The sequence below is a fragment of the Choristoneura fumiferana genome, chromosome 23 (assembly GCF_025370935.1).
Source record: "Choristoneura fumiferana chromosome 23, NRCan_CFum_1, whole genome shotgun sequence".
Classification (NCBI taxonomy): domain Eukaryota; kingdom Metazoa; phylum Arthropoda; class Insecta; order Lepidoptera; family Tortricidae; genus Choristoneura; species Choristoneura fumiferana.
The window spans coordinates 11,280,576-11,424,754 of record NC_133494.1 but is presented as its reverse complement, the minus strand read 5'-3'; the positions used below and the strand labels follow the sequence as shown (position 1 = coordinate 11,424,754).

The 144,179-nt window shown below is 38.4% G+C and overlaps 9 protein-coding genes across 17 annotated transcripts in view; 6 read left to right on the top strand and 3 right to left on the bottom strand.

The window, feature by feature from the left end:
• Positions 1–2,820, top strand: part of LOC141440752 (protein brunelleschi-like) — a 4,569-nt gene extending 1,749 nt beyond the window's left edge. Inside the window, exons 3-4 of the mRNA XM_074105299.1 lie at positions 979–1,186; positions 2,522–2,820. Of these exons, the coding sequence (XP_073961400.1) occupies positions 979–1,186; positions 2,522–2,753 (440 nt within the window). The 3' untranslated portion in view covers positions 2,754–2,820. The remainder of the gene's footprint in view (positions 1–978; positions 1,187–2,521) is intronic.
• A 4,070-nt stretch (positions 2,821–6,890) lies between these two features.
• Positions 6,891–8,144, top strand: LOC141440750 (uncharacterized). Its single transcript, XM_074105297.1, has 3 exons — positions 6,891–7,076; positions 7,405–7,609; positions 7,704–8,144. Exons 1-3 carry the CDS (start codon positions 7,000–7,002, stop codon positions 8,106–8,108), a joined length of 687 nt encoding a protein of 228 aa, XP_073961398.1. The 5' UTR covers positions 6,891–6,999; the 3' UTR covers positions 8,109–8,144.
• A 171-nt stretch (positions 8,145–8,315) lies between these two features.
• Positions 8,316–11,008, bottom strand: LOC141440696 (ATP-dependent DNA helicase PIF1-like). Its single transcript, XM_074105235.1, has 3 exons — positions 10,124–11,008; positions 9,889–10,052; positions 8,316–9,799 (listed from the first exon to the last, which is right to left on the bottom strand). Exons 1-3 carry the CDS (start codon positions 10,878–10,880, stop codon positions 8,804–8,806), a joined length of 1,917 nt encoding a protein of 638 aa, XP_073961336.1. The 5' UTR covers positions 10,881–11,008; the 3' UTR covers positions 8,316–8,803.
• A 17,586-nt stretch (positions 11,009–28,594) lies between these two features.
• On the top strand, positions 28,595–32,043 carry LOC141441388 (uncharacterized). Its single transcript, XM_074106116.1, has one exon. It carries the CDS (start codon positions 30,762–30,764, stop codon positions 31,605–31,607), a length of 846 nt encoding a protein of 281 aa, XP_073962217.1. The 5' UTR covers positions 28,595–30,761; the 3' UTR covers positions 31,608–32,043.
• Positions 32,044–32,441: 398 nt separating this feature from the next.
• LOC141441387 (uncharacterized) lies at positions 32,442–48,835 on the bottom strand. The gene is made up of 15 exons (XM_074106115.1): positions 48,327–48,835; positions 47,888–48,142; positions 46,791–46,939; positions 46,402–46,558; positions 45,303–45,422; positions 44,447–44,593; positions 44,257–44,343; positions 43,902–44,007; positions 43,426–43,645; positions 41,492–41,597; positions 39,923–40,043; positions 39,158–39,316; positions 37,657–37,825; positions 36,265–36,351; positions 32,442–34,559 (listed from the first exon to the last, which is right to left on the bottom strand). The coding sequence occupies exons 1-15, from the start codon at positions 48,592–48,594 to the stop codon at positions 34,503–34,505; spliced, it is 2,208 nt and encodes a 735-aa protein (XP_073962216.1). The 5' UTR covers positions 48,595–48,835; the 3' UTR covers positions 32,442–34,502.
• A 548-nt stretch (positions 48,836–49,383) lies between these two features.
• Ada3 (transcriptional adaptor 3) lies at positions 49,384–51,219 on the top strand. Its single transcript, XM_074105312.1, has one exon. The coding sequence runs from the start codon at positions 49,766–49,768 to the stop codon at positions 51,158–51,160; it is 1,395 nt and encodes a 464-aa protein (XP_073961413.1). The 5' UTR covers positions 49,384–49,765; the 3' UTR covers positions 51,161–51,219.
• Positions 51,220–52,107: 888 nt separating this feature from the next.
• spd-2 (centrosome assembly protein spindle defective 2) lies at positions 52,108–68,046 on the top strand. Its single transcript, XM_074105917.1, has 18 exons — positions 52,108–52,416; positions 53,626–53,714; positions 53,807–53,844; positions 54,569–54,748; positions 55,075–55,163; positions 55,265–55,386; positions 55,457–55,876; positions 56,195–56,584; positions 56,722–56,841; positions 57,385–57,429; positions 57,525–58,157; positions 58,235–58,381; positions 59,311–59,491; positions 60,566–60,932; positions 62,436–62,601; positions 64,625–64,820; positions 66,035–66,167; positions 66,795–68,046. The coding sequence occupies exons 1-18, from the start codon at positions 52,304–52,306 to the stop codon at positions 66,924–66,926; spliced, it is 3,561 nt and encodes a 1,186-aa protein (XP_073962018.1). The 5' UTR covers positions 52,108–52,303; the 3' UTR covers positions 66,927–68,046.
• On the bottom strand, positions 67,710–126,879 carry gus (splA/ryanodine receptor domain and SOCS box containing gustavus). Of its 7 annotated transcripts, none has more exons than XM_074105920.1 (6): positions 116,659–116,815; positions 116,001–116,282; positions 75,905–76,207; positions 74,399–74,660; positions 72,406–72,661; positions 67,710–70,442 (listed from the first exon to the last, which is right to left on the bottom strand). In XM_074105920.1, the coding sequence occupies exons 2-6, from the start codon at positions 116,066–116,068 to the stop codon at positions 70,306–70,308; spliced, it is 1,026 nt and encodes a 341-aa protein (XP_073962021.1). In that variant the 5' UTR covers positions 116,069–116,282; positions 116,659–116,815; the 3' UTR covers positions 67,710–70,305. The 7 variants fall into 7 exon arrangements, with proteins under 7 accessions (XP_073962021.1, XP_073962022.1, XP_073962023.1 ...); XM_074105921.1 differs by having other exon boundaries at positions 116,001–116,231; XM_074105922.1 differs by having other exon boundaries at positions 116,001–116,231; positions 116,709–116,793.
• Positions 126,880–139,682: 12,803 nt separating this feature from the next.
• LOC141441291 (transcription factor hamlet-like) overlaps positions 139,683–144,179 on the top strand; it is a 165,330-nt gene continuing 160,833 nt past the window's right edge. For all 3 annotated transcript variants that reach the window (XM_074105968.1, XM_074105969.1, XM_074105967.1), the window contains exon 1: positions 139,683–139,922. In XM_074105968.1, coding sequence (XP_073962069.1) covers positions 139,883–139,922 — 40 coding nt within the window. In that variant the 5' untranslated portion in view covers positions 139,683–139,882. The remainder of the gene's footprint in view (positions 139,923–144,179) is intronic.

Below are 144,179 nucleotides of genomic sequence, written 5' to 3'. Positions count from 1 at the left end.
TGAGATGTTGATAAGCTTGTATACCAAAATATAATTCGAATGACAATATCAGGGACAATCTGTTTGCTAAAAGTTTCTGAAACGGACTGACTTTTTCACGTCAAGCACGTAAGTTTTTGCTCGAATAGCACTTTGACGATCAACAGTCATAATGTAACCATCAAGCGAACATTGTTAATGGTTAAATGGCTATGGTTCAAGCAAAAATCAGGTATAATATAATCTCCGCAAAATATCGATAGTAAATTGTAAATAAGGCGAACTTTTTATTCAAACTCTTTATTACTCGTAGTCAAAATACCACAAACAAGACTTATGACGCTAAACGCACGAGTAATATTTACCTCGACGTTTCGACCATATTGCAGTGGCCGTGGTCACGAGTAGACTCCTCTTAAAACTCTAGAGGTGAGACGTATTTACTGGAATAGGTTTTGGCTTGGACGCGTGAGTACGCGTTCCCGCCCGCGATTCTTTTAGCGTACGAGTATTTAGGAGTACGGCGGCTGACAACGTTCCGCCAACTTGAAAACAAGCATTTAAGTACACTTTTTAACTGAAAATTTTATAAAACTTGCTGACAGTCCTAAGCCTGTACAAAGTATGAAGGAAAGTTTTTAGTCGGTATTTAATATAAGTTAAATTTAAAAAATATGAATTGTGAAAACTGAACTGTGACGTGGAATTCAGTAGTTCGACATTCGTTAAACTACTAAAACTAGTATGGTGTATATGCAATCACGGGAGCGCATTTACGGGAATCATTTTGTTTACGCAATGAGTCAATTGAGTTAAGTACTCGTAGATACTCGTGGACCTAGTCTTTGGATCTAGTCTTTTTGTGGACGCGTACTCGCAAGACTCAGTCCGCGTTTTGCCTAGTACGTCTCACCTCTATCAAACTCAAACTGCTTGACCACCTCAGGACCTCTTTATACCACGTGCCTATTGTATCTAAAACACTCTATACTTTTGCAGAGGTGAGCGTAAATTCACAATGCATCAAGCCACAAGAAGAGTACAGCTGCACGGCAGGCGAGTGCCTCTCGCTCGGCGTGGCGGTGTGGAACCATCTGAGCCGGCCGCTGCGCCGTCTCTGCCTTTCCGTACAGTTCTACCAAGACTATAACAACGGCGTACTTAGCTACAAGCTGGATAATCGTGTCGCCACTGCTGGCAATAACAAGTGAGTACAAAATAAACTTCGACATCATCATCCCAGCCTATATACGTCCCACTGATGGGCACAAGCCTCTCAGAATGAGAAGATTAATAAATAAAAAAAATAAAAGATTTACCCCCTGTTTCACCATACGGATAAATGTGATATCGTCTCTGTTTGTTTTGTTCGAATGGAGACGGAGACGGCATCACATTTATCCATCAAATAGTTGGTGAAACAGCCCCTTATTCAAGAGTTAGTTTACATGTCAATTTATAAGAGCGATATTATAATAAAACTATAGACCTTTGAAACAGTCAACGAATCAGCTTATGCTCGACTTAAGTATCTGGGCTAAGGGGCGCTGTTTTCACGTAGTGTATTTTTAATACAACGTTAAAATATGACCGTCTTCAAATTTAAAGGCTGAATGGGCATCTACGTAATAGCAAGCATGCTCCCTCTTGGACTATATCTTCGTCTTCCATAAGGCATGATTGTTGCAAATACCTCAAAGCGAGCCAAAAGACCTCGCGACTAACGCGAGCTTGGTGTTTACATTCGCGCTCTCGCTTCATTCGAGTTTGAACCTTGTGCTGCGCAGGTTTTAAGCTCAAAGACACCTGAACTGGCCACGAGAGTGTAAGCAGGAAGCATTTACCATCGATCACGCGCCGAGATACGAGACGAGGCACGAGGCGAGAGTGTAAATGCCGCATGACAGTGAAAATTAAGGTGCGGCCACATATTGCAGCGATAAATGTGGTCACGTGGCCCCATTTTGAAGGTGATTTTGAATTTCCTGCGACTCAAAAAAGTAGCGTCTTGTCATGGCTTCTTTGCAGGAATGATCTTGGCCTTGGAAGCTGATTTCTTAATCTCATTTAGTAGCAGTTGTGGCAGTGCTACAAATAAAATAAATTGGAGTGAGTGAATGAAAAACGTAAATAACAGTGTTTTTTGCCAAAATTGAAGAGGTTTTTTTTCCCAGCGATAATGCTCATCATTTTCAGCTCTATCGCTATATGTCACGTGACCAGATTTGACACTGCAAACGAGCGTCGAGCGGTTTCATGTGGCCGCGCCCTTTGACCTCATGGAAAATGCTAGTTACGCGGTATTGCACTATCACCGCTGATATATTTCCATAGAAAATCGTTGCCATATTCAGGCATTTTACGTCAAAAATGTTGCAGTTACGTAAAGATTGGTGCCCTCATTTCATTTTCATTGTTATATATCGGAATATAAATGAAAATCGTATTAGTGACAAGATCGTGGAACTCAATTATCACCACAATTTTGCATTATGTAAATAAAACTAAATAAACTTTCAATTTATACATTACCTACTTTCAGAGTTCTACTTACTACACTGCCGGAATCAGCCAAAGCTTACCACGAATGCACTGTCGTGTTTTTGACGCCCGGGGAATACAAGATTGACATCCAGTGCTCTACGACTGAGCCAGTGTTAGATGACCCCGCTCCGCTGAGGGACTCTGACCAGCAGTCACTGATTCAGGGTTGCGCGGAAGTCAGTCACACTTGGCGGTTCATACCACCCGTCGCTATCAGTGTAAGCGATTAGTTGTTAGGCGCAAATATCTATTGATCGTTATTTATTGTATATTGGATTGATGTTTATTATGTTTATCGGAGGCTCATTATTAAAATATATTTTTCATTATTTACAAAATTTGTTTAATTTAATTGACTACCATCTGTTTAGCTAAGTATTACTGGCTCTATTACTTCAATGCAAAAGAAACCTTCGTCCAATGAGGGCTATCGCGTATGAATTCGCCACTAGAGGCGCTAGTGTAGCGTGAGGTTTTCCGAAATGTCAAATCTCATAGTTTTTGGGTGAGCTACGCGGGTTTATTTATAATTTGAATAAATTTGTGAATATTTTGCAATATCTGAAATTAATTAAGTATAGCAAATATGCATTCTGGGGCAATGTATATCTGTGTTTTGTCTTTCGGAAACCTTTGTCCTCCCTTTTTTCCGAACAAAACGGGGACTATGCAACACTGTGGCATGCTCGATATTTTTATGGCACGGTTTTAAGGTGTATTAAATATGATTTTAATCTAAACTTTGTTTTCACGCCCGTAATAACAGACTTGAAAGCCATACCTGTGGCCATATTAAAAACCTCACGCTACAGTGCGCCTTCTAGTGAGACAAAAAACGATAGCCCTCATTGTGTTAAGGTTCAGTGAGGGTTTTCACAGAGAAGAAATATCGCTAGATGGCGTTAGTAACGTGAGGTCCGTTTGACGTTTGCTCGTGATTGGTTAAAAAACACTATGAGCCAATCGCAAGAAAAGGTCAAATAGACCTCACGGTACTAACGCCATCTAGCGATGTTTCGCCTCTGTGAAAACCCTCTTAGGCATTGCATTGAGGGTTTTCACAGAGGCGAAATATCGCTAGGTGGCGTTAGTATCGTAAGGTCCGTTTGGCGTTTGACGTTTGCTTGCGATTGGCTCATTTAGTTATTTAACCAATCACGGAGCAAACGAAACCCTTTATGCGCTCGCGATTTTTTGCCTCTGTGAAAACATGAAAAACCCTCATTTTTAGGGTTTCGTACCCAAAAGGTGCCAACGGAACCCTATTACTGAGATTATTGTCGTGTCCGTCCAGGCAATTCTTGAGCCGTAATAGCTAGAGTATTAAACGGATTATGCTTGCGAGTCCGTTTAAAGTTAAGGGCGAAGAAACGTGTTTCATGATTGCTAGACTGCCAGTGACCAATGTTGTTAATGTTTAACTAATATTAGAAAGTGCTATTTTTCTCATAATAATGGTAAATAATTGTGAGCATTAAGACTAAATAAAATTTATGATACACAAACCTCACACTTCACAAAAGCCAACTTCAATAAAGCACTCACAGCCGCTGTTTTTAATGTTTTTTACATAAAAAAATGGCCGTTATAATTCATACTATTATAAGTAACACTATTTATTTACAAGGTCAAAATTTAAAATCAGGTTAAGATTTATTCGCTAATTCATAATGAGTACCTACGCGCCGTCGGCCGAATTACCGCGTTCAGTCTTTTTTTTTTTTCTGCCGCGGCGCATGGCAAGAGTATAAAGCGCTATTCAGCCTCCGATAGGGCGACAGCGACAGTGATATGTTTTTATTAACTTGTAATGTAATGTAACTACTTTGTTTGTTCTGGTATTTTCTACTTAAATTTGAAGTGGATATCTTCAACCGATTGAGCTGAAATTTTGCATGCATGTTTTAACGATTAAAAATATTAATGACGTAGAGCTGATATGATGATGAAGTTAGATGTTGACTATAGGAACTCTGTAATAAAACGACACGACCGCATCGATTTTGGTGTCATTTAATTCGTCTTGACGACTACCTACTTTGGTAACCAGGGGCAAAAAGTACCGCCCAGCAAAAAAGCTTGTAAGTATTCGATTTTTCACAAATTATTACTGATATTTGTTTTAAAACATTTTACGGAGGTGCGAAACCCTTTATGCGCTCGCACTTTTTGAGAAAAAAATATTATCTGTCTACAGCCATAGACAAGCTAGCTAGATTTGCTTGCAATTCGAGAATGCAACCGACATCCCTTAGATATATGTTTGTTTGTAAGTGTAGTCTGTATGTGTATATGTAGATGTGCTTTTGTTGCATTTTAATTTTTCTGAGCCACCTGCTGTGAACTAGTCCTTCCTTCTTTCTGTAGAAAGGTTGCCTGGAAGAGATCGCTCTTAAGCGATAAGGCCGCCTATTGCTTACCTTGTAATTTTCTCTGTGTACCTGTTCTCTGTACCGCTTACTATTTCTGGTGTGCAATAAAGAGTAATTGTATTGTATTGTATTGTAGTCTATGACTCTATGACTGACTGTCATTAGTGTCATTTACCTAAATCAGGGGTGTCAACTTTGGGATATTACCCTTAAATTTAGGGGGGAACTAAGAAGCATGGGATTTTTTTAGGGGCATAGTTTAGTTTATTTATTCATTCAATACATCATTACATTCCATTATAATTTACATAAATGTCAGTTATAAGAATTTGTATTATTTATTTATTTGTATTATTTGTATATTTAGGAATTTTTCCATACCATGTTTGTGTGATATTGGAAACTAAATTATTACTAAAAATAGAACTTTCTCGATACCGCAGTGTATCCCACTCTCTATAGCTCACTCATAAGTGGGACTGAGAAAGAAATACTCGACCGAAAACGTTCCTATTTACGTTACTGTGATTTGTAAAGCGATTGAATAATCTTTTGCGGCTTTCACGACATATTTTGATTTTTGGGTCTGTGGCGTGGCTGTTGTGTGACTAAGTGTTGTGTTGGCAAAATCAAATTGATCCTAAATAATGTATCGCTGTAAACATTAAAGGAATTGGGACAATTTGTTTTATTTTATACATAGGTGTTTTTTCCAAAAAAAAAATAGTTTTAGGGGGTTTTAACTTAAGCTGTAGGGGTAAAAAAAAATTGGAGTTGGTAGCCCTGACCTAAATTACCAACAGGGCTACTACGAAACTCGAAGTTCGTATCGTACCATCCCTCTTGCTCTCGTATTAAACAGTATAAGTGTCAGAGGGACCGCACGACACGAACGTCGAGTTTCGTAGTATCCTAGTAGTAGCCCTGCCCTGCAGAATACCAATATATTGTATTCCGATCCAATGAGGGCTATCGCGAATGAATTCGCCGCTAGAGGCGCTAGTGTAGCGTGAGGTCTCCGAAATTTCAAATCTCATAGTTTTTGGGTGAGCTACGCGGGTTTATTTATAATTAGAATAATTTGGTGAATATTTTGCAATATCTGAAATTAATTATGGCAATTATGCGTTACGGGGCTATGAATGTCTGTGTTTTGAGACAGTTTTGTCTTTCGGAAACTTTTGTCCTCCTTTTTTTCCGAACAAAACGGGGACTATGCAACACTGTGGTTGCTCGATATTTTTATGGTACGGTTTTAAGGTGTATTAAATATGATTTTAATCTAAACTTTGTTTTCACGCCCGTAATAACAGACTTCGAAAGCCATACTTAAAAACCTCACGCAACAGTGCGCCATCTAGTGAGACAAAAAACGATAGCCCTCATTCATGACAAGCGTAAACAAAGACGCCATTAACCCGACTATAAACATTTAGTGATGTGAAAACTTAGAACATAATTAATCTGTTCAGTATATAGATTATTTATTAATTGAATAGATCAACGTATTTTTGTCTATTTTATTGTTTACAATACTTGATTTAATTCCAAAGACTGTTTATTCAATTATAAAAGCAGTAACTTTTTTAATTTTAAGGAAAGTAAATAAAAATCGCTTATTCATCCGCGCATTAATCGATTTTTAAAATGTCAAATTTTCCACCATCTCTACGCTAGTCTGTGCTACGACAGAAACTGTTTAGTTTCAATAAAGAACTACATAGGTACTTATACTCTTTGATCAAGAAATAACGTCAGATTTTGACCTCTATAGGTACTAATACTCTTTGATTTTGACGAAGATTTTTCAAATGAAAAATAAATATTGAAATAAAGTGAATTTTGGTGAAAAAAGTGATTAGACATCTAGTTAAAAAAGACTAATTATTGATAACTGTGTTATTGATTCGATCCAGTGGGTGTTATAAATAACGTATACATACCACTAACCACCTCACTGTCTGTCATGCTATGCTCATGTCAAACCAAATTAAGTTTTGAATTTGATTAACGACGTTGTTGATCTGCTATTTCGTCGAGAGGAAACGAATTTCAGTTTATACCTAGGGGCATCAGAAGTATTAATTTTGTAGATTTCCCAGTCATGGCTCCTGCTCACTGTGTTATAAAAGGCTGTAAAACATCCATCTTCAACAAAGCTCCTGGCGTTTCTTTTCATCCGTAAGTAAATAATAATTAATTATATTATTACTAGCTTTTGCGTGCGTGGAAATCGGTTATCTCGCAACCTCGGAAACTGTGCATTTTTCCGGGATAAAAAGTAACCTATGTCACTCAGACAAACTATCTCTATGCCAAAAATCACGTCGATCCGTCGCTCCGTTTCGACATTAAAGACGGACAAACATACACACTTTCGCATTTATAATATTAGTATGGATTAGTACGCTAATCAAATTGCAGCGTCGGTTTAATTTTTTTGAGTAGAATGTAGTTGGGTGCTTAAGACTTTTAATATTAAAAACATAACCTCTTGCTTTGTTTTTAGATGCCCCACTTCAATTGAGATGAGAAACCGATGGCTTCATGTTTTGAAGAATAGATGCGCTATTTTGGACTGGTCTAAAAGCAGAATTTGTTCAAAACATTTCGAGAACAAATACATGGACAGTCAGAGGAGGCTCAAGCCCAATGCTGTACCTACACTATTTCCTGCTTTAGTAACAGATTCTGCATCCAAAACTATTGTTAAAGTAAGTATGGTAACTTGAATTTGACTAATGAGGGTAAAGAAATAACTAAACTAATAAAAAAACATATAAAAACATGTGTATTATCCCTTTTCAGCCTTCTGATGCTGGGCGGACCAAGTTAGACAAGGCCTTTAGCAAACTGACACAAGCAGAACTGATGTCAGACATCAAGTTTACATTAGCAAGAATGAAGGAACCCATTAACTTAAATGAGTTTGTCAATGATGACTTAAAATGCAGATCTGATGCTCCAATTGAAGCCAAACTCTGGGTTCTGATCAAAAAACAAGAGTATTTGAATAATATGCTAACTGAATCTGTTCTTAAGAACAACAAACAGCTAGAAGTGATGCAGAAGAGTTTGGCTGAAACTAAATCTGGTAGGAAAGAAATGGAGCAGAACATTGAAAATTATAAATATGTTGTTAAGTGTCTCCAAGAGAAACAAGCTACTTTGGAAGAACAAATCGAGATTCTGACTGCTATTGAGTCACGGTAGTTGGTATAATAATAAAATTAAACAAATTATTTAAAATGATGTTTTTATTATGTGTCCAACCTGAATTTGTATTTAAGTTTGTGTTTCATTTGTTGCCAAAGCCAAACAAGGGCTTTACACTAGTGTACCTGAATTTGTATTTAAGTTTGTGTTTCATGGCCAAAGCCAAAACTTTACACAAGGGCTATGCTAGTAGGTAATATTTTATTCATTTTAGCTTTTGTAAATATGTATTTGTGTTCATAAAAGCAATTACTTTGATAGATTGATAGCTTGGTAGCTCTAAAAAAATGTGACTATTGATTTATTCTATTTGATGTGACTAACAACATAGCCCCAAAAATTTGCAGATGCATTGGTGGCGAGGGCATAATTCATTGCTAATTGCTTCCTAATAGATTTTTTGCCGAAACCAAAACTACAATTTAATGCTGAAACTTAACTAAATGTTTGGTCAAACACTAGTTTTTATTATATTTAAAAATGTTATTTTTCAATAAGTCTTGAATATGCATCTAAAAATCCATGATAAATATAGCATACAATTTCCTAACTATTTAAATAGATAGTATTCATCCTAGTAAATAAATAAAATTATTAGACTAATTCCGCACATTTGCTTTTCAATTATTTCTCACAAATAGCATACATATTGGTATCATTTAGTATTATCTAGTAAAAATAAAATTAAACAACTATTTCCGGCGCATTTGTTTCTCAAGAATTTCCCGCAGTTTTAATTTCTTATTTGTTTTGTCAGCTAGAGGTCTCCCTAGTGGTACAATTTCCATGTGCTGCAAGCGACGCCTGAATTTTTGATAGAATTCTAGAACACTAGAATCAGCCCACACATGCCTAGAATCAAAATCTAAAACTCTCAAAGTATCTAGACTTTGTGCTCTACTAAGCGCCACATAAGCTTGCCCAGCTTCAAAAATCTTTGATAGTGACATTTCTACACAATCTAATGTCAAGCCTTGTGATTTATGAATAGAGAAAGCCCACGCTAAGTTTAATGGAACCTGTTTCCTACACAACAATGACCCAGAAGAGTTTCTCACATACCAACGCTCAGCCCTAGCCATGTATTCTTTTTTATTCTTAAACCTTACAACAGGAAGTCCTTCCTCAAATCTGACTACCACTCCTCTTGCACCATTCACTAGACCAGAATTCACATTAATATTTTTAAGTAACATCACCTGAGCTCCCACTTTCAATATCAATTTTGCTGGAGCTATAGTTTGCATATCAAGTGTTTTACTAGCATTGTCACTATCCTGAGATGAGAAGACTTTTTCTTCTCCATCTAAATCCTGTAGCTTGGAATTGTTTATCATTTTAGAATCATTTGTGTGTGAGCATAGCCTTGTGGCTAAAATGCCATCACTTTCAATCTTTTGTCTGGCAGTGCCCAAAAGCCTATCACTTATTTCTTTTGTCACTCTACCTATTCTTATGCTATTGAGTATGGAAACAAATTCGTGATCCTTCTGTCTGTGAACTTCCTTCAACTCAAAGCATAGGTCAATGCATCTGTCCCAACATGGTGACTGGAAACAAAATCTTTTTTCTGTCTTTCCTTTGTCAACCACTGGTGGTAATTGTAAGAAGTCCCCACACAGTATGAGCTGTATTCCTCCAAATGGTTTGTCATTCCTTCGAACATGTCTGGCTACTGCTTCTAATTTCTGTAAATGAAGGACATTTAAAAAAAATCACAGCTAGTAATATACAAAATAGTATAGTATTTGCAACATAATATAACATTTTGATTTACCTCAAAGAAAGCACCATCTACCATTGAAATCTCATCAATAATCAGATGCTTACACTTTCTCCATTTTTGGGCTACCAGAGGCAGTTTTAATGCTTTATCACATAAGTGGTCTACTGTACCACTTCCATCACCTATGCCAGCAAATGCATGAAGGGTTGTTCCCCCTGAAATAATAATTAGTACAATCATCACAAATTTAAATACAGTAATCCTTTATGCTTTGTTTTTGACTTACCAACATGGCATGCTGCAACACCGGTAGAAGCAGTAGCTACTGTGACATCAGGTGGTAGAGCTGCCACAATTCTCTTAAGCAGGAAACTCTTGCCAGTTCCAGCAGATCCTGTAAAGAATATATTTTTCCCACCAAGGCAAGCTTCAAGCACTCTTTGTTGTTCTGGGTTCAATGCACTTGTTGTGGTAAGGGGTGATGGAGAATACAATTTCTTAGGGGCAGGACCTCTTGAAGCATCGTCGTGTTTCCGTTTTTTGGTCGGTGGAGAAGGCGTCGTCGTAGTTGACTTAGGAATAATTTTGCTCTTTGCGTTGTGTATGTCTGCTACTGTCACTGGACTTATTTCTTCAAAGGATTGAGCTTTTCCACTTAGCAATTTAGCTCTCATTGACTGCTTAGATGGAGTTGTGGCGGAAGATTGATCTTTTTCACCCGTCATTTTTACGAAGATAGTTCTTAGAAATGATACGAGATTCGTTGGTGGAGCGTTAGATATAAAAAGCGTGCATCCCGCATCTTGAAACTTTACGCTTGCTTTCCCTTCCGCCATAAACTTCTTGAACACGTTTATACCTTTAAGTGCCAACCTGATAGCGGCATGTTTATCACTAGAAATTTCCATAAACATTTCGCGAAATTCGTTGCGGATAAGTCGAAGCGACGCTGTTCTGTAGTTAACTTTTCTTACGATAGATCCTTGTGGAGTTGTCCATTCCACTGTTGTTGCACATGACAAAAACGATTCTCCGCCTTCCATTATAAAGAATTTAACAAAATTATAAGTTTTTAACACATGCTTTTTTTTTAAATATACAATGCAATATTGCAAGAATGCGCAAACGCAACGGAAGGCGCCATGTCAAAATCAAAATGTCAGCAGGGCTACTACGAAACTCGAAGTTCGTGTCGTGCCCGTCCCTGTGACACTTATACTATTTAACACGAGAGCGAGAGGCACGGTACGATACGAACTTCGAGTTTCGAGTTTCGTAGTAGCCCTGCAGTAAGTGTTCAGTTCTATCGTACTAGGGGCCGTAAAATTATCGTATATGGGTCAAAATTATAAAAAATTATCGTATCTATCAGGATAATGACTATAATATATTAAAAAAACATAGAAACGTAACAATAAAACCCAGACTTGAAATCAATAATTGCATTGGATTTTTTTATTTTATGTTGGAAACGCTTTATAGTTTTTTTTTGCTTGCGCGGTTTGCGTGTTTACCAGGTAAGAGCTTGCTGAAACTTGGCAAGCGTGTAAATGTAGCATAAGAATTCAGGTTCCAAGGCCAAGATCAACCCTGCAAGAAGCCATCTTGTCGCTGCTGAGGCGCTATATGAAACTCGCAAATCGAAGTTCGTATCGCACCGTTCCTTTCACTCGCGTATTAAATGACATAAGCGTCAGCGGGAATTTCGAGTTTTGCACTTCGTGGTATAGGCCCTATAGGGCTACTATAGGGCCTGCTCGACGCGGCACCTTGGCCTTGACGCTACTTTTTTGAGTCGCGGGAAATTCAAAATCATCTTCAAAACGAGGTCACGTGACCAGATTTATCGCTGCAATCAAGCGACGAGCGACTGCATGTGGCCGCACCTGGATGTCTTCTACACTACTATACTTCTATACTCCATTTATTTTAACATTTAAAACTTAACAGTACAATTTGGACAAGTTTTTAAATGAAACAAGGAAACTATTTAAAATTGTGTTAATTTCTTTGATAAAAATATAATAAATATAGTTCATAAATGTACATGTACGTATTTTTAGTCCGTTTGAGTTCGAAATACCGAGAAACGGAGTTATAGCGCGTACACACCGGCCCAACGAGCGCGAGCGCCAACGAATGGGTTTCGTTCGTTCGTTGGGCCGGTGTGTACGCGCCAATGTTACGGCCACGCTTCGGATCGCCCGTTCGCTAAGCCATCCCGCAGCGCAGGGCTACTACGAAACTCGAAACTCGAAGTTCGTGTCGTGCGATCCCAGCAGGGCTACTACGAAACTCGAAGTTCGTGTCGTGCGGTCCCTTTGACACTTATACCATTTAATACGAGAGCGAGAGGGACGGTACGACACGAACTTCGAGCTTCGAGTTTCGTAGTAGCATAATAATGTACTCTGTGGTAGTAGGCAGTAGCCCTACTGCTGTGTGTACGCGCTATTCGAATGAAGGCTACGTTTTTGTCCACCACTGTCCACTGTCGGGGCCATCAATGTCTCCACCCACATTGGAGGCTTCGGTAGATAGATCTCTCTCCAGGCAGGTGTTATATGTGCCTTGGGGCTGAAGTGCAAAGGAAGAGCGTCGGAAATTGTTTATAGCACATTATGTATTTGTGTCCGAGTTGAGAAACTAAAAACACTTGATAAAGGGGCTCCTAGACGGGCCATATTTTCACTGCAATATGTGGCCGGCAACTATTGGTGTCCCTGTCTAACATGTGAGTAAGAGATGGCCCGTCTAGGAGCCCCTTAACACCATGTCATGTAGGTAGGACTCTGTCAGAGTTTCTATATTTGCTCACTAGATGGCGCTAGGAGTAGTTACACTGGGAAGGACATGGGACATTTTTTATCCCGGAAAATTGCAGTTCCCGCGGGATAGCTATAAATAAATTCCTCGCAGACAGGGTCGCAGGGAAGGGAACAGCAAGTGATATTAGGTTGACATTTATAGAATAAAGAAAATTGCGTTTTTTTAGTATTATTAAAAGTAGCAAAAACAATCTGAACAGCCAAGCGTTCATGAATGTTTACAGAAGTTAAAAAATACACGATCTCAGAACAAATATTTTATAATACGAAATATCTGCCGGTATCTTAATATTTATTATTCATTACATTTTAAATAAAAAAAATATTATCATAAATATTTATGGGACACTACACCAATTGACCTAGTCCCAAGCTAAGCAAAGGTCACTATGGATACTAGGCACCGGATAAACATACTTATATACAGATAAATACATACTTACTTACATATTAAACATCCAAGACCCGAGAACAAACATTCGTATTATTCATACCACAGACTAATAACAGATACTACGTGATTCATACAAATATCTGCCCCGGCCGGGAATCGAACCCGGGACCTCAAGCTTCGTAATCAGGTTCTCTAACCACTTGGCCATCTGGTCGGTAAAATCAATTCCAAAAACGCAATTAAAAACTCTTATTGACTAATATTAGTACGGTTAAGGACTTTCATTCATGAGCCACCCCACCATGGAACCAATCCTAATGAAATGACTTTGCTTTGAAATGGTTCCATGATGACTCCTTGTCCTTGACCGCACAAAAAAACTGTTAAAAAATTCACAGGTACCTATCTGTGTAAAAATCTTAAAACTAACGCCATCTAACGAAATTTCATTTGCCTTGTACTGCGGAAACTGCGGATGCCATTTAGAGATAAATAGCGTAATAATTTTCCGATGGATGGGGCTAGTAGTATTACGTAACGTGTGCTATCGTTTCGCTACCTAAGATTGCATATATTATTATAGAGGTATAGTACAGTATTAAACAGTTTCACTACGTAAAATTTTTTATTAGCTATTCTCATGAATTCCAGTGGGACTGGCCAGATAAATAAATAGAAATCAGCGCTGCTGGTGTTTAACGCCTCAGCATAATGCTGAGTCGGCGACCGTTTCGTTTTGAGGGGGACACAAAATTGTGTATTAAGTGTTAGTGCTATTTTCATGTGTTTTCATGTAAGTATCTTTTTTTTAGTTTATTTGTGTAAATTTTATTGTATTTGTGTGTCTACCGTATTAGTGAATAAATGTCTTCTTTCTTTCTTTCTTTCTTTCTTTAATCCTACTAATATTATAAATATGAAAGTTTGTGAGTGAGTGAATATGTTTGTTACTTCTTCACGCTAAAACGGCTGGACGGGTTTAGATGAAATTAGGCAAAAAGATAGTTCATAACCTGGGTCCTGGATTAAAACATAGGATACATTTTATCCCGATATTCCCACGGGATAGGGATAAAATCTCTAAATAACAACCGGTGGGTTCAGAGTCATGAAATTTGGTAAGTATGTACGTAGCTGGACGTCTGGAATAACACATAGGCTAATTTTTATTCCGATGATCCCACGGGGATATAAAATCTCGGATAATAATCGCTCGCCTTAAGAGTCATGAAATTTGGTATGTAGATAGCTGGACATCTGGAATAAAACATAGCCTACTATTTAACCGACTTCAAAAAAGGAGGAGGTTCTATGTTCCAATGTTTGTATTTTCAGTTTCAATGTTAGGCACCGATTATTAGGACAAACGAATATTAGGACAAACGAAGTTAGGCGATACGACGGGCTCCCATGTTTTTCATTATTAACGGCATTTGATTGCGTGATGCGAAAACTTTATCTCCTCACGTGAATGGTAGCTCTCGTTAATGGTTCAATAAAACCGTACAAATTTCGTATTTATTTCCATTTTATTTCGTTCCCGGAGACAGGCTGTCAGTCCCGACGGCTAATAATTCATCGGCGGATCGTAAAGCGCGGCTAAAGATAAACACCCTGTCAGAACTAAACAGAAATAGCTCATTATGTGTTTCAAAACACTTTTTACCTACCTACCGATATGGGTGTAATTATAGTGCATTATTGTAGTGTGTTGAACGTTGTTGCATATTTTATTTGAAAATTACCTACTTACATACAATCGGCTGCACGCCGTACGTTTTTTGAACTTAATTGTAAGAAAGTCAACCATGATTATGGAGATAAAATTGAGGAAAATGTTCTCGTCTATTTTGTTTTCAGTTTTCATTGTTCCAGTTCCAAATAATCCGGCGGTAATTAAGATAGGTAAATACATACAAAGAAAGTGAACCGCAGACCGAACCTTTGTGCACCGATGTCATTTGACAATCCACACATCTGCCAAAGCAATCATAGCGAAATTGATTTTGAAAAGGTCTCACCCTAGTACGTTATTTAGTTTCCTCAACTGTACACTGTAGGTTAGGGACACGAGCTAGAGCTCTACTTAGCTATCTCTTACACCTTGGAATATTTGTTTGGCTTTCCCCATACTCTTCCTCAACTACCTAACCTAAAATGTTTTCGTATGTCTGTCTGTGTGGCTGTTCAGGAGACAGGTCGCATTTCTCAACATTGTCGTAAAATTTTGTGAGCGTAAGTACGGTCAAGTAAAGTTTTTGATATTTTTTGTCAATATATGTGGTGTTATTTTAACCTTTTATTTAAATGTTCTCGCTGTTCAGGTGAAAAGTTGTATGTGTCACACGAGACCAAAGTTTTTTTGCATCTCGTGTCAAAGTCAAAATATCTTTATTCAATTTAGGCTATAACAAGCACTTATAAATGTCAAAAAAAAACTACCACCGGTTCGGAAAAACCTCTGTTGAGAAGAATCCGGCAAGAAACTCAACGAGGTATATTTTTTTTAAACAGATTTACAATATAATTAAATGATATGTATACATCACAAGTATTTAACACAACTTTATTGCAGAATCCTTCGCTTACTCGGAATTCAAAATAAACACTCGCACCAAAAAACGACTTTGCTCTCTTGTTGCACAAATAAGTATTGTCATTTACCTACCGATTGTTTTACTTTTGTTAAAAAAAAAAAAATTGTTTTATATGTCTGTGTATAAGAAAGAAAATAATTTAATAATGTTTGACTAGTATTATAAAATTTGTAAGTATTATGACTAATTAAGAGAACAACTAAATTATACCGATTATACCATGTCATATGCCGTATAGGCTGAACGCGTACGTATAAGTTCCATTGAAATCCAATGCCTTTTTATTTTTTAATTTATATACTGAGCGGAAAAAAATCTGGCCCGCAAATGTATGCAGAATCGGTAATTTTGTATGGAGGGTGGGACAAATTTTGTGCCGCTGAGTATATCTACCCTTGGGAAGAAAGTATAGTTCCGTCCGAGTATGAGAAATGAAAAAGTATGTAACCAAATGTTGTTATGCTTCACTAAGAAGATTGACCGATACAGATCCCTTACAGGGATAAATACAAATACTTATATACATAGGCAACAAAACGGGATCCTTGCCATGATTTTTTCCGAAAATATTTTCCCCTGATTCATTTCCCGACTGCTTGATATCAACGAATGTTTCTTTTCTGAAACTATAAACTATTCAGGATAGGTATTTCAAAACTATTCTGTAGAACCCTATATGTTATCTAAGATTTTCCGATTGGGTAGCATACCTAACCATCTAATTTAGATCTAAACCATTTACATCTCTAGCTATAATAACATTGTAAATAAATTAATCATTTGCATTTAGCGCTAAAGTAATGTGATACGTAGACAGTCGGACAAGACAGTATTATTATCAGCTCAGAGCCCCACTGTGCGGAATCGTGGCGTAATACGGAACACCAGACTGTAGACGAATTTCATTACACATGTGATATTTCAAAAGCATGCTGTGACAGAAACCATTCCTCGATGCCAGGCGATATATGAGATCATCAGTCAATCTCGATACTTCATCTTCATTTTTCATATGTGTACCTACCTACCTAGGTATCGATTCGTATAGCCCTGTACAATGACAAACATTTTGACGAAACATAATAAGTAGGTATAAGATTTTTATAATTCGTTATTATTTAGATACACTAGATACATATATTTGGTAGGTACGGGTGCGGGACCGTTAGGTCCCTTTGTACTCTCGATATTTCGACACAGTTGCATACATCATGCACATGATCACAGGTGGACCTGTACAGGTCTACATCCCGCAACAAATTTTCCTAGAAACACCTATTAGTACCTACATTCGAAGAAACCGAATCACGTACCAGAGTGGAACCTTTGTGCTACTAATATTATGTTGACATCCAATACATTTGCCAATCAATTGATTAAGAAAAGGTTCAATCAAACCTTGGCACATGATTCAGTTTCTTGACTGTACCTACATATGAAGTTTTTTTTAATTAAATTTATCCCGAAAAACCAGAATAGAACCAGAATAGACTTGATTTTAGTAGCTTTCAAATAACAATTATCTCGGGACAATTGACACCAATTAACCTAGCCTCCAAGAAAGCAAAGCTTGTGTTATGGGTATAAAAATTCATAGTTGTCGAGCCCGGGACCTCAAGCTTCGTAGTCAGGTTCTATAACCACTGGGCTATCTGGTCGTCAAAATTGATACACATAATGGTCCCCACTGCCGTGATTTATAAAAAGTACCGGGCGACCGAGCTTTGCTCGGGCTAAAACTCGTTGATAAGCGTTTTCACAGAGATAAAACCAAGCTAGATCGATTTGTCATCCCCGAAAACCCGTAGGTACATACCCAATTTCATGGAAATCGCTGGAGCCGTTTCCGAGATTCCCGAAATATATATATGTATGTATATAAAAGAATTGCTCGTTTAAGGTATTACAAGAATTGCTCGTTAACGGTATTAGATATAGATACTAGCTGTTGCGCCTGCGACTATCAATAAAAAATGCGCGTTCTCGCGGAAATTAATTAGCTACCTTATGCAATTTTCCGGAATATTTGTGCTCCGTGTACGACAATTCCCTATTGCGACAGTGTAGTTAATACCCATATCGCATCCAGGTAGTGTTAATCTTGTAAATCAATGAAAATTAATACCCATATCCATCTAAGTAGATTTAATTTTGTAAATCAATGAAAATGTGATAAGAAAATGTACGTATACCTAACTAATAAATAATTTTCAGAAACGTGAATGATACCGTTGTCGCAATCGAAACATTAAGATGAAATAATAGACGTTTCGGCCCCAAGTTATTGAGTTAAATAACGTTTTATTTGAACCGAGGACTTTAATTCGAACGGAAGCTGCTACTAAACGTATCAACACGTTGCTTTCAAAGTAAATACGATCTTATTTTCATCATTTCGAATAACGGTGGGGAATTAAAGTCATTTCGATACAAATTCATACTTGCTTACTCATTGGCTCATTCGCTCCGCTTGGCCACAGTAAAGCAGTAAATGGCAGTGAGATCAGAATCATCTAATAATTGTATGTCAAAAATTGTATGGCAAGGCAAAAAGCATTTCGTTTCCCTTTAATGATTTGGTATTTGTATATTTACTCTTACTTTGCGCTCATCAAATGAAATCAGCAGTAGTATTTGCATTGCATATCTATTATTTTTACCGAAAAAAACCAAATTAAAATTTCAATAATTTATCTGTCTGAACCAAGTTTCTTATTACTGTATAATTATGTCATTGTATAGACATGTTTAAGAAGCCGTGGTGGCCTAGTGGTTTGACCTATCGCCTCTCAAGCAGAGGGTCGTGGGTTCAGACCCCGGCTTGCACCTCTGAGTTTTTCGAAATTCATGTGCGGAATTACATTTGAAATTTACCACGAGCTTTGCGGTGAAGGAAAACATCGTGAGGAAACCTGCACAAACCTGCGAAGCAATTCAATGGTGCGTGTGAAGCTCCCAATCCGCACTGGGCCCGCGTGGGAACTATGGCCCAAGCCCTCTTATTCTGAAAGGAGGCCTGTGCCCAGCAGTGGGACGTATATAGGCTGGGATGATGATGATGATAGACATGTTTAAACAAATCATACGCAAATGAAATTACCATGTGGTGGATTTAGGGGAGAGCTTCCGGGGCTACAAACCTGATGCTTACATAAGAGAGGGACCCTATGCCTAGTGCCATCCACGAAGACGCGTGATTTTGTCAAAATTAGCCATTAATGGCATTGTAATAAGAACCACGGCACGCGTCGTCGTGAATGACTCTACCTATAGTGGCTTTACCATGGTGCAGGATGTGCGCTGCTCACGGGCACTTTCAATAGGGCATATAAGGCAAAGCTCTACGCAGGGGGCGACACTAGCGCAAACCCATGACAACGTCAGTTCTCTTTATATTTTGTCGCCATGCAGATCATGATCAAAGAGTATTAGTACCTATAGAAATCATGATATAAACATAAACTGAGCGGCAAAAAATCTGGCCCTCAAATGTATGCAGTTATAGGTAATTTTGTATTAACAAAATATCATGATATCTTACATCGATAGTAGCGATAGAGCTAAATTTCTCAAAAAATAATTGAAATAATACTATTTTATAGCATTTTAAAATACTCCAAAAATTGTTTACGGTTTTGTGCTAGTGCTGCACTCTGACTCAGGTAGGCCTATGTAGGGCGGCTACTAGGCTGATATATGGCTCGTAAGCAATGTCGTTGCAGGCTAGGACCTAATGTGCTTGTCATATCGTCATACATGTCATGGCCTGAGTACTGAGGCTGACATGGCATGACGCAATGCCTCTCTAAGGTATCGGAAGAACTTACGGAGGGACACGTACAATGTACTAAAAACTATCCACTACGGGGTTTGCCTTTTTTTATCAAACAGTCTACTTTCGCCTTAGAGGACCTCCACTGCACCGTTGTCCATTGCCTCAAAACTTCTAGATCCGGGCAATTCTTACCAGCTTACTTAATGATCTCAAACTAGACTAAAACGAGCGACATTTGAGTTGCAATAGGTTGCAAATGTATTTGTGAATTCGCGACAACACGCGGATTCGATCGGTGCAGGCGGAAGCGGCGCGGGCGCAGAATTAGCGAGCGTCGCCTGTCATCTGCCGACAGGACAGTCGTAAAACGAGGGTTAGTGCGAGATTTTGGTCGCTAGCCAGTTAACAGTAGGTAACCTTTAGAATTCGTTTTAGAGGGTTACTTGGAAAATATTGACCTGTTATTTATAGGTACTTATGTACACATACATATTAAGGTATAGGTACTTACTTATTTAGGTAGGTGTGACGTGAGTGAACAATTTCGTCAGGAAACCGGAAAGTGATGATGAAGATAACGGTAAATATTTTCCAAACAATCCTCTAAAATGAATTCTAAAGGTTATGTCCATCTGTAAAACCAACGGAAAAAGCTATAGGGTGTTTCCGGCTGCCCTAGAAACTTGAAATTTAGTCCGACAATAGCTCGTTACTTATAGCACAACCAATAAAAAACGAGTAGGAGAGGTAAATACCCTACAAAAATTTCATTTTGAAATTTTATTTTATCAACACATTGTTATGTGGTTACACAAAATCACTCACGCAAAATTACAGTGTTCTGGCACTAACAGTCTCTATGCTAAGACAGATGGATGGACAGACGGATGGACGTGGCGAAACTATAAGGGTTGCCTTGTGACTACTGAACCCTAAAAAGAAATACGCGGAACCCTAAAAATGTTTGATTTTCTTCTAAAAACGTCGAAGTGCAACTGACGCAAAATAAATTATTTGTGTAGAGTTAGAAATCAAGTAGAACACTTAGCAAAACAAAACACTCGTATATGTTTGGAAATAATGAAGGAAGCTATTCGAAAATAAATGTAATCAACTAACATAAAACCTGTTTACTTGTTTGTGCCTGTTCTCTATACTGCTTACTAGTTATGTGTTGGTGTGCAATAAAGAGTTATTGTATTGTATAAAATGAAAAAATATTTTTGGGGTGTCTGACGTTTTTAGTTATCTACCCACCTTGTATTAAGTGCTTCAGTCATGTAATCAATGCCCTACACCAAAACATATCACGCTATCAATTAATTCGATCTGCGGTTAATTAAATAATTGAACATATCGAATATAAAGCCACGAAAATGAAGCACCACTTACAGCTCTGACATCACTAACATAGAGTTTATATTTCCTTTATTTGGAGATATAGTTTCGTGGTTGTTTGTCTTTCAGTTGGCAGAGCTCCGAGTAGGTAGAGTTGCGCGCGCGCAGATGCTGAAACAAAATGCTTCGTGTGAACGCTGGACAATGCAGGGTGACGTTGGAGGCACCATGATATCTGGTTTGTGTCGGACAGTAACAAGTTTTTTTTAAACTAAGAAGTTAATTTATTTTCATCAGGATACACATACACATAAATTTTTGTGTAAGTAAATATTATGTTACCCTGACTCCCTGAATCGTGTATACTTTCCCTTAGGATAAGGAAAATGTGTTTCTCTAGATTCGGAAATGTTTTATATAATCCGAATAGGGATAATAACTAATTCGGTATTTACCGGAACAAATGTAGAAATTAGCAACCTTTCTAGAAATTATTCATCATCACCATCATCATCAGCAGCCGGAAGACATCCACTACTGAACAAATGCCTCCCCCTTAGAACGAGACAATGAACGACAACTCGCCCCTTGCATCCATCGGAAATAACCTAGAAAATATTATTAGGGTTTTTCATTTAACTTCACATTTATTTATTTTCGGAGAGCCGAAACGTTTCGTTTCGTGTTATTAGTAACAATAAAGCCATCTATAGGATCTAAAAAGTAGAAACTAATTTTAAAGAAGCAAAATATACGCGCATGTCCACACATACATGTCCTGGAAATTAAGATTCAGCTGAAAATTGGTATACTTATGTAAATCCGGTGACAATACAATAATTTGGTAGTGAAATTCTGGTGGTCCAGCCAAGGTCGTATCCGGACGACGGAATTCCTGTACGGTTAATGCAAAGGGTTAATGTCGTCTACTTGAAATGTGATACAGAAATTTATTTTGAATGGCAAGCAAGTAGGTAGTCAACAAAAAGTTCAGTCCGCAAAAAAGCTTGAATTCAAAATGAAATTCTTGTAAAAAAACTTATTCTATGTATGTTTTTTTTTTATAAGCATCCCTTTCATATTGTGTGGGCACTGTCCGCAATATCTTAGCAATATGGTGGCCCCACACCGGCGTCGACGGCGCGTAAAGCCACACATGGGCCCCATCTGCGGAGGTACCCTCCCCGACCCATAGACACAACCAATCTTAAGAATACATTCCTAGAATAGCGCAAAAGCATTTGAATAAAACTTTATTGTTTTTAATATGAAATTATTCGATTTCTATCTCTATCACCAAACAAATATACCTACCTATTATCTATCATCATCATCATCATCATCCCAGCCTATATACGTCCCACTGCTGGGCACAGGCCTCCTCTCAGAACAAGAGGGCTACCTACCTATCTTTTTTCTTATTTCTATCTTGCTCTAGAACGGCTATTAGTGTTTTACAGGTGTACCTATTAAATAAGCAGCTTTTAAATTAGGTACCGACTCAGTTCAGAATTATAGTAAGAGAAGAAAAAAAAATCGACTCTACCGAGAAATGAATTTTGACTTTACCCTTTCCATTTTCTTCATTTTTTCTTTTTATTTTATGTTAGATCGGTATTCAAAAGTAATGCTTGAGTCACTATCTGTTTACCTACTCGACGCCTAAAAACCATATTGGTTAAATGTTAAAATAATGCAAATTACTTAATTGAAATCCGAGAAAACTGTCTCTAATGGTAGGTAATATTAGAGACGATTCACGAAAATTAGACGTCGATTTTTACACAATAGTTTAACATTTCCAATCGTACAAGGGCAAAAATAATAACATAAGCATTTCTTAATACGATTCACAGTTTAGTTGTGCTCTTTCACAGAAAATTCAGTAGAACAATGAATGTTATCGGCAGGTAGCTTCAGGCTTAGATTAGCACGTGTGACGTACCCGTGCAGCTGCAAGCGCAGATGTTTTATGGTCCAAACAATTCCAAGACGCTTTATTTATTACAATATTGCCGTTTAGAACCTAATCTCCGTTTTTACTATCGTGAAACAATGGGCCATCGCCGTATTTTCGGCATGCGGCGAGCAGATGTGGACGTGGGAAAGGCTGACCGTTTTTGGCCGTGTAACTCAATGTGATTGTTTCCTTTAATGATTTCCTTTTTAGTTCCGTTTGTGACAATGAGTCTCGTGAAACAAGAGTTTGGCTGGCAGAAAGCAAACACAGATGTTGGCTATTGCGATGAGGGAAGGTGACCGCACCGCAGACGAGGAGCAGTAAACGAGATTCAGTCTGTTTTGTACAAGATTTTTGGGACTTTTCGGCGACATAAACGCGCTTTTACGAAACGAGAATCGTCTGCGCCTAAGAAATACGCCATATGTACAGCCCTTAGGAGGCTTTAGTACACCTAATGTGACTATGTCAGCCTCATGAAATGAAACCTTTTTCAACGTTATTATTCCTACGTCTTTATAAGTTTATTTTATTTTAAGAAGGGAAGTCTCATTTCGGTTCAAAACATTGAATATCAATCGTCATAGGTAGATACTTACTTAGCATTTCTACACTGCGCTTTCATTATACGTAATTATGTAGGTAGACTTCAATGGAGTGGTGTAAAAATTTTCGTTACTTATGCAACGAAAGAGTGAGCCACTAGAAAGCGAGCGATTAGTAGTTGGGTAAGTACTTGTATGTCTTCGGATGCAATTATCTTAGTTCGCCAGACTTGTCATCGCTGACATCACGTAAACGTTATCGTAAAAGTACCATAGCTAGAGTTTATCGAACGCCAATGGTAGAGTAACAAGTAGAGTTCAAAGTTAATAAGTTTTTGTTAAAATTTTGATTTCATTTTTAATAGGTACGCTTTTTATTTGCTAACTGTACTTTTCGTGGGTGACATGTATTTGGCATACTTTTTAATGTCCGAAGCCATAACATGTTTCGCATAATTTATTTACGCCGAATCTTAAACTTGCCGAAATTTAGTTCGGCATAATTCTGTATACGCCGAAAAATGGTTTACCCGAATTTATTTTAGCATAATATTAACATGGCCGAATTTTATTATGCATAATCTTGTTTAGCATATATATGTAAATTAGCCGAATTTTGATAGGCCGAAATCCTGTCCAAATCTATGTCCGAAAATAAATGTCGGAGGCGAAGCCCACCGCATGTAAACAACAAACATTATCCTACTTGGATAGGCGAAACAGTAAAGGGGGGACGGGGGCGAAGCCCCCAGCAAGGAGGGCTCGGGGGGCTTTATCTTGGTTATGCGTAAGAGAATTCTGCGTACATTGTTATGCGAAAACAGTTTCGGCATAAATACTATTATGCGTAAACAGATTATGCAAAATAGAATTATGACATAAAAAAATATGCGTAAACAACGGGAACCACTTTTCGTTCATTGCAAGTACAATGAATGTAGTTTGTATAATAAAGCAAGTGCTTTATCATACGAGTACAAACTACATAATATTACCAAGTTTCAAATCGATACCATTAAATTAACCGTTGGAGAGTTCAAAAGTTCAGATTATTGTGGTTTGCAAATTTTTAAACGACTTACATACCTACTTACTAATTTACAAAGAAACATTCGAACATTTTAAGTAAAATATAAACGTGAAAACATTAATTCAAATGCCTTCTAGCATATCTATACGTTACACTGATATTACCATGGATCGATATCATCTAACTTATGCCTTAAAAAGAAAATTCGGAAAAATGTAATCTTAAAAGCCAAGCTTAATAAAACGAAGTATAGGTAATCGAAGCTAAAATATTAATTTATATTGCATTTGCACGAGGCGTCTAAGTCAAACACTTTTAAATATGCGTTCCGCCAAAACGTGAAGGGTAAGTGTAAAGTGTAATAGTCGTAAATGCGTTTATCTGAAGCAGGTGTCACTTTCAGCGAACAAAAACTTCAGTAAATAAACCACAATGCCGTAAAACTCTTAAGAAAATAAACTAGCGACGCGTTAACCTCGGTAACATCTGTGTACTTAACTAGGGGATGACAAGGACTCATCTCTACACATCTTAACGCGCTTTCTATAATCTTCAGAGATTAGTGTTAAAAAGCGTTACAATATGATATAAGTAGTTCTAATAATAGCTAAAAAAGCAGTGTTTCGTTCGGGCTATTCATAATTTAATGATGGCATACAAATCTAAGTAGTAAAGGACCTTTCTAAAAAGCATTTTCATCTGAGATACTTACCCTGAAATAGCAACTACGTACTTAAGTACTTAGTGGCGTGGCCTACCTAGACCTGTTTGTCTAACTGAAATGTGTAGATAGAGCTATTATATTTACTTTAAACCATCGTATTGATAATTTTGTAGTACAATTATTAGTAGAGTTCTAATAACGATAATAAAATGTCTACACAAGTCTTTTTTTTCACAAATACCTACCTGCTTATTTGTTATTTTCCTAGTGAGAGTATCACTTTTTCGAAATCTAGTAGTAGTAGCCTAGGCAGAAGTTATCAAAATCAAGTCGACGGAAAGATTTTTTTAAAGATTAGGTAATTAGAGCTACAGTACAGTACAGTAGGCGACAGGCTAGCAACCTGTCACCAATTGTCCCTTTTTAACCCCCGACGCAAAAAGAGGGGTGTTATAAGTTTGACCGCTATGTGTGTGTGTGTATGTCTGTCTGTGGCACCGTAGCTCTTAAACGGGTGGACCGATTTGAATGCGGTTTTTTTTTATTTGAAAGCTGGTTTTCTAGCGATGGAGCTTAGATATGTTTTATCAAAGTCGGTTCAGCCGTTTCAAGATCATCAGCTCTTTTGTTCGCTGCGGTAGGAATCTTAGACGCATAATGGGTATTTACTTTACTTTCAAACATATTTGGGACCTACAATTTGAAACACCCATGTATGCTATATAACTATGCAAGATTATGGAATTCTCGGCCTGATGCTGCAGCCAGGATATCCAACACACTAGTACACTTTTAAAAAAATAATAATACCAGTTTAAAAAACAAGAAATAAAAAACTTAAATAAAAAATTTTGAAAACCCCGACACCAAAAAACGCCAGCAAAAATAAAAAACGCCCGAAAAAAAACGACGACAAAAAAACGCCACCAAAAAAGACAACTAAAAAGTAAAAAATAATTGTGCACTACCTAGCTGTTGCCCGCGACTTCATCTGCGAAGAATTCGTTTATCCCTATCCCGCGGGGACTATGCTGATTCCCCTCCGATTCGTTGGTCGGAGTGATTCCCGCAAAATTAGCCTAAGTTAATTTAGTATAAGTACCTAGTAATATTTTTTTATCTAGGCGTCGTCGGTGTCGGGGGACCGCTAAGGTAAATACTTTAAAAAATAGAACATATGTACTTTAGTTTCCTGAAATTGTTAAAATTGGCTCGGAAGTGGTAACGTTTCGTGTGCTCTACCTACCCCATTTGGGAATACAGGCGTGGTGTGTGTGTGTGTGTGTGTGTAATTAGAGTTGGCATTTTCAACTAAGTACTCGTATTTCAAATTCAACACAATTTTTCACCATTTTTAAGTGGAATTTTCACAGATGTGATTTAAAAAAATCGACCCCTGTTTTAGACACAGATTCTGCTATTGTAGATCATAGGATTCATAGGCGATCCAGTCCAATTAACATTTTGGCAGCACACAGACAAGTCAAAACTTGTTTAAATTTAAAAACTGTTTCCGGTGGCGTGAATGCGTGGGAAAATTAAAATGTGAGATAACGGTAAGTGGTAGATAGGTAAGTTTTTTAGAAGTTAGCGGCTTTAGTGGTTTGTATCCTTTGGGAAATACCGGGTCAGCACATCTGGCGAATGAATCATGGCAATAGTTAGCTTGAAATATTGCAAGGCAGGCATTTCGCTCCTTAGTTAATACAAGGTTTAACTATATTAAATTACACATTGTTTGCCTAGACACATTTTGATTTTTAACCAGCATCATCAAAAAGTGGGGGGCCTATGCCCAAAGTGGACGTCATACGGCTGATATAATGATGATGATGATAAAAAATTAGGGAAAAAGTAAAAGGTACCGACACCTACTAGTTGCTAAGCTATACCGTTGGTATACATACTCCAATTTGAAAATAATAAAGTAAAAATCATACCTTAAAAGGTAAACCCTTAATTGATTTTACACATTGTTTGCCTATCTAGATTTCGGGGTGACACTTCGCGTCGTAATGATTTTAAAGATGTGTAGGTATGTCAGGTTCCAAGCCGTTTTATGTTAGAAGTAATTCTACTAAAAGTACCATGCATGACAACAAGTTTGCTTAAAGAAAGGGTCTTCTAATAATTAGTTCTGTTGTCATTTTTTTGTTACATCTAATTACAGCAGTTTTCGGAATTCCAAGCGATTAATAATTCAAGCATAGTGTACTTACTTTATTATGTTGTCATCAATGCCCAAACATTCAGGTAGGATCTGAAAACCAATTGGCTCGACTTATCACTATTGCGAGTCACTCCCTGCCGAACCGCGTTGCTATTGGACAAAACGGCACAATGGATTTTTACTCCAGCCAATAAAACAAGCATTCCGTCACTTCTAAGTTGAGTTTCCTGTATAGTAATTAATTAGAAGTCTTCGTGGAAACGACTTTAGGTAGCAATACGCAATATAGGACGAGCATTTTTTTATGCGAAGTTGGCGCCAAATAAGTTTGCAGCTGGCATCATTATGGTTATTTGGTAGCGCAGTCTTTGACCGTTTACAACAAGACTTATTATAACCTGTTTCACCATCCATTGATTAGTGTTAACTGACGGTTAAATGTGATGCCGTCTCTATTTGTTTTGTTCGAATAGACGGAGACGGCATCACATTTAACCGTCAGTTAACGGTTCAGTTAGTCAGTCCGTCAGTTAGTTTGCAGGTGGTAGGACTTGGTGCAAGGTCCGCCCGGATTGCTACCACCATCTTGCTCGCTAATCCTGCCGTGAAGCAAGTGCGCTTGCACTGTTGTGTTTCGGCGGGGAGAGTAGGTAAGACAGCTGGTGAAATTAGTGGCACGTGAGGTATCCCATATGAGGCCTCTAGGTTGGCAACGCGTCTGCAATACCCCTGGTGTTGCAGATGTTTATGGGCAGTGGTGATCTCTTACCATCAAGAGACCCACTTGCTCGTTTTCCATCCAGTCGAATAAAAAAAAAAGTTAACACTGAAACTTAACGGTGAAACAGCCCCTAAGGGTTCTATCTGTTTATTCAAATAAAATAAACCGAGACAAAGAGATCACATTAGATTAGGAAACTAGATGTAGTAATGCCAAATAAAAAAATCAAGAACCTTAAACTTGTCATTAATACTAGGTAGGTTCCTATATCTACTACTTATACTTATCCCCTTACCTTTTTACTTGTAACTTGTGGATCAATTTTACTTAGATCACTTTTGTCTAGTCCACAATAGAGAAATGTTTATTATGAATTTCCCTATTATTTTGTTTTATTTCTTATAAAAAATCTTATTTCGTACTCAAATTATCATAAGGTAGGTACATACATACGTTATTATAGGCCCTAACGACTATTCAGGATAACATTGGACTCTAGAAGATCACAGAAGAAGGGGTTCTAAACATTTTTTGTGAAGTCGTAATGATGATGGTGATGATGATGATGAATAAAAGAATAAGATGAAGTCATAATTTTAATTTATTTTAAGTCGTAACCTTTTGTAAGTAGATTAATACGTAATGTACTAACAAAATAACACTTTATTAATACGTAGATAATTCGCTACATAATATTAATTCAATTTATATTTATACAACTATTTAATAATTGTGTTTCGTGGACTCATCCGCTCTTATTCCCGGTTTAAAAATATTCTACTTGTAGCTCCTGCTATGAAGTTTAAGCTTTTTCCATTCCAAATCGTTTCCATTTCAGAGCAGAAAATTGTGAAAAGTAATGGTGTAATTGTGTAAACTATTGTGTATGATTAAAGGTCCATCACATTTAGATTCAAACTGTCGATTAAAAACTATAAAATAATGTACAAAATATTTCTTAAATTAACAATATTATAAACGTTCCGTTTCTTGCAGAATGTTGTTTACCTCTGCCTCTTTAGGTATTTTATCGGAACACGTTTCTGTTTTTAACAAAATAGGATAAGTTTTTTTTATTGTTTTTAAATTATGATATGAAAAATAGCAAAGTTAATCTCACTAATATTAATATAAATGTGAAATTTTGTAAGTCTGTATGTATGTTTGTTACCTACCTCTTCACGTCTTATCCGTTGAACCGATTTAGATGAAATTCGGTATACAGATAGTACAAGTCCCGGAGAAGGACATAGATTAGTTTTTATCCCAGAAAATTTGCTTAGTTCCCGCGGGATAGCAACAAACGAATTCTACGTAAACGGAGCGACCAACAGCTAGTTAATGAATAAATTAAACTAACATTTATGTCTTCGATATTATAATTAGATTTAAGTGTGGACCGTACACTAAAAAAATGAAACTTATTAAATGACTTCCTAAAGCGTGCACTATAAAGAGCCTATTTTCCTTCTGTTCATTCATATATTGAACAGACTGTACTTAATAATAATGGCCACTGCTTTTTTTCTATTTTGAGCCCAAATAGATATTTTGATACGTTAACGTTTAAATTTCGGGTAGTAGGTACGCATATGCAATTTTTAATTAGAAAATAGTATTTATTAACATTATCCGAATAAGTAAAAAATTATGTGACGTTTTTACAGGCATCAAAAATTGTTTTGACTCAAATAGCATAGATGTGGTCGTCATCTTGGCACTGTAGAATTATGTATAGGTAACCATAAGTTTAACTTGGATAAGTACAAATCGGTTTGTGTTTAGAAATAGTTCCTCTGTCTATACAACGCGCTGATTGCAACGCATCCAAAACATTGTAACATAGGTACAGTACAAGGTGCCCATTGACTTACCTATCAGAACATTGTGCAGATGCCATCTTCGTTAATGGCGTGAGATAGTAAATTAAATATTTACGAGTTATAACAAAGAGCAGGCTGCGTCGGCGCAGGCGTGGGATCGCCGCTGTGGTCTGATTACGTCACGGGTATTTTTAGGAACGACTCGACAAAAAAACTGACTTACATGGGTGGCGCCGGCACGAAGGACCAAGTTTACGGGCTCGGTGAGCTTGCGGCTTGTAAGGGGTATTTAATATATAAAGCATTAGGTATTAAAGTTTTAGTGACGACGCCACCAGTCTTACTACGAAAAACTTAAACACTTTTACACTTACCTACATATTTAATACTAGCCGTTACCCGCGACTCCGTCCGCGTAGAATTTGGTTTTCACTCACTCCCGCGGGAACTATGGCATTTTCCGGGATAAAAACTATCCTATGTCCTTCACCGGGACGCAAACTATCTGTATACCGAATTTCATCTAAATCGGTTCAGCGGTTTAGACGTGAAGAAGTAACAAACAAGCAAATAAACAAACAAACAGACTTACAAACTTATGCATTTATTATATTAGTGGGATTCGTTTTCTATGAACTGTTGATCTCTCAAAATTCGTTCATTTATGTTACCTATGACTTATTGAAGTTGTTCAACCTATTATAAAACCTCCTACAAATGTGTACCTACTATTAAGTAACCAGTGGCATTATTAGTATTAGTTAATAATAAAATCAAGTTGAATCAGTTGGGAGAATCACAGGATGCGCGATCAGCGATGCGATCGGTATGGCGACCGCCACATAGCTATGTACAGTATAGCGCAGTAAATACGCTCCGAAGATGATGGACAAGATAAACAAAGCGATCAGCGCTCGCGCCGTCCCGCTCCCTCACGGCGGGGGCGGGCCGCGCGCTGGGAGGGACGCTCGCAGTGGAAATGGTTATTTTTTGTATCTTGTCAATGAAGGGACGGGTGCCGGGTAGGGGCAGGCCCCAGGACTCGCTCAGTCCGCAGCTGCAGCCGCGTGTACGCGCCCATGTTGCAGGACGACGCGCCCAGCTACCCGCCGCCGAGCGAGCCGCGAACTATGAACTACGACCATTGCGACTATAGAATGGTGCCGATAAAACGTGAAAAGGATTCTGAATACCCCGAAGATGATGATCAGTTCTATGGCTACGCCCCCTTGGAAGTGAAGCGGCAAACCGAGCAGAATTTAGCTCCGGCGTCCCCGACGCACCTCATGGACCTCAGCAACGGCACGGAGCGCCCAGCGCAGCTGCAGCCCTGGCCTTCCAACGTCATATTCGACAGCGATGACCGAGAATACCAACCGACGCAATATCACGCCTACGACCCACAATACACCCCGGACCAACGGCAGAGGCAGCCGTCAAGAAGCTTTTACTTCGACGACTCAAACTCGCAAGACACTGTGCGGACGTTCTACGAATCAGGGGACGTGTCGGGCGAGTACCGCGCCTCCACAGAGGAGCGGAGCGACGGAAGCGACGAACAGCGGCGGTCGAGGAAGCGTTCCTCGAAATCGTCCCGCAAGAAAGCGCAGTCGTTCGAGGAAATGCAGATACAGCGTGTGATGGCTAACGTGCGGGAGCGGCAGAGAACACAGAGTTTAAACGAGGCATTCGCGAGTCTGCGACAGATCATTCCTTCCTTGCCGAGCGACAAGTTGTCGAAGATACAGACGCTGCAGTTAGCGACGCAGTACATAGAGTTCTTGTACCAGATATTGTCTAACAACGAGTGTGCGCCGAGCAGCGACGCCGACGCCGGTGAGCACGGCAAGTATCTCGCGCAGGACAAACTCAGTTATGCTTTCTCCGTATGGAGAATGGAAGGCGAATGGAATGGGCAGACGTGACACTGACACGGCCCTATCATGCAGTGTTAAACAAAAAAGACGCTTTTCATATTCCATATTGTTAATATTAATTGTTGACTAATTTGTAACGAAGCGAGTTGAGATGATAAGACATTTTACAGCAATAAAAGCTGTTTGAGTTTAAAAAAAAAGGAACGTCGCATCCGCATCTCGAAATAAGTGATTATCAAGACCAAATTGGACAAAAATAATATTAGGTATTGTGATAATTAAATAGGTTTTTATTATATAAAATACCAAAGAAACGTGTAGTATGTGAAGTGTGTTGTAAGTAAATTAAATTTAATGAACGAACCAAAGACCGATCGCACGAGCGAGTGATATCGGCTAATTTATAAGGATTAAAATATACCCATCCACTGGAACTTTATAAAAAAAAAACACAACGTGTAGGACGTGATACTTAGGACGCCATGTACCTATATTTTTTTTATTCGAATAAATTTTACTTCAATCAAATATATGTTTTTTTTAAATATACTCAGCTGTATTTTTTCTGTAACTTGGCCGGCTGTGAAAGTTGAATCGCTTTTTTTTTTACTTTTTTTAGTAATAACTACAATTCAATTTATTTCGTTCACACTGAACTAAATATTTTTAACTTACTTCTCTGCTGCCAATGTGCACCACAGCGTCAGTGCGATGCGAAACATATTAAGAATGTTTTAAATTAACGCATGAATCAATCAATTTGTTCACATTTTAAATCAGGTCATTTATATTTCTGTTTTAATAAAAAAAATACACATTAACAAAGAGATTTAACTGAAACAACATCTCTTTTAAAATCAATTTATTTTCTACATTTACACGATTTCACGTTGATAAATTTAATCTTATCGAAAATACAATAATTACATGTATATGATTCGCAGATGATTGTTAAGGATCTAAACTAAACAATATTTATCGTTCTTGTATCAATATAATATACTAATCCTCAAAAGCAATAACATCCACAAAGCAGCGGATTTATTTCATAAAATAAAACAAGTTGGAGTATAAAAATACAGTCGTCAAAATCGTCGACATGTGGCTCAGTCAAGCTATAAAATCATCAAGTGACAATATTGCTATGCTAGCTTACAAAAACACTTTGTGATTAGAAATGAATCTTTTAAAAAATCAACCCCGAATACCGCAACGCAAGTAATAAAATAATATAAATTTTGATCCTAATTGAGATTGTAAAGACCTTCGGTTTTCGTCGGTACAAATTGATAGGTAAATAATATACGTTTAACGATATTGAATTTAAATTATAACATACATATTCTATACTGGCTGTTGCCCAAAGTTCATATAAATCACTGCAGCAGTTTAAGCGTGAACAGGTAACAGACAGAGTTAGATAATATAAGTTCCTTTCTCACCACTCCAACAGGAAGTCACAGAACTAATAACAAGAAGAATATAAAACTTATCGTCTGTATTTCTTTCGATGTTACCACTTTTTCGCGTGTCCTGCTATTCATGCGAAATATTTTCTCTTGTCTTCGTAGTTTTCGTAAAATTTCACGTGAAAAAAAAACGCATTGAAATCGGTCCATTCGTTTGAAAGTTACGATGCCACAGACAGACAGACAGACACTGGCATCAGACTTATAACACCCTTTTTTCCATCGGGGGTTAAAAACAAAAATTCACTGCTATTCGTTTATAAAGTAAAATCAACATCGTATGCATTAGAGCAGATAATAGTCGGGCATACTTTTATAAAACTAGTCCGTACTGGCGGCTTTTCACGCGCAAACCATTAGGCCTACCAATTGAATTGAAATTACGGGTTTTTGTAAAAAACCGTGGGAATTCCTACAAATTATTATTATTTTATTATTACTTCATTATCATTGTCAAAAAACACCCGCACCAAAGTTCATGTTTCTAGCGGTTGAAATTTTGCGATTTTATCCCGATCTCGTGGGAATATCAAGATACAAAGTACATAGCCTATGTTTTATTCCAGATATCCAGCTATTTGTATATCAATTTTCATATAAATTAGTCCAGTCTTTTGAGCGTAAAAGAATAACAAACACACATACATCACATCGCATTTATAATATCTCACTAATATTATAAATGCGAAAGTTTTTAAGTCTGTTTGTTTGATTGTTTGTTACTTCATCACGTCCAAACCACTGAGTCGATTCAGATGAAATTCGGTATACAGATAGTTTAGATCCCGAAGAAGGACATAGGATAGTTTTTATCCCGGAAAATTGCATAGTTCACGCGGGATAACGATAAACGAATTCTGCGCGGATGGAGTCGCGGGTAACGGCTACTAAAATAATATATCAGTAGAATTAAGTCTTAATAAATAAAATTTCACCACCCACCAACGCATTTTTTATAGTACATACAACTGTGATCACTTATTTTGGACACCCAGTCAATTTCAACCCATCTAATCGCAACTACCTACTCGCGTAGTAAGGCTGCTAAGACAACAATATCCCTTTACCGATTTCTACTACCCTATTGTCACTAATGACCGGGCGTTATCATAAAAGGATAATCCTTACAACAGATTAAGGAACAAAGGCCAGGTGTACAAAAATATTAACTTACAAATGCTGGTCTACAATGTTATTTTATATTGTCTTAGGATTTAATGATATTTACACGATATAAAGTTACGAAATTAAATTTACCTAGTGACAGTTTGTCATAGAAAACCACACTAATGAATAAACTTAATTATCATAGTGACCACGTAACTTCATCTACTTTATTATTGCATCAACTTGCTTGCTTCCTTTAATAATTATTTACATAGTAGTGATTTATCGATTATAGGACTTCACTTTTGACAGAGAGGGCATTTGCCGTTTGTTGTTACTAATCTTAATTAGGTAAAATTATACTTAGTTAAGGGACTATCATCACAGATGCTGCTTCGTTTGTATTTATAACCAGTTGATTTATCTGTCAAAAGAAAAAAAATATAAGCAAGAACAATTATGTATTTTCGCTTTAAAATTGCAATTGTTAAAATTTGTCGAGCAATTATTTCAATTTTGCGTTCATCGTAATTTTTGCACTAATATTTTTCAAGCATGGCTAATAATTTGACAACACAGGTAACTTGCGTGCCCGTATTAATAACTAAGCTAAGCCTAGTACGAGGGCTGCTACTTATGTATCCGGAATTAAAAAAAGCAACGATACGTATATAAATTAATATGGTTTTATTGTTTTTCAAACTACTCTCAGAGATACTCTAAGCACTTTTTTATTCGTTAAAACCAACTTTTATAGCACTTTTGCCAGTCCGACTGAGGTATCTCCAAAACGTGCTGTTTAAACGCATCGACTTCTTCTTGTATCGAAAATCGTTGACCACGTAATTTATTCCTCGACTTTGGTAATTAATAAAAGTTATTGGTTGCCAAATCAGGGCAGCGCGGCGAATGACCCGTTAATTCGATCTTCTGAGCTTCCAAAAACCGACTTGTTTCGCCTGATGTATGACAGCTGGCATTGTTATGATGAAGAATGATTCTTCGTTTCTGGTTATCTTTTCGAATTCCTTCAAAGACTTTCGGCAAATAAATGGTCGTGTACCACTCAGAATTAACTGTTTTACGTTTCTCTAGTGGTACTGTAGCTTTATGGCCATTTATACCAAAAAATATAGGCTACCATTTATTGTTTCAAAATGTTTTTGCACGAGTTTCTTTGGTTGGGTTCGGCTCATTTTGAACACTCCTACCGTTGACTGTTGTTTAGATAGTTTCAGGGTCGTTAGCGTAAATCCAGCATTCATCACCTGTGTAGATATTAAAAAACTGCTTTTGACTCGCCGTGATAGTATTTTTTTCAACATTTTCTTGCACCATTCAATGGGAACCTCTATTTTTTGATTTGTTAAATTATGCGGGATCCATCGCGAACATTTTTTTTACAGCAATGTTCATGTAATTCTTATTTGTACTCGTCATGCTTATGCCCAGTAATGCCTATATTTCGCGATTTGTAACATGACGATCTTGCAGTATTCGTTTTCGCACAGTATCGATATTTTATGGAACAACAAGCCAATTTGGGCGTCCTTCTTTGAATTCGCCCGAGAGCATAAATGACGTCAACGATTCAAGTCACAAAACCAGTGATAGACACTTATTTTCGATGGGGCCTAATCACTAAAAGTCGAAGTTACTTGATCGATGCACTGTTGTTGCGTTAAACCACGCCGAAAATCATAATAAATAATAGCAAGAAAATTTTCACGAGCGAGTTCCGTTTTTGCAGAGACCTGATATTTTAAAGCCACCAAGAACAGAAGAATAACATTGAGAAAAAAATATATATACCGACCATTTATTTAAAATAAAGGTTAAAATTTACCATGCTGGTGAGTTACGGCTTCTATATTAGTTAATTTTTCCGATTCCGGATACATAAGTAGCAGCCCTCGTAAGGATAAGACTAACGATATAAAGTGTCCGATAAAAATGCTAGCAGGACAGTGAGGCCTTATTGCTTAACGCACTTGGAATCAAAATAGTTTTCACCACTTCTTTCTGTTACACGGTATAACACAAGGGTAGAAAGAGATGGTGAATTCGATCGAATACGTCAGCGCGTTAAACAATACGGCCTAGGCTTTGAAATCAAATTAAACACTTACTTCATTTGGCATCGATTTCTCGAGAGTGACTTGTCGGTCGGCATCACCTTCGGATAATATCCACCCTTCCTCTTTGAGGTCCACAGTCTAAAAAAATATTATATCGTCAGCATCATCTTGCATATCAATATCACAAAACCGTAGCGCACAAACCTTATTCATAAATACGCATTTACAGCGGAACAAGAGGCCAATTATGTTTTATACATATTTCAATGCTCAATACAAATCTTCAGGTTTCAGAACGATATAGAAGGGATGTGCAACATAACTGGATGACTTAGTACTTAAGTTAGTGACACGGATAGTGTTGCAAAAGTCTCGAGTCTTTTAGCTCTTGTTTTGGGCTCGCCTCGATTCTTGACGCCTAGAGGACTTAAAGCCTAAAAAGCTTTTAAGCTCTCAAGCCCAGTTCTATTTGAGAGCCTAGACAATCGGAGCTAGTTGTCTTATTAGAAGCCTACCTATATGTATATACTAATAGCTCGGAGAGTCTAAGCTCTCGAATATAACTAGGCTTGAGAGTTTAAAAGCTTTTAGTACTCTAGGCGTCCAGAAACGAGGCTAGCCTAAAAAAAAGAGCTACAAGACAAGTCTTTTGGAACACTAGACACGGACTACGACTTTTTCTTAAAACGAAAACGTTTTTCGGGTGCGCCGGACGTAATTTGAACGCACATCTCTTGATTAGATGTGCTAAGTGTTCTACCAACTGTTAACGGGACTCTCGACCAACTCTCCTAAAAATTTAATCATCATTCAATCGTGGCGAGCAATGCCTATCGCAATTATCATTTACCATGACTTTATTGTGTATTAGGTTATTTTGCAGCGCTATCTTTACATATAAAAAAGTCTCTTTCCGCCGTCTGTACGCTCAGATCTTTTAAACTGTCAGGTACCAGCGACGCCTCCCGGCTTTGTGCGTGTGTAGTTTTTGGAAAATGAACGTGAAAAATGTGAAGTGCTTTTAATTATCAGCAGAACTTTGACAAAGTTGCGCCCGTGCGTAGCCGATGCGGGTCGCTAATCTATTATACATATTTATTACTTATATCAAAATTTCAAAGTTTGTTCTGACTGATTCATCATCGCCCAGCCGGCAACTTGAGCCAGAATCTTGAAATTTGGCAGACATATTTCTTGAAGGTCATAAAGGAGTCGATTCCTAACACGTTCGGTGCCAGTGACTTTTGTGATCAAAAATTCTTTCTTAGTCTTATCCCGGTGACACGCATGTGTCAACAGAATTCGTTCTCATATGCCAGTGACACTCATTCGCAGCTGTGATCATTTCGGCCGGCACAGCGTAAGGGCTTAGCGGAACGTTGTCGGAGCCGAATGTGTTAAGTAGAGGTTTAAAGTTAATAGTAAATAAACTAAAACACTCACAGTCTTGTCGACGGACTCAATGTCCTGTTTGTGTACTTGTTTGATGTGGTCCTTGAGAGCGAAGGTGCGTGCGTAGGACGCGCCGCACAGATTGCACGAAAACTTGAGGTTGTTCTGTCGCGCGTGCGTCTCTGTGTGCGCTCGCACCGCGTACAGCGACGCGAAAGGCCTGGTCAAATAAAAAAAAACAAATACAGACTCTTTTGCAGTATGTACTTTTTTTCTTCATTGTACAGTCAGCAACAAAGTGCCAAAATATGTATCCACGACCTTAATGTTAAGGCAATAAAGTCCTGTAAACCTACATATTTTTGGCACTTTGGCTCTATATCTTTGTTGCCGACTGCACTTGCATTGTTATCCAACCAAAACAATGACCGAACGACGATAATAGAACTGACAATCACCCTTAGCGGCCACACCTCAGCCAGGCCACAAAGCGGCCACATGGGGTAACTCATCGCCCCACGCTGAAAAACGTAGTTGTATAAGACATATGGGTGTTTTAAGACTTCTAACTGATTGTTTTATGCTTGTTGGAGAGTTTTTCAACATTTCCAATGATTTTAAACGGTCCATTTAAATATGGCGTTCTATAAACTGGTCACGCTGCCACGCGTTTTGTTGGGCTTCCTGTGAGATGGAGTCACATTTCACACTTGTCTACTACCGGCAGATGTCGTTACTTGTATCAATTTCAAATATTTTAGACCTCTAATTTCACTTTTTCCGAGCCTGGGGTAACTAGTTACCCCGTGTGGCCGCTAAGGATATAAAAAAGTAACTCTCAAATAGCTGAAAAATCCGTATAAGAACTAGATGGCGCTGCGTTGTATCCTGAAAGTTAAAAAATAGTTATTTTTCTCTAGTATTATTTACATGTTTTTAATATCTTTGTACTTACAAACATCATACTGCCATATTAATATCACTTCAGAGCATGGAAGAGATGTAATAACGAAATATTGCACTGGGAATATCACTGCACCCTTGCGCGTAGAAAATTGAGGAACTACGATTTTTGAATGAATTAGAACTCCTAGCGCCATCTAGCGAAGTAGATAAATACTAATAATGCGTAGTACCAAATTTGAGCGTTTTCAAAAAAGTGTACTTACGATTTGATGGGCACTGTGACGGATTAGTGAGGAAAACATCGCGAAGTAACTTTAATATGCCTGCAAAACAATTCAATGTTGTGTGTTAAGTACCTAATCTGCATTGGGTCCACGTGAAAAAGAATTACAGCCCAAGCCTCTCATTCTGGGCAGAAACCTGTGCCCACCAGTAGGACCTGCAGGGCTACTACGAAACTCGAAACTCGAAGTTCGTGTCGTGCGGTCCCTCTGACACTTATACTATTTAATACGAGAGCGAGAGGGACGTCGAGTTTCGTAGTAGCCCTGCAGGAGCAGTGGACCGGTTATGAGAAGACCCGGGAAATGTGCAAGTCCCCGTGAGACGCAGACAAAGTTCGAGGCGCCAAGTCAATATAATTTACCTGTTACAGTGTTGGCAGGAGAAGGGTTTGGTGTGCGAGTTTTTGTGGCCGGCCAGTTGAACGCTCGTCTTGAACGCCTTAGGACAGAACGGACACTTGTACGCGCGGACGTCCGAGTGCGTCAGTAGATGGTGGTTGTACACGCTGTGCGCTTTGAACCTGGACCAAACGTAGCTCGAATAATGTACAGTCAACGTCATAAATATATGTATGTACGTTACAAACACGTCTAAAATGTCTACCTACACCTATGCTACTAATTTTAAGGTTGATGTATACGCATATTTGTTTGACGCTATGGCTGTATAGATATGTAATGCCCTTCACTGTACTATGCGATTCAATAAAAACTAAGATTGGATTGGCTGACGACTTCACTCATTGCCTACCTCTGTCGATTTAAGAGTTGCTTCAGGCTTGTTTTTTCGTGGTTTTTGTGTAAAAATTACAAGAAGTACGAAATTCAACAACAGTTTAGTCAATGCCAAAGTTGTATATGTATGCGCTAGCCCTATGGTGAAAAAAGCTTAGGTAATTATTAATGTGATTACAGATGTGCAAGTTGCGGAAAGTTTCCAAAAAAAAGTTCCAAAAAGTTCACGGCAAAATTAATTTTTAAAATTTAAGAAGCGGAATGTTCAATCCCCACACACAATTGTGCCAAGTTTCCAAAATTTTTCTATTAGAAAAATACCGCAATATTGGAAAGTTTCCTTTGGCACATCAGTATATGTAACAACGTCTATTGTGTGTGTGCGTAGGTACCTCTTGTTGCAGTGCGGACAGGCGTAGGGCCGCGCTCCTGTGTGCGTGCGCATATGTAGCGTAAGGCAGTATGACACTCTGAACGATTTTCCGCAGATCTCACACGAATGCGGTTTTTCGCCTGAAACAATCAGAAAATAATTACGGTCTATACGTAAAAAAAAGATTAGGTATTTCTACACATAAATAATATGCAAATATATATTCCATCTATATAACACTATCATCATCATCATACAGCTGTAGGACGTCCACCGTTGGACATAGCCCAGTTGCTAAGATATACGAAATCCCACTAATATATAAACGCGAAAGTTTATAAATCTGTGTTTGTTTATTTGTTCGCTACCTCTTCACGTCTAAACCGCTGAACCGATTTGCGATGAAATTTCGTATACAGATTGTTTCGAGTTCCGGGGAAAGAAATAGGGTAGTTTTTATCCCGGAAAATTACATAGTTCCCACGGGATAGCGATAAACGAATTCTACGCAGAACGAGTCGCGGGCAACAGCTAGTGAAATATATATAAATGCAAATCCTACTAATCCTACTAAAATTATAAATGTCAAAGTATGTGAGTGAGCGAGTGAGTGAGTGAGTTTGTGAGTGAGTGAGTATGTTTGTTACTTCTTCACGCTGATACGGCTGGACGGATTTGGATGAAATTTGGCAAAAAGTTAGTTTATAACCGGGATTAAAACATGGGATAGTTTTTATCCCGATATTCCCACTGGTTAGGGATAAAATCTCTAAATAACAACCTCTGGGTTTAGAGTAATTAAATTTGGTATAAAAGTAGCTGAACGTCTGGAATAACACATAGGCTACTTTTTATTCCGATGATCCCACGGGATAGGGATAAAATCTCGAACTAATAACCGCTGGGCTTAGAGTCATGAAATTTGGTATGTAGATAGCTGGACATCTGGAATAAAACAGCCTACTTTTTATTCCGATATTCCCGCGGGATAGGGATAAAATCTCGGGACAACAACCGCTGGGCTTAGAGTCATGAATTTTGACCATGATTGTTTTAATGTAACGTCAATAAAAACAACGTTCGGGAATTCCCACGGGAATTTTTAAAAATCCCGGAATTTCAATTCAGCTGCTGGACCTAATGATTTACGTGTGCGAAGCCGCGGGTAAACACTAGTTGAAAATAATCCCGCTGATGACCACGGCTCTATTTTATACCAAGTAAAGATAAAGATCCATCACAGCCGCGCGATCATTCAATCGCTCCGTGTAAATAAGGCTTTATAGTCGTCCAGCAGGGCTACTCCGAAACTCGAAACTCGAAGTTCGTGTCGTGCGGTCCCTCTCGCTCTCGTTTTAAATAGTATAAGTGTCAGAGGGACCGCACGACACGAACTTCGAGTTTCGAGTTTCGGAGTAGTCCTGCAGGCCCTATACTACGAAGTGAAAAATTCGAACTTCGTATTTTGCCGTCCCGCTTACGCTAATATTATTTAAAACGAGAGTGATAGGGACGGTACGATATGATCTTCGATTTTCGAATTACGTAGTAGACGCCTGTAACCATCTATCTATGCATTCATACGTACCGGTGTGTATCCGCTCGTGCTTGACCTTTTCGTGCGGCCGAGCGAACTGCCGATTACAATACATACACATGTATGGCAGAGATTTGTCTTGTTTGTTTTGTGGTACCTGAGAATTGATAATGATTTAAAACTATTGCTATACCATAGATTATATTATACAGTTTTAGTGAGACTTGAGATTTTAGTTTTATAAGATTTTGCGTACATTATTTTCATTCAGCACAATTTATCGATAATTTATAATTTTCCCCCTGTTTCACCATCCATTGATTATATTTATTTGACGGATAAATGTGATGCCGTCTCTGTTTGTTTTGTTCGAATAGACGGAGACGGCATCACATTTATCCGCCATTTAAAATTAAATACTATTTTTTTTTATACGACTGGAAGGCAAACGCGCAAGTGGGTCTCCTGATGGTAAGAGATCACCACCGCCCATAAACATCTGCAACACCAGGGGTATTGCAGATACGTTGCCAACCTAGAGGCCTAAGATGGAATACCTCAAGTGCCAGTAATTTCACCGGCTGTCTTACTCTCCACGCCGAAACACAACAGTGCAAGCACTGCTGCTTCACGGCAGGATTAGCGAGCAAGATGGTGGTAGCCATCCGGGCGGGCCTTGCACAAGGTCCTACCAACTGCAATCCATCCATCATGCAATTTAATCCATCAGTTAGTTTATCGGAAAATATTATATACAGATCTATTGAATAATGTTTTTCATCGTATTTTGTCGGAAAAGTTCGTATTTGTCTTGCTTTCTCAACTGTTTACTGAAGTTTACTGAAGCTAACTGAAAAAGAAAGATGGCAAAACATTATTCACTACATCTGTACCTATATATCTTTTATTTTGTCAATTGAACACTAACTTACCCAACAAAAAGTTGGAAAACCCCCGACTTTGTCTCTTCAAAGTTCAATATCTCAAAAAGGCTGAACCGATTTTGATGAAACATATCTCAGAACCATCGCTAGAAAACCTGATTTCAAATTAAAAAAAACGCATTCAAAATGGCCCACCCGTTTAAGAGCTACGGTGCCACAGACGGACACATAAACAGACACGCTGACCGACACACACACAGACACACATAGCGGTCAAACTTATAACACCCCTCTTTTTGCGTCATGGGTTAAAAAATGACAAAGTTGAAGCGCGTCAAAGTTCGGTTTGGGTGTGGGGCCCGTGACGTCACACCTTAGTAAATGGGTGTGACGTCACACGGAACTTTAACTTTATCTTCATCGTTTTTTTGTTTAATTGACAAAAGAAACAATACGTGTCTGATATTTATTGAAAATGTAGCTGACGCACTTATATTATTTGAAATCTAGACTATTGTAATGTTTTGTTGATAGAAAACATATCTTGCAAGATACAGATAGCGCGCGAGTTGAATGCAGTCGGGCCTGAGGTGAAGAGCGGGAGGCTCTCCCCCCGCTAGCCACACGCCTCGCCTCAGTCGCCTTTAGTGAAGTGCTATCCTTGATAGCTGTCGTACACATATCGATCGCGTTAAAACTCATTGTTAATGATGACTGATCCAAGTTAGTTTCCGTTTTTTTGACGGTTTAATCGAGTTACATCCATCGTGTTGAGTCACGTTGCGACTAAGATGGATGAAACAAATAAAAGGTTAGGTGCAAAGTGTTTAAAGCGCGAAAATTAAAAGAATAATAATAAAATGAGAAAATTAAAATAACATTTCTTTTACTTTATCGACATATGTACCTTCTGTCATCATTAATTCTAATAAGGTCGCAACACTATCGCATTCCTGAGCTCTGCAATCAACTCGCGCGCTATCTGTAGTTTGCAATATTCAGCATATAAACGAATATAACAAGTGGCCGATGGCATCTCTACTCTAGTCGATACTATCCAAAAATTCCGTAAGTAATATTGTAAGAGTTTCCAATACTCACCTTATCAATATTATGTACACTCATATGCATCTCCAAATATTCACTAGAGTGGAATTTCCTGTTGCAAATATCACAGTTGAACTTGTTGTCTGTTTTGTGCGAGTTGTGATGCACCGCTCGGTAGTCTATGGGTATCAGTTTGTCACATATAGAGCAGAGGAACTTGTCGTTGCTGGGCTCTGAGCCTTCTGTCTCCACGGGGAGTTCTATGGGCCGTGCTCTAAAAAAAATATTTTCAACTGTCATATATCATGTCATAGCTATCGGCAATCTCCCAACTTGCGGCTGTCACGATGGCTTTTAGCAGTTGTCCTTTACATGTTAAGTGTTTATATTTATACTACATTCCATTGATGTGGAAGTAAATTCTGAACTATCATCAAAACACATAGATTGTGGGGTTTTTGTAATAACTGTATAGATTGCAAATAGCGCTTACAAATTTTAAGATTTAAATAATATGTATAGGTACTTACTTGACAGGATCATGCATCCTTTTATGCAGCTTCAGAGACTTGTTACTCGGGAACACAGTGGAGCATATATCACATCTAAATGGGCCCGAGTTGTCAGTTTCACTCTCTTGAAAAAACTTAATGTATTAATACTGCATTCTTTACATACCAGCCCTATATTGACTAGTGGACATCGATAGTTGTTCACTTTTATAAATTTTAATGTTGTTATTCACAATCATAACCATCTGTGACCCATTCACATATTTCGTTTCTGTCATTCAATAATAAAATTATTTTATTATATCCTTATTCTTTCAATTATTCCAGCAATGGCTTAGGAAAAAGTGTGCTTAAATATAAGTTAAATTCTTACCTGTGTGGCTTTTATGGACCTTCATATGAGCACTTAATGATTTTGAGTTTTCGTAAGCTACAGGGCAGTGCAGACATTGATACTTAACTGAAAAATAAAATTGAATCATACCATTACATAATGTTTAGCTATATGGTCTTTGATACTCGCGTATGTACAGTAAAGATCAACTACAGCACTAGCAACTTACGTGGTTTACAAGGATGTGATTTGAATTCGTCCAACGACGTTACATAGATATTGCATGTCATACAATTGTAAACTTTAACTTTTTTGCCACCTTCCAATGTCTGCATTTCTTTAACGATCACCTTGTGGTATGGACCTTTTTTGATATCTATTAACAATTATAAACATATTATTTTGTGAATTAAAAAATGTTGTCTGTATCTAGGGGCCATCCACAAATTACACACATCACACATTTAAGGGGCAGGGTCCGGCGAGAACATTAATCCATGAGCCACCATGGAACCATTTCACAGTAAACGTCATAGTGACATCGTATGAAAATCGTAATGACTTTTCCTTTAAAAAGGTTCCATGGTGGGTCACGAATTAAAGTCCTTCACCTTACGAACTAATTAGCCGATCGCTTAGTCAGGGCTATATACTTATCTGGACAGGAGGAGGTGTCGCCAGAATCGCGTCCTCTAATATTAGTACGACAATACAATACAATACAAATATTCTTTATTGCACACCATAAAGCAGTACGACAACTAGCAGTACGACATGGTTAGTCCCAATATTTTGCACCCGAATACATAAGATGTTTGTGTGTACATAAGTTGGTAACATTGAATGACGATGCAAGGTGGCTAATATAATAACAATATAATTTTAGATGGCGTATTTAGCGGGACGCGAGTCGTATTAACCGTGAAAAAATGTATGAAAAAAAAGCCTGAAATTGCAGGAACCGGGAAATCGTATTAAGCGGGTTCTAGAAGTAATCTAAAAATTATCAAAGTTGGTGTGACTTAATTTATGGTCAAAAAATGTTACATTCTCGTTATAGTCGAAAATGCCAAGTAAATGCTTACCATTTTTTATGTTTCTCACCACACTGTCAACTTGTACAACTCGCTTTTCTGCCAACCGATTAGGTTTAGTGACCTCTTGTTTGAAAACAAGTTGCTCTGTCTGCATGGGTTGGATTGCCACTGTAAAGATAAAGAAAAAGGACAATAAAAAGACACATTATACATTATTACAACAATCTTACCAATGAGGGTTTAAAAGAGACAGGCCAAATATCGCTAGATGGCGTTAGTATCGAGAGGTACGTTTCAGTCTTGATTGCAATGAGGGCTATCGCATATGAATTCGCCGCTAGAGGCGCTAGTGTAGCGTGAGGTCTCCGAAATATCAAATCTCATAGTTTTTGGGTGAGCTACGCGGTTTTATTTATAATTAGAATAATTTTGAGAATATTTTTCATTACCTGAAATTAATTATGGCAATTATGCGATAAGGGGCAATGAATGTCTGTGTTTTGAGACAGTTTTGTCTTTCGAAAACTTTTGTCTTCCCTTTTTTTCCGTACAAAGCGGGACTATGCAAAACTGTGGTTGCTCGATATTTTTATGGTACGGTTTTAAGATGTATTAAATATGATTTTATTTAATCTAAACTTTGTTTTCACGCCCGTAATAACAGACTGAAAGCCACACTTAAAAACCTCACGCTACAGTGGCGCCATCTAGTAAGACAAAAAACGATAGCCCTCACTGGCTCATTTAACCAATCACGAGCTCGACGCAAATGTCAAACGGACGTCGCGATACTAACGCCATCTAGCGATATTTCGCCTGTGGAAAAACCCTCATTTAGAAAAGTTAAAATCCCCTCACATTGTCATTTCAAAGCTCAACATCTCAAAAACGGCTGAACATTTTTATTTTACCACTTTGTCGGCAATGGTAAAACTATATTTACATATAAGTATATCCATGCAAATTACACCTTTCTAGCGCTAATAGTCTCTTAGCTAAGCCGCGGATGGATGAACTGACATGGCGAAACTAAAGGTTCCGTTTTTGCCATTTTGGCTATGGAACCCTAAATATAGTGGAAGGCGACAAAAAAAAACCACCTAGGTAGTGTAAAAAGATTTCTATACTATTCTACACTAGGCCTTACAGTTATCTCCAACAGTGGCATTCAGCAGGACAGGAGCTTCAACAATATCGCCAGTGTCGGTGATAACGCGTCGTGAAGTCTGCTGGTCTGTGGTGATTAACTCTTCTTTGTTTATTGGCTCATATTCCGCAGGCAGGGTGCAATGTTCCATCGATTCCTTGAAATAAAGTTTCATGTCATGACTACAGTTGCCACAGATATCTTTTTTTTATGTTGATTTTTGAAATGAACTTGAAACTATGATATGTTTTTCAGAAGTACTAAATAAGCAACATACAACAACTACATGTTATTTTTAGACATCAACAGATTCAGAGATGGAGTCGTATTCGGTATTTTTGAGCACATAGACAGCTCATTATGATGGTGACTGTAATACTGCTAGATACCTCAACCACAACATCCTGGTCATTGTGATAGTTTTGGATGTGGTCTATGACAGAGGAGAAGGATACTCCACATGTGTTGCAGCTGTAAATCTCCTGGTTTTCTTCTGGGTCCACCTCAGGAAGCAGAGGGTCTGGCTCTACCTTCATGTCTGAAACAGCGACAAAAAAAAAATCAGTATCTAATATGTTACAATTAGGTAACAAAGTTTTTCTTCAAATCAGCGTACATACAGCTTTTATCAGAGGCCTTGGTATAAGAATGGCACTCAGACAGTGACAAGTTACTTTCATTCAATTAATTTACCTATGCCAGCACTTGACCTATAAAATTGTAATTTTCAAATACAGAATGTGAAAAAAAAACTGCATTGAATTGAAAATACAAACTGAATTATAGATGCACAGAAAAAACAGAAAAATAAGCACTGAATTGTCTGTTTTGTATCATCATTTGATGACTATGGCCAAAATTGTTTACAGCAACATTAAAGGGATAGCAATATTTCATCATTAAACAGAGTCAATCATAATAACCACTGCTATTTTGGTATAGGTACATATAAGATTATATTGTTTTTTTTTCCTGGTCATTAAATGCGATATGTCTTTATATCTGGTGTAACTATAAAGGGTTTTGACTATCATTTTTAGGTGAAATAAAATTAGAAAAAGAAAGCCATACAATCTGCTTGGCGCTTTGTATACTAGTTGTTGTTCATGATATAATGCATAATGTAATGTACATCTATTGGGAAAAGTTGGATCTCAAAGTGTCAATTATTGTAATATGAGACATTTTCATATCCATTCCATTAATATGGAACTTTGTTATTTAGTGTCAAATATTAAAATGGCTGTATGATGATTACTGGAGCTAATTAAGAAAGCCATTATGCAGTACATCTGAACAAATAAATGTTTAGTTTTTAATGATTCATTACATTCTTTCATTGATATTTAGTTGCATGCAACATCTACTTGTGATCATGATACATGCAACTGCATCAAAGTCTTGGGCCTCATGGTCTACATCCCCATAGCAAATATAGCAAGAAAGTTTATCAAGGATCAGTCAATCAGTCAAGCAAAGTGTTTACCTTTAACAGTAGTCAAAGATATTGTCCCATCACTGTTCTGTTTTGTGAAAACAGTGTTTCCAGACTTTAGGATGTCATCAGCTTGGGACACAACAACATAGCGACTTTCACCATCTTCTTTGACCAGCTTTAGTTCCTGCGTTTGAAGGCACGGCTTGGCTAGCTGCTTGCTCAGCAACTCTACATACATTCTACTGACGTCTGATACTTCTGTCACTTGAGACTGATCTATAATATTATGGTCCTCTTGGTTGTCTACAAGATATCATAAAGCATATAATAGAGTAAAAGTATGTGTATGACTGCATTTTAGGGGCTAGGGAACAGATAGACTAAGTTAAGATCAAGTTTACAAATAGCACATAGGTGCTTTTTTGGCATTATGAATCAAACTTAAATTTTAAAACAATGACTTGTATATTGATTGTAGATCACACACCTGTAACATTCTGATGATTCAGGGTCTGGCATTCTTCAGGTTCAATTTGAGTCGTCGTTAGGACCCCGGAGTTATGGTCTGATTTACTTTTAGGGACACATGCCTCTGAATTAAGGTGCTCTATCAAATGTGCTAAAGAAGAACATTCATCGTTGCATGCAGGGCAACGTAAATTAAACCATATTTTAGACAAGTGGTCAACTAACAATTCTTTAGAATCAAATACTTCGCTACAACATAATGGACATTTTAACAACAGATCGCCCATTATGAGGAAATACTATTCACAATAATGAATTTTCTATTATAAGATTATACTCATTATTTTGTAAACATAATCTTAAATCATTCCTTGGCGACGATCAAGTGCTAATTTCAGTTTTATTTATACCATTTTTAACCTGAAGAACTTCACACTATTACAAGATTAGAAGAATGAAAATCCAAATCAACGCAACGAAGTGCGGTAGACACACACAGCGGACATGACACAAATTGACAAATTGACAGGACAGTATTATTTTTTATACATAGATACTATAACAGGTACTCTGAGGGTACACCTTCACCTGTAGAGCCTCTTTAAAAATAATTACATGTTTGCCAACCTACTGATAACAAGCATTGGTAAGGGTGTGTAACATTGGACGACAGCGAGAAAAACGGATAGTTAGTTGTCTTTCGTGTAGCGCTTCGTGTGAATTTGTGATTGTGACAGACAGCCAGGGCTACTACGAAACTCGAAACTCAAAATTCCCTCTGACACACAACTATTTAATACAAGAGCGAGAGGGACGGTACGATACGAACTTCGAGTTTCGAGTTTCGTAGTAGCCCTGCAGGGCCTACTCCGAAGTTAGAAAATCGAAGTTCGTATCGTACCGTCCCTCTCGCTCTAGTATTAAATAGTATAAATGTCAGAGGGGCCGAACCGAACGACACGAACTTGACGAGCTTCGATTTTCGAATTTTGTAGTAGCCCTGCTGTGTATTTAAGACATGCAGGCATGCAGGCCCCTACAAAAATAATAATAAATCAATAGCGGTCGATAAGTTCTTACGGTTTAAATGCTACGACAAACGACAATACTCTTTGGCTACATACGACGTAGGCAGTCTCTATGGAACTTTGTACAAATTGTGTTGTAGCAATAGCAACATTTATTTGAAGAAAAAAAAACTGTAGCCATAAAGATCGCCATTTTGTGACCAGTCGTGGCGTTTTTCGGTTTATTGTGTTTTATGGCAAGTCCCTTGTTTTCCGAGTCTTCAATACAAACTAGACAAATTGACACGTATAAGTTTTTGAAGAATAAAACTGTTGGATATTTATTTGCCGTGTAAAAAGTTCTGATGACACTATGCAAGTAATGTGATAATTTATTATATTTGTTTATGTACATTAAATCGGCGCGGGAAAATTTAGATTGCTGACCAAGATGTTGGGAAAAAGAATGCATCACAACAGCAAAGGCAGGTTAGCTAGCAAAGGACACGATGGCAAACCGTCGAGTCCAGGCTTATCCCCATACAATAAGCCTGCGAAACTTCCCGGTTCTGTCTCTGTTGGCAAAACCAAGGTAGAGACATGTCCAATTCCATACATCAAAATTCAAGATAACCCAGTTCACTTGCCTCGATATACGGCTATAGCTGCGAGATCTGCTGATGAACCCATAGGCATGGATGAGTTGGACGCTCTACAGTTAGAATTGGAGTCTCTTCTCTGCAACACAGCTCTGCGGATGCGCTACTTCCAATCCGAGATTGAGAGCATTGACACCAATGAATCAAAAAGAGAGAAAAAGGGCAAAGCGGCAGGCAAGCAACTGCAATATTCTGTTAAAAGAAAATTCCCAGATGATAAGCTTGTGAAAACCAAAGACTACACAAAGTTGTCCAACCAACCTAAAATGCCGAAGTTTAAGAATTACAACAATGCATCTACTGGCACATCACATGCCAACTATTCAAACGATCTGATGAATTCTGATAACTCTGTAAAACTGGAAATGTCTCAGTTTGCTCTACCAAAAAACAACATTCCATACAAATTCTGGAACTCTGTGGAACCTTATTGTGCACCTGTTACACTAGATGATATTAAGTTTTTGGAATCACTGCTAGCTCAAAGCAGTAGCACTACCCTTCCTCCAATTCCACCTTTAGGCCGACATTACTCTGAAGTATGGGCTGATGAGCAACTTACTGAGGACCAAAATGCGTCCAATCCTAATAAACAGAAGTCCTCAGGAATGTCTCCAGATGCAACACTTTTGCGTAAGAAAACTGAAAAATTGACTGAAAATATGATTACTGGCCCATTGACTCAAAGGCTTGTGTCAGCCTTAATGGAAGAAAATGTACTGCCATATGAAGTACCTGATGTTAAAGTTAAACAAAATACTAATGCAAAAAGCAACTACAAAAACTCACTGACATTAGAAAAATGCTTAAGAAAGGAGCTTGTGGAGCAAGGGATACTAGACCCTGAAGACTTGCCTCCTCTCACAAACCCAGCAGATGATGAAATATTGGCTGAAATAAAGAAATGCCAAACAGAACTGACGGCTGTGAGGAAAGATAATTGTCGTAATCTGAAAAACCTGATAGGTCTGTGTAAACAAGAGATGATTCGACTGAACTTGAAGAAGCAGCTAGACCAAGTTGATGTGGAATGCATTGACATTTACAAGAAGATGGTGGCAGCAAAACAAAAGAAGCGGCCAATTACTAAGAAGGAAAAGGAAGATGCTTGGCGAGCAATCAATGAGCAGATTAGGCTAAATAAGGAAATCAGTTCATTGCCACTCACAGGTCCAAACACTAGTTAATTAAGTAAAAAAATATGTAAGCTTTTATTTCGTCAAACATTAAATCAATGGTATGAAAACTGTATTTAATTCAAACATACCATAATCTAAGATTGGTTTTTTGGAATCTTTTTGTATTTTTTATTTCAATTCCAATTTTTTTTTGTTACTATTACGGTCATCCCGTAAAACCTATATCGAAAATACAAACTGAAATATAGATGCACAGAAAAACCAGAAAAATAAGACCAGCGCTGGGAATCGAACCCAGGTCCTCGGCATTCCGTGCTGTGTGCTATACCGCTACACCACCGCTGGACAACAGTACAGATACGAATTTCTCCTATGCACCTCATATCTCAGCTTGTGTTGTTTCTTATTTAGCCACTTAAGCAGCGACATCTATGCCGTAGCCCTCATCGAGAAACTTTTCGACACTCCATCGGAACTAACCGCTCACCCGGACGAGATATCGTTATTAAGCAATCAAATTAAGATTGGTTTTGGATATCTCTTGTCACTTTGGATGATCACTTATTTATGACGTTGACTGTACTATGCTATAATGAAGGCACTGTAAAATCAAACTTCAGAAATTATTCTTAGCACTATATTGAAATTCGGAGTTATAGGTTTTTCCAAAGTTCCATTTTTGGGGTTTCATAAATCCGTAACAGATGTGATTGATAGAATTGAACAAAAGTTTAATTTTATTCGTCCATTCATGGACTACTAGAATCGTAAGTACTATGATAGAAGATACTTTAAGTTTGGGAGCCTGGTTTTTAACATTTCACAAAAAACTGCTATTCGATTTCTTTCGAGTTGTTCAAATAAATACCTATTACTTCACAGCATCGACATTATCGACATCTGATTCTGTTTGGATTCTGTGTTATTTTAATACGAGAGTGAGAGAGACGACACGATACGAACTTCGAATTTAGTAGTAGCCTGAGTAGTGATTAAAATTCATACGTAATATGGAACGTTCGGAAACAGCTGACGCTGTCAACGTGCTGTCAGTCAGCTACTGTTTGAATTGAAATTTAAAATTCAACGAATTCTGTAGCTAGTGAAATTTTTATTGTGTTGTGTTAAGTTATGAAAGTGTGATTTCGGTTCAAATACTTGTAACGAACGTCATACATTATTGCTTGAAAAATGGATCACTTAACACCAAATAAGATACAAAGACTTATGCATTTGGCTGAAGATGCATCATCATTTAATATGCCACACAAACGCCCTATGCTTGGTGAAGAAGATTTAAAACGGTGAGTATAAACAATAAATTATTTACTCAGCGGCACAAAATTTGGCCTACTCTATATACAAAATTACCTATTACTGCATTTAAAGACCATAATAAGACGAAGAAATCACCCTGCGTGGGTTTACAGAGCATTTTTTATCATGACTAAAATTCTTGGTATGAATCGTAACTCCAAAGAATCTTGGGCCCTATATTTTAGCTCACCAATCTCTTATGTTTTTGTTTGTCATTGGCACAATGACGAAAAATCACCTGAGTTTTAATTTACTTATACATTGCATTTCTTTACCTTTTAGTATGTTAATATTAATTGTTATCATTTATTTAAACAAACGCATTATTGTAAAGGTACGATTGAAGTAATTATACTAAACTATCCTAAAAATAACAACTATATATACAATTAATCCCCAAGATACAGCTCAGCCTGATTTGGGGTCCGCTGGGCATAACTATACTGTAAACTTGTGAATTATTGAGCAAATAAATATTTTTGTATTTTTTTTTTGTAATTCCCCCAAGTCTTGTCCCTGCAGAAGAGTGCCCATATTAATTGTTTGATTTATTGCTGCAAAGTAGGTAATCAAATCAACTTGTGTGTTTTTTCTTTTATATGCTGACTGCTTGTGTTTTAACAAATAAATATCTTTATCTTTACCTGCTTGAACATCACACATGGTATTTAAAAATGAAGTCTTCTTCCTTATTTACACAGTGAAATGAACTCATAATACATGATAAAATCTTCCTTAACCTGTGGTATGCGGAATGAGACGGTTATGCATCCCTTTTACTCGCGTCAGATTATAAGCATCGGACTGCCTTGTGACGGATCCGTCCCACGACATACCAAAGGTATGGGGCCCCCAAAGGAAGAAAAAGGGACAGGTTCCCAAGCTGCAGCATATTTTAATTCATTATTTTTTTAAATGGACCATTCATATTTCTTACATTATTATAGTTTTTTTTTTAATGGAAGTAAAAGGGCAATGTAGCAGTGATTTGATTCATTAAAAAAAAAGCAGTTCTAAGAGTAATAGCGAATGTTTTACCCCTGTAAGGTTCTGTGTTAGTTTTATTTTTTGCTTGTTAGTTATTTCGAAAGAATATTTTAAATCAAGCATTTTTTTAAGACCTGTTTTTGAGGTTTATAGGCATTAAGTAGTGATTCTATTAGAATTGTTAATAATTGGGCTTGATTTGACTCCAGCCTTAATCCGGCTACGGCACCATACAACAATAAAGAATCCGGAGCATGTGAATCATCGTCGGGCCTTCTGGATTTAGATCAAGTGAAAGGTAACTTTACTTCCATAAATGTTGTGATCTAAACCTGAATCTGATCTGAACCTGTTTCACAATTTGATGTATGCTTTTGTTATTTATTCCAGGATTTGGAGAGTCTGATATTGGATCCGTAAGCAGATCTGTAAGTAACTTTTTGCGAAAATAATGTTTAGTGTTTTGATGGATATAATACAGCTGAACAATGGTGATATTCTCTACCTCCTTGTGTCAATTTTTCTCATTACTTAAAATTCATTCCATACCTATGCCAAGATTGTCAAATAGCACCAACTTACTTTGCAGTAAATATTGCTCTAAGCCTCTCAAGCATACTTCACTTCATAAAGTACAAATCAATTGTAAGAATAATGTACTATGAGAAGTAGAAATATTTCAATGAAAAGAAAACTTAATATGTATTAAATCACGTTAGCATTACATTATATCACTACAAATAATAACAATTAAAAAAAAATACTAAATTAAAATTAAATCAAACAATAAAACAAAATAAAAACTAAACTAAACACTGTCATTAAATGTATTGAAATAATTTCCAAAGGCACAAAACTGAAAAATTCTTGGCTCAGTCTGTAAAATGCATGGTAAAAAAAGTCAGGATTAACAAAGTTAGCCATAAATAGTATTTCATATTTCATAAATACAATTTGATTTTACATTGCCACTGAAAGTAATGTAATCGAAATTTATTAACCTTGTGGTGTTATTTATTGTAAGTGTTATTGTTCAAAGGTTAAGTGAAAGAGATCATCATATTCATCATACATTTGTTTTTGTCCTCTAAACCATTAAGTACTTTCCTGTATTATATCCTCAATAATGTAATTCATATTTTTTATATATAGACTGGTTTTCATCCTGGTGAGATGACGGGAAGATCTACGGGAACTGAAGAGGCAGTACCTAAGTTCCGCCATTCTTGCTTCAACATGGAATCCCTTGCTACTGAACTGGATCGACAGACCAGTGAGGTTCAAGACATTATGAGGCATTCTATTGCTACAAATTACTCTTTTCATTCTAAGTTGAGTATTTATTCCTTTAAAATAAGTTTTTAATACAAGTATTTTTTGCTGACTGTACTTTTTGTTGACTGTATATTTTGCATTGTCATCCAACCCCTGAAACAAACTTTGCTGATTTCGGCGCCTCTTACCACTTGGCGCCTGGAGCGGCCACTCCACTAGCTTTATCTTTAGATACAATAGAGGGTATCAATTAATTACGTGAGGCAATTTAGGCGAATTCTTTACCTCCCTCTGCCCTCAGTGAGATAGAATTATGCAAGTTGTAGTATTACATTGCAGCAGTATAGAATCGTGTTAATATGTAACTATGTTGCTGTTTACAGAATCTGACTGCAGATGAGGAATCATTTATGGCCAAGCGCGCTCCATTGCCATTGCAGCAGACTCACACACTCTTTGCAGAAACTTCAAGGTACTTAAGTCTTAGATATTACTTAAAGTAGGTACCATTACGAAACAGTTATCTTAGTGTTAAGTGTCTTAAATATTATGATTATTAAAACTTTGTTCCAGTGTAAATAATTCCGATTTGTCAGTTGGAGCATACTTCAGGAAGAGATGCCCTGAATTCGGTAAAGTTCTTGCACAAACCCAAAGTCCCGACCGATCGAGTATGCGACCTAGCTTATCCGAAGGTATGTTTTATGAGGTCAATAAATTTTTAAGTTTTTTTTGGACACTGCTGATTTAATTTTTTTTTGTTAGTATCGAGTTCAACACACTTGGAAAATGCAGAGAATTATCAACCTTACAAACTAGACCCATCTTTAGACAGTGTCCCTGTGCGTCAGCCAAGGAATCCTGCCTCTGACCAAGTATTACTCCAACCATCCAATATTGCTGTACAATCGGCTCCGAAACCATCATTGCGTGAAGAAAGCATTGTGGAAACGTTTAAAGTGCCAGCGCCTACTTCCGTTAGGAATGTACCCAAATTGGAACCACAAACAGATTTGAAACACGGTGTGCCAGTTGACAAACGCAAAATGGCTAATAAACCGCCTGGCACCACTGATTTGTTCATGAAAGCAGTAACACATTCTGCTATCAAGCCAACGAGTGACGATACTGAAGGCTCTTTGGTTGATAACTCCTTGAGTATTTCCCGGATAGCTGAGTTACTAGGTATGTGTGTTTATAATCAGGGTTCTATGACAAACATAATATTGCTAGGTGGCGTTGGTGCTGTGAAGCCCGTTTGTGTTCCTCTCTCTAAATGAACATTATATAATCCTGTGCTCATGTGTGTAATTTTTCTTTACACCAAAATTGGCAAAATAGGTACATGTTGCTAAAACAGCAAGCGTGAAAGCCATAAAAAGCTATTTGAGTAGTTACGGTACTAACGCCACCTAGCGATATTCCACCTTTCAGAAACCCTCATTGTGTTTGGGTTTTATTCGATTTTGAGTATAGTATGATCAATGATTGATTATTTAGCAGGAAATCAGTCAATTCTTCGAGTCTCGGATATACTCGATCAATTTACTACTAAGAAAGAACAAAAGCAACCTCTGTCCGAACGCAATTATTTTCCAAAGCAAGAACCGGTAACCTATTTGAAGGACAGTAGGGACTTGGATTACGCGACGAGCTCTGAAAGCGTTCAAACTGTAATTTCCGTTAACAAAGCCAGCGTAAATCAAGAGAATAAAGTTGTGCCTGAAGTAATAGTAACGCGGCATTCACTAACCAAAGGTGTTCAAAACGTGGAAGCGGAAAGCGTCAAAACTGAACGCACGAGATCGAAATCATCGTCGACTAGGAGCCGGTCTACTCTTAGCACTGTCCAAGAAAACTGTGGCGCTGAAAGTCCAGTGAATTCGAGTAGAGGTAAAATTTGCCCACTGCTTTTTAAACTTGTTGTTTGCTAAAGTAAGACCTTATATTATTTGCATTAGAAATTTTATATTTGTTTAATATACATGCTTATGTATATAGCGCTGGTATTTAATAGTTGCTATTTTCAGGCGAAGTTAATACGTCACATGTCCCTTCCCCAAATATTGAGTATAAAGAGTTAGATAAGTCTGTAGATTGGCACGAGGTAATGCAACAGAAACGTAGGCGGCAGCAGGGCATAGCTAAAGGTTTGTGGGGCGCTTCACTAATATCGGCTTCTATGAAGTATACCTGCTAATAAGTACACCTTACAGGAAAGCCACCCTAGCCGACACGAGTAATAAGCAATTTCCTCGCACGATGTCAGTATTCTGCCCCACTTGTACGTAAAACAGTATAAATTTTGCTCGCGTCGTGTAAGTATTTCGCTTAGTACTTGAGTTTACTAGGGAGGTAGATGTTGATAAAACGCATCTGTGGGATGTAACATTACTTATTAGTGGTTATACATTATAGAATGCTCGGGACGTTGTTTCCAAATCAAGTCATTCGCTTGTTTAATATTTACTAACGCAAGACTAACCATCATCCAATATTTACTCACAAGGTATTACGTAACATAATAACAAATTAAATTTACATTTATTTCTCTTGAAACAATCGGCGATTAACATAGAAATTATAATTCTTAGGAATAAAACATCTTATTAAAAATTAATAAGCATTATACTTCTCGAACTATAGGCAGCACCCATGAATTAAATACCTATAGCTTTTCTTGGTTGTTTCAGACAAATGGGCCGATATAACATCACCACCTATCACCGGATTTGTTGGTAAGCTGTAAAAGAAAATGGAAATGAAATCATGTAACTATCAGGTGTCCAATATTTATTAATACGAGTACGATATTTCTCTTACATCATTTCAGGTGTGAGTTGTGCTGCAACAATCTCAGTTGTTACCCTGACTGATAGTTGGCTGACCGCGTCTTTTTACTTCCATACACTACCCAATCAGGGTCGAGACTTGAGGATTGAGCTACCTCGCCAACCATTGCTGCTCTCTCCCAGCAAAACCGAACAACTACAAATACACATCACAACAAGCGCAGAAATGAATGCCATCCTTCCTTACACAGTCACTCTCAAAGACAGTTCAATAGACTGCGAGATAGAGCATAAAGGAATCATCGAGGTGGACTTCAAAATGCCAGTTGTGCAAGCCATGTCTTTAGACGGAATAAACAAGGTGACGTTTTCACCAACTCTGGAGAAAACGCTCCTTTCCAAGACTTTTGTGCTTATCAGCGACTCTCCAGTCGATTTACAGCTTTCTTTATCAATTCTCGGAGGCAAGAATATGTTCGCTATAAAAAATGTTCAGGAGATAAAAAAAAGTGAGGTGAATAGGGTGTTGAAAGAACAGCATTCTATGGAGGAACGACAAATGTTGTCCAAACATAAGAACAAGGCTTTGAACAAGCAACTGTGTCGATTGACGCGCGGCAACGCTATTAAAGCTACCGTCACTTTTGAAGCTCCAACGCTTTCGGATCATACGAGTACGTATTTATCTTTTCACTTTATTTTCTAGCAAATATAGTTTTACAGCAGTAATGTTATTTTTTTTGTTCTACAGGTAGTAAAATGGAAACATTCACGAGCGCAATTTGCGTGACACTGATTGATTGCGAGACTGTAATCAAGGAATTGGAGCTGATTGCAACAGTGGGCACTGCGACTCTAGCAGTCAGCGCACCCGATAGTAAGATATTCATTACAAAGGGTAAGTATATATCCCTTCCCAACCTTTCGGCTCTTTACCTCATCATTATCATATCAGCCGTAGGACGTCCACTCTTGGACATGGGCCTCCCCCATATATCCCCAGTTGCTTTGGTTGGAAGCGGCCGGCATCCACCGTAAACCCACAGCTTTGAGGGCATCGGTCCATCTCGTCGCTAATCGTCGGTCTCCATTCGAGAACTTTTCTGCTCCAACGGCCATCTGTTGTCCATGCGGGTGCGGCCTGCCTATTGCTACTTCAACGAGCTAATTGCCTTGGCAATGTTGGTGACCCTCGATTTCTCTGTATTGACGTAATCAAGTAAAGTATTGCGCCGACATAGCCCGAAGAATTGCGAAACTGAAGTGGCAGTGGGCGGGGCACATTTCTCGCCGGACTGATGGCCGATGGGGTCAGAAGGTTTTTGAATGGCGTTCGCGGACCGAGAGACGAGCTGTCGGTAGGCCACCAACAAGATGGAGCGACGACCTGGTTAAGATCGCGGGATCGCGGTGGATGCGGAAAGCACAAGACCGGTCTGAGTGGAGAGACTTGGGAGAGGCCTATGTCCAGCAGTGGACGTCTTTCGGCTGACATGATGATGATGGTTGCGCTGAAATGAAGCAATACAAAAGCGTCGTAGCTGTCTCGTATTGATACCTACTTGGAGAGATGGCTTGCTTTTCTTATTAAATTATTTTGGTTCAGTTGACTGGTTAAAATGCATTCTGAGTGAAATCAAAAGAGTTGCTTCGTAGGTACTTATGTATGTAGGAAATACTAGTTTGCCCGCGACTTCGTCACTACAATTTTCCGTCGTAAAAACTATTTATGTCAACAAACTAACATACTCAACTCACACTCGTTAAACGTTATTTAGTAATTTAAATGCATTAAAACCGTTATTAATTATAAAACATTAATTTCAGATATGTCCTCAGTCAGCGTTCGTAATACTGGATCAGTGGCGGGAGTCTGGTTCATAAAAATGAAGGTTTCTGATGAGAGGAATTATTTCAATGTGTCTCTGACCAGGCTAGAACTGGCACCAGCCGAGACGAAAAATATGAATCTCTATTATACGGGGCCAGAGGATAGCTTGAATACAGCGTAAGTTGCAATACAACGGATTTTTACGAACGGTTTTTGATCCTGTGTAGATTAATTCCAATGCAGCATTAAGTGCCGTATAGTTGAAGCAACTAAATCGCGTACCTGGGTGGAGACGTCGCTGCAAAAATCACGTTGACATTTCATACATCTGCCAGAGAAATCATGGCGAAGTTGATTGTAAAAAGGTTCCACCCTGGTATGGGTTTCAGTTTCTTTGACTGTATCTAAAAGCCCTAATAAAACTTACAGCATATAAGGTAATTATTTTTTCAAAGACTCGCGTGAATGTTCATACACATATCATATGGAATAACCTAACCAACAAAAAGTTGAAAAACCCCTGACTTTATCACTTCAAAGTTCAATATCTCCGCCGATTTTGATGAAACATGTCTAAAAGCCATCGCCAGAAAACCTGCTTTCAAATAAAAAAACCGCATTCTGATTGCTGATTTGGGACCATTTCGTGACATGCATAATTTTTTTTTTCTCTTTTTTATTTCTTTTATCCATTGTTCTCATGTTTGTCACGAATAAATATTTTCTTTCTTTCTTTCTTTCTTTCATTCAAATCGGTCCACCCGTTTAAGAGCTACGGTGCCAAAGACAGACACACAGACAGACACACATACAGACACACAAATACACATAGCGGTCAAACTTATAACACCCCTCTTTCTGCGTCGGGGGTTAAAAATAAAGAGAAAGTTGTTTTTCATGTGGACATACACTTAATAACCTGCTTCCGAGACAAATTGACAAAAAATCCATACTAATCCATACTAATATTATAAATGCGAAAGTGTGTTTGTATGTTTGTGTGTATCGACGTGATTTTTGGCATAGAGATAATTTATGGGCCCGAGAGTGACACAGGCTACTTTTTATCCCGGAAAAATGCACAATTCCCGAGGGAACAGCGCGCGATAACCGAATACCACGCGGGCGGAGCCGCGGGCAAAAGCTAGTATGTATTATAAATCGTTGATATTTGTCACGTCCACGGAAATATTTGAACAAAATTCTGCGTGGGTGTCATACTTGAACAGAATTCATTTGTTTACTCCACAGGACGTTACTATTTGAAGAAGCTATCACAGGTACACTAACAACACTAGAACTGTCCGGCGGCGCCGAAAAGCCAAAGCAATTCCCGATCAAAACCAACTGCACCATTTTATCATGGGTCCGAAGCGGAAGGAAAGAGATTAGCTTGAAGAACTCCACCGATAAAAAGGTCCAAATCCGGTGTCAAGTCATAGGGGATAATTTCACTATAGATATGGCCGGGGTGGACGCCAGAGGAACATGCTGTATTATCCAATTCAACCCTAACGAGTGCAGGCCGCTGCCGATCGTATATTCGCCTACTTCGTACTTGCCGAATGCATCATCGTTGCATCTCATGTATGACAAGAACAGTGAATACACTAGAAAGGTGAGATAATTTATAGTTCGCTAATATAATGTATGTAGAAAGATTATGAAGCTAAAGTAAAAAAAAAGTAAACTTGTTGTAGTTTTTACGTCACTTTTTGATTTTGAGGTGCAGCCATATTACATAATAGCTAACGCGTAGGTAGCTGTGATTTGCTTACTTTATTGTATGCTTGGTTTTTTGGAGTCTTTTTGTATTTTTTATTTCAAATCCAAATTCGTTACTTTGACGGGTATCCCGTGAAACCATATCGAAAATACAAACTGAGACATGGATGCACAGAAAAACCAGAAAAAGAGACCAGCGCTGGGAATCGAACCCAGGTCCTCAGCAATCCGTGCTGCGTGCTATAACCCCTACACCACCGCTGGAGTCTAGACACGAATTTCTCCTATGCACACATATAGCCGTGGTGGCCTAGTGGAATCCGTGGTGGCCTAGTGGTTTGACCTATCGCCTCTCAAGCAGAGGGTCGTGGGTTCAAACCCCGGCTCGCATCTCTGAGTTTTTCGAAATTCATGTGCGGAATTACATTTGAAATTTACCACGAGATTTGCGGTTGAAGGAAAACATCGTGAGGAAACCTGCACAAACCAGCGAAGCAATTCAATGGTGCGTGTGAAGTTCCCAATCCGCACTGGGCCCGCGTGGGAACTATGGCCCAAGCCCTCTTGTTATGAGAGGAGGCCTGTGCCCAGCAGTGGAACGTATATAAGCTGGGATGGATGGATGGACACATATTCAGGTTGCTTTTTTCCACTACGCTACTTAAGCAGCAGCACTCATAGCAATCATAGTTTGATTGCTTAGTAGCGACATCTCTTGTCTGGGTGAGCGGTTAGTTCCAAAAGAATGTGACGTCTCTCCATGAGAGCGAAACATAGATGTCGCTAGTGCTGCTGCTTAAGTAGCGTAGTGGAAAAAAGCAACCTGAGATATGTGTGCATAGGAGAAATTCGTGTCTAGACTCTTGTCCAGCGGTGGTGTAGGGGTTATAGCAAGCAGCACGGATTGCTGAAGACCTGGGTTCGATTCCCAGCGCTGGTCTCTTTCTGATTTTTCTGTGCATCCATGTCTCAGTTTGTATTTTCGATACTTTATTGTAACCTAACAATCGATGGAGTAAATTTTTGTACTTAAAATCTAACCGTTTTTTCTAATAAGTAGGTCGCACAGGGCTCTTATACATGTCACTTTTTTATACTACCTGCGTTTTCGGAAAGACCGTCATTGCCAAAGAGAATGCGCCGTAAGAAACTTTCAACCGAATATTGCGAACATAGCGATGTATCCTTCCCATACTATTTTTCAATAGGCGTCCACCCACTCCGCGAAAATCAGCCAGCGTCAGCTAGCGTAGCCCCTCAGTTTAGTTTACTGAAGAAAAAAATACAGTTTTGGAAATTAAACACCTTATAAGAAACGTAAATTATGTCAAACATATTGAGAATATTAATTTTATAACAGTCATATAGCCGTTTCATTTAGTATATTGTATTCCAGATAAGCCTGTACGGGTGTTCGAGCGGCGACCCTCTGCGCTGGTGCGGCCTGGCGACGTACGGCGAGACCGCGCTGGTGCGGGCCGTGGCGCGCTCCAACATCGAGCTAAAACTCACCAACAAGTCGCCCATGCCGTCCTTCGTGTGCGCGAGGGTCAATTTCAATCGTGAGTATAAAATCCATCAAGTTAATCGCGAGCGCGTGCATGTGATGTTCGTCTGTTTCTTGCCATAACGGCTGGCCAGCTAGGTGAGTAAAATTTGGTACCTACAGTTGCGAACAGGGATTGTTGAGCCGTAACCACTGTTCGTAATTTGGCCGTGTAATGCAAAGCAAAGTATAACTCTGCTAAATTATCAACTACGGCGAGTGGCTTAAAAATCCCGATTCGCTATGGATATTGGTATAGATAGTAGCAGGGTGATTTCCGCAACTCGACGTCTAGGTGCGCCTATTTTGCGTGATTATTATATATTCGCGATGGATAGCAAGCTCGATCTCTGGATTCATACCCTCGGGGTAGTGAAAATCTACTTATTAGCATTGGAGTATTAGACTATTTTACAAATTTCCAAGTTTTACTTTTTTTTTTATAAAACTTCATTTAGTGCAGATATGCTTACGGCTTACGCTATAATTTGCACTATCCCCGACCGACGACATGCTACTTTTAATCCCGATTTTTCTACGGAATTTCGATTCACGCATAATGAAGTGCTGATATCTCAACCGCTAAGAAGACATGAAAATTTCCCTTGTTCCCCTTACATAACCAGAACTGGTAAGGGAAATATTATTTCCTAAATAAATTAGATCCTGGCGCTTAGCCGGCCGTTACCGCGGAGTTGGCAGTTGCCTACTCTGCCTAATGGTTAACCCTTTTCCAGGCCCCGCGAATTTAGATGTGCTACCACTAAAAAAATCATAGTTTTGTTGTTTGCCTGTGAATAATATTTTTAACGAATTCAAATGATATTGTACCATATTGTATATTTAGTAAGGTCGAATATTTGTGTACATTTATGTGGATGCTACTATGACTGGAAAAGGGTTAATCCGGCCCTGCCCGCTGGTAAAAGCTACGATATAGTGTGTCTTAAGGGCGGTAAATAAGGAATTACGAACGAGTCTATTCGAAGCCCGAAGTTGAAGACTGAGGGCTTTAATGAGTCGATGTTCAGAATTCTAGTGCCTGCCGCCCTTGCGACATACTATGTTTTTCATCACATTTGCGAGTAAATTATTTTATTTGTAAGACAAAAAATATTATTTTTGCCGAAATTGGCGATACCTTAGGCTGCGCTCTTGGGCAGCGCCAGCATCCTCCCCTGCACTGCTCGCCCGAGCTGCGAGTGGGTGTGCGTGTGCAGCACCACCGTGCTTAGCAGTATTAGTAGGGCAATGACTCAAGCGACCGACTTTGGGCTTCATGACGAGAAAAATAGTAGATTGATAACCAAGGGTGGAAAGTGACCCATTTCACCCGAGATATTTCTGGCGCTCGAATGAATTGAGAGAGCCAATAGTTCGAGGGGAAATGGGTAATTTCACCCGAGTTAGACACTCTACTTTTCATTTCGACTGTTAGGAAAGTAAAATACTACAAAAAAAATGAGAATAATAATAAATTGAATGTACTTATATCCAACCTCCAACGGTACCTTTTCGACTGGCCACTTGCCACGGCCGACTAGACCAAGGAGCTTATATACCTACAAGAGTGGAGGTTGAACGCCGAACGAAGAAGTTTGACCTTTATTACTTATTTGTATATTCCATCTCTTTCTTTCACATTTCACGAATGACTTCTATCTCTTTCTTAATCTAACTAAAGAAAGAGATGGAATATATTCGTGACGTAATAAAGATCAAATTTCTTGTTTCAAAGGGATGTTCGGCGTTCAACCTCTAGTGTTGTATATAAGCTCCTTTGTCACGACGTGCATCTAGATGGCCATGCCGAAACGTGAAAAAATAGTGTCATTGACGTGACTCAAATATCTTCGACTCCGTGGCTAATCGAAAAATTAAAAAAAAAAAGTACTTTCCACCCTAGAGATGAAACCGCAATTTTCCACCCGGCTATCTACCCATGAAAATTAAACTTTCCGAACAGGAGAGATGAAAAGGTGTCTTGACACTGTTGACGTGCAAGTGTATTGAAAATAGTGTAATTTTGTGATCCGCAGTGCAGTACATGTCAGTGGCTTCGAGTTGCCGCGTGGAGGGCGCGTGGCGCGTGGTGCGCGGGCGCGGCGCGCATGCGGTGACGCTGCGCGTGGACTGGGCGCGCGTGGAGCGGCGCGCGGCCGATGCGCGCGCGCCCACGCTCGCCACGCTCACCGCGCTCACCGGGCCCGAGCTCACCCGCCGCCGGATACTGCGGTAAGGCTGCGGCTCCACTGAGGCGGAGACGACTAAGGCTGCGGCTCCACTGAAGCCTGGGGTTGGACACTCCGCAGTTTAGGCACAGGGCGGCCACGCCATACAAAATACGCGTTCTTTCATCTACATAGGCACGACGACGTCTGTACACGCGTCAATGTGTGCGTGGGACACACAGGGCTGACTATCGTAAAACCCTAGTACTATAGGGTATGTAGGTATGGCTTAGATGCGTAAATAAATGTAATCGTTAATCATATATTTTTATTTAAACCTACTTAAAATGTGTCTGTCTATGTATTTAAGCATTAATATGACTACAAACTTGAACGAATTATTCGGTACCTAAATAATTGGTTATTTCATGTATTAATCGCGATACTTTTTGAAAGCATTATTATTTACATTAGGAAATCGAAAAAAACTCCTTTTCTTATCTGTGGCTGTTGGCAAACACCCATACAATGCACCGTTTCGTTTCGTTCCCAAAATTATTGCTCCCGAACTTAGTGCCGTGCGTGTGTGTGGGTGTCCATGGGCGGCGGTGGTTGCTTCCCATCAGGTGCCCGTTTTCCCCCTCTTATATAAAAGAAAGTCTGATGATAATGAGGCAGAGACGAGATGTGGATTCAACTAATATGATTGGTCGATCCCTACACGTCTCTCCGCTCAGCTCGTCTTCGCCTCAGTGGAGCCGCACCCTTACACTGCCAGAGCTAACTAAACATCATCATCATCCCATCAACGATAGCTATCCAATATATCATCATCCCAGCCTATTTAAAATGAAATTAACAACATTTATTTTGAAACAACTACAAAAAACAGTTTACAAAACTTTTAAATCTAAAGGTACATGCCCAGCATAAGCCTCTTTTCAGAATGAGAGGGCTTGGGCCGTAGTTCGATATATACACTGTGTTTTTCTTGATTTCCGTTAACTTCGACAGATGGTAACTTTGGCCAAAATAAAAAAATATATTCGAATTTTTTTTTGTAGGTACATATAAGAACTTCACAGACATTGTTGGAGGTCAAATTATAATATTTACAAATTTGACAAGTGACATTGACGTGACACATATGTGTGGATTAAAAACGCTTTAGGTGAAAAATGTAAAATGCCTTTGATTATACCGAGATCTTTTTAATTTTTCCACCTTTTTTTTGAATCAACCTGAATTTAGACTAGTGAAAGTATTATTTTGTTTCAGCATCCTCAAAACTGAAGGTAACGGAGTGCTGGACGTTTCGTTGCTGCCCGAAAACCTTAGGATGCTGACTGGGCCGTTTGAGGGCGAAGACGACAGCATGGACACCTTGCTGAGAGATTTTAATGAAAACAAGGTATGAAGCCGAAAGTAACATGTTACTTTAACATAATAGATTACGTATTAAGTATGCATATCAAAGCTGTAATAATTGTATTTGTTTGCTGAATTCACCCAATCCCAAACCCAATCTGTGACAACAATTATTATTATTGGATACATTAATTGAAGGCTCACCGTGGCTCACCAGTGTACCCCATGACTCCAATGGTTCAACATAGTTTGGCCCACCGGTGTCCCCTGTGGCTTGAATGGAAATACTACATGGAGTTTCTAATTCAAATATGTAGACCCCTCGTATGTTGCAACTAAAAAAAGGACTGAATTCTAGTCTCATCTGTTTTAATAAGCACAAATTGTTGATTTTAAAAAAATACAAAAAGTCTTAAATTTGGCACATATATAAGTCAAGACATAAGAGGGGTTAATGGTTAACGCGAGCGAAGCCGCGGGTAAGGGCTAGTTTTCTATAAAATAGCTTTAATAAACCTTAATACTCATATTGGGTTCAGGAAGTCGAGGAATTCGAGAGCTGCATTTCAAAGTTCGAATGCTATACACCGTGTTTACCTTGAATTCCGTTAACTTCGGCAGATAGCTCAGAAAGTACATAAATAAATAGTTTTATTTCTTCTATCTCCAGTCTTCCCTGGTCGAGCTGATCGGAGGACTCCAGGAGCTAAAGGCTCAAATCGACTTACCTCAAGATATCGCCGAAGAAACCATTATTATAGCGGATGACACCATCTTAGAGCATCACACCTTGTACGAGTGAATTTTGCTCACGTTAAGAGTGCCTTTTGATTTGACCCTGTGGGACTGTCTGTACTGTGATACTGTCAATTATATCATAAAGTACAAATTAATATACGTATTGTAAGTTCTCTTGAAGTAGCTTTAAATTACATTTGATAACGGTGTAAAAATTTAACAGGTTCGCAGTCCCGAAGCAATGTGCCAGAATTCTTTCGACGCGTCCCCATAGTAATAATCATTGCCATGAGACATATGTGCCTCATCGGACTGTGAACTTGTTAGTTGCGACTGCAGAATTTTGTTATTCGTTCTACCGATTAAAAGCATTAGACGCACTATAATGTATGTTAGGATGAGCAGCAGAATAACAATAAACGAAACCCAAAACGAAGAGGTGAATTTAGTGCCACCTTAAATGTTTATTATCTTTCTCGGTTGAGATTAACCCGGGTTTTGCGTCATTTAACTTTTATTAATGAAATAAAAATCGATCATTTATTATATGTTAGAAAATATTTTTTACTGCTGCATGCCAGACGGTTCAGTATTTGATTTTTAACTAAAAGTTAAAATACTAGTTAGGGTAACGTGTTATCCTGTATTTGTATTTCGGGTTAGTTGGTTTATTTATTTGAAAGTCGGAGCTCCGGAGTGGACTCAATTCCGTCCTTGGAACCAATGGCACGATAATTTAATTTAAACAACTTGTAATTTTGTCATTGTCGTAAGTCAATTGAAAGTGTGTAGGTTAATATTATTGTAGTACTTAAATATGTATTTAAATAGAAGCAATAAAAAACTATTATCACTTCTTTATCATTTATTATTTTCTTAACCATTTATATTTATTCCAATCGTTTTCCTATTTTTTTTAAATCATTGTATCTAAGAGATTCCGACTGTCAATCGTAGTTATCTGTTACAAATGATCTTTTAAAAATAATGCCTAAACTTATAGAACTAAAATGCATTTCCACTTATAATGTAGTTAAACACCGCAAAATGATAAACTATATATACAGGACTAAAGACGGTTCGTAGAATTTTAATGGTTACTTTCTGCTACTAATGCTTGCCATCCTTTACAGTAAACCCCTTATTAGGATATAGTTAGAAGTGGGAGGTCAGATCAAAAGATTTAGAATGTAAACTAACGCATACTTCGGGTATTTTGAAATGAGAAATTGTTGGTCCTTCAGTGAGGGGTTTATCGTAAGAGACCGCACGAACAGTACATCAAGTTTGGTTTATATCATGATTATATCACTTACGCAACGAAAATATTTCTCTAACTCTCATCAACAGCCACTCTCAGCCGCACGCGTCGTTCTTCCGTCGCCACACACGCGCGCACGCACACTGACACACGCTTGCACGCATCGCACACACTCACAATCATCGCATTTGGCAGTTTATCATCTTCTCTATTTACGTAGAACATGTCGATATTCGCATGAAACTCTTTGACGACTATTACAAAATAATGCTGCGTTAAAATAAAACATTTTCACGACTGTCAACTAAACGCCGTACATCTCTAACTATAACATTTATATCGGAGATAAAATGGGAATATCAACATCGTACAAAAGTGGGTTCCACGCGGGATGCCTACATGCCATAATCTACATACGAAAAAATTCTTATTAAAATGGAAGTACTTACACATTTTTATAAGATTACAATACAACTAATTTGGGTCAAAAATGGCTGACAAGTCGATTAGTACAGTGCTTTGACAATACTATTTATTTATCTTTAATTGCAATTCTACATACTAAGTCGTAAAACTGAAGACTTATCGAGGAGCGATTGACTTGCAAATTATACCAATACATACTAGGAATTGTCTTAAAGCAAAGTTTTCAGAATGTACATCTAAAGAATCCCTGGGTGACATGTTCGCTTCCTGTGGATTAATGCGTATAGTCGTATATTATATACATTACACACTCACACGTTTTTACATAGGAATTAAAGGTACTAAACTAAAAAATAAACCAGTCGCTTAATGAGCTATAAAATAGTTTGTAAGATTGCCAACGATACACTGGCCAGTGCGCGCCGCGAGTCCGTGAGGCTCGAGCCGCTTGTCGCTTCTCGACCGTTCTAAAATATACTTCTTAACAAGTCAAACACGGCTCTCTGCGGCCACTGGCGCTCCAGCCGCCGCAGACATCGTATTCGTTAAAGAGATCAATATGGCTTTAAAACTTGCGGCTTGCATTACGATAGAACAATGTAAACACATCGCATTATTTACTGCCACATCTAACTTATAAATAGTGTCGTATATAAATCGTCCATAGGTCGAGTTTACAGGTAATATAGTACCCAAACCGGCTCGCCACTTTTACAACTTCGAGATTAATTAATTAGGGGCCATCGTATTAGGCTTAGGAGATTTCAATAATAATTCAAAATTAAAATTCATCGCAATTCGTATAAATTCCGGCATTGATTAATAAAATATTATCACAGTAATTATTGAAATAAATATAAATTGAAGGGTTTTGCACTGCAAATTAAAACAATAAATTTCCTCAGATTATTGTAAGTATTCATTTCGTGTGGTAGTTTTTAACACACGTCCACATTAGATATTTAAAATATTTTACGTAACTACATCACTATAATTCATTTTATCAAAATAAACATCAGTCCTTATACGGCACTGATATGAAAATCTTGCCAGTATTGCAGTAGTGCAGACAGTCAAATGTATGTATGAAAACCCTTCTTGCGTATGCACTCGTCACAATCGTTGCTAAAGTAAATGGCAAAAAGCGGTGGCTACATCGTTCAGAATATTAGAAACACAGCGCAACGAAGATGAGTGTGTCAAGTCATGGTTGAGGTCAAATACGGTTGTCTCGCGATGATTAGTATTATTACTTCGTCTCCGTTACGTTATCCTCCGCAGATTTCCCGCTCTACCTTCAATGTTAAGCTAATTAATTCATCGGGTGCATATCCCTTATGCATAGACTACGGACGGGCTTGTGAGCTTGTACATACGAATTCGATTAGTCGGGGAAGTGTATTACGGGATCCATATACATTACTATTTCAGCGTCAAAATATTCATAAAACTGCCAGAGATCCGCATACAAATCGAGCGCGCTTCACATGAATTTGTAAAAGTATCAATAATATACGATATAACACATATGTAAATGAACGTTGTGCATACAATATTACTGTTCGCTACGGGTAACCCACCCTACATCACCTGTCGATTACTCGAGGACCAAAGGCTAAACCGAATCACTGACTGTTCGTAGTTGACACGAGCGCAATCAATGATGTAGGAAGCCCTAATGGAGTACCGGGGCATCGTGCTACGTGTTAGTGGTGGTTTAGAGCGGCGGGTGGTGTTGGCGGGTGGGGGCGATGTACTATGGGGCCCGGTACAGCAAGTATGCGGTGAGCGCGGGCGGCAGCGCCAGCCGGCCGGCGGCAGCGCGCAGGCGCGGTCGCCCCACGCGCTGCCGGATCACGCGTCTGCACAGCTCCATTAGGGGTAGAGGCTCCGCTAGAAAATAATATGTCCATGGTTAGATGCTGCTGACACAATCACTTGCAAGGGAATGCATCATTCTGAGACGGTACGCTAAAACCGCTCGCGTTCAATCGCACTGCGTGTGAAACTTGCGAACGCAGAATGTAAAAAATGTGCCGATATTTTTGACCACCTTGGCTGCTCCGAAATATCTGATGGCGAATGTACTTTTTTTATATATTTTTACCTTGCATCAATTACACCATTTTTTGGAATGTATAGATTCCGTAGAAAACAGAAGATAATGTTTACCATCTCGCAGTCTGCGACAATGTTAGCAAAGTACTTGCGGCAAGATTTTGTTAGGCTACCAGGCATTCAAGTTGTTGGCAAAATCAGGTGTTGTCAAATACCGTATTCGATTAGATTTTTTAATCAAATAAACGATTGATAGTAATGGATAACAGCTTAATTACTTTGCAGACAGATTATTTTAAGCCCACATTCATCTTAAAATTTTACATCGATTAGAATAAAAGGTTTAATTTATTTTCCAATTCTCAAAGTACTCTTAAATTACTTTCATTTTAGCATGGCCGTTTAGAATAATTTTAAGTATTCCTAATCTTAGTTGATACTAGAACATTAGAATAATATTCCTAATCTTAGTTGATACTAGAACAATAAATTGACAGAGCATTAACTGAAGGCTGTTCGGCCATAATCACGCCGGCTGCGTTAATGATCGCAATCATTTTGCAACACTGACTTCCTTATTACTCAAGTGCCGTCTTCGTCACAAGAGTTAATCAATCGTAGTTTATAAATGTACAAAAGAAGCAATGATGACTGCAAACTGCAAAAGTGAATGATAGCCCGTGATGCGAATTGAGCCGTAATAGTTGATTGACCAGGCGAATGATGATCAACGAAATGAATCAAAACTGTGAGTTTCATTGATTACTTGACGGCAACCGCCGTGTCTAATTTTGAGCGCTGTATAATTCAATATTTAAATCTGCGCTGCTCAAAGTAATGTCGATGTTACCTACTTATTAACGTTGGAATATACTATTTTGGTCTGTTAAGAAAAAGTTCTATGTTAGTAAAATTAATTAACAGAGAAAGGAGTTAGCATTCGAAAGTTAGGACTGCTGTTGCGTTGAGTCGTTTCTACATTAACTTGTTTGTGTAACTTTAATTTGATCGTGATAAACGGCAGTTAAAGGTTTGTGTATTTAGGTCAAGTCAAGACAGCTGTGTTGCCAAAACGTAAAAGTAGTTCGGCTTTAGCTATCCCACAAAATCCTCATTATCAGAGATAAAAAATAGCCCAAAGTTAGTTAATAAAAATTACCGTGGACCCCTAAGCTCTTTAGTGACGTGACGGATGGAAAACTAGTCATGTCTTTATATTTACTTATATTTACAACACTATCAATATCAATATCCAATAATCTGTTAAAAGCGGTGTGACTGTCAGTATAATAAATATTCAAATACATGTAATGTGAACGATATGTGACTATATTGAAATGTATGGATGTATATTTTGTGATAAAACTGGTGAAAGTTGTAATAGCCTATTTGTGTGATAGCCGTCAAAGTTTCACTTCTATAGGCGTACAGCTTAATTAGAAAAGAACAGAGTTAATGCTAAAAGTAAAGGTGCCAGAAGGCGAAATTTTAGCGTGTTAATAGTAGTAGGTATTAACTGGACCAATAATAAGATGAATAGAAATGGTATCTTGTATAACTGCAACAAATGATGTCGCCAGGGTCCCCCTCTCCTTTCGTTTTTTCGCTTGCATAGGTTTAAGTAAATTATGGTCTTCTCCAGTGAAATTTAAACTCTTTTGAGCAATTAATTTCGTTATAGACTAAGCTGGGAAATTAAATACATGTCTTTTTAGCCATTTAGGCGCCTCGCGTTTTGTCGCGTGTCATTTCCATTAATCTTATAGCTCTGTGATTGATGGTAAGAATGTATACTCACGATCAAGCCCGCCTATATACTTCATGGTGATCTCCGCGTGCCCCCAGACCGCGGACACGATGGGATACAGCGTCTTGCCGCGCAAGCCGCGCGCCGCCACGCCAAGGTAGCGGCCGTCGGCGCAAAACGCGAGCGTGCCTTCGTCCATGTCCAGGACGACTAGCAGCCGGTCCGGCACGAGGAATTGCTCGTCCGGTCGCAAGAGTGCCGGGTATGTCGTCCCGCTACCGCCTGTGCCTTTCGCATTGTGATACACCTGGAATACGAGGCATGGTTTGAAAATAAATTATTTTGGATAGACAAAAATTTGTATGTTATCTCATTAGGTAATTGTCAATTTCCCATGTATATTATGATTATGTCATCAATGATCATTAAATAATTACAGTTACAATATTTATTTAATTTGTAGCTTCCACAAAAACGCGTCATGCACAATAGAAAAGCGCAGTATTGGCACGCGAGTGATACTTGTCAAGATGGGACCATTATTGTAGAAATGCGGACATGATTGACACAAAGATTGTTAAAAATGGCTATGAAGGCATAAATCGAAATTCTTATTTGTATTCCTTTTTTGACTATTAGTCTTGTAACTTTCACGTGGACTTATCTCAAAATATGGGCAAAGTAAATACAAATAAAAACGGAACAATAAATGTTTTTTATGAACACGAAAAACAGCATTTGAGAACATAATTATTCCTATCCAATATCTATCGCATGTTTCGTTATGGCTGCCCTTGGATGCCTTTAACATTAAATGAAGTTGACTAAATACAAGGAACCATTAGAAAGGTATTTTGACAGCGGCATTGCAATTTCCGTAAGAAGTTAGCCGTAAATTAAAGGATAGCAGAGCAGTTACCACGGTGAGAACTGTGCCACGTCCCTTTCGTGGCGCCTCTCTCTATTTCGACATTAGTTAGCTAGCGAGCGAGATCAGCAAGAATTACGCTCTCCAGATGGCAGCGGAGTTGAAACAGTCCGCTATTTTGTTTGAATGGACTACGAAACAATACTTAACTACCAATCTGGTGCTTATCCGTTTGGCAAAATGGCGAATAGAGCGCATTTAAATTATGGTTAAGGACGAAAATATCTCTTCCTTTCTCAAGTACTTTTTATTGAAAGTCAGTATAAGATAACCATACTGATTATTAAAGTCCCTTTGTGCATATAATATTGTATTGCATTATTATTATTATATATCCGTTACAAGTTTGAACGTCGGCAGATCCGAAAACATTACCAAGAAACATAGAAATGATAGTTCTTAGTGGCTAATAATTAGGTACTAGTATAATTATGCATTCGTAGTTTTAGTTTGCTTTTATTTAGAGATAAATAATTCTGAGAACAATTAGACAACAGCAAAGAGCAAGCACTCAAGATAAGTAAATGAGGATCAAACGACTATTTGATTACTCATTATCTTGCTATGAAGTTTAGAGTTTGAACAAGAGATATCCGATATATATTAGAGAGAGAGAGGAGGCCAAGATACTCAAAATTTGTACATGTATCTGAACACGCATAGTGTCTTTCGGTTGCTTCCACATGACGGCGGGACCGCAAAAAGCTTGTCTGACGTGATCCCAGTTCATGGTTAAAATTCGTTAGTACCGAGCTCATTAACGATTTACATATCTCAACCTACCGGTCTAAGTATCTCAAGAGGAAGTCACAGCATGTGTATCTTACTACTAGGGGGTCCTTAGGGATCAGTAGCGTGGAGTGAGAGTGAGGTTGTCTGACCCGAGTGTGAAAGAAGCGCAATTTAGGTCTCTTCGGATGGAATACTTTCAGTTACTGTAAATACACAAGCTTTGCAATGCTTTTCATCACTACCATATCACGTTAAAAATGTAGGCAGCCCGGGACTGATTAGTGCATTGGATGGCGTCTCGTGTGCGTGTGCAAGCGTGGTGTGGCGTCGGGTTTTAAATAGTATGTCGGCACCTTCAGGCATGTGTTAAGTGTTAATGGTTACCTTATTTCTCCCGAGGTCCCACCCCCAGCTCTGGTCGGTGGCGCCGACGAGGCTCTGGTAGCCGACGGAGTGCAGTGGCGCGTGCGCGGTGGCCACGCCCACCACGGCGTGTGTGCCGCGCTGCCGCGCCGGCCACACCACCTCCCAGCAGTGCAGGCCGCGCGAGTACCCCGTGCGCCCTCGGATGCAGTCCGTGCTCTGAGCCACCGGGTGCCGGTGGAACGTTAACGCGTCTTCTTCTTTTACGAATATGTTTAGTGATCTGGAATTTTACAAACGATCGTTAGAACACACAGTTGTTACAGATTCATTATCATCGGCTTAGTGTGGATTTTGAACTTCAGGCATCCTTCACACAAAAGCTCATGATAAATTTTAAACTAAATTTCGCGTATACATTCCGAAAAAAATCGGAAATGAGAGATGAAATCCAGAGGCCGTATTGCCTAACGCGATGACATTTGCTTTCTACTTTCGTCTTATGCCGCGTGGCAGTGTGTTAGACAATAAGGCCTCTGGTCTGAACCCAAAATCCTCTGATTGGCAGGCGATTGGAGTTTAATAACGAGTTTTTTCGCATGCGGATTATGTGTGAGTAATATTACGGAAAGGGCGACTGCGATTAGGTATGCCTGTGTACGATAGAACCAGCAGGTATTAGGACAGGCACCCATTACGGTGTATTGTTTCAGTGGCAGACGAGGCGCGTTTACAGCGCACAAATTCTCAAAAAAGCTAGTAGGTACAGAAGCGACTGAAACTTTTTTGAAGCCCATTAACTACGCGTCGTCTGCGACAAAAGAAATACGCGGTGAGCATTGGCCCTTATTCCTTTTACCATTTCGCCGTCATTCCTGATATAGCTATAGCTAGGATATTGGTAATACTGTCATGATGAGTCTAATAATATTGTCACAGAAAAGGGAAAACATTGGAATGATTTCCATGAACGGCAGACCACACTTGACAGACTACTTCAAAGTTATTCTAGTAACTCGTGTGTCATGTTTCAGATATAAATACAAGTGAAAGTCACTGCTTGTTGCTTCACACAACCACACACACAGACATGACTATAGTCAAGCAAAATTAGTCATCCATTGGATATTTAATAAAACTAGTAGAGCAACAATTGAAGTGCAACGTGAAGAGCAGAGTTAAATCTGAAATGAAAATAGGTGGTACTCGTAGGTAGCAAGTGGTGTAGGGTGAATATATTGGTTAGAGAACCCGGAGCGTCAAGACTGACGGAAGAAAGGTATAAATGTAAATTATTTCATCGACAAGAGTGAAACTCTTGATGATGATGATGATGATGGAGAGTAGCATGGGTTAAGTAGGTATTATTCATCATCACATACAAAACCTCATGGTTGGTGAACACAAAACACAATCTTTGCCACATCTGTCATCACTGGCAATTGGCAACCCGGTGGGAAACGGGTTGTTACGATGCGCCGCCACTTGTATATAGTCAGGGCAGTTAGGTATTGTGTGTTTAGTTACCTATCGCCCGGGTTCCAGGCGTGTTTGAGCTGCATCTCTGGATGCGCGGGCGGCGCGTCGAGCAGCGCGTCGAGGCGCGCGGGCCGCGGCGGCTCGGGCGCCAGCTCTCGCGCGACCACCGCCTTGAACGGCGCCGTGCACTCGCGCGACACCGACTTGACACCGCCGGACAGCTTTTGCCCCATGTTCATGCCCCTGCAGCGAGTGCGGGCGCGCTTCGGCAGCGCCTTGAGGCCGCTGCGCCGCGCGTCTTCCGCGCCGCCGCCGCCCCCGCCCCTCACTGAGCGCACCCCGCTCTTGTACCTGGAATGTAAACAAGCCGTTATTAGCGTGGGAAAGTAATGCTCAATAACGAGTGGATAGATATCGCATGATACCTAGTACCGCTATCATGATAACAGGCCATCATTGATCATGACTCAAATCTAGTATAGGAGTTGATATTATGAAATTAATTATGTAGTCACAAATAAACGCAGAATAATGAGAATTATATGCATGGTTTACAATTACAATAAATTTTTTGGTCATTCTACTGAATATTGCACATTTACTTTTGCGACAAAAATATGTGCATGCATCAAAATGGTACCCAGATACAAATTATGTTTCTAAATATGTAGTAGGTATCTTAACGATCGAATAAATAAATAAATAAATGAATGAAAACGCATAGATTTCTGTTTATTGGCGGGAAAAGCTAGTAACATGGTAAGTACTTTTTTTTATAGAATGGCTAAGGACATACATCAATTATCACTCTATTACACAGTATTTACAGATATTTACCGTGATTAGATATTTAACAAAGCTATCGTAAATGATATTCTAATTATTTAAGTTTTACAATCACAACGCACGCAGTAAATTGACGTGAAGGACAAGTACTGCAAAATATTCATTTTATGCTGAGTCGTAGGAGAAACTTATGCACAAATTGAAGTAGAATGATCTTTAACTACAGTATCGATAACTTTGCAAAAACAATTTTGTCGAAGTAGCCGACGAGTAAGACAGTTGATTTCAATTCCAGTAATCAATGAGTTGTTTGCAATTAAAAGTCTTATTGTTCAAGTTCGGGAAACTGGCGGCTGTGTGAACGTGCAGCCGTGATTATGTGCGGTGTCGTCATAGCTGGTGGCGGTGCTCGCTCATCTCGATCCGCCGGCGGTCGTCTAACCGTGAAAGTCACCGCTCAAAATCCAAGGTTAACATGGCCCTGATGCTTCGTTCTAATACACGCTAATGTTCTATAAGAACGGCGTCTACGACCGCTTATACAGTGGCCGTATGTTTTTCCTTAACTATGATGTCATATAAATAATATTACATATAATTGCTCTGCTCGGCCAGCACGATAAGCCCGGCGACTTCTAAATAATTATGACGTCGCAAACGATCGTAGTAATTGATATGCCGACACGAGCAGTGTTCATCGGGTCCATGATGTCATTGCAGTTCCGCACGAGGAATGTTTTTACGTTTAAGTTGTACAAACAAGGTGCTGGTATCTTGTAAACATTATTTATAATAATGCTACGTAGGATGCGAAGGGACTCCTAGAAGGCATGTAAGTTACAAGGCCGTCTGCCTTTCCGTAGCCTAGAGCGGGCGCACGACAAAAGCGGGAAGTGAAAGGCACTGAATGCGTCCCATTCCGTCGCCTCTGACAAAACTAACAACGCGACCGAGCACACCGCGCCGCTGACAATCGTTCACGTCCAAATTTATGCTTCAAATGGCGAATTGGCACCGCAGACAGGTTCGATAAACTTGACACGACTATTTGAATTCGTAACGAATAGCGTGCAATTATCGTTGCCATTGGTTATGCGCCCGCGCTGCTAGCGCTTCCGCCACATGCGTCTCTTGGTGGCGTCTTTACTTTCTATATTAAATAACAATGTAATAATTAGGAAGTTTATGCATGGGATTTTATTAATTTATTCAGTGTTCGGTTAAGTAGGTGGGAGTTAATATTCGACCGATAACGGCATTATCTGATAAATTCACGTGGTCGCTGGAACACAAATCGACACGTGACCGCTCGCCACAGTAACGTCTCATCTCAACAAGTCGTTACGTTGCAGGTACTTTTTGATAATCGTCTCATGAACATTTTACTGGCGACCCCATCTTTCCAGTACAATATCTATTCTTCTATTCGTGAAACGGACGTGCAATCTGATGAAGTGTAACTGAATATAAAATATGAACTTAATTTGAATCATTAATCACGTATGCTGAAATAGCAGTGATATCACATTGCATTTACCTACGACGCCGCCGTGGGAAAACGTGCTACTGGCATAATGGCGCGGTGAGGGGATTTTAGACAGGCGAGTACCTAACCTAGTCGCCAATGTAAACTAGGAAATTGTCTTTTGAAAAAGGGGGGACAAGTGTCGTGGAGTGCGGCTGAGCGGATAGATCGTGGCCGTTCACGCTCGGTGAGAGGTGAATGGAACCGGTGAACATTTGCTGCGCCAGCTATGTACATTAGGTTGTGCCAACGAGCCCGAACAATGAACTAAACGTCTGACGTTGTTTCACATTGCTGTACCGCTTATTAAAGTGTCCTGTAGGTCAACCTCGGTGTAAACGAAGGAAGGAAATATTTATACACAACAATATTAGGGAGATCCAATGAATTTCTACGATTGCTTCAATCTAGATTCCCAGTGAATACAAACATACTCGTATCATCATGATGCATCTTGATTTGTAGGTAAATTGACTAATTAGAACATACACACATACGGCTTAATAAATGGTTTTTATTATTTATTTATTTATTTATTGTTGTTTATACGAATCGTAATAATACGAGGGCCGCCCCAGAGCGTGTTGTTTATCGCTATAATGAACTAGTTAGCCGTGGTCCGCGGTTGTTTAAATTCATTACAAATATTTCACTCTTTAGTTATACACATTCACATTCTCACTCTCACAGCATGGTATTATTGGACATACTTATTGGCTAAACTAAACTTAATGACTGATATTTTTGCATTGTGCTAGTTGCTTGTTTTTCCATGTATCGCTACGAATAATGTATCGTATCGTGATATGATTTAAATCACGTCATTATAATTAAATTCAATAAAATACTCCCGCCCCGGAATGGCTATCGAATTTGAGGAAGGATTAAATCCTGGGTCGGATCACATCACAGTTAAATTTTTAAATTAACTGAATTCAAAATAATACTATGTCAAAATAGTAATTGGGAGAAACAATTCGATTTTCCATAAATGAGATCATCATTAAAACGTCACACTACATATTAATTGATCTCTGAAAGTACGTGCTTCGGAAGCTTCCGTGCTGAACGATGCAATGCAATTTTAATGCTTTAAACTTAATGCAGACGCAATATTTCAACACACGGTTTGCGTAGGTAGATGTTAATATTTCAAGTCAAAGGTGAGGCCCGAGTGCATGAGTGCATGGTGCATTTAACATTTCTCGTTGGGTCAGACGGAGAAAGTGGCAGCTTCGAATCGAGGGTGGCGTCGTCTTGCGAAAGAGATGCTCAGAGAGCCTCGCGCAACCGAGCCTTTTTGGGATAAGCACGGAAAGAAAGCGTATTTAGTACTAACTATCGTCCTTTTAGATGCGGAGATGATCACAGATGTACGTCTAGTAAAGTAACACGATAACTTAAGATTGTACTCACTTTATCGCGTTTCAAATTCTAGCTCTCAAAAGTTTGTCCAAATCGATAGTCAAAGTTTGTAATCTGTTTTGCAAAGAGATAAGCTTCGTGGGTACGGTTTACTTTATCGTGTCCCCAATATTTAATATTCATGGCTTAGTGTGATCCCCAATCGAAATTATGAGATAAGTGAGGTGTCTATTAAACTTACTCACTCTTTATAAGCCTTTGTGATAACCAAATGACCTTTCCTTTTCTGTTGTAATCGTTGCGCATTCACTGCAATTATTTCGTGTGCATTGTGACTATTTGTGACCACGGCATTGCGTCGATGCACTATCACTAGCTTAAATAACAATTAATAATTGCTAGGGCGTGTCGCTGTAACCTTGTCTCAGTTGCAACAGGGCCCGTGTCAAGGAAAAACCTACTTGCAGTTTCCCTGGCACCGAGAAATCAGAGACACAGATTTGGCATGGATAGTGCCGATAAATCCTATTTATGTTCAGATAGTTCCGACTCGATGGCGAACACGTAGCTATAACATCGGTTTACCATTTATTGATTCTGTTACACAACTTTACCGTGACCTAAAGAAAACGGCGCTGCATTGCCATGATCAATAAGCGTGTAAAATTAGACGTGTAAGTAAATATTTCCCTTATGCAAGTGATAGTTTTATCGATGGAGAGCGACAGTGGCACGTTTAAGTGGAGGGGTCAGATGATATAAGAGGCGTCGAACAAATGATACTTGGTGAAGATTACATAACAAGCAGCGCGGGCGTGAGTTGGATACCGCGCGCGCATGTTGCTGCGCCGCGTGTCAAGGATGCGCTGACTTGGGCATATTTTAACGAAGCTATTGTGCCATGGTCACCCGTATGATATTTTAAGATTTAGTTCCTTGTTTATTACGAGAGTAATAGTGTTCAATTGAAATTTGTTATGTGCTACGATATGACGATTTAGCGAAGTATAAAAACAATAGGTAAGGCTGATTTTCACATTGACTTGTAAGTAAAAATAGCTGTCGATGTTTTAAGCCATGCAACTCACTTAAACCAGGGTGCTAAACGAATTTTTTTGACGACCAAACATATAAATGACGTGCAAACAATTTAAAACGAAACAGATCACAGCAATTGCTGTCACAATACATAGATCAATTTGTTAAACGCCAATAGAATGGGACGTCATCTGCCTACGCTGAGTGGTTGGGTCGTTATTGTTTGTTCATTAATACATTGTATTGTGTAGTGCAGTTTAGCCGGGTCGGACGCATGCGCCGGGAGGAGGGAGGGCCTTGACTGCAATGCGCGCGCGGCGTAGCGTGTCAAGGGAGCGCTGCTTTCGCCGCCACCCGCCTGCCGGCCGCGCCTGCGCTGCTTGTGTCTAGGTATACATTTGACTATACAGGCACAGGCGCGCTAGACAAAAACGCAACCTCGAAAATAAGTTCTCCTTCGGAATTGAAAACGGTGTCAGTAAAATTTCAAGAACGTTAGAGAATGGGGGAAACTTGTAACCTGGCTGGAGTTTTTCATTTTCGGTACAGATTTCATTTATTCATCTTAAGCTCTGACAAGAAAAATAACTTGCGCTTACATTTTTGGTCAGTCAGTACATTATGTACACATCAATTTTTTGAATTAATCCTACCTAATAAACGAAGAAAAAAAAATTTTTCTGCTGAAACTATGCAGAAGGGTTATTATAAATGTAAATAAACCAAAGAAAATTTTTCGACATGTCATCAATATAGTCTAATAATTTAGGGGCCGTTTCACCATCCATTGATTAGTGTTAACTGGCGGTTAGGTGTGATGCCGTCTCTATTTGTTTTGTTCGAATAGACGGAGACGGCATCACATTTAACCGTCGGTTTTCGCTAATCAATGGATGGTGAAACAGCCCCTAAATATCGTAGGTATTATTTAAAGAAAATTGTATTCTTCAATGATGACAGAATGCCGGAAAACTTACCTGATGACAAGTTGTTGGATGTTGCTTCAGCATTGACGTACAATAGCTTATAACAACATGCTGAAGGTAAAAACGATTTAAACAGCCTTCGTGCTAAGTGTAGGCCTTAAACGTCAAATGAATTACCCATACGACTGAACTGTGCATCGCGCACCGTTCGCTATGCGGCCTGATTAGATGCAAAAAGATTTTACCTTGCTAGTATACCGACGTTCCCATTAAGCGCATATGCAAATGCTTACGCCAAGGGCGATGTTCTAAACTAAAGTAGTAAGTGTTCAATTCAATTTCAGAAATTGGCGTACCATACGAGGTAAATCTAGAGTTTTCTAAATCTAAAACCCAAATTGAAGGCGCGAAGTATAAAGAAGTGTCTCGTGAAGACAAAGCCGAGCAATCTTCTAAGTGGTCGGCGGCGCTGCGCGGAACAAAGCCCGCCGCACGACGCCCTCGCGGAGATAAGCGCACCCTCCGACTCTTAAATGACTTTAGCGCCACCGAAACAGCCCGCCTTTACCGAGCCGAATGAGAAACAGAAATATCGCCTTCAAAACCTTCCTTTAATGTATATCTAATGAGGAATGAATAACATCACGTCGAGTTTAAACTTATTCATGTTCGGGAATCAAACTGTGAATTTCAGCGTCTTTCCAAAGTACCCAAAGGGAATAAATGATAAGCGTTTCAGTTAAAAAAATGTGGTAAATTATGCTTTGACTGTTGGAATAAAAATATCTAAAAAAAACGTTTTGTCAAGGATAATAGCATTACTGTCGAAAAATCTTAACTAATAAGAAACAGTAGGTAGGTATTAATGGTCTTCTCAGTTCGGAAGTTTGGTTAAATTAAAGCAACGAGACTTCTATCTTATTACTTGCTGAAGATACCTATCAAACCACTTTGTAAACGTCAATGTCTAGTTGTCTACCTAAGTCTCGAGACAAAATTGACCTAAAAAGCTTGCTATCATGTTTTAGTCTGTACAGTTGAGTTCATAAACTAAAATCAATATCATCAAAAGCAAAAATTTGATCAAAAATATCTGAACACGACTCTATTTTTAACGGCGTAGAAGCGTGTTCAGATATTTTGATCAAATTTTTGCTCACAAGTTTATGAACTCGACTGTACAAATGAAGGAAAACTGTATAAGTAGCGAAAAGGAAGCAAAGAAAAACAATTTACTGACTGTGTACTTTGCCGTTAAAGTTGGTACATAAACGTGAGCGGCGAGAGGGCCGATCTCGGCGAGGCTCTGAATTTCCCGACTCCAGCCGGGGCGCGTCGGCGAAGGGAACCGGCGAACTGAATTATTCATACAATCGGACCTCAGACGTCAGCTCGTCGCAATATGTGACGATGTACCCACCTCCGTCAGTGGAACTACCAACAAATTCAAGTGGATATTGAATCAGTAACAGAATCATACACCTTCATCTTTAGCAGGTAATAAAGTAGACCGTTGTTTTTCATTTGCCTTGCCACATTTTCATGAATTTCGAAAATAATCTTGTAAATAAATAATGTATGTACTTATTGTGCTGATCATAAGCTAATATATTTTTTTTTATTCGACTGGATGGCAAACGAGCAAGTGGGTCTCCTGATGGTAAGAGATCACCACCGCCCATATAAGCTAACATATAAGTGGTTGTTAAAAGATTGTCAACATAGCTACGTTGATTTACCTGCTTACGTCTTTATATCAAAGAATTCAGACTATTTTACTCTGAATTGATCACTAAAAATTCGGCAGCGACTTCAAATCAAATCCATCTGTACTGGATGAAAAGTACCAACCTACCCAACGAAGTTTTGTGTAGTTGCTATAAAAAAATGTTACAAGAATGCTTATTGCTTAATATTAGACTACATCTGTACATAATTTTATAACTTTATATCATCAGATGTCTTTGTGGTGATGGTGGTGATGACAGCAAGTCTATCCAAAAATGACCTTGCGACCAGATACAAAATCATCGACCTTACGAGTATAATGCTGTCCTCGAACCACAAATCATGTAGTGGTAAGTCGCCAAAAGAATAATTAAATCAGAATCAGACGGCTAACTTACAAAAAAAAAGTACCTAACGTACCTCGTGTGAGTCGTGTGAAAATAGTTCTATACCTATAGTATAGATTACAGGAAAACAAATGAGAGTCTAATGGTATTTAAAGTAACACCGTTTAACCCGTACGAATATTTATATTTCGCTGAATAGCATAATGAATTAAATTAAAAAAAAATAACATAGCAACGGTAAATAAAAGAGTAAGAGTTCAGAAATAAATTATACCTTTTTATAAAGAAAATATTTTATTCTTTACTTCTGTCATATATATATTGGCGGTAAAGAGTGAAGTTTTCGAGAAAACTAACCTTTTAGCAGAAAAAATCGATTAATTATAAAAAAAGTTAGTATTTGGTAACATATTGCGCTGAAACTATAAGTGATATCGCTTTTGTATGTATGAAAGGTTTATGGTAAATTTATCAAGGATTATTACGTGCCTACACACTTTTTATGTATCGTGTACGGTTTTCTTTTAAAATGGAAAATACCGCGCTCCGGGACATATTCGAGGGCGCGGGAGGCGGGGGAGAGTGGATAAAATTTAACTTTGCTCTATAACCTACATATCCTGATAGATAAGTCTTCTTTTAATTTTGCCAAATTTTCAGCTAATTGTACTGAAGGTTCAAGTGAACTTGATGATGGCCATTCTTCCGTACTGATGAAACCTGCTAGTAAATTGTCCTTTAGCCGCTTATGTGTTGACTTCGCCCTTTGACGGAGCGGAATCTTGTTGGAAAGTCCAGTAATTACATTTTTAAAGGGTGTTTGATAGTGGTTTCTCAACACCTTCCAAAATGTCAGCCTAGTAATCTTGTGCCTCCATTGCATGCAACATGCAACTCCGTTGCACCTTCGAACGAAACACCCTACCACACCACACACTAGCTGGGTGATGAGTTCGCACAGAAGATGAGACCACTTTTGAGCATTTCTGTAAGAACTTTATTGTTTTGTCGATTAAATTTTTCTTCGACAGTGATTTTTTGGGCCGTAAGCATAATCTTTTTGGGACCGTGTCTGCTTAACAACTATCGACATCAAAGTGAGCCTTAATTTTTTTAAACGATCGTTTAAGCAGTGGGATTTAGGTTCTTGCCTTTAGATCATATATCAATATCCGGTTCACCGATATTCTGGAAATATTGGTGTGTAGAGCCATCTTCTTTTGAGTCTAACAGGGATTTCGGCGAAACCGTTCCCTGATTAACTTGATGTTAGCTGCTGTCCTAGACGAGCGACGAAGGCCACTTCTCGAACGGCCATCAGGAGAACATGTCTCTCTGTACCGTTTAAATGTGTAGTAAGCAGAATTGCGGCTGGCTCCAAGACATTTTATGTACCTCAAAATCTCCATAGGTTTTTTTCTAGCTTTATGTAGATAAATCACTGTTGAGCGCAAACCTTTTGTTCCCGCCATTTATCTAATCGATAACGTTCTAAACATAAAATTTTAGGTTTTTATCAGGCTGCCATTGCAATTTTTTTTTATTGGCCTATAAAAAATCGTCTCAAAACTTATGAACACACGAGGTACTGTCTGAATTTTGATTAAATACATTAAATAGTGTTCTAGAAAGAGATGTTTTTACTCGTCTCACAACTTATGAACATACGAGGTATTTTGTTAGTTAACGCACCGGATTAGGAAATCGTGAACACAGTACATTGAGTAGATAGGATGTACAGAAAATAGTGATACTTGCTAGGCAAATCGCATCGGCGGGCGGGACGTGACGAATGTGACTGATTCAACTAAGTCTTCCGTGGTGTTTCCGAAGAGATAAACTAGTTTCAAAAGAATTGTAAAAGCTTTTTCGCCAAGCCTTTAACATTTACAAAACGCTTTCACGATCATAATACGCGTCAAACTATGACTATGACACAAGTTATTTTTCTGGTGCAAATAAAATACATTTAGGTTCGGGTCAGACGGCACTGGAAGCTCTAATAATTTGCTTTTGATTTGACATCAGGTAGGTTTTGACATAGACATAACTTTATTTCGACATCCAACTTAAAATAATACACAATTTACAGAAAAGAAAAACATTTTGATGATGTCGAAAAAAAAAACTTGGCAGCATTATGCTGCAGTAAATATATGTGCCTACTACAGCGCTGATTTTCAGTCAAATACCTTCATATCTTTGCACCTAATGTGAACAAATAAGTTTGTGTAGGAAAAGTGTACAATAAATGAAATAAAATAATAAATTTATAGATTCTGTTTAAAAGTCAAAATGAAGGTATTGTGTTAGAGATAAGAATAAGTAGCCTTCCCGCCTGCGGGGAGCGCTTGTTGCAAATGAATTAAATACATATTTACTTAGTTAAAATTTAAAATTACTAATAGTGACCAATTTTTTGCGTTGAATGGGTTTAGCTAATTTAGAACAAAAAGTGCAAACTAAGATAATTTATGTAGCTTTCATATTAATATGCATTATTAGCACAGGAATTAACTCTTTAGGTGATTCTGTAACAAATACTCCAGAACATAACGGCTGATTCGGGAGCGTGCAAAATTATAAAGCAGGGTTGAATTAAATGATTTCGCTATAAATAATAGAACATAAAGGGCATTGGATAATTTGTATGTGGTGTATATGTTAGGCACGGGGCTGCGTGTGGGGTCATTGACACGCACCCCGTACTACAGTGGGGCACAGACAGACAGGACGTGAGTCACTCGTGGGGTTACCAGCTGCTGTGGGCAAAAAGTACCCCAACTTTTAACAGGGCCATCTGTACGTAAGCTTTGGTTTGTTTTAAAAATGTGTTTTCTGGTATAACTCGTGTTTTGAAAACGATTGAACCAAAATTCCAGAAATAAGTAAAGGTCAACATTCTAAAATCGTAATCGTCCGTTAAAATAGAAAAGTTTAACTTCGTAAAGCAAATGGCATGCTTGTATGCATGTGACTTTTCGTGACGCTTTTTATTTAAATAGTTTTTTTTGCTAATCTATTCATGCTTGGCTGGGTAGAACGTAGAACTAATCACAGTAATAAATTTTGTTTGTCACCTTTTCTCTTAGTGGAAGCGTAATTTATATACGTAGAATTGCGTATGGATTGTATTGTAGGGAGTGAAAGCTGTAGCTGTAACATATGCCGACCTCATTCGCAGCATGAAGTGTAGCCGCGGCGCCATATGTTACGCGGACAGCTGATTCAACTTTTTACGTGCATAACAATCGCGGCAGGTAACTAACAAACTGATATTATGAAAATAATAACAATCATTATATAGTAAACAAATGTAGTTAATGAATTGTTATTGACACAATAATAAGACGGCTTCGTAATGATCCAATAACGAAAATGTTTGATGATTAACATTAATAGAAAATTTACAAACGCACACGCAAGTTAAACAAATGAGTGTCAAAATAATAAGCTGAGTATAATGAATTTAGTTCGTGAATGAGAGCTTGTCTGCTGGGGGCGAAGAACTACAGATAGTCGACCTTCACCTAGGATTGGCTGGGCGTCGATCCTGCCCATGCTCGCTTGACGCGTGCATTTATTTATAGATGTTTCTCGCTACAGTGACAATCAACTCGGTTGCTCTATGTAATGTGTTGTTTCTCAAGTACATAGCAACGTATCCTATACATACCTATACATGTTTTGACCAGAGAGAGGACAATGCTCTTAGCGTTGGTTTTGTTTTCATACACATCATGCTTTTAACGTAGATCTATTATAAAGCGTGTAAGTTGCGTGACTCACATCGTTAACGAAATTTAAAGGCGGAAATTCATTTAGCAATGACGTAATAAGTAGCTATTGTAGCTATTCATTATAAAGATCGGCGTGAGAACAATCGCTCCAAGGAGAAGGCGAGCATTAGCGTTAGCGAGGTGGAGTAGAGGCGCCCTTGGTGGCTACGTTCCCATACAAAAGGATATGAATGTCGAGTGAGGTCTGAGGGTGAGCTGCGAAGCGTCAATAACCTCGCCGGTACGGATCGTGGAGGTTGCAATAAATACGACATCGGCGGCGTTGGTCTGGTCAAGAGCCTTTCAAGGCCGGGAGGTGAGGCGGGGAGCCTGCGCCCCACATTTGCGCCTGAGCCGTGCCACTCTTGCCCTACCGCGTGCATTCCTTCAGAAAGAACGCGTGACAATTCATCGTCGTGGATTATAAATACAGTCGGATTAATTTTCATCCACTCAGGTGTAAAATGTAAGGTAATCAAAGTCCTGATATGTACTAGATTGGTTGATTATTTTATAAGTTTAATAGTTTCTTGTATGAGCTTTAAGAGAAAATCGTGACCTGACGGTCATATAGCTAGTTACGTGTACGGCTCACTGGTTTTGTAACTTTAGTCTGTCAAGGTCACTACACTAATGACTTTGTACTTGAAATGTTAACGTAACAGACCAACAACTCATTGCAGAATGGTGTAGGTACCTAAAGCCTTCAGTAGATACAATCCTTATTCTTATCGCTTTAATAGGTCTATTAAATTCTCACTTTGTGACTACTTATAATGGCACAGCAATAATAATTATGGTAGAATGTATCTTCGTCGTAATCACTAAAGGCACTACACAATACAGCATCTGTCGTATCGGCACGGCAGGTAGAGCGCGAAGAAAAGAGACAGACATACATCACTTCACTCGAAGGATTCAACAAAGGATCGGTGGTCGTTCGTGGGTCGCGCGCAGTGACAGGAAGCACGGGGCGGTGATGAGAACTCACCGCAGGTCGAGGTAACGTGCACCCTTTTTTCTCCTATCACAGGACATGTCGTCTGTTAGTTAGTGCACTTTGAAAACCACTTCACCAGCGAAGCATTGACACCATGCTCACGATCGCGCACGTACGTCGAGGCACCACGGACACTACCACTGGCGGCGAGAGAACGCGCGCACTGAGCCACGATCGGCCGGCGGAGCGCAAGCTACCTGCCGTTTCCGCGGCGCGGTGAAGCGGAGGTGCGCATCGCGGCGCACGCGCAGGCAGGTCCGCGCCGCGGCTACAAGGAGGGGGAGTGATCGCAGCGACTCTGCTATGCCGCAAAAGCCCTATAAGACACCCGGCTCGCTCCACCGACAGGCTTGATCCCCGTCAAAACGTACTCGTTGCTCTACCACAAAACAACACCGCGGACAGCAGCCGGTTTAATGGTGGTGTTTAAACATGGCTACATTTGATTTTTAGATAAGGCATATTAAGAGCATCAACTTGACATTTGTGTAAGTCAAATATTGTTGGATAGAAAATATTCTACGTAAATGTTTTAGATATGTACTCAAAAAAGCAAAAGCGCTCTACATACTTAATACGAGCAACATATTCAATTATTCTCTTTGTTGACACGTGTTTAACTACTGATAACGATTTTGCAGAAGGTAAACATTTATTTTAATTAAAATGATAAATACCACAACACAAACTTCAGCAGATTGTTTCAGTTTGATCCAGGTAGAGTGGTAGTTCGATTTAAAGACTATCCACGATAATATCCGGGCATGCCTGATCTGGTGTGTCTTTGTAATGAATGCAAATTTTCAAGCAGCACTTTTTCTCGGGTTTTGGGAGTTTAATATGTATTTAAGTATGTATTTATCTATATGATTATATTTATCCGTTGCTTAGTACCCATAACACAAGCTTTGCTAAGCTTACTTTGGGACTAGGTCAATTGGTGTGAATTGTCCCGTGATATTTATATTTATTTTATTTTATTTATTAACAACTAATGTGCTATATTCATCCTCGGATATCAATTAGCAAATGTTTACTGTTGGTAATTGGAATTGCAGGCATTTCAAAACTGAAGAGAAACTTTAGTCATGTAGGTGTACGTCCTAATTTACATGTGAATATTGTTTGTTTAAACATGAATCATTTCTGAAGGCTCGGTCGACTTTCACCAATGCTCGTGTTCCTACAATTACGGAGCCGATTTTGTGGCCAAACGGCCCTTTGCTGCAGTTGTTCCCCAACGGTTGCCAACAATTAAATAGAATAACATGCATCTGCGAATTCTTGAAATAAATTATTAGACCCGCGCGGCACGGCGACCGTGCCGTGACCGTGTACATGTGAAGCGGGCCTTATCTAAAACACATGTAACTTTCTTAGGTAACGGGCACTCTGATTGGGATGCATTTCACGAAAGTACAAGTTACTCCACAAGCTTCGAATTGCGATATTTGTAATACCTATTAGCTCACTAAATAATATGGGTCATATGAGTTTGAGTGTCAATGTACAGTTGTACATTAAATAACGATGTAACAGATTGATTTGTACCCCGTGTCTTTGTCTTATCTTGCAGTGTTAATGATAATGAATGACAATACATTAGCCTCACCCGCGCGCATCTCCGTCTGCACAATATACCTCCACAATATATCTGCACAATATCCTCCACCCACACACGTCAATAATAAATTTAGATTTTACAATATCGTAGAAATATTAAGTTTAATTTCTTAGTGTTCGTGGAGAAGTACAAACACTATTGTACAATGACCTTTCACTACTCGTGAGTCACTCCCGAACAAGTATATCACGGTTGCGCATGCGTAGTGCAAACGCTATGAGAATCTCTTTTAATCACTGAACTCATGAGTATTGTGTTCATCGGTTGAGGATCGGTAGTTACCCTTCATGACGACTTTTTTTTATATAAGAGGGGACAAACGAGCATGCGGGTCACCTGATGGGAAGCAGTCACCGCCGTCCATGGACACCTGTCAATACGAGGGGTATCACAGATGCGTTGCCGGCCCTTTGAGAGAGTGATAGGCTCGTTTTTTAAACATCCCTAAATTGTACCGCTCCGGAAACACTGTCCCAGGAAGCTGGTTTCATACTTTGGACGTGCGTGGAAAAAAGTTTCGCTTAAAGCGGACGGTACTAGATTGTCAATCATCAAGGTGGTGAGGATGAAATGACTGACGCCTTCGCGAAGTACGGTAGTGAAACCTATATAGCTGCAGGCAACAATCCGAATAATTCAACTGAACATTGTCCATGATATATGCTGAACAAGATGCAGAGAGATGCAACATCCCTCCGCATTGCCAGAGGAACAAGCCGGTCAGAGAGTTCCCGCTTGCCGATAAATCTAGCAGCCCTCGTTGGATGCGGTCAAATGGAAAGCTGATACTGGGGTGCTCCAGCCCAGAGATGGGAACAGTACTCCATAAGCGGCCTAACCTGTGCTTTAAAAAGCTATAGGCGACGGGCTGGCGTGAAGTATGCGCCGCTCTATTCAGTTCAGGTTTCAGGGTTTCTTTGAAGCTAGTTTAGCTTTGCCGTCCATATGACCATGAAACTGTACATCGCTCGAAATGTCGACTCTCAGCTTGACCCCAAGAGAAGTCCCCTCAAAACGAGGCGATGCAACAAAGGAATTCTTTTTTGAGGAGAACACGCATACTTGTGTATATACTTGCTTGGGAAAAATAGTGCAGTGTAGTGGTTTCCCCTTATCTTCCACACCGCAGTGGCTGGAGTCCGGAGTTGGTAGTTGGCATTTGAGCTAAGTTTTAAAAATATTGCTGGCAATAGTAGATTTAAAAAATAAAATACATAATATGTATTTTTTATTTTACCCGTGCTTCTATATCCACCAGAGCTGAAGGCGAATAAATGGATTTTATGAATAAGTACACTCTGTTATTACTTCAATTGCAACGAAATTATACAGCAACATTGAAAATAAATATTCACTTAAGTATAAGCTTTTCTTTTTCATGAATTAATTACTATTTCTATAAAACTCATAATAATGTCTAGTTATATTTATTAAGTTTTATTTTTAAGGATTATAAAAAAAAACATAGCAAAAAAATAAAGGTAAGCTTTATTTCATTAGTACCCAATGACTGTTTTATTGTACGCCAGATAGAAATTAGGTACATAGAGAAAAAAACAAGGTAAGCAATAGGCGACCTTAACGCTTCAGAGCGATTTGAATATGCACATATTTTACTATTTTATTCCACTTTATAATTAAGATTGAATGGTAGTAGTTTCTATGCTTTTATTTTCTAAGCATTTCTAAGCTTGCATTTATATCGATACATACCTACCTGTAAATATTTTGTCGCTAAGACACATCAACACACCCAACAGTTTTGCCCAACCTACAGGAGGCTCGCCATTGCTTTGCCATATTTATTTACCCTTCTTGGTTAGTTACATACAAACATATCCAAGTCGGCGTAGACAAAATAAAACAAGATATTGTATTGCGGTGCCGGCATGCTATTACCAAATGGTTATTCGTTTAGACATTCATGTTTATTGCTGCTGTTTTACACACGCGTGACGATGTAATTCGCGTTTAATAGGAGCATCCTGAGTGCTATGGAGTTTTCGACTTGCACACAACAGAGCGGGAAGATTATTCTCATCGGAACCCGAATGACCCTCTCGTTTTTCCTAGCTGCCAAAATATCACTTGTCTCGCTCCGCGTTGTTCTCCGGGTAATTTAGTTTATTGTGCACCAAGTTTGAACGGAGCGCAAAAGGCAATGACTTAAATTTTTAAATGAGGAAATCTCCCCCGAGCTGTCCATTAAAGTGTTGGAAAGACGTTGTAGGAACGACTTTTATTGTCACTACTTGTTAAATAAAACTAAAAACTACACAAAAACACGCTTTAGAAATGTCATAAACGACAATTTCCTATCAAGTGATGATATGTTTTAAACACATGTTCAGTTTCCTAAGTTAATTTGGTAACACGGTTAAATTCATAGATTCCTCCTAAGTAAATTGTTTACCTACGACAAATGTAAAACAGTGAAAACAAAATACTACCTGATCTTAATACAATGATAATTATATTACAGAAATATTTTTAAGCGAAAATAAACAAAAGTATCATCATTATCCAAAATGTAGTCATGGCGAAATTGTTGCGCAGCCCCACAGACACCCAGTTCGGGACCAAATAGAACGCATATCGCATATAATATAATATAAATATTTTGACCAGTAGTATGTTTCCTGTTGTGAATTCTTAATAAGTACCATTGGATAAATAGGGTAGAAGATTAAAAGTGTGACCCTAAACTAGTGTAAACATAAGCTAGATCTAAGAAAATATTGGCGGTTGTACTTATATCAAAACTATCTTGAAATAAGTTAAAAGATCAACAACATTCTAAACCCACCCAAGTACCTACGTCAATAAAACCAGCTAATTAATTAATTTAAGTAGGTATCTGCCTTAACATTCATATCGCAGTTTATTTATGTAACAATTTTATAAAGTTGCTTTGGCATGATTTGGCATCAATGTTTTTCATATGTAAAAGGTGTCTTGGTCGAGACTGTTAAATTTATGTTTTTATACAGCTGCACTGCAAGAGTAGTAAGATATTTGATTCCTATTTAATCCATGACTACTGTACAGTCACCGTCAGATATTTCGTAGCGGCCAAGGTGATCAAAAATATCGAAACATGAACTCTAATGCCTTAATAATAGAGCGCATGAGCTGATATTTTTGACCACCTTGGCCACTCTGAAATATTTGATGGCGTACTTGTACTCGCGTATGGGGTAGTTTTCTGTTAAGCTGTGGATTTTTAGTTTTTATTTCATTTGATTTGACTAGGCTTTTTATTATTTACTAACTGCTACCTTTGAATTTAAAATTGGATTATGGTTTTTAAGCCGGTTAAGCCGCGGGACTAAACTTGTTAAAATAAAACGTTGAAATAAACATTACATTAACCCGTCGCTTCAAAATATTGAATCGATGTAACAACTGATTCCCGTCTTTTTATCTACGAGCCCCAATGCAAAAGAGTTCGTCTACTAGTTAAACTGAAAGTAACGTTTGTTTAAAATTGAAAAATATAGATTAGTAATACTAGTTCAAGAGTCTAATAAAAAAGACTAGGTACATTATTACTTCACAATCTTTATTTCCAATACAGTATTAAATAAAAAAAAAACTTATTTCATCATTATAAAAATAATTCTTCCACCAATGTCCACGCATAAAAGTTCGGCTATCGTAGTAAGTCCCGCAAAATAGTTCGTCTACCACTTAGTTGAATCTTCTTTACTACCAAAACTGCCTTAATTCTCAGCGGCATAGTAGCTATCAATTGTTCACATTCTTGTGGAGTTGTTGAACCCAAACTGGCAAAATGTTCTCTTTTAAATCTTCATCTTCATCTTCTTCTTCTGCTTTTGATCTTGATAGAAACTTGCGTCACTTTTTATTAATTTTCCACCACAGGGTTTCCATAGGGAGACAAATTTGAACTGTTCCGTCGAATGGTCGTCGCTACTCCATCGGAGGGATTTTTTTTAGAGCCAAGCCAGGTCATCGTCGTCTTTGCTGTGAGACAGGAAGCACCATCTTGTTGAAAAGTGAAGGCATTTTGATGTTTTAAATTCGAAATGGATGGCAGTAGACTCGTTTCCAAAATGTTTTGGTATTTCATCTCATTAACAGTCCCTCCTACAAAATGCAGGCGACCCACACCTTGTGCTAACATGCAATCCCAAATCATTACCGAGCCAGGAAACTTCACCTTTGTCTTAATTCAAGCTGTATGAAATACTTCGTCTTTACTTCGAATGTTTTTTTCCGTTCATGACCGATAATTATATCAAATTTGGATTCGCCACACCATAATTATTATTTGCCGCCACTGATCAGCAGTCCAGTTTAAGTGATCGAGAGCGAATTTCAATTTTTTATTCTGTCGTGCTGTGAGTAATGGTTTTTCTTTAGTTGTATAAAAATCATAACCCATTCTATTCAGAACTCTTTGGCGGGTATCGACCGATACATCTTTCTTAATCATATCACGCCATTTCACTGTAAGTTTTGCTGCCTGGGCACGACGGTTTTTCTTGATAATTTTCTTCAAGACCCTATTTTTAGCTGCACTCTTATTACGAGGGCGGCCCGGTCTCTTCAATAAAGACGCTGTGCCGTTCTTTCTATAATCTGGATGATTGACTGGATAGTAGACATATATTCAGGTGTAAGTCTTTGGTGATTAGGTAAATAAATTTTCCACTATTACTAATAGAAATTTTAAGTTTTCGCATTTCTTTAGCAATGGGTTTTCCACGACCCATATTGATCAAAATAATTAATGAAACTAACCAATTATTACTTGGAACATGTCTTTTTTATACCCTGTTACATCTTTACTGTCAAATAATAAAGATTTTTAATTTGAACCATATTTATTTTGCTATATAAAAACTTAACAAATAGTTAACGCTAGCCGTAGACGAACTATTTTGCATCAAATAAGAACTAGACGAACTGTTTTGCGTGAGCATTCGTAAAGTAATATATCCAGAATATCTATAATTTTAAAATAGTGATTATTTTATTAGTGCCCACTGCCAAATTAACGTCGTTTTGATGTAGTATTGTACAATATAAATTGTTTATAGCTAATGGACTTCTGAAAAACAACAAATTGATATTTTATTTAGATAATGTATGACTAGACGAACTCTTTTGCATTGGGGCCCGTATATTGAAAGAATACTACGTTCTTGGACATGATGGAGTAACTTAGCGCTCAGGAATATGTACAGTCACCAGCATTATATCCGCCACAGCGGAGCGTGCAAAAATATCTGACACGTCCTTCCGGCCCTAGAAATAGAGTCGTGTCAGATATTTATGCACGCTTGTTGTGTCATATATTGGTGCTGGTGACTGTACGAGGGCTGTTTGATAAATATCCGTTTTCTAAATATATTAATATCACTGGCCGAAAATAAGTATACCACCTTTTTAAGCCATTTTTCAAAGGTGGGAAAATTTTAAAAAAAAATGTCATTCTTTTGTTTTTTTTTTCTCATTAGACAGCAATTTAGTGAAAGCGTGAACTTAAAATTGTTAAAATGGAGAAAGAACAGTATCGGTCTGTAATTAAATTCTTGTTTTTGGAAGGAAAAACATGTGATGAAATAGAAGTAAGAATGCAAGCGGTTTACCATGAATGTGCTCCTTCTATGACAACCGTCAGATATTTATATAACGAGTTTAAGCGGGGGAGAACAACCGTCTTTGATGAGGATCGCCCAGGCCGGCCAATTGAGGTGACTACAGACGATATGGTTAAGAAAATTGAAAATATTGTTTTAGCCGACCGTCGAATTAAACTTCGAGAAATTGTTGATGCTGTAAACATTTCAATCGAGAGGGTACAACACATATTAGAAGAAAAATTGGGTATGAAGAAAGTATCGGCGAGGTGGGTGCCGCGTTTACTCACGGAGGAGCAAAAACGGAACCGACTGACTACTTCGGAGCAGTGTTTGGTCGTGTTCAAACGTAACCCGAAGGAGTTTCTGCGTCGTTTCGTGACCGTGGACGAAACGTAGGTTCACCACTACACCCCGGAAATGAAAGAGCAGTCAAAGCAGTGGATTTTACCGGGTGAACCTGCTCCAAAGAAAGCAAAAACCGTCCCATCGGCTGGTAAGGTCATGGCGACTGTTTTTTGGGATTCGCAGGGTATTATACATATTGACTACTTAGAAAAGGGGAAAACGATAACAGGGCAGTACTATGCCAATTTATTGGCTGAATTTGACGCCGTGTTGAAGGACAAACGACCCCATTTAAAAAAGAAAAAAGTACTGTTTCATCACGACAACGCCCCGGCTCATTCGTCCAGAGTTGTGACGGCTAAATTAGCACAGTTACGCTACGAACTATTGCCTCACCCCCCGTATTCTCCAGATTTGGCCCCATGCGATTTCTTTTTGTTTCCCAACCTAAAAAAATGGCTCGGTGGTAAGCGATTTGGATCAAATGACGAAGTCACTGCCGCCACAGAGGCCTATTTTAATGACTTTCCAAAATTATACTTTTTGGATGGTTTAATGAAGCTTGAGTATAGGTGGAACAAATGTATAGAGTTAAAAGGTAACTACGTAGAAAAACAAATGCATACATACAAAGAAAAATGTGTTTTCTTTCCATAACCGGGTACTTTTCAAACAGCCCTCGTATGCATAATGTTTAAAGTTCAGACTTCAAAGTAAGAGACATATGTATGTGAGAGGCATTTGTGTGGATGATGCTTGACAATTGTAAAATGATGACTGTACGGATAGTGTACACATAAGTGTTGGTTAAGCCGATTGTCCTGATCGTGTACGCGAGTTGGATTACAACTTGTATCGAATCTCGTCGATAGCAGAGAATGCATAGGTACATCGATAAAAAATATCAACACGGATAATTTTATAACAGGTTTCCTTATAGATGATTAAATCATGATGAATAATCCGAGTGAACGCAATTGCGAGCAATGACGCGGTTCAAAACAGATAATTGAGATAATAAGCAACATTTCGGAGATCCGACGCTGCCCGTGAAACGTGAACCGATACTTTCATACGTCGATAACTCGGCCTGAATCGATAGCCTATCGCGAATACGATGTTTATGGATATTGCCCAAGCATTCAAAAATTAATGCGCCTGCATTAGCCAGTGCTATCAACTAACTGATTGAACATATCACGGGCTTGATGAGGCAAGCTGCTGCCGAGTTGAGATAGAATTTAAATACATCTCACTGATTGCTTTTTTTTGTCTTTTCTGAATATCTAATAGAAATTGAAGAGCCGAAAAAAAAATACCTACCTTTTTTTGAGCGAGTGGTAAAGCTAAGTGCCTCTACTCTAATATTTTCTAACACATATATTCTTGATTCCTTTATATTGTACTGGTTCCTTAGACACCAAACACATGTTTCGTTGCGTACCTGTAACAAGATATTGAAATTGGTTAATTAACATAAATTATTAATCGTATGTTTATTGACTGAAGCAGTACTAATCACAGAAAATTCGTAGTAAGTTAGGCTAGACATTTAATAAAAAGCTAGCTACACGCGAATCCGCCATTAGAAAATGGGCGCCGCCGCAGCGAATGAACGATAACCATTTCACTAGGCGGCCATACTGAATGGGAAAATTGCGCTTTTCAGCAAAATGAAAGCTCGCTACTGTGCTGGTACCTAGATAAAAAGGTACATAAATTTTCGGCTCACAGCTCCTTTGATGTCTGTGAAACCGCAATGAAATGTGAATGTGATTTTACAGTAACCCATTAATAAAAATCTGTAAATAAAATACAACGCAACATAACGTAAAAGCCTGTAAAATCGTTGTTGGTTTAGCGTGCCGCATGCCGTGTCTATGGCTTAGAGTGAGACATTAATATTAGTAATATGGCGTATTAAACACGCTTAACTTTGAGTTACTTTGCGTGCGTGCCTCAATAAAGACCAGTAAAATCAAAATCATCAGTTAGTATTTCGATCAAAATAGTTCAAATACACCCGAGTTCAAGTATACCCGTGTGGTGTCGGGTTAGAATTACACCACTTTATTACTTCCGTGGATGTCGTAAGAGGCGACTGAGGATATAGGTTAAGGTATACCGTAGGCTAGCAACCTGTCACTGTTGTACCGTTTTTGTCAAACTTAAAACCTAAAATTGCTAAAAGTGGCTCCGAAGCGGTAATGTTTCGTATGCTCTGCCTACCCTATTTGGGAATACAGGCGTGATGTTTTTGTAGTTCAAATACACACACACACACACACACACACACACACACACCATGATATATATTACATACTTTACAATAAAACGCTTATAATTTGATGCAGAACAGAACCCATTGAAAAAGAGCCAGGCTAGTGATAGTGACCTACATTAGAAGTAAAATTTAATTTCTTTACCCAACATAGTTTTCATTTTCTCGTTTTCGACAAAAAAGGACCTAGATATATAGTATCTTCACTTCTAAAATAATAAAATTACATATCTAATATTTCATCCTAATTACGCCGTTAGTCGAAAAACACCATTCTTTTTTATTTTACTTATGAACAAGCTGGGATCAAAGTTATTTGAAATATACCTATATGTTATGATGCAGCACGATCACAAAATATACGTATGCTGTTTGGTGGCTTTGTGTTGCCAGGTTTTGCTGGATTATTATGCTAACAACAAAGTTCACGTTGTGTAACGTTTTATTTAATCAGTGTGTCAAAAAGTTCACGTTTAACATTATCGTCATACCTGTTTAGGTGTTTAAGTTATTTATAATATAAAACTTATATGCGAGTACCTACCAGCTTATCTTAACTAACTTGTCAATTAACAAATTTAAAAACATGCAAGATTGAGCAAGCATAATTTTAGAGTCCGGAGCGACGTTAATCCCGAGTCAGTAAACTTGGGTCTCCACGAGCATAAGTCTTGCGTACATCGTGCACAAATTAATTATTACTTAACCACTTGTACTGTTCGTGAACGGTTATTATTTATTATATTGTTCTTTCTTTCATACATTTTTTTGTTTGTGTGCTTTGACTAGCATTGGTTGTAACTGCTGTCTGTCAAAGGTGACAAATAAGAATAAGATCGTTCGAATAAAACACGTAGGAGAACGAAATCTTTCGGATGCCGTCAACGCCCCCCGGTATTTGTTCCTTGTCAAAGCGTAGTACGTGCCCTCATTACCTGAAACATCTTACGTTGTAAAGAGGTTACTCGTTTATTATGACATCGACGTACCTCAATACTGAACACGACACTACTAGCAGACTTTTTCTGTACCAACAAAAAATGGTGAATTAGCCTACATAACGTCACTATGATGTAAATTGTTCTGATCGATGAGAAGTGTATACAAATCGTCCAGCAAATTGTCGCTAAGATAAACATTTGCGCGATCCAACGATCGACTGTTGCTAAATAACGATTACCGACGTATAAGTAAGCATGTCTGTGCCCTACGCGAAACTACCAAGGCTTACCACTTTTAGTAGGCGACTGCTTATAAAAATGTTCAACGTCATTGGACCAGACACTCACTTTATTGAAATGCAAATTTGAACCTTCACACGTGTGCAACACGACGACAACATTTTAATGATTTTAAAAGATACATAAAATAACATAAAACATGTTACATCTCATTCATAGGTACGTGAGGATTGCACATAAAGAATTGTAAACTAAGATTGTTTCACATAATCGCAAGGACATACAACTGAGAGGCGAGATAGGATTAAGCACGTACCTACCGCTACCTATTTGCCAAAATGTCAATACCACATGGAGAATTGAAAATGCGCGCTCACTGAATATGTTCAAGGTTATTTCAACACAAAACAACACAAAAGATAGTCTTCGATAGAAAACGAGATAGCAAACATGTCGCGTCTTTTAGTAGGGGTCACGAAAACTAAAAGACAAATATCTATTTAGGCACTTGCGACTAAAGCCATGATCCTTGCTGGTTGATAATGCTTAGCAAGTTACTTGATAATGTGTAAACGTTCCACATTGTTGGTACCGTGGCTACGGGTCACACACGTTATCGCTGTCATTAGCGATCTATTTACTGAAGTTGTCTGCTTCTGATAACTTATTATTTATCAACAAAATTATATATTTTGCTTCAGACAGTCAATAAAACATTGATTCTGTTTGATGTTATTAGAAATTTGTGCTGCATCCGGCGTGCTACAATTTCGTAATATATCTTCTGAGTTAAGATTAAGATTCAAGGAAACCTGTAGGGGAGTTAACAAATAGGAAATATTTAAAATTGCGTCTTTATGAACGATGTATACATGACAAAATCCAAGGTAAAACAACACAAGGCTGCTGTTAGATCACTTCTGAATTACCGTTCAACCGCGACCGGAAAATGTTTCCTTATGAGTCGAATACTAAATGACAACTTATTGAGAAAACGTATTAATCTAGAATACTTATGACAAAACTTGCGCTCATACTCTTCTAAAGAATGAAACCAAGGAACTTACGTGTAAATTGGGTATACAGGAAAATATTATGGAGAAATACGCATACGTAGTAGAGGTGTATTTAAACTTATCATAACATACTTGTCGCACGGAAAGACACCAGAACCAACATTATTGGATTGGCTATTATAGTCACAGTCAGGAAGACCAGACTAATTAGTCGTCGACGGACCCCATACAATATTAGAGGACATTAGGTACAGATATTATTTCGGATTAGACGCACAAACAATACAAATAAATCACAACATGTCATAATTACTACAATAAATAAAACTTGTACCTTAAATGGAGAGATAAAATACTCTGCAATGCAAAGATTCCATGTACGACACTGGAGTCACTGTAGCAGACATATATTCAAGTTCCACACAATGCACATAATTACTAACTCGTTCGTTGCACGAAGCAAATGTAATCAAGCCACGTGCACAGAGCAGCGCGCCGAAACCAACTGGGACGGACGACGATATCGGTGCGCGTGCGCAAGCTCTCGGTCCATTTCCCCCACGCGCCTTGCTCCGTTAGATTTTTGTATCATCGATAGCGTTTTCTACATATGAGACCTACACACGGTTTGCTAAGTACCTATAAAAGACACGTTCAAGTATGTAGTCAATTTTATTTACTCGTCTATTACGCATCGATTTATAAATCTACTAGTGTCAACAATGACTATAGATAGGATAGCACTTATTTCCGTGCGTGTAAATAGGTGGGTACACGTTATGATACATCTACTGGAGTTAAAGAATTCGGATGGAAGCTACGGGGAACATTAAGTGACCAGTAAATACATAGGCAAGATAAGAAGGAGGTTTCGTGAACTTTGACGAAACTCGAATTGGATCAAAAGTGGACTTTTTAAAAATAGATTACATTGAAATGATGAACAGCAAAAATTTCGTTCATGAAAAAAGGTATCACAGACGTGTTACATGTACCTATCTGTTTTAAGTATATACATATACAAGGTGTTAATTAAATAACTGAAAACCTCAGACACCCCAAACATATTTTTTCATTTTAAGTTAGTTGGTTGAATTTATTTTTGAATACCTTCATTATTTTAACGCATTCACTGCCACCTGACTTCCACTGGTGCCACCGACGCACGTGTGCGTTCAAAATTACTTATGGATAATTATAACAGCGGCACTAGGCGAAGTTTCGAAAACGCATATGTGCGTCGGTGGCAGTAAATCCGTTATATTCATGTGTTTTGCTATGTCAGTAATTGTACTTCAATTCTTATACCTAGTGTAATTTTTTTTGGCATTTTTTCAAAATTAGGCATTAATGGCATTGTAATAAAAACCACGGCACGCGTCATCGTCAATGACTTTATCTATACTCTAAATTCAAAATTTGTATTTGTCAATTGCGCTTTGACGTTTTTAGAAGAAAATCACAGTGACAGCAAACCGGCCAGAATTAAATTATCGAAATAGTATGCAACCTCGCTATAATATTTAATTGGCGCTTGTTGGAGTCGTTACTTTTAGACTGGGCACAATAAAAAAGGATTTAAAAACACAAACCAAACCTAATTCAAGACATAGTGTAATCGATTCTACTCTCGATTCTGAGCAAACTAACTACTTTCTGGTTTTCAGTTATTTAATTAACACCTACAGTATCTCTACATACCTAGCTAGAAAAATAGGTAACTTGTTTTAATTGGTTAACTTATTTAGAACCCGTTATTGTTTGTATAATTAATCAAAATTTACAATAGGTGACTTCAACTTGTCTTGTCCAACATCCCTTTTAGTAGTCAAAGGGTCGTGGATTCTGATAACAATGTCCGAATTTGCATTTAAATATAAGTAGCGCCCTTTCCTACGATCGTTGGGGACTAAATGACATGTTTACATTTCTTTGCTTATTCCATGCGAAGGGATAATGGGAAGGAGCACACGCATTTACAACAATACATAACGTAAAACAAATTTCTCCCTGTTTGCGTTCCTAATGCGTGCTGCAGATGAAGGCCGAAGCAGATATAGAGAAACAGCGATAATGCGCATTTCAATGCATTCGTGTGTTCAAGGCCGTTATTCACCGGCATTAAGACAGGTGTCGCAGTTATCGTCACGTTCTCTCTAACATAACGTTCCAATCTCCGACATTTCAAGTGCTACTTTCCCATTTTACCGTTGTCTCGAAGGGGTTTACGTCTTGATCGTTACGTTTGAACACAGGGAGACCTACACTTTGCGGCGCTCGTACGCCTAAACTATTGATTTTACGAAAAAGTTGCAAGAACATAAACTGTAGGAAATTTTCTCTAATTTTATTTTGTGTACCTTAGTATGATGATGATGATCTTAGTCAGAAAGGAAATATCGTAAAACAAACTACTATAACATGCCAAACGAGATGGCAAAGTTCAAATTCGAAAAGAGCACATCAAAATCTATAAAATTACTAATTTTCACTAAACACACATACACTCAAAACTAGCTGAAAACTTTCCAGGTAAAACTACCAAATGACTGTATCATACAGAAAAAGCTAAATGATTATGCCATTCATATATATTTACTTTAAACACCACGTCATTTACGGAAGCAAAAATATTAAAAAACCTTCTACATATATCATAATAAACGTAAGTCATGCCATTCTTGAGTAATTAAATAGTACAGGTAGGCGGTTATGCGAAGCATTACAACCACCTGCGTCCTATCCGTGAGTCGCTTTATACACGTTACTGGTCTTTAGCCGCGGCTTCGCTCGCGTTAAACATTAGATCTGGCATTCTCGAAAACAGGCGAAAACTTAACATTTCTTCCTTACTTATCTCCAAAAGGATTGGTTCTAACATTGAAAAAAAAAAAAAAAAAAAGTTCTATAGGTACTTATTTTAAATTAGCATAGGAATTTTCCGTAAAATCTAGAAAAGTACGGAATCCTTTCAAAATGTTTAACTCACACTTGACGAGTTTAAAAAAAAAAGCTTATCAGAACACATGATGAGTTTTTATATATATGACTTAAATGAAAGCAGCTAGAATAGAATATTTTTTGGCTGAGTGTCACCTTACGGTGAACAAGTTTTATGCTGGAAATATAACAAGAGTAATATTCTGCGAGCGACACGGCAATATCATCGACATTGCACTACGTATCACGAAGACAGCAGTTAGGCCGGGTACACCTAATAAAATTTTCTATGCAAGTTTGAAAGTCCTACATTTTCAAAGAGCCAGAACCGCATTTAAATAATGTCCCTCTGTAATATTGTTACCTGAGTCATTTACATAATTTTAAAACAATAAAACACTCTCAGTAAAACTTAGTTGCAGAACTTACAGGCCTTGCAAATACAATTTTATCGTACAAATGGTTCTATGCGGGGTCTTTAATTGCATCTTGATTACGTAATGGTTACTTTGAGAATTAACATGTTTAAGAAGGAAGGATATCTGATTCCACGCGTCTGGTTGGGGCGACCAGGGTCAAGTTGCGAAATGTCCACAAGGCGCGAGACGAGTCGTGAATTGTGAATAGTGCAGCGAGGGACGGCAAGGTTAGCTACGCTGACACTTGACGGCCTCTTGGACAATTATTAAAAAAAATATTTTGACACTCGCATGTTCTTTTCTGCGGAACTAGCTTTTAAACTACTTTATTAACTGCTGGTTTAGCTAGGATCGGCACTTTTTACTGGGATCGTATGTCTCTGTTAAAAAAAAAAAAATTGGACATCATTACCTACCATATACGTAATTCTTGCTATAACGTAGAATTATACTACAAACACGTAGTTGAATTAAAAATGCAGTTGATTCGGCGGCAACCGCAATCTAATTTATTACCATTGATAGGATCATAACGCGGTCATTGTCGTGACATCAATTAAATGCCATGAATTCTCTTCCGAAGCGATATTTTTCACTGCAAAATAAAACGCGTGAAAATTAATGGCCTATCCGGGAGTGGAGTACTCGGCACATCGGCATCGGGAACGCCCATAACACTGGCTTTTAAATCAAACTTTACATTAAATTCCCAACGTTCATTACAATTTTGTGAAAATAGATTGCCTATTTTGTCGAGGAGATCAGAGATTACTGATTGATTTCGGTCAGTTTTTACTGACATTTGCAATCGTTGAAAAAACATTCCCATGGAACTTGTTGGATGCATCCGGTGAAGCGTTTGCAAGCATCCCGAATAGCAAGATGAATTACGGAGAGGTTTTCTCCATCAGTCGGCGGCGAGGATCTAAGATTCAGGGGGCGATTAATCACATGGGAGGACGCCAGATAAGCGCCGGGCGAGGGACCGGGAGGGACGCAACCGCAGCCACAGCTGATCGCTCGCTTGCGACCTATGATTAACGCTCTCGCTAGGATACAATGGAATTTTACTGGAGCAAACGAAAACGAAATTACCACTTACAATTCATAGTTACGTTGATCTATTGCTGCTTGCTAAGTGAACATCAGTAAAGATACCATTAAGGCCCAATGGTTAACTGCTGGATTAAGGGACTACTATACCACAGAATATATAATAATAGTACTAACGTACAGAATGGCCACGCTCCACCCCGCACCGGTTCGAGGTTACCCCACCCCTCAAGCGCAGATTGCAGGAAAACCGCAGGAAAGCAGTCGGGTGCGCAACGCGATGTATGTCGGCCGCACGGCACTAAGTTCGGGAGCAATAATTTTGCGTAATGGTAACGGTACCCTACCTACTTTCTGTTTCTAAATAAATAATGATTTATGAAATTATCGCGATTAATACATAAAATAACTACCTACCGAATAATACGTTTAAGTTTGTAGTCGTATATCTATTGTAATTGAAAATAATAATGCCTAAATACACAGACACACACATTTATAAATAGGTAAGATTAACGATTACATTTATTTGCAAGTATCTTTGTACCTTTAAATGTCATTGGTAGCACTTATTAGGGTTTTGCGATAGTCATAGTCAGCCCTGTGTATCTTACGCACACATTGACGCGTGTACAGACATCGTCGTGCCTATGTAGATTCAAAAACGCGTATTTAGTACGGCGTGGCCGCCGTGTGACTATACTCAGAATATAAGCTAATTTCTAATACTTATATCCCTAACTAATACTCATAGTTTTTTTAAATATATTTAATTTGTTTTGTATAATTTGAATTTTACAGCGCATTGGTGTCTAACTGTAATGCTTTATTTTTTTGTTGGAATAAATAAATAAATTATATATATGTATTTGTCCATTAAGATCGTTAATGAACATTCGGCTTGAGTATTAGGTACGCATAAGATAATGTTCAACCTCTAAGACATTACAGAAACTTGTTAAGGATCTTAACAGTCAATGGCTCTCTGGCCAGGACAAGTGTTCCCCTGGTTCTTGTTGCAAGCCGAAACGCTCCGCCGACCTTCTGTGTACACTTGGTCAGACGATGCGCGCGCATTGCGATCAATATCTGCGACCGACCGCCGCTGCGCCGAGTTCGCACCACGCGCTCTCAAAATTCGTGGTCCTACTCTTTTCGCGATGCAACCTTTAACTAACTTGTTTTTAAAGGTATAATTTTTTCAACACTCATCATTTATCAGTATATAACCACTTATTTTAAAAATGGCAGTTGCCTTTGAAGCGCGAAAGTAGAGACAATCATAAAAATTATTATCAAGGGCAACTTCATTTACGACTACTCGGAAAGTTTTACAATATCGCCCTAACATGTACATATGTAGGTACACATAATGTATCTACACTGTATTGAGCAAAGTAAAACACATGTTTCATATGTTTTTGACGTATTTTGTGATACTGCGAGCTTTAAGTTTAATTTATGTTGTGATTATTTTATCAAAAAGTTCATAATCTTTAGTAATTGACATTTCATTGCAAGTGTCAGTTTATTTTTGGGCTAACCATAGCGCTCATGCGAAGTATAATAGGTAACTTACTCATAACTGGTAAACTGACATTGGAGCCGTTTAATTGAATCGATTCTCGTTTATGGTTCACGCCACCTATCGAATAATTGTTAAAGAGATTTGTTTTCATGTGTGTTAAATTAAAAGTAAAATGGGCAAAATTTACATCCATTTAAAGTTGCAGGCTTTAATTTTCTAACATTAGTCAATAATGTTCAAATCTGTCCTTTTTTTCCAAAAATTTTTTTTTTCTTGGTCAAAAAAAAGTAATTATCAGGTAGATTTTGAATGAACTCAGCCATTTGTCAAAGTTAATGAAAATCAAGAAGAACACGACGAATAAGAACAGAAAGTTTTTCGCATTAATTAATTTATTAATATCTGCCACAGCGGAGCGTGCAAAAATATCTGACACGTCCTTCCGGCCCTAGAAATAGAGTCGTATCAGATATTTATGCACGCTTGTTGTGTCAGATATTGGTGCTGGTGACTGTACGTGTTCGTCTCGCGCTAGGCGTTTTAGTAGTACCTACATTTTTCTCGCTCCAAGCTTTGGATCTGAATCGCATCCTAAACTTGTACAGGATTACTGTATTATATTTCTTACGCTACGTCCCACTAATTTAAATCGCTAAGTACCCAGATCCGGCCAGTTTCATAGCGTTTTTACCGATGCCAGGAAGCAGTTTTGTCTCCAAGCTTCGGTCGGTGGCTATCAAGAAAAAAATCTCGACAAAAACCAGTCCCACTCACTTGTTGTGAATTCCAATAGCACCTGGTCCGTATTATATGTACCTTGGAATACCTTTCATTCGACCAATTATTGAACGTTAAAACGAGACGACAATCTTGAGACAGAAAAATACATTTTATTCATATTAAAAACATACCTACAAAAGAAAAAAAACTAAACATGAAAGCTTAGTTAGTATTGATTACTGATTGATGACTACCATACCGTCATTTCTTTAAAAATGACAAATTAAGTACTTAATTTCGAGCTTTAAACATCATTATTAGTCTTAACATGAATGGAAGAAAAGTCTAGTTGATATTAGGAACAGGCGATAAACTTTTCTTTTCAGTCCAATTAAATGAACTCGTCGATTCATCGGTAAATAGAGCTGTTTATTTTCAGGAAAGCAATGAAAATGTCCATTGTAAGGTTCTTTTGTTGGAAAAATAATGTGGCTCTTCATTCTGATCGAGTTAATGTTATACGTATTGAAAGAAAAATTTCTAATGGGTATACTGAAAAAGACAGAATATGGAACACTACCTACAGATAAAAATAAATAGCACAAATGGATTATGTACGCGTACAGTTTACAGACTGATACTGTCGTAGATAACATTCACCTCGTATTAATTTCTCTTAAAAGTGCGGAAATGTAATCAGCCAAGTTAGTAGTTTTTGCGTGGTCCCAGTATAAAGTTACCCAGCAGTAAGTTAGTAGGTAGTTAAGTTAGTTAGCAGAGTTAGTATTAAGTTAAACACAATAAAGCTTTATGTGAAAGCATCATATTTGATACTGGGTTTAAGAATTTCAAAGGAGAAACAAAGTTGGGACTGTTTGCGTCACCTATCCTGCAATGCCATCGTTTAAGGTTTGAGCAGCAGTTAAAATTTGTAGGCAAATTATGGAAACACTAAAATTTAATGGTGTGGTAACTGAGTATCAAATACAAAGTTGTTATAAGTTATATCAGGTTACCGCAGACCCTGACCACCGCTGCGTGTTTGTGAAGCGCTTACCTGAGCTCGCTCGTAAACGAAAATCCTATTAGGTGTGTGTCCGGCCAGACTGTATAATGTTTCCTCTTCGTGCACAATTATTATGTCATGATAGTATCCAATATCGTTTAAAGGTAAGCCAAAATAGGTTTAGTTAGCAAACGAAACGGAACAAGAGCGATGGACGGCGTCTATAATTTAATGGTGTAGTGTAGACTGTAGACATTGGCATCGCAAAATAGGCCTCAGGAAGCGACAATAGAGGACTGCTCCCCCAGCGACACAATGACGGAGTGGGTGGGCGATGTGCAGAGTTCACTGAACGCCATTGTAAATCTTCAGGTACTGAATCGAATGTCTGCGTCTTGTTACCTTATACAACTGCAGAATATCACTGTTCACTCAATGGAACCTAAACTATTTGCAAAGGGGACCCTGAAGCAGAAATGATTTGAACACGGAAAGGATATTTCTATCAATTCTTTGAACGATTTAGGTTTGTTAATGATAATGACGGAAAAATGTGTTTGCTTTTATCTAAGGCCTCATTAGTTTAACGCGTCAGGCGAGGAGGGAAGCTTATCTGTACTAAAAAGACTAATTATAAAAGATAGGTGAATTTACTCTATGGTAGATGTCTTTCTTGAGCTTGTTCCTGTTTCTAAAAAGTTGTATTTTGTGATTTAAAATGGTCTCTAAGCTGGAGAGCTTGGTGTGTTGCACTACAGCCACTGTCAGGGCACACGTGTTGTCGTAGTTAAATATAACCGGCGGTTCAACGCACCACGGGGGGCGTGCCGCGTCCGGCTAACCTACAACGAGATACTAAATTCTAATACCTTCAAACGAACAATTCTCGTGTAAGTATTCATTTATTTATTTATTTTGGGAATCGCGGAAATCGCTCAACGATTTCGATAAATTTCGAGGGTTATTCCGGGACGAAACATCAATCTAGACTTGTCTCTAGAAAAACGTGTGTTTACGAGTTTTAGGCTGAGCGAAGCCCCAAACATGAGTAAGCTTCTTTTTTCTTACTTAATGTCGATCGACACTTCGTATTCACATCATCCTACTCACTAAAACGTGAACGTTTTTAATGTCACTATCACGCAACGCAATTGTCTGGAAAATATAAAGTCAACCACAGACGAAGTCTATTTTGGAATGTAGTGTTGAAGCCTAGAAGGCAATCGGGAAACCGCTGTCATATAATTGCGGTGAATACGATGATGATACGAGTATCTGGTCGCTTCCGTCATATAACGCGCCAGAGGAATCAATCATAAACAACACACCAAGTCTCGGCTAGATCATATTTATCATATGGAAGACTAACAACAATCCTTACTAATATTATAAATGCGAAAGTGTGTGTCTTTATGTTTGTCCGTCTTTCACGTCGAACGGAGCTACGGATCGAAGTGATTTTTGGCATACAGATAGTTTATGGGGCCGAGAGTGACATAGGCTACTTTTTATTCCGAAAAAATGCACAGTTCCCGAGGGAACAGCGCGCCATAACAGAATTCCACGCACGTGGGCGAAGCCGCGGCCAAAAGCTAGTTTTAGATATAAAGTGGATTGTTGCTCCAACTTGACACTCCTGGCAGACGTGTTAATTTTACGACATGCCCATGATCCATGTTACACGCAGTATTCCACTGGAGAACAAAGGTGGGTGATGTTGTTATCGCATGCCCGTAGGCAAGGTAAGAATGAAACAATGATCTTGTTACTGTTACATAATGTTTGAACGTGGCTACCTACATGCGTAGTTACCTTTCTGTGTGAAACTAGTCTATTGTAAGTAGGATGCTTCAGTTTTGAGGAATTATCAATAGACCAGATATTGATAAAGCCGGTGTTGAAGTGTAAATACTCGTAAAGCATACATTTTTAACAGTAACTAGTATTGTTTATCTTAATTAGGTATAATACGAAGGGACAAGAAAATTCAATATAACCGACAATATTGTCACGACAGTCGCTATTGCAAAATGTTGTTTAACGTCCGGTTGCTATTCCACAGAGCATTTCTTCGCAACCGCTTGCAGTCAAGATGCTGCAACAAAATAGTTACCCAATTTACGGAAGAGTGAGCAACTAGCAAAGCGGCTGATAAAGGCAATCACTGTAAATTGAGTTAGAGTTGCTTCTCTTTTTATTTTAAGTTCTGTACACCAATACTTTGTTCCGAGTGGGTTCAATTTACTTTGGCGGTTTTGTAGGAATCAATTTTGTTAATTAATTAAGAAACGTTCGTGAGCCGTCGTTGTTATTGCCAGTAACAGTCTGCTCAAAATATAGGCTATAATAAAATTGTAATAAAAAGGGGCCGAGAAATTGCCCAAAGAATATTTAATAATAAAGAGCGAGTTTCGAATACTTCTACGTTCGCATATTTAATGGCAAGGATTAAGATAGGTAATTTATGCGGTTGCTCACAAGATGTAGCATGTGAATAACCGCGAGTTGGGATTTTTTAGGCGTGCCCACGTCGGCTCGGCATAAAGACAAAGAGGTTCGCACGGCCTTGCTGGCGTGTGCCATGCTGACAGGCTGACGAACGCGGAAATGCCGAACGACTGCCGCCTACGAGCTTCACGAATTAACCACTAGCTAACTACTAGCTCCACGATGATACTTGGATTAGATTATTTTTGTTGCCAAGCATGTAGTTACTTAGAGACCTTCGAGTTGAACCAAAAGTTTCGTATTAAAAAAATTGATTTTATTAAATTGGAGATAAGCAAGGTTTGCACTCAAAAATTACACAGGATTTTCTTTTTTATCTTTGTGAATTTTGTTAATAAAAGTTATGTGAAAAAATGCGCACCCTTACTTTTTTTATACAGAGAAAGTGCAAGTTCCCATGGGATGCAGCGCAGAAGCAGACGATGATGCGGCCAATAGCTTACTTAACCTACGTATCATCGATATTATGTTTGACGAGACATGGGCTTGGGCATCGCACAGCACAATTCAGTGACGCGCGTGGACGTTCTCCCGGCCGGCGAACGCCACTTGGTCGCCACATATGTTAACATGCTACTCCGGCACCGGTACACTGAACTCGGCCAGATAAAATGTTGCCGGTTCGAGGAAACGGGACAAGAGCCGACGCCGGGTTCCTTTAGGTGCGCGCTAATGGAACCGTGAAGCCGCGCGAGTATATTTAAAACCAGTTCATTGACTAAAACGCTGCGAAACGCCGAGGGATGAAGGCACTGAAATATTTTTTCTCATTTAATCTCGACAGTAAACAGGATGGTCTGGAAAATTAATAAGCAAGGATCTTCCACTTTAAGCGCTCTGATTTGATAACTCGCAACAAGGGCGAAATAAAGGCATCAGAATTACGAAATATTAAATTTTCCAAGCGATTACCCGTTCCGAACTTGAAAGATTATTCTCGCTACAACGGCTGCCAAGCTCAATGAAGGTTTAAGAATTATCTACCCAATTTTTTACAGCTATTTTAATGCCAATCTAAATTTCTTAGCGACCCTTGAATATCACTTATATCAGGTTTTTTATAAGATGTGTTTACAAAAACCGAAATGGTATGGTTTATAAGTCACGTAGCCACCTAACAGCAACATGTTACCGTAGAGGTTTACTTAAACAACTGTTTTTAGAATAAACACGTTTCACTAACAATGCCATCGTTAGCGATGATAAGTGAATTAATAAAGTACTGCAGATGCAGCAGCAATTTTGCAACAAAAGCAGCCAGATAAAATAAACTCGAGCAATCTATCGGCTAAAGTGTGATGAACAGCAATAAAGTCTGTGCAGCAGTGGCTACATCTAGTTTTGCACGTACAAAAATGCCACATTCCCTATAGATAGTTAGTTATACGGGGAGATGTTGTAGAGTCCGGGCAACTCCTTGGGGAGAGGAGATAGATTGCCATTGTACACCACACTTTGAAGCACACAAACTTACAGCTCATATTATTTGTCAGAGCAATACGTTACTTTAAAGTTTAGGGTATTTTTACCTAACTTTATTAGAACCGCTTACCTTCTGCCGGAACAGTTTGAAGCTTCTTTCTATCTGAATTATTCTTGTTTGTATTCCAAGACAAATATGAAAAAAAAAGTAAACCTTATTTCCACTTAGAGTAAAACACTGTCAACATTCAAATTCTACGTGACCTTGAAGGAACATCGCTTTTAAATGACTACGTGGAATAATTAAGGTCCCTTGATATTTATGAGCGAGTTCCTATCAAATAGACACAAGTTTATTTCTTTGTATTCAACTCGAAGTAATAAATACTCTAAATTAAGTGATTTCAGATTAATAGCTCACCCTCGTACTCGTGACAGTTATTGCGGAATTGATTTAGCCTCATTTTAGAAATTGGATTTGACTATACATAGTTGACTATTTATATCAAGAGCTATAGATATACTCAGTAGATAAGACTACTTCAAACGTAACAAATTGTATCTGAATAAGACGGCTGAAATTTTGATTTAAGTCACGTTATCGTAATTCCAGTATGGATTGCCACCAACATGGTATCTCCGATTTCGCCGTGAGCTGCGAGCGTCAGCGACGCGGGTGGTACGCCCTTCGGAATATAAACGTCTCGTAAATGTTGGAAGACTACTTCAATTCGAACACTATGACTACATCAGCTTTTTGAATGTTCGAATAAAATATATTATTGCCCGCAATTGAATATTTATATCAAAAAATCATATAAAGTTAAGTTTAAAATTAATGTTACGTACGCGTACAATAAAGCGCCAAAATGAGATTCATTGTGGAATGAAGAAAACATAGCGGTGCGGGTAAAGGCATTTCTTTATCAGGTGACAAATAATTTTAATTGTTGTATGCTTATTGTTGGATTCTTGTTTATGAATATTAAATGCCAACCAGCAAATATATTATTGTTTTAACAAACGCATCATAACATTGTGTCAGTGGAATTGTATCTTACGTTAAGTTTTGAGACGGAATCGAGATTCATAATGCATAATAAGATGAAGAACAAATATCGTGTGTCGCATAATCCGTGAATAGATTCCTTTTACGATATTTTTGCAGATCGATAATATAAAGAGTGGTTCAGACATAGAGACCTTTTGTAAATATGTAAATTGCTACATAACGAAAATAATTACACAAAAATTGAATTACGTATTCAGTTTTACTTTACAATAAATACACAAAAAAAATTACAATCTAACAGGACCTTGTTTAGTACATTTCAGTAACTTGGAGCGAAACCGAGCAAACAGTGGTTTTCCGGATCTGACAGCGATTTCCTTAGAAATCCGCTTCCAGATTCGCTTCATGGCTGGGATGCTGTTAGCTGGCTTATTTAACTCGCAATATCGCTGCTTACAAAGAGCCCAAAACTTTTCAATCGGCCGAAGCTGTGGTACATTTGGTAGGTTGTCCCGTTATGACACAATGGCGATTCCAGCCTTTTTGAGTTCATCAAGCACAGGTCTAACATAATGTGACGTTGCGAGATCTGGCCAGAACAAATTAGGCCTTTGTGTATTTAGCTTTCGAATAAATGGCAATAAGCGTTTCTTAATACACTCTTTTAGGTATATTTCCCCGTTTACTGTACGGTTAGTCACGAAGGGCTCGGAAATGTGCCCCTCTTCAGAGATGGCCTGCCAGATCATGTAACGGCTTTCTAATTTCCCAGTCGGGAGTAGAGTGTCTTCGATTGGTGTCTCTAGTTCATCGTCTGACATGTAGTATTTGTCTCCTGGTACTTGCGTCAGATCCAGCGGCACGTAAGTTTCATCATCCAAAACGAAAAAAAAAAATTTCGTCCGCTGGGTATATTCTTGTACAACTTAGCTGCACCCTTAATACACCGATCGATCGATCTGACTTTGGTTATATTTAGGGCTGCGTCTTTTCTTTCTGCTCCGAATCCCAGCAGCTTTCTTTACTCGCCGGTACGTAGACAGGGTCAAGCCAAGTTCTCGTGATGCGACGCGGTCAGATATGCTGCGATTTTGTCTAGCCTTCTTTAACACTTTCTTTTGCAATCTGGGCGTATTAATAGTCGGTTTCTGGCCAGGAAGCGGCCTGAATCCCACTTGATGTTTGTCTACGTACCGTTTGATAACATTTAGGATGGTCCGGTCAGGTACATTTTGCTTGCGAAAGTGATGCAAAGTCAGTAGAAAATTTTCAGAATAGCGTTTGTAGAATTCTGCTCAGTATTCGTGCTCGGTACGTTTCATTATATTTTTTTTGCGAGATATAATACACAAAAATAGAAATTAGAATAAATGAACATTTATAATTCATTTAACATTTAGTCTAATTGTTAATTTTCGTAGTCATAGAAACGGCTTCAAAAATCGGCCTCTATATCTGGACCAGCCTTTAGGATGCCCTGAACACACCGGGTTGACTATAAAATCCATCAATCTATTATAGTTTAATTAAAAAGATAAGTACACTTGATTGATTGAAGCATTACTTTGTCAGAGTTCCATGCTAGTGGTCGGTTAGTGGAGTAGCAAGGTAAAGGTTGAGGTTAAAAACAATAATTTCACTAGTTTACTTGTCAGATTATGCAAACATTCATTTAAGATTGGACGTTCTTTCTACTCTTAACTATGAGCAAGAAACATTGGAGTCAAGAGCCATATTCGTCTACTCCGAAAACTAAATACTTGCATCGGAATATGACTATGGTACAGTATTGTTTTGTAATAAAACCAGTTTTATGACAATTTGACCTCTCGCGGTACTGATACGGGTGATAAGAAATTGCGTCGTTATTATCATAGCAATTGTGACCAATTTAGCAATAACAAACCATTTCTAAGCGTCACGATCGGTTATTATTTAATTGCTTACACACTACAACTACTGTAATACTTAGGAATTGGTTATCTAGCGCATTTAGAATCACCTTAGTAAACAGTGACAATAAAAAATAGCTAGTGTAGGCAAACGCTAATTTGAAGGTTTCAGACTTTCTTGCAAACGAAATGCTCCAAAAACATACATTATTAAAGACATGATTTAACATTTATTTTATTTTCCCTTTGTTTAAAAACAATAGTAGAATATTTATGCTAAATGATTCAACAGTGTCATAAACATAAGGTTAATGAAAATCGTAGATTGTCAGGAATGCTCTAAATGTTTGAAGGTTTGTTTCAAAAATACAGTATGTAGTATTGAAGGTGTCCGACCGTTATTAAAATTTTGAACATTAAAATTTGTTATTAAAATATTAAGAAACATCACAGGAAGTAGGTCCTATTTGCCTTTTCCTTAAAAAAAAACCGAAGAATCGTGCATGATTATATCGAAAAACAAAATGTACAAAAGATTCCAGTCTGAAGAGATAAACCTAATTTATAAGGCAGTTTTAGATTTTATCTAGCAAGACAATATTATAGCTGTAGAGACGATAAATATTCATGAAAATAGTTAAAAAGCTAAAAAAAATCATATCAACTATTCAAGTGTCAAACAAATCCTAAAGCGGCAATTACACTGAGTCGTTCGCCGCAAAAGTGTAAAGAACACGGTAGTCGGCTGCATTCGGTGAGCGACAGCTACCACCGCCTTAATATGGCCGCCGCAGTAGACAGACGGACAGACTAGTAAAGGCGACGGTCGTTCGCCGAAGTAGTTTGAAACAAATTCGGCGACCGCATTAGGTGAACGACGCTGAGTAATTGCCGCTTTACACTGTTTTACAAGAAAACATAAGTAAAGTCCGTCGTGTTAGATATTCATGCATTAGTTGCATAATAACAACAGTGAGTAATTATTACAACATCGATAACAAATGCGTGCAAAAATAATATACACAATAGCGACGGTGACGAATATTAATTATCAACGGTACAGTTAGGGCATTAAATTAATCGGTAGCTACCTAGTTAGGTCAAGAGCAGCTGGCATTCCAGCCTGCAGGAACCACCACGGCGGCAGCGGCGTGCACATCCGCTGCGGCGGCGGCCCTCACGTGAGCATGCACCGCGACCACTCCGCCAGTCCTCAGCACCCCCACAGTATCCCGCACCAATCCCACATTCACCACTCACACTATGAAAACCTATGACGACAATGTTAACGCAGTGTCATGGTTCAGCGCGTCTTAATTGACCTGGATACAGATAACCGTGACGCAAATCGTGTGGAAACTTAAGACTCACTCCTGCAACAGCCTCGACGATAAAACGCAAATTTCCGGCTCGCGAAATCGAGAAAAAATTAATTGTCCCCAACTAGTGTAATTAAATGTTCGCGGAAGTAGATAAATAAGGAAACGTGATCGTAATTGCATCGAAATATCTATTGACGAATAGCATCACGATGAAAGGCGAACAAATGAGCTCTGAGCGTAGTAATAAAAAAATATAAAGCAGTAAAAGGGCCGAATCGAGAGACTGGATTTTTCAAAACTTTAGGGGAGTCAATAATTAGAGGGAGCTACTAACCGAGAGAAGTGAATAAGGGTTGTTATGGCAGCAAAGTTGGGGTCGATAAACTTTCAGATAAAGTTATAAGAGAACATAATTAGCAAGTTTTACCAATAGAGTGTTTGTTGACGTGACACGCGGTTGTGAGTAGGTAAGCTTACGGTGTGTATCGGTTGGAATACGGTGAGGCTAGAATCGCGAGTTCGGTAAGCCTGAGGCGCGCGAGGCGATCGGCCGGTGCGTCGCTCCGTGTCGGACTGACAGCGGAGCGGCCGCGCGCCCCGCGCCTGGCGCCCGGCGCGCCATGTGCCGCCCTACGATAACGCGCCCTACCGCCGCCATCCGCGCCCGCGGCCGCCACTCGGCTTCACCGAACTGCTGCCGAGACGACATAATCTGACAAAATTCATCATGACATAAAGGCTTCCGTGACAACACTGATATAATACTTTTCTCTTAGAAATAACAGCATCCGACAGATGCGAAACGACTACAACACAGGATTCATGTTAATAAATAAGATGTTCGCGAAAATATTGTTCAATTCTCGAGATATAATGAATGGCTAATACAAATACATAATATCTACTTAAAGGTAAAATCGTACAACGAAACGAATTACTTTTTATAGTGTTGCGAATTTAGTAATACACAGGTGTTTTTTTTATAATTTGAGAAGTATTATGTGAGTGAGTTGCACTTAAAAACGTGCGAGATTATTAAAAACAGTGCTTCATTATCTAACATCTTGATGTAGTCAGGTTCGAGTCTCAAGGCGACGTTAGATCTAGGAAACTTGACGCATTAACATGGCATTAACATTTTAGACAGATGAAGAATAAATAGTTACCTATCATCTGCGGAGTTCTATAATTTTTCGCCAAACATTGTTTCGCTGATTATTAGTTCCCAACCAACTTTTCGCATAATTTCTTGTCGCCAAATGATGACTTGCTAACTTATCAAAACAAAGATTGTTTTATTTCCCAACCTTACAGTTACGAAAGGTTTTTTTTCATTATTCTCATGTTAGGGATATTTTAAACGAAATATTAAAAAAGACGACTCTGCACTCACCGGCCGCTACCGCGGCACACTCGCTTCGCTCGCTCGGCTTCGTGCGCTGTTTGCTCACGGTTAAGTTAACACGCTCCTCCTCGCTTCGCTCGTCGTCGCACGTAACTGGACCTTGTCACGCATTAAATTTCTGTTGCCATACTTACTTGTAACAAAACTCTTACTTGTCTCAGCTCAGGCAAGTTCTGGCTTATGCACTGATGACACGTTATTCGTTTAATAGTTGTTTGGCCTAGTGAAAGATTTGACAAGTGATAAGTTTTCCAAACTTTTTGAGTCATTATGATATACTGCTTTATAATAATTCGACCAAATGACACGTTGTCATACAAAACTTTGGTAATAGTTAGTTGTCAAAGTGAATCATCGGTGAAACGTTGGCCAAAGAAAATTCTGCGAAAAGGCAGAACACCCTTCTGCGGGCATAGAAACCATTACATTCATGAGCACTGTTTTTTTTTTAAATCATTCGCTTTCGTGTGAAGGGATCCTGTAAAGAACATTATGTCACAGTACATCTAATGATAGTGTGCCTAGAAATATTGAATTGCTATTAGTATGAATAGTCATAACAAAACTAGTAAATTATATAGTTAAGGGTTGACTTCAATCAGTTTAAAGTTAATTTAAGCCCACCATGACACGTACGCAGGGCACTGCCCATAAACCATTCCGATATCCGATGTCACGGACGGAACCGAACCATTTTACTGGGCACAAAAAGTGTGCTTGAGAAATCGTGCATGAGATCAAACCTCTTCAATTCCAAGGGGTCACGTCCAACTTCTGTATACTTCAGATACTATTTAAAACTTGGATGTAGCGTAAAATAATTAAGTATATGTATGTATAGCGTATACAACAATTGTGTATAGTTTACAGATGAATTTCTGCTATTATTTGCACACTTGCTTCCAGGTTGAGTAAGCATGCCCTAACAAAATTTAAGACCTGAACTAACCGTATTCCTGCAAATAAATTATTTCTACATTTGGTACTGATAATGTGTTTTTTTTTTAATATGCACCACGTGGCAATAAATCTGAGGATCTTGGCTCCAACGAATCTTTCATGGTGACTATTACTACCTATATCAACGATTTCTCAATAATCCGTGGATTTCCTACAGCTTCCACGTCTTAGAGTACCAGGTATTTCAATTAGATCCAGCAGTTGGATTGAAATACAGGATTTAACTAAAATCGATTGAAAATTTCCAAAGGTTATATTGTGGTCTTCATTTAGGTACGTTGTATGACAAATACCCGTGCCAAATTTCATGTCTCTAGAATTAGCGGTTAAGATTTTGAAAATGTGTATTGTGTTATTTCAGACATTCTACGTACCAAATTTCATCCAAATCAATCGAGCCGTTTTCGCTTGAAAAAGTATCAAACACAATCACAAACTTTCGCAATTAAATATTAGTGGGATACTAACTGGCGCCCGCAGATAAGTCTCCCTATTAGAACGCCCTATCCCGAGAGAATTGTGCTAAATTCACCCTTATTTCTCTTCCACATCATAAAGGGAGCCTCTTTGCAGAATGTCAAGATCCTAGTTCAAGGGTTTGAGCTGGGAGTTGAGCGTTGTCATCAGGCGTTAAAACTGTCGTAATAAGTACGTCAAGAATATGATATTTCTAATCCTAGTTTTGTTTCATAAATTTAAAATTATAATTATGCTAATTGTAAATAACTGTCTTTGACTGCTATCGCGGGAACGCCTAGCTAGAGTAAGCCAAGGCTGAGATGCTAAACTGATCATGTTTCACGGTAAACCGTTGAAATAATCGCTAACTGTGGAAAAGAAAATTTCGCTATCAATCATGACCCTGAGGAGCTAATAATTTCCCGTCACGATATTATTACAAGACTCAAGTCTTATTAAGGTTATCATGAATTAAATTGATATACTTAGTAGTCTAGCGATTGTAACAACAGTCGCTACTGTTCTCCGACTCAAATGCACTTTGAAGTTAGTTTAAATGATTATATTACCCTACTTGAAACTCGCAGCACCATAAAGTAAACGCAAGGTAAAATTCACGAGTGAATGGCTTAGTCGTAATTGCGAATGCCTGTAGAGTACAGGAGGGACACCTCTTTCTGACCTGGCCGGGAGACCTTGATGTCACCTTCGCTCTCATACATATTTGACTAGGTACATGTATATCATGGAAACCGCGAATTGTGTTGGTTTATAAACTAACTAAGTTATAGGTACGTTCAAAGAAACTCAGCTTTCCACTTTGATGCGTTGATCGGGCAAGTTTCAGAAGTAGGTACTGCTTTCGTCCGTTCTAAAGGGTTTAATCTTCTGGGAAACAATTCGTTACAAAGTTATAACCGTTTTTGAATAAAATAAAGGTAAAGGTTTGTGTTAAGTTGTCATTTGACACGGCGGGCCACAGTTTAAAACTTCATGTAAACAGCATCATAACCTCAACTGCCATTTTAGCCTTCGAGTTTACTTACGATTTGAGTGTCGCGAGGTAACATTGCGAAAGTTGACAACAGCGCACGTGAGTAGATTTCAGAGGAATCCCATTCTTGTTGTCTTGCGGCGCTTTGCATTTCAGTTTCCTTTCTTATTTGAATTGCTTGTACGCTAAACGGCTCAGTGGGGAGTTCAAGTATTTACGCCGAGAATGGCAATTACAGTTATTATGTGATATATTATGTGTGATAAAAGCTCTTTTGGGTCCTAATTCACAGTTTATGTATGACACAAATGGAAATACTGCGAAGGATGTGAAGGCCTAGACGATTCTGTGAATTAGGAAGGTCATTTTAGTGATTTCCGAGTTGATTTTGAAAGTTAACGCCTCGGTTTAAGGTCTTCGTAGATTCCTATTAAAATGAACGGGCATGTGTCTAATAGTGGGCGCTGCGTAGCGTAGGGACCGTAAGTAATTGGAAGTACCTACCTAGTACCTAATAGTTAACTCGCGTTGATGACATCATTGCATTACTTGAAACAATCGTGTGCCGATAATTACAGAGCGTCATTTAGGATCTGGCATTAGTTAATGCGTTCAGAAGTAACAATGAGATATTACGACCCACTTGAGGACCTACACAAATGGCGAATTATGTCCATACACGACTAACAAACGGGCGCGACGACCGCAAGGTTGTGGTAGGTGTCGTAACGCACTTGACTGCAAAAGATACTTTACTTACAGATTGTCCTCTAAACAAATGTAAGATTGTGTAATATGTTAAACACGGCTAACGAATTCGACACTCCAGAATTCGTAATAGAAAGTGTTCCTTGAAACGTCTGTCTCGCAGTCTCGCATGAAGTTCTATTGTTATGAACAAAGCCCAAGACAAAACAAGTCCTTACTGTTTAACAAGTATCAAGCTTAGGTCGGGCCATTATGAATAACTCAATTAATCTTCGTCAGAACAGCGCTTGATAGAGCCCGATGTCTGTAGGCATCGTGTTGCGGAATCTTGCCGAACACTAGCCTTCCGCCTCGTGGCATTGTACCTCGATTTACGTTTCTAACAAGCTATTCAATGCCAAAGCGCTATGTTCATTATCTATCCTACCGGTAATTGTAATTTGTAATGAAATGATGTACTAAAATTGCTTAGATACTTCAACCGCGTGATTTTTTTCTTATTCTATCAACAACGTCCGAATTTTTTCAGGAAAACGAACAGTGGCGCGAAGGTGTGAAACAGTACCTATTAAACAGACAATTTTGCATTTACAAAATAAACGGTTAAATTAGCAGACAATAACAAATGCGAAGTACGATCAGTGATAACCGGAAACATAATAATTTTTGTAAAGACCTAGCTTTTGGTATAGTTAGGACAGTAAAATAACTTAGCTGAAGGGATCCGTGAAAATCACAAAATATAAAAAATAATCTTAAAACAAGAAAAAAATGTTTAATTAAGTTCATTAAGTACAACCGCTGGTGGACATTATTAATATTTTAATTTAAGATCTACTCACGCTTGACGGGTTATTATTATTTGTTTTAAAGTAACACAGTAAGTATTTTTATTATTATTATTATTATGATTCAGAGTTTGACTTTTGTATGTTTAAACGCTACAACAAATATACAATGAAAACCAATAACCAAGTAATACTTTTTTATGAGGACCCCTCTTAATATTTAATTTTATTTTTATTCTTTCTTATAGCATAAATTAAGTATAGTATACATTTCAGCCGTCTATCTATTGCAGTTTTAGAGATACTGTGACAGACAGACGGACATCGTAGCGACAGTAATAGGGTTCCGTTGGTCTCTCTTCGGACACGGTACCCTAACAAACCTTATTTGAACAATCCAATAGATTGACGTGTCAAGGGTTGATCGACTTAAGCTTCACTACTAGAAGTTATAATTTTTTTTTAGAGAAACGTGTTTATTAGATTAGAACATTATTAAAGCTCAACGATTTTCCCATGACACTAAAGTTACGGCTTTCGCCATAAAACCCGTGACGAGTGCCAAGCCAGCGCGAGAGTGGATGTATAAAGATTAATGACCGTCACTTAAGACAGGATAGTTACCAGCACAGTCATTTCCGTACAATGTGGCATATAAATACGACTCAAGAATTTCTCAATTGGATATTTTTGTTTTTTTCAGCGAAGTGCCCAGTGCTATTTTAGTTGTAGGTTGAATGTCCATATAGACAGCTTCAAGGCCTAGAACGCGGGACCAGCTGAGGTGGTGAACTGGCGAGCGGTTGAAGGGCGCCGGGGTGAATGCCACTGGCCACGAGTTTTTTGCCATCGACGTTCACTAGCGCGATGATGTGTTATCGAAGCCGGATGGACGAGGCTCAATAATATAATAATCAATAAATCGAGCCGTTCCAATCAGCGGCTTTAAACAACGCGACATACAATACCAAAATAATAACTGCTATTCAAATAAAAAGATATAATACCCAACGGACTGTAAAAGTTCTCCGCTGGTCCCTTTGAAAATACAAAGTGCTTTACGAGCCTACTATAAGTACTTTCACACCATAGAATTATTCGAGTTATCTCGGAGAAAAAGAAAATAAAGATATTCTCGGTAAAAGATAACAAGTTACACCTGCGGGGAGCCGGAATAACTAGCTATAACTAGGTAAGAGTAAACCTTTGTTCTTTCTCGTCCGAGGCCCGACTCGACGAAAAATTATCTTTTTACTTTTTGCCGAGTCGCTCACGGAGCGGAGCGGTCCGCGCCGGTTCAGGTAGACTGCTCGATATAATAATAAGAACGAGTGTGTCTTCAACAAAGTAAGGCACCTACACCTACTACATAGCAGAGTTTTTGGGTGAGGACTGTCTAGGGTCGCGATTCATGAAAAAAAAAACCGGGCAAGTGCGAGTTGGACTCGCGCACCGAGGGTTCCGTGCACATTTAAAGGTATGTAAACGGAAATCGTGTCTTGAAGATATTTCTCAATTTCCCCAGAGATTTAATACATCCAGTGTATGCAGAGCCCTACTCTTAAGCAAAATGTACGCAGTGTGGGGTCAGATTAAAGTGGTCATTAATATTTACACAGACATAAAAAAATCAAGATTTTTCAGAATTTTCTAGTTGGTTGTGTTATAATAGCTACCTTCATACCAAAGTTTCAAGTTTCTAGGACAACTGCAAGTGCCCTATAGGTTTTCAGTGCACTGCTATTTGTATGGAAACACGTTGTTTAATGACTGTTACTTTTGATTGCGCTGACTTAGAAGTTTGATTTTTTCAGGGCTTCACGGGACTGCAGATATTCCATATCAATTTCAGCTTGATACGTCCACGCGTTCCTGAGAAAAAGGGTCTTGACCTTGACAGACGGGCGGACGGACAACAAAGAGATCCTATAAGGGTTCGGTTTTTTCCTTTCGAGGTACGGAACCCTAAAAACTATGTAAGCTGAGAATTATTACTAAATTATTATTTAGAATCACCTGTCTACTGCCTAATACTAAACAAAAATAATAAAATATAGTTATATTTTAGTAAATAGTTATTTAAGTGATGTAGATTTTTTTCTCTATATAGCTTATTCTTAATTACGAAAAATCTACATGAATGCAAAAGTCCCTGTGAAGACGCTTCGATTCTATGGTAATCAACAGTGATCTAGAATAAGAGATATAAGTATAACTAAACAATCAGTATCACATAAATTATGTTTAATTATCAATCAAGATACAATACCTTGAGATAATCATGAGATCTACTGACAGTCATTCCTCCATTTACCTGAAACAAATTATGTCTTATGTCATTAAACACATCTACCTAACAATCATTATGGAAAAGTGGATAGTCATAAAATAATATTATTAGATGTACCTACCTGAAGATATATGCATCTATGAACATATAAAGAAGAAGAAGATATATGCATTTTATGAATATATAAATTTTATTATTAAGTATTATTTATTATTTCCATGGCACACTGAAACCTCAGTGGTTGATGGATTTTAATAAAATGAAGTATTGTATTGTGCAGGACTGGGATGATGTGGACTGAAATATTGATATTTAAGTATTTCTCCACTTATTTTTTAAATTTGAACAGTCCCCTGCCAACTTTATCTACAAATTATGATGAATTGAACAGTATAAATTGCACCAAACTACAGTGTTGTTTATACCTTTAGAAATGTGTCTACAAATGTCATTCTTATCAATTCATCATCATCATCATGTCAGCCGAAAGACGTCCACTGCTGGACATAGGCCTCCCCCAAGGCTCTCCACTCAGACCCGTCTTGTGCTTTCCGCATCCACCGCCATTAATTCAATTATTATTATTTCATTTATTTTTATACTAATCATAATTAGGCAACAGTATCAAATCCTGGGTTGGGGACATGTCAGGGGACTGTTTCTTGGGGTGTTTGAAAAATTTTAATTAAATAGGTAGTTTTATTTTTGATATAGACAAGTTTAAAAATATGGTTGTTTTGTACAAGCTTTTATTTAGTTTTACCTGTCCCATTGTCTGTCTGTCTGTCTGTAGTCAAATCTTGTAAGTTAAATTCAATCAACTTCCAGTAGTCAGATTGACTTGAAATTTAGCATACTTGTTGTTGAGCAAAAGTAGTCAGCAAAAAAGTTTGTATTAAAGATAATTTTTTTACCAAAAACTTATTAAACACAGAAACATTATTCTTTGCCATTTATCTCAATACGTTTTTCCAAAAAAAGTCAAGTACAACGATTTTCCAATTAGTGGAGAAATGCCCTTAAATACCTCATGCCTAGTTAATAAATTATACTACATATCATACAAATTTCCAAATCTGTAAAAAAATTAAATATAAAAAATAATAACAAAGAACAAAAATGACATCTACCATTTTGTAATTCTACCAATATTGTATTTTGTTAAGGGAGCAAAAGCTAGTAATGTAAAAACGTAAACTTAACAAATGAAGTTCAGCTGAATGTCACCTGGTCAAGCTGTTGTAAAACAACACTGTACTGCATTTTTTAATAAAAATGGTAATTTTGGGTTAGCAGTACAAATTAATTACATTTTTCATTCATTAAAGACTTCTAAGAGGAGTTTTGTCTAACCCTCTTAAGGTTGTCAGTCCAAAGTGCCTCAGGTCAGGACGCCCTTCACTATGTTTTCCCGTCCGTGGTCTCCATTTGAAGACTCGTCTGCTTCACTGTTCAATGGTCCTGCGACAGATGTGGCCAGCCCAACACAACTTCAGCGAACTAACTCTCTGAGCAAGGTCGGTGACTTACGTTGGCGGCGGATGGATGCGAAAGACTGAAGACAGTGTTGTAGCGCGCCATGGAAGAGGCCTATGTCCACCAGTGGACTGCCGTAGGCTGATGATGATGATGAATATCAAAGCATATTCATCCATAGTCATATAATTAAAATGATTATTTAATTATTTTTGATAATTTTAGGATCAATTTTTAAACAAATGTTTTTATTTCACATTTTTGGAAAATATTAAATTTGTGGAAGGAAGTATTTTGGTAAATTTTGCAAATAACAAGCTACTCTTGGTCTCTTATTGTAGCAAATCGGTTAGCAATATGATTTATAAATCATAGTTTAGTGATATTGATAGTCAAAAACGGAAAAAAAATTGAAAAATATGCAGTTTTTCTATTCATTTTAGTGCTGCAAGGTTAGTACAACTTAAGTTGCAAAATTTAATTATGCTACTGGTAGTGGTCAATATCATACTAAAAAATCAGAACCAGTTGTTAGTTTAATATTTTTGCGATTTCTAGCGTAAAATTTGATTGGCCTATAGACAAAGGTTAAAAAAATTAAGTAACTACCTACTCCTAACAATAAAAATAGCCTACAAGTTTGAAACAGACAGTTATATTGTAGTGTTACAATACAAGCCAGTGCCAGTGTTGAGGGTACATTAAATTTCAATTTGCATTTTAGTTTTGAAGTATAAAATGATACTATTTAGGATTATTCGCCTATTATGAGGTGTCATTTAATACCATCTGCAGATTTGAGAATATTTCAACAAGCGCAACATTATTCACAAGGAAAACATTGCAAACATATAAGTAACTAAGTTAAATGTAGTTATCAATACAGCTGAGTATTGACTCACAACAAAGCCAATAAAGACTTCTAACCTCAATTTTAAGGTTAATCATCAGACTAATGACTAAAGGAATGAAAAATCAAGTCCTATGTAAGTACCTACATTTACTAAAGCACATCCTATAAAGAAAAACATTCCTATAAAGAATTAAATTAAGCAAATCCAGTCACTTGCTCCCGATTATCGACCCATGTGGCTAAACACCAAAATCGAATGTTTACTTCACATGCGCCACTAAACCCGTTTTAATCGAAATTTCAGTGGTAAACGCAAACAGAGATATTTTACTCTTTTTGCCAAAAGGAAATACACGCTTGCAGACGGATCGATTTCCATTTTTTCTCACAAACCGAAGCGTCAGTACAGTATGAACAATGAAAACTTTTTTACCTTCGTTTTCGTGACTCCACGGTGCCGCTTTAGATTCCCAGCCTAGAGTACAATTATTCACCGCACTTATCATCACAATACTATATTTTATATAATAACTACGTGTACCATTTAAATTAAAGTAACTTTAATTTTAACAACAAAAAATACACAAGCAGGTTATTGCAAGCAAGGGTTCAGACATGACACAAAACAAACCAATCCAATAATAGAAAAAGAGAAGGAATAAAAACGCGACGCGCACGCGTTCAACCAACCACGATTTCCAAAAAGTCTTCGGTAGGTAAAACAGGGTGAGTTAAACTCAGTTTTCCAGTCGGTTAGGGATGTGCAATGCTGACTTTTGTTGCCGTACAATTAATAAAATTCAACTTAACAAATGAAGAATTAATAAGAATAACTTAAATTATACTTCCAAACGTTATTAAACGACAATCATTGCTTAAACCCAACTAGTGCACAATTAAAGTTACTTTATATCCGTTTCTGAACATCTTAAGTTTTTTTTTTTAAATGAATGTCCACCACATAGATGCAATCACTAGATGGTAAAACAGTTTCACATTTTGCTGTCAGCCATCTAGTAGCTATTATTAAATTTAGGTAGTTAGGAATGCTTCATTGTTTTCGTTGTAGTTACAGAAGCCATTGATAGATGGCGTTGTTAAAACACTTTTAAGCGCCATCTCCGTTATATCTGTAGCACTACAGCAGGCATCAAAGAGCTTGCTTAGCTTAGTAGCTAGTTTTGTTTGATATGAAAGGAGCTTAAGTGTGTATTTGATATTATCAAATAGATGGCATTCATTCGGAGAAAGTAGTTTTAGTTGGAGAGCGGACTGCAAAATTTCGTACCTACTTGATACCGCGATGAAATGCACAATGGTTTCCCATAAAAGTGATGCTAAGTCCGAATTTGATGGTCAGTCGACCACGGCGGAACTTGCCGAAAGTAACAAAAAAAATACATTTCCGGTGCGAAAAAAGGGGTGTTATTTAACCCATCTGATAGGTACTAAAATAAAAGTCATGCCACCAGTTAGAAATTTACTGGTAGATACAGAAAAGCGAAATAGGTAAGTATGTCAGTATTTTTTTTTGTCGGAAGTGCTTGGCAGACGCTCTCAAAGGTGACCACCAGCATGAAACCAATTCCAGTCGGTAGGTATGAACCCTCATTTCCGGAATATTTAAGTCTGCCAAGGCTGTTTCTACCGAAACATCTTGACATACGAGATTATGTGAGCAACAACTTCTCCGGTCAATTTGACTTTTCAATTTACATAAATTCCGACAAAGCCGAATTTTGGTGAAGACCTGGGTACACCCCGTACACCATTAGGAATAAAGTGTCAAAAGTCTCCACTGATCCCATGTGTGCTAAAAAGTTATTTGGGGTCAAAGTTCAAAATTTAAGGTTTTTTTTTTCGAAAACAGTAAGTTTTATCAAAAAGTAGCCGAGGCAAAAATTATAGATCTTAAAATTATCTACAAAAATGGTCTTCATACTTTTATATCTAAGAATTAATTCCTGAGATATCACGATTCTAAAAGTTGAAGGAGTCACGTTCTACATGATAGTACATTTTTATGCAACGTATACCTATTAGGCCCTATAATATTTCCGGAAATGAGGGTTCATACCTATCGAATAACTAAAAGAATTTCGATCCAGTAATAGCCAGGAATGGTAATTCTTAGAAAAAAAAGTATTAAGACCATTTTTGTAGATAATTTTAAGACCTATTATTTTTGCCTGGGCTACTTTTTGATAAAACTTACCGTTTTTGAACAAATAACTCAAATTTTGAATTTTCGCTTTTCTGTATCTACCAGTAAATTTATAACTGGTGCCATGACTTTTATTTTAGTATCAGATGGGTAAAATAACACCCCTTTTTTCGCACCGGAAATGTAATTTTTTTTGGTACTTTCAAAGTTTCGTCAAAGTACTTACACTAGTACAGTTAGGTACCTAAAGCTTATTTTTGAAGGCTTAATGAAAACGACAAAAGTGAAATCCTCATTTTTTCGTGTGCATGTGTCTGTATTTTGCTAACCACCGTTGCATATATTTTTGTACAAGCTTTTATATAACTTTACGACGTAACCTATATTTATTTGTTTGATTGAAATCTCGCAAGTCTATTTTCATCCATTTTCAGTGGTCGCATTGACTTGAATTGAAATTTAGTAAACTTTACGGAGCACAGTCAGCAAAAAACTTGTATTAAAATATTTATTTTAAAAAGCAATTATTTAATTATGAAAGCTTAGCAAGGTGCTCTATAAGCTAAGCTCCCGATGGACTGACGACATCGTGAGAGTTGCGGGTAACCGATGGATGCAAGTGGGGAGTGATCGTTCACTGTGGCGTACTAAGGGGAGCCAATTGTTCAGCAGTGGACGTCTTCTGGCTGATGATGATAATGTCCAGTGACGAAACAGAAACGGCTTCAAAAATACCGATAGGTACTGTCGGGGTTTTTGGGAATAAACATTCGATCTATTTGTGGGAAATCGCGTGTTTTTGTAAAGCATGAGCGAAACTCGATTTCCCATATACTGGTATTTAAGAGCGATTTGATTTCCAAAATCGATCTTCTGAGGAGATCTATACTCTACTTGGAGACCAATAAACTTCAATAAGTCGACCCGTCCTGCAGCTTTTACGGGTGACCCGTTAAAGCTGCAGGCCCTATAAGCAGAGCAAAATTCGAACTTCGTATGTACCTAATTGCCGTCTCGCTGACACTATTATTTAAAACGAGAGTGAGAGGGACGGTACTATTCGAACTTCAATTTGTTGACGTTCTACGACTGATAAGATGATGATGATAAAGTCAACAGACCTTTTTGTCTAACGCAATAGGAATCGCGACCGTCCGTTTTTCACCACTTATTTCTGTCAAACGGAGTATAGAACGAATAGCGAATACGATTGTGGCCGCGATCATCAGACAATACGGCAACGGCAACGGCACGGACAAACTGCCTTCATGATGTCTAATCCTCGATTTTTCAGCAAAACCCGCCCTTACCTCCGCCGGCTGCCTTAAACGGCTAAAGGTGTATGCCTGCCCTTTTTAAATTACCTTCATTTTGTCGGCTACGTCAAAGGGGCCCAAAGGGCGACTCAGCCAGAGTGCCCCTATTAGGTCCAAGCTCTTGCCTTTGTCAAGTCGGTTGGGCGTGTCTTTCAGATAAGAATTGGGTCGTATACTACACATCAAAGCTGGCTTATGTACTTTGTAAATGCCAATTTGGCGCAAACGGAAAAGGTAATTTTATTTTTTATATTTTAAGGAATGCTTCACGTCTCGATGGCGCTAAAGGACGTCTTAGTCGTAATGTCCTCGTGTACAGAATTGACCGTTTTTTTATAAGTAAGTTATTGTATATAAATTCAAATTAGCCAATAATAGTCTCTAAACCTGTCAAGTTGGTACTATACCGGGTGTGGCCTGTAATACGAGCAAATAATTAAACATAGGTCATACTCGTCAAACTGAACAACATTTAGTTCATAAAAAATATATACATAAAAAAACAAATAAATACAATTGGAAACTAGGTGGGTAATCAATTGAACAAATTCTTCTTAAACATTAAAACAGCTATTAGGTGAAAAACTTAATTAAGAAGATGATCTGTTATAAGTCATTTTTCGAATATGGAACGTCGAATTATCTATAGGTAGGGCGGGACACGTTACCTACTCTATTCTGTGACGTTAGGTACTACCACATACATATAACAGGTCATCTTCTTAAGTGTTTACCTATTCCATTTTCACTACTTAATTACGAGTGTACAGGTTGAAATGAACCCTCTTCAACGCAACCACTAAACGCAAGTAAGTACCAAATAGCATCAGTAACCACTCAATCTTATCTAAAGCGTCTCCTTGCCTTCGAATGACCTGAATCCGCGGAGGCTGTGGGGGTGCGGGGCAGATCGATGGTCGCCATGGCAACCGCGACGTCTGCCGAGGAGCCTGCGCTCTACTGTCCCTTTCTGTCTCGCCTTGATAATCATATCACATACCCTGTATGAGAAGAACAACTTAGATACCGACAAACGCCACGAGAAACTAAACTTAAAGTTACAACAGTTATGGTTGCGGTTCGCGTGGTAACTTCAAATCGAGTCGCCTTTTCGGAAGTGAAAGTGCATCTTCGTACGATATATTATAAGGATGAAACAGTTTCTGGAACGGAAAAGACAAACCACCTCTAACGAACGCGGGAAAACCAATCTTTGGATTTAAGGTACTGGGTGCAGTTTCGTAAGTTGATGGTCAATTCGTCTGTTGTAAAGCTTTGTATGTGTGGTCTGCGGTAGGACAAGTACTGTGGGTGGCTTAACAAGATATTTGGGGTTTGTTTGAACTCTGTTAACATCTGGCCCCTTAATTTATAGGAAGGGTGAACTCTGCTTCGCCGTTAAAGGTGTTGTAATTAATAATTTATTTCGTCCGTGATTACTTGCGGTGTTGTTAGGGGTCCGGACTGTGTCTATAGAAATCTGCTGTCGGGGAGACTTCCTTCCTGTCAATCTAACTTAGAATAGAATAAAGTAGAATATCTGAATAGAGTAGAATATCTATTTGCGTCGGTGTTCGTGACGGTGTACTGCCGTTTCGGCAAAATGTTTTTCGCCAAATTTCACTTCCCAAAAAACTTATCGCAGTTTTACAATTCATATTTTTTTGTCAAATTATTGTTTCACAAATAATTACTTGGTGATGTTACCAACTATTATTTAGTCAAATGTATCTTTTAGCATAACGTACTCTTCCCAAAATATCGCATGACATAATAAATAACCTTCTTTTCTGGGAGCAGTTCGTTTCTGTGGGGGACGCAGTCCTAACCTAACCTTACCTACTTTACTGATAGCAGTTCGTTTTTGCGGGGGACGCAGTTTTAACCTAACCTTACCTAGTTTTCTGATAGCAGTTCGTTTTTGCGGGGGACGCAGTTTTAACCTAACCTTACCTAGTTTTCTGATAGCAGTTCGTTTTTGCGGGGGACGCAGTTTTAACCTAACCTTACCTAGTTTTCTGATTGCAGTTCGTTTTTGCGGGGGACGCAGTTTTAACCTAACTTTACCTAGTTTTCTGATAGCAGTTCGTTTCTGTTGGGGACGCAGTCCTAACCTAACCTTACCTAGTTTTCTGATAGCAGTTCGTTTTTGCGGGGGACGCAGTTTTAACCTAACCTAACTATTTGTACTATTACTTATTCTGTGACCTAACCTACTTTGCACGCTGAAGTGGCAATGGGCCGGCCATATAACCCGAAGAACCGATAACCGTTGGGGTAGACCAGTTCTTGAGTGGGGACCACGGATCGGAAAACGTCTCATGAGAAGCACATTAAGGTCGAGGGTTTTATTTGGGGGGTTGCAACCAAGGTAGCGTAGCATGTTACGACACTGTTTACGAGCAAATGTGATGAAAAATACTTTTCATCACACTTGCTCGTGGTAATAAACAATTATACTCGCAAATGTGATGAAAACATTGTATGTCGCACGGGCGGTACTAGAATTACGAACATCTCAGTCTTCGACTTCGGGCTTCTAATAGACTCTCGTTCGTAATTCCTTATTTACCGCCCTTAAGACACAATGTACAATTACGCGTGCGAAGCGGTGGGTAACCTCTAGTAGTAGGTATATAATTGTAAGCACACTGCTTAGCGCTAACGTATCTATAATTAACGTTTAGCCCTGACACCGTAAGCCGAAAAAACTGACAACCCTGTAACATTTGAATATGCATAGGCAAACAGGGCGTCCCCTGCCGCAATAAACATTAATCACTCATAAAAAAGACAAAGTGACTCCTGAGGCGAGCCGTATCTAACATCAACCTTATTGCCTTTCGCGGTTAAAACCGATGGCTACTTTCGTAGATGCTTCGCCTTACATTTACATTATATTGCTTGAATATTGGGCGTTTGGAGGTTTAGAGCTGCGGCCGAAGCTCCGTAATGACCGTCGTGTGACTTGTGTGTCACGGAACACTAATATTTATGTAAATTGCAGAGAATATGATTAGTCCGCGCCTCCCTCTTTGATAATCATATTTACGGCTTCCACCCAACCCTCCTTTAGGGAGTCTGAACTTTGAATTCAACTGCGGGAATGTTTTCAGTTTTTTAATTGTTTTCTAAGAATCTTGCATTAGATTGTCTACTTGTTATTTGCGATTGTTTGGAGCGGTGACTGTAGTCTTGCGTTCGTGTTGGCAACAGTAAACACAAAAATAGGTTGTTTTTTTATTAATTCATTCACTAAGATTGTTTTTTTTGGAATCTTTTTGTATTTTTTATTTCAATTCCAAATTTTAATTACTTTTACGGTCACCCGTAAAACCCATGTCGAAAATACAAACTGAAATGTAGATGCATAGAAAAATCAGAAAAACTGGGAATCGAACCCAGGTTGACCGGGATGACCGTAAAAGTAACAAAAACTTGGAATTGAAATAAAAAATACAAAAAGATTCCAAAAAACCAATCTTAATTTAATGGCTTAGTAACGACATCTCTTGTCCGGGTGAGCGGTTAGTTCCAATGGGGTGCTGAAAGTTTCTCGATGAGGACTACAGCATAGATGTCGCTTGTGTCGCTGCTTAAGTGACTAAATAAGAAAACAAACAAGCTGAGATATGTGGTGCATAGGAGAAATTCGTGTCTGTATCACTGTCTAGCAGTGGTGTAGCGGTATAGCCAACGCTGGTCTTTTTTTTTTGGTTTTTCTATGCATCTTTATTTCAGTTTGTATTTTCGATAACTCATTCACGACCGTATGCGTATGTAAAACATTTCATTCATTCTTCTCTTTCACTTCTATGTACAATAAATGGCTGAAAAAGCTTTGGGCTCGTAAAGTTAGAAAATTTAATTTACTACAATCAGTGCTTTTACTATACACAACATAGTTGTAAGATTTAATATTACTAACCATCTATGGACATGTGTTTGAAATAAAAGGATTATTATTATTATTACTATTAAAATTTCTCATTAATAGAAGCTGTATTTCGTACCTACCTACTTGCAGCAGTTGGTTGATTAATACACAAGATTAGTACCTATAGATCAGTGGCGTGGCGTCAGATATTTCCGTGGTAAAGTCGAAGCAAGAATCGCTTCCATCTTTAATAATTTCATGTGTATTGTGTGTGGAATAAACTTTTTCAATTATTAATTCTTTCACAAATCCTGTATGTCCTGATGTCCTATAATTTGTAAATATTTGGCAAGGCGATGGGAATCGGATTCTATGAACGCTTCGCCATTGCTATAGATAATGATGTAACGTCGGCAGGAAAAATAATACGACGTGACCATAGCTTCTTCATTATCTGTTGCATTCGGTCAAAATATTTATTACAGCAACCGTTTAGTTTGTAAAAATGTACAATACAATACAATAACTTTGTATTCAGCAACACACTAGCAAGCCATACAGACTGGCTAAAACTGGAGGGCCTAGCTAAGGAAGGAAGCCTTTTTCCAGCAGTAGAATTTTTCTTTAAGCTGAAATGCCAAATCATTTTAAATAATACCTAGTATCAAATACCCTATAGTATTCACCCACCATTCAAACAGCACAACGGCCATGTACGCAAGCCTAGGTAGTTAGTATTATGCTTAAATGTATTCCCTTGATCCATGGGCCATAATATGAATACCTAGTTCACGTGGCTATTCTGCGAGCGAATCAATACATGCTGACATCTTAATTCCATTGTGGCACAGTAATCTATGCGTTTATCGAGTGCATTGTACGGCGTATCGAATGGCAGACTTATGCCGCATTGTTCCCTAACTATCGCTGCATAGCATGTAGGTTATGTCTGTAGAGTCTGGATGCTTGACCTGGACCACAGGACTTATAAAAAGGAAAATGGAAGAGAATAGAATAGAAATAGAAGAAATAAACATACGTACTTAAATAGATAGACACATAATTGAATACGTAGTACCTACCTAGATTTCGCTTTTTGTAGATATTGAAAATAATTAGATTTATTCCAGACATACATGGTTAATTTCGCTAACATATTTTCAAACATTTGAAGATTTCAATACAAATTCTTGAAATTCTTATAACTGAGATTTATGTAAATTATAATGTAGTGATGTAGGTATTGAATGAATAAATAAACTAAACATAAATATATAGTTAACTAATTTGTAGAATCGGTTTCTTCACGATGTTTTCCTTCACTGTAAAGCTGGATGACAAATGCAAATACTCACAGTCGATCAGAAGTAAGTCAAATCTTTCTTTTACAAAAACTTTTCTGAAATTAAATTAGGAAAATTTCAGCAGTTTTAGTTTAGTTTATCTATAAATACTCCTATGCTTTTTTGAATTGCAGTTAGCAAATTTGTCGGTAGGGACACAAAACAGATAGTTCAGAAGTCAATCTCCTGTATGTATGTACTTCACTTTTCATACCTACGCTCGGCTGTCGCTCTAAGGTTGTCAACTATGGCTTATGCACCAAAAAACTATCGTGGTACCTAGTGGCGCTCGTATCTAGTTGTTTGGTTTATTGTTGAGAATGAAACGGGAAGAATGGAAATATAAATTAATAACTAAAATATTTTAATTTTAATGTCATTGTTATATTATAATTTTGTCTCAGAAAATATCTTGCGACGATTTCGTTATTGGCGAAATTCACGATTATTTAATTTAAACAACCGTCCACTGAACAGTTATAGTAACTTTTTTTTTGTTGCTCCATTATTGCACAAAAAAGCTCACAGATGCGTGTCTCATGCGGATGGCACTCGCGCTCGCATTGGTCCCAACCGGTCCGAGATATCGTGTCCGTGAGCAGTGTCTATGTGTGCGTTGCTCGAGCGCACTTGTATGGAGATTGACTTCTGAACTATCTGTCTTTTGTGGTAGGGGAGACCGAGGCGAGTAGTGACAACGTCGATTTTTTGGAACTTATGGCACTTGTCCCACCGCCGACGATGAGCGAGAAGCGAGTAGAGCGAGTAACTAGAAACGAGTGGGCGAGCAGCGAGAAGCGAGTGTAGTTTTGTCGCTCGGCTGTAAGCGAGTGTTCGCGTGCGACGGGCGATTACTCGCTCCACTCGACTCGCTCGTGCGGGGCGGCCGCCAAGCTGACATCGCTGAGCGAGTATCTATAGCTCAGCGAGTTTTATAGCTCTTGTCGCTGCGACAAAAGATGTAAGAGCGAGTTCTCGCCGACAGTGTGAACAGCCAGCGATCAACTATTAATATATGTGTCTCTTTTACTCACACAGGATGTTATATCTTTTGTTCGTTTCTTGAGCGAGAAAATAGTCGATAGCCAATCGTTTCCTCGCTGGCGGTGAGACAAGTGCCTAACTGTCTGGTAGCGAGCTCGCAATAGTGCTAGTTCAAGTCTTAGTTTTAGGTGGTACTTTTTGGAGCCAAAATAAACTTTTCTTTCTTTCTTTTCTTTCTTTCAATAGCCAGTACATTTCGCCGGCGCTGAGCGACTATCGTATACGAGAACGGCACTGGTCACTGACAATGTTCCAATAAACATGTTGCAAAACTGTTTATCTTCATTATCTCTCTATATATTTTTTGATTTGTAGATACGAGTAAAAATGTCGATGAAAATTGCGAATTAACTTTTGACAGTTTATAGAGCGTGTTGCCAGTTTTTTTTTCATTTATTTTTGTTGCGATAGTTTTGTTCGGCTGAAAGGCTGTAACACTATTAGACCTAGGACCAAGTATAAGAATGGACTAACTCTATTTAAGTCGAACAAAAAACTGTCATATGTCTCTTTTTAGCAGATGGAATCTCTCACTCAAAGTCTCTCTCTTCAAGTGCGAGCTATCAAACTAAACGCGCGCTATTGCGAGCTCGCTAGCAGTTAATAAGTTCCGAAAAATGGACGTTGTCACTACTTTCCTCTGTCACACACAACTCTCCTTGGTCTCCCCTACATACATTGGGCGATGTTATAAGTTAACGGAATCAAGAATTTCTACGATAAATCGTTACAGGAGTGTTCAGACCAACTATCCCAATCATCTGCTAAAGTATTGCGAGTTAAGTTTAATATCCCTTGTATATTACGGCTACTTTGTCAGTTTATCTGTCCATCTCTGCTCCACTTAGTATTATAAGAAAACATTTTGTTCCTAATAGTCGATGGATGATAATATTTTAGGGCAGATTTAGACTGGCCTTATCGGAGTGGCGTGCGCGCCTTCGGGACATTGCCCTGTGATTAAGGCCAGTGTGTACCTACTTGAGTTAGACGACAAGATCTTGGCTTAGGTACACAACATGATGTTCTTCTGTCCTTTGGTCTGAAATTAAAAGATTGAAGATCCCTGCCTACCTTTGTTTTTGGTAGTTTATTTTTTATAACGTCATAATATTTATGACTCTACTATAGTGCTAGTATAATTATGAACGTTATATAAAACATATGAAAATAACAGTTGACAAGAGAAAGAGATCTACAAAGGCGAAATTATCCCTTAAAGGGATCTCTTCCAGTTAACGGTTGAATGGACATTAGCAAAAAGAGTAGACTTATGAAAAATCTCACATTAAAGTTGCAAATGAGTATGTCTGTACAACTTATGGCATGTAGAGTCAAGAGTCAGTCAGAGTTCCGGAGGTGATCTTGGTATTTTTTATCCGTTGCAGTGGCAAAGCGTCTATAGAACGCGATTCCCACCGTCTTGCCCAATATTTACAAAATATAGGACAACAGGACGTTCAGGATCTGTGAAAGATGTGAGCGATTTTGCTTCGGCTTTACCATGGAAACATCTGAGCCATAAACACAAGCTTTGCTTACTTTGGGATTGGGACTAGGTCAATTGGTGTCAAGTGTCCCGTGATATTTATTAAATTTGTAGTTTTTAGAACCGTAAGAGTTTTTGGTGGCCCGATTTTTCTAACTCAGCATGCAGGAAGTTGGCAGTTAGTTCCAGATCCAGAGAGCCATGAATTCTAAACTTTATAGCTGTTACTCAAAACTTTTAATCAGGTTAGTAAACAGGATTATTTTTGACTTTAGCCTCCAAGGACACTATAAGTGTAGCCAGGAGCAGAAGTAGACGAGCAGTTGTGGAGTTCAAAATGATCTCAACATTCTCTTATTTTATTATCTTAGCAGTACCTATCTATAGAGTCGTGTGTATCATTTAGTATATTTAGACGACCAGATAGTCCAGTGGTTAGAGTACCTGACGACGAAGCTTGAGGTCCCGGGCTCGATCCCCGGTCGGGATAGATATTTGTGTGAAAAATACGAATGTTTGTTCTCGAGTCTTGGGTGTTTTACATGTCTTTAAGCAAAGTATTTCAGTATGTATCTGTCCCCGTAGTAAGTACCCATAACACAAGCTTTGGGACAAGGTCAATTGGTGGTAAGTGTCCCGTGATATTTATTTATTTATTTTGAGCACGTAACCGCTCAAACAAAGTATTGAATATTAAGTTTTGACCAACTCTTACTCGTTAACGTGTTTCTTAACTGTTTTTAACCCTCGACGCCAAAAGAGGGGTGTTATAAGTTGGTCCGCTATGTATGTCTGTGTGTCTGTATGTTACTGACTGTCTGTCTGTGGCACCGTAGCTCTTAAACGGGTGGACCGATTTGAATGCGTTTTTTTATTTGAAAGCAGGTTTTCTAGCGATGGTTTTTAAACATATTTTATTAGATTAAGCATCAATATTGTTATTTATAACTATTGCGGAATGCAGCATCGATACAAACTGTGATGCGGTTTAACGATGCGATAAATGATTAATTGTATTTTTTCTTATATTAATTAATAAATAATAATTAAAACGGTTTAGCCGTTTTTGAGATATTGAACTTTGAAGTGACAAAGTCGGGGGTTTTCCAGCTTTTTGTTGGTTAGGTTATTTAAATTCAATTGAGAAAAAATTTGATCTAAAATATCTGAACACGCTTCTACACCATTAACAATAGAGTCGTGTTCAGATATTTTTGATCAAAGTTTTGCTCACAAGTTTATGAACTCGACTGTACACAAAGAAAATGACGACGCTCGTCACCTTGATCTTAAAGTAGCGCGCGCTTATTAATAATTTTCCAACTCGTAACTTTCATGGATGTAAAGAAAAGTTTACAAATCATTCATTACCTACTGTGGAATAATCCTTTCACTTCGCCAAAAAATGTTTTTACAAATGATTAATTTCGCTAATGTTTCATTTGTTCAAATGATTGAATTAGGATTTATTTCAAGACCGAGAGTAGGCACCTGTAGGTTAGGTTAGGTTAGTTTTATAAAAGTTCTGAAACATTTTTAGTTTCAAAACAAAATCCATCATTTATGCATAATGCTGAGTCAGCGGCCGTTTCACTTTTGCGGGCACACGCGTTACAAAATCGTGTTTTTTCATTTTTATATTTCTTTTTTGTTTTATTTGTGTTTGCTGTTTATTGTTTTTTTTTGTTTTGTATTTGTTGTACCTATTTGTGTGTCTTTGTGAATGTGAATAATGTCTTCTTTCTTTCATATAGTTTGTAAAAAATACTTTGGTTAGGTTAGAATTAGTGAACCGTGGAACAAACCCACGCTTGTATAACTATGAGTTGTGTCTACTTACCTAAATAAACGACGATTTATTAACAATGATGATGATAAATAAATAAATATCATGGGACAATTAATTGACACCAATTGACCTAGGTAGTCCCAAACTAAGCGTAGCTTGTGTTATGGGTACCTAGGTACTAGACGATCATGATTACCTACCAATGCCAAAAAATACCGATTCAGTTCTAAATTAGTATATTCAAAAGTAAACATGCACGCAGCGTGTTGTGATACAAATTCGATAGTAATAAAGTAAAAAAGTAGCTACCTTTTAAGGTTTAAGTTTCACAGAAAGAAAAAACGTGTTTGAGAGCACCAGATAATTTTCTGAAGTGTTCGAATTTTAAAACCCACCGACACACCTGGGCATGGCATGGCGCTAGCTACCAGCCATGGTGGGTGTAACCACGGCGTCACCGCGCTCGCTCGCTGACAGTTGTCGAGTAGCCGCGAGACAGCGAGCCGGTTACTATCGCGTTTCCCGCGTGAAAATCGCTTTCCCGTGGCCGCGCCACGGCCGCACGTGAACGCAGTGTCCCGCCGGCCGCTCGCGTGACACGCCGCGTCACCCATCCCGCGGGCACCGCACTATTCGCGCGTTTCAAATGAACTTTTTTAATTGTGTCATCGATCGTGTGAATTGACGCTGGCCAGCATGCGTTCTAAGGCGGTGGCGAGGAGGTTGCATTCGCAAGGTAAGTTTACTCTATGCCAGTACCCTTAGTTTTTTTTAATTTGAAAGCAACGTTCTACGGGGATCTACGAGTGCTACGAGGATGCGCAGTAGGTATGAGATAAGCGTTTGCGGCGTTCCTATTGGTCGGCACCGCCCCCGCCAGACAAGATAGCGAGGGCCATCCTCCGCTCGTCGCTACGCCGAAGCGCGCCGTAGCTTCACGAGTTACAGTTCGGTTTCGTTCGCGTGTGTTCGGGAGGGATGTCCCCTCCGTTGTCAGTTGTCATTGGATGCGCGGCGCCGATTTTCACTATTTATTTTCTTTATGTACTGCTTGGAAACATGACGCGCCTTTGTTTATGTTTTGAACGAAGTTTCGGTTCTGAAAGTTACTTTGATGTTCGATGGAAATCGCTTTTAGAGAAATGTTGACGAATTTTTTTTGTTTGTCATAAATAAGTTCTCAGTCAATTTCAGAAACGTAAAGTTAGTTCATAACTTTCAATAGCAGCTGGCTTGCATAGGGATACACGTGACTTTTATTCCAGCTCCTTAAGGTCGAGATTCGTGTTTCTAGCTGTTATCAGTAGGTAGACAGCTATTTCCCAAACATCGGTTGCACAACGGCTTGCAGAAGCAATCATCAGTTTTTACGATGCGGTTTATAGCGAGTGACGCACACAAAGACGCATTCACACAACTATATTACAGTATCAGTTGTATTTATCCACAAGTTTTAAGTTCTAGATATATCTGTATTCTTAGTTTATGTTGCGCCTACGGCTTAATTATCTCTTAGCACAGAATTCTCTATACCTATCGTGAAAATTCATTCTTATACTTACGAAACCTTTATAAAACAAAATTTCTGTTTCTAGGTCCAAAAGTTTAGTTTAGGCAAGTTGGTGATGAGTCAGTCAGTTATTTAGAGTTTTTTTCATTGTGTAATAAGATCTTAACAATTAGACCAGTCTAGGCTTGCCTAGCCGTGGGACTGTATCGAGATAAAAGTAAAATATATTTAGAAATAGTTTAAAAAACGAAAAACATGCTTCATTGGTAAATCCGGTCAAAGTGCACCCCTAAGCCTATTCTTACAAGCCTAAACACACAACTAGGTTATGTTGTTCTGTCTTGAAGTTCCTGTGTCTATCTACCTACTGCTTCTACCCCTAGGTACTAGTTCTAGGGACCCCCCTAAGGTTATTAAGGCATACATTTCAGGGTAACTTCTCAACAAAACTTTCGCAAGGGACGGATTTCAAATGATTGATTGAATTAGAAGGTTCTTTGCAGAGATCCAGGAATTATAACCTAACCAACAAAAAGTTGAAAATCCCCAACTTTGTCATTTCAAAGTTCAAAATCTCAAAAACGGCTGAACCGATTTTGATGAAACATGTCTAAGAACCATCGCTAGAAGACCTGATTTAAAATAAATAAAACTGCATTCAAATCGGTCCACCCGTTTAAGAGCTACGGTGCCACAGACAGACAGATACACTAGCGGTCAAACTTATAACACTCCTCTTGTTGCGTCGGGGGTTAAAAACCATTTACCTACCTAATTATTCCGAAATCACACAAGTGTCACACGTTTGTGTGACACATATGTCAAAGCTCACCCATAATAAATTAACATACACAGATCCAACTATTACCTACCAACACCATACACTAAACTCTTATTGTGTGTCGTGTGTGATGGCGTGAGGCTCATCATCATATCAGCCGTTGGACGTCCACTATTGGACATAGGCCTCCCCCTTAAATACCCCCAGTTGCTTCGGTTGAAAGCGGCCTGCATTCACCGTGACCCCCAGCTTTAGCGAGGTCATCCGTCCACTTCGTAAAGCTTGTAAAGGCAATTGCACAGTTGAATGAATTTCTGTCCGAAATCAAGGAAGATGACGTGTTTGCCGATGGTTGGGAAACATCTAAAATAATGGTATTTTTAGTAAGTGCAGTATTAATGAGCTAGGCGTTTTGGTGCAAACGGTAAGCTTAACTTTGTATTTAAATAAATTAAATAAATAAATAAGAAATAAATCTCGTTGGTGGATGTCCTACGCCGTTGATAGTAAGTACTAAAAAATTAAAGAGCCGTGGTGGCCTAGTGGTTTGACCTATCGCCTCTCAAACAGAGGGTCGTGGGTTCAAACCCCGGCTCGCACCTCTGAGTTTTTCGAAATTCATGTGCGGAATTACATTTGAAATTTACCACGAGCTTTGCGGTGATGGAAAACATCGTGAGGAACCTGCTCAAATCTGCGAAGCAATTCAATGGTGCGTGTGAAGTTCCCAATCCGCACTGGGCCCGCGTGGGAACTATGGCCCAAGCCCTCTTGTTCTGAGAGGAGGCCTGTGCCCAGCAGTGGGACGTATATAGGCTGGGATGATGATGATGACTAAAAAAATATAAAAGTTGAACTGACAAGGAGAGTCGAGCTCAGTTTAGGTAGGTATTCCAGTTCAATGGAAAGACCATAATTGCTCGACGGGTGTGAAACGTGGTAGGTCATCTCGCATGTCCTTCAGGTCCTCATAATCCCATGGCTTCGCAATACAATTGGAATATCTGACGCTCACCTATAGGATCGCTGTAATGAAGTCCCGATCGACCAGCAGATCAAAAGCTGGATAGGTCATATCCTCAAACAAATCTGACGGCAGACTATCATTGAGGAAGTGAAGACCATGACGAGACCTGAGTACGAGTGTACACACGAGTAACACACTCGAAATTATCATCGCTTTCACTATTTCTTTCTGTCACACGTTGTAGGATGAGGTTTATTTTTTTATTGGTTGATGGCTACGAGGACATTAGCCAATGACAAAGATAAGGAAACAGTTGTTATAATATTATGATAGGATTACGAATAAAATTTAGGATATTGATCCTAACCATAAAAATTTCATCTATTCTTCTATATCTTCTATTCTATAGATATAATAAATCTGTAGAAAGTCGGTGTCTGTAAATTGGAAATATTTGAGAAAAACTGTTACTAGGGGCCTATATTAGCGCAATAGAAACCAAAACAATGATTTTTAGAATTATTGTCTGTTTGTCTGTTTGCCTGTGCGTTTGCACATGCTAATCTCAGAAACCACTCAACGTAGAAGGTTGCGGTTTTAGTGTCTATTTCATTCGAAATGATTTACAAATAAAAAAGATATGTCAATTTAAAGAATTTCGTCGAACACTTCGAAGAATGGTTGTTGATTTAGCAGTGGACGTCTTCCGGCTGATGACTATGAAATGCATAACCAACGTGCCTCACCTTACTATGGTTAAGCATATCCAATAGAGTTAAGCTTAGGTTGAAGGGCGTTAAGGGCGCCGCGCGCCTGGTTCTCTTGGCCCTCTTAAAAGAGATTGTCGGCGAATACAGGGAAAACACAGGACGTCTACATGAAGTAGAAGAGACTAGCATTGATACTCCGATTTTCTGTTCAGACGGTGCTTTATTCAGGCATCGTAAGGACCTGAGTGTCACCATAGCCACGACTCTCTCATTGAAGTAGCATATCAAGAGGTCATTCATCACAAAATATACGCGCACCTGTCTCCGTCCAGGCCATCCAGCGCAGTTCTTTTGCAATAACCTGAACTGCTTCTTCGGCCACTCCGCTCACGTTATGTTTGACCGCAATGGCAACTCGACACAAGACAGCCACTTTACGCACGCCCCACAGATCACCGAATTCTGGCCCTACGTTCTAGGTATTCTGGTGCCCAGAGTGGAATCTTCTGTCTGTAAAGCCCTGGTTTCTCTGACCACCCGCCGTCGGCGACCGGTGACCGACGCGTTTCCGCGACCGAATGTATTGTTCGGGAATGTTTGAGGGTGGTTTTCTGAAACGTCACCGGCAGTGGGTAGGCACCGTTAATTCGTATGGTGCGACGCACATCCAGATGCCGCCAGTCGCGTGGTGAGACGGGCCTGAGAAATCAGGGCCTTAGTGATAATAGGTAAAAATAAACCCGTTGAAAAGCCACCAACCCGTAATGCGGTAAAAAAAACAAAATGGGATAAAAGTCTCAGAAAAGCCACCCGTCTAGATAAACTAATCGGTGTAAGTCCACAATCACAAGTATATATTATTCGCTAACTATGAATAAGTAAGAAGTGAACATTTTGATGGCAATGTGTCTTTTGTAAGCTGCTATACATATAGGCAGTCAAACAATCACTGACAGAAATAAATCTAAGTCCACGCGGACGAAGTCGCGGGCACAGCTAGTTTTTAATAGAAGCTTTTTTTGCTG

Coding starts and splice junctions, on each gene's coding strand:
- LOC141440750 (XM_074105297.1), top strand. CDS start 7,000: ATGGCTCCTGCTCACTGTGTTATAAAAGGCTGTAAAACATCCATCTTC. Junction 7,077..7,404: donor CCTGGCGTTTCTTTTCATCC/GTAAGTAAATAA, acceptor CTTTGTTTTTAG/ATGCCCCACTTCAATTGAGA. Junction 7,610..7,703: donor CATCCAAAACTATTGTTAAA/GTAAGTATGGTA, acceptor ATCCCTTTTCAG/CCTTCTGATGCTGGGCGGAC.
- LOC141440696 (XM_074105235.1), bottom strand. CDS start 10,880: ATGGAAGGCGGAGAATCGTTTTTGTCATGTGCAACAACAGTGGAATGG. Junction 10,053..10,123: donor TGTTGCAGCATGCCATGTTG/GTAAGTCAAAAA, acceptor TTATTATTTCAG/GGGGAACAACCCTTCATGCA. Junction 9,800..9,888: donor TAGATGGTGCTTTCTTTGAG/GTAAATCAAAAT, acceptor CTTCATTTACAG/AAATTAGAAGCAGTAGCCAG.
- LOC141441388 (XM_074106116.1), top strand. CDS start 30,762: ATGTTGCAGGACGACGCGCCCAGCTACCCGCCGCCGAGCGAGCCGCGA.
- LOC141441387 (XM_074106115.1), bottom strand. CDS start 48,594: ATGGGCGATCTGTTGTTAAAATGTCCATTATGTTGTAGCGAAGTATTT. Junction 46,940..47,887: donor ATCTTTGACTACTGTTAAAG/GTAAACACTTTG, acceptor TCGCTGTTTCAG/ACATGAAGGTAGAGCCAGAC. Junction 44,344..44,446: donor ATCACATCCTTGTAAACCAC/GTAAGTTGCTAG, acceptor TTTATTTTTCAG/TTAAGTATCAATGTCTGCAC.
- Ada3 (XM_074105312.1), top strand. CDS start 49,766: ATGTTGGGAAAAAGAATGCATCACAACAGCAAAGGCAGGTTAGCTAGC.
- spd-2 (XM_074105917.1), top strand. CDS start 52,304: ATGGATCACTTAACACCAAATAAGATACAAAGACTTATGCATTTGGCT. Junction 53,715..53,806: donor GGATTTAGATCAAGTGAAAG/GTAACTTTACTT, acceptor TATTTATTCCAG/GATTTGGAGAGTCTGATATT. Junction 62,602..64,624: donor CGCGAGGGTCAATTTCAATC/GTGAGTATAAAA, acceptor TGTGATCCGCAG/TGCAGTACATGTCAGTGGCT.
- gus (XM_074105919.1), bottom strand. CDS start 116,068: ATGTGCACGCCGCTGCCGCCGTGGTGGTTCCTGCAGGCTGGAATGCCA. Junction 76,208..116,000: donor GCTGCTCTTGACCTAACTAG/GTAGCTACCGAT, acceptor TTTACATTCCAG/GTACAAGAGCGGGGTGCGCT. Junction 74,661..75,904: donor GCCTGGAACCCGGGCGATAG/GTAACTAAACAC, acceptor GTAAAATTCCAG/ATCACTAAACATATTCGTAA.